Source organism: Rhopalosiphum maidis, chromosome 3, assembly GCF_003676215.2.
Source record: "Rhopalosiphum maidis isolate BTI-1 chromosome 3, ASM367621v3, whole genome shotgun sequence".
Taxonomy (NCBI): Eukaryota; Metazoa; Arthropoda; class Insecta; order Hemiptera; family Aphididae; genus Rhopalosiphum; species Rhopalosiphum maidis.
The window spans coordinates 46,943,804-47,055,089 of record NC_040879.1 but is presented as its reverse complement, the minus strand read 5'-3'; the positions used below and the strand labels follow the sequence as shown (position 1 = coordinate 47,055,089).

General features: G+C 25.6%; 4 protein-coding genes across 9 annotated transcripts; 2 read left to right on the top strand and 2 right to left on the bottom strand.

The window, feature by feature from the left end:
- The first annotated feature begins 5,698 nt into the window (after positions 1–5,698).
- LOC113556158 (cytosolic purine 5'-nucleotidase) lies at positions 5,699–38,581 on the top strand. Of its 3 annotated transcripts, none has more exons than XM_026960943.1 (12): positions 5,699–6,053; positions 23,848–23,921; positions 24,192–24,309; positions 25,534–25,629; positions 25,867–26,013; positions 26,299–26,392; positions 28,095–28,277; positions 28,371–28,545; positions 28,631–28,853; positions 29,602–29,839; positions 36,240–36,386; positions 37,154–37,447. In XM_026960943.1, the coding sequence occupies exons 1-12, from the start codon at positions 5,947–5,949 to the stop codon at positions 37,328–37,330; spliced, it is 1,779 nt and encodes a 592-aa protein (XP_026816744.1). In that variant the 5' UTR covers positions 5,699–5,946; the 3' UTR covers positions 37,331–37,447. The 3 variants fall into 3 exon arrangements, with proteins under 3 accessions (XP_026816744.1, XP_026816743.1, XP_026816746.1); XM_026960942.1 differs by lacking the exon at positions 5,699–6,053 and adding an exon at positions 12,957–13,668; XM_026960945.2 differs by lacking the exon at positions 5,699–6,053 and adding an exon at positions 12,963–13,668 and having other exon boundaries at positions 37,176–38,581.
- A 1,073-nt stretch (positions 38,582–39,654) lies between these two features.
- On the bottom strand, positions 39,655–70,038 carry LOC113556064 (ral GTPase-activating protein subunit alpha-1). Of its 4 annotated transcripts, none has more exons than XM_026960787.1 (39): positions 69,494–69,599; positions 69,261–69,371; positions 68,703–68,874; positions 68,471–68,640; positions 68,287–68,402; positions 62,590–62,731; positions 62,376–62,517; positions 61,675–61,846; positions 61,537–61,602; positions 61,400–61,468; positions 60,827–60,987; positions 59,443–59,554; positions 56,876–56,998; positions 54,361–54,550; positions 53,021–53,143; positions 52,849–52,959; positions 52,642–52,767; positions 52,395–52,579; positions 52,240–52,332; positions 51,984–52,139; positions 51,770–51,901; positions 51,471–51,596; positions 51,240–51,407; positions 51,067–51,177; positions 50,786–50,947; positions 50,417–50,638; positions 50,188–50,337; positions 49,903–50,098; positions 49,663–49,832; positions 49,407–49,591; positions 49,179–49,341; positions 48,954–49,082; positions 48,728–48,886; positions 48,475–48,633; positions 47,529–47,656; positions 47,281–47,426; positions 47,087–47,185; positions 46,333–46,465; positions 39,655–42,017 (listed from the first exon to the last, which is right to left on the bottom strand). In XM_026960787.1, exons 1-38 carry the CDS (start codon positions 69,597–69,599, stop codon positions 46,350–46,352), a joined length of 5,367 nt encoding a protein of 1,788 aa, XP_026816588.1. In that variant the 3' UTR covers positions 39,655–42,017; positions 46,333–46,349. The 4 variants fall into 4 exon arrangements, with proteins under 4 accessions (XP_026816588.1, XP_026816590.1, XP_026816591.1 ...); XM_026960788.2 differs by lacking the exon at positions 39,655–42,017 and adding an exon at positions 69,969–70,038 and having other exon boundaries at positions 46,350–46,465; positions 69,494–69,891; XM_026960789.1 differs by lacking the exon at positions 46,333–46,465 and having other exon boundaries at positions 69,494–69,958.
- A 5,802-nt stretch (positions 70,039–75,840) lies between these two features.
- LOC113556678 lies at positions 75,841–81,607 on the top strand. The gene is made up of 4 exons (XM_026961772.1): positions 75,841–76,015; positions 76,087–76,562; positions 78,030–78,570; positions 80,673–81,607. Exons 1-4 carry the CDS (start codon positions 75,841–75,843, stop codon positions 81,326–81,328), a joined length of 1,848 nt encoding a protein of 615 aa, XP_026817573.1. The 3' UTR covers positions 81,329–81,607.
- A 2,711-nt stretch (positions 81,608–84,318) lies between these two features.
- Positions 84,319–99,247, bottom strand: LOC113555573 (aromatic-L-amino-acid decarboxylase-like). The gene is given in 11 exon segments (XM_026960006.2): positions 84,319–85,448; positions 85,884–86,066; positions 86,068–86,085; positions 86,177–86,269; positions 86,595–86,710; positions 88,571–88,961; positions 90,615–90,734; positions 91,721–91,834; positions 91,913–92,033; positions 92,862–92,959; positions 99,121–99,247. Coding segments are annotated over 11 exon segments (1,563 nt in total). The 5' UTR covers positions 99,238–99,247; the 3' UTR covers positions 84,319–85,256.
- Between the last annotated feature and the right edge of the window lie 12,039 nt (positions 99,248–111,286).

The window sequence follows — 111,286 nt, the reverse complement described above, 5'->3', positions numbered from 1 at the left end:
TTGTTATAATAAAACGATATTTTTGGAAAAAAATTATAAATTTTACTATTTTTATACGCAGTTCATTAACTAGAAGTATTTAAAGCGGAGTAATGGAATAATATTTTTCGGGGTACCTCCGTATAAGACTTGAATCTGCTCATAGTTCATCTAAACCAGGGGCTGGCAATGGGCGGCCCATAAGAAAATAACTGGATCGCCAAAAATTTTCTTAATTTTCCGTTCGTTAAAGCAGTGGCGGTTTTGGTTATATTTTTTTAGTGAGGCAACTTATGTATCATTCCCCCTTCCTTCATAACAAAAATTAAACTAATATTGAAATCGATTTCATTAGGCGCTGAGATAATAATAACGGTTATGGATTATCTGTGTTGTTGTTGAACGTGCCACAGTCACGGCTGCGGGCCGAGACAAGCGATCTATTTTTATGATTTATTTGAAAATTACGATAGCGTCTATCGTTACCGCTATTTATTAGCTCAAGAAAATAAATGTCATTTTTCTCATTAAACTTAAGTATACAATTTTGTTATTATTAGTATGAATGTATAATTTACGTATAATTACTTTATAAATATTTAAATATTAAATACTTTGTCTTAAAATGTGTTTTTAATACAAAAATAAATACATTAATGATAAAATTAAGTTTAAGTTTTTTTAGCCCGCAAAATTTTTTTTAGAGTTTAGATTCTAAACTTTAAATAGGTATCTATACTTATATAATTCATAAATTACTGGTCCCAAAATTCAATTTTTATGTTTGGAAGTTCTCCAAAAAATATTCTGCTTTGGAATATTAATTTGAATGCATATTGTCATTAAAAATTATAACGATAAAAATAGTAAAACTATATTTTTTTTATTTTTTTAAACGATTTAATAGGTATTATATAAAAATATATTTTCAAAAATATTAATAGTTTTTTAAATAATGTATTTCTTACGTTAAATAGATCATTTGGTATACACATGAACTTCATAATTGTTATAATATAATAGCATGATATAAACCTATTTATGCAATAGCTATATAACACAATATGTATTATCTACTTATTCTACCTCTCTACCTAAATTATTAATCAAATTATATTGTCTTTATTATTTAAGTATTTAATAATTTATAATTCGGTATCATGTAATGAATAGAATTCATTGTTTTCATTTAGGCTTTATTTTAAACAATCGTAGATTAGATTTTAAATCGCTCACATTTTATTATAGCCTACAGGTTAGGTTCTTGTACAACTGTACAAAATAGTTCTGTAGTTTCATATTTTTTTTATGTAAGCTGTGTAATTATGCACTTAAATATTTTAAAACGACCAATATTATTAATAATTATTACTATGTATTAATATTTATACATACACTCGTAGACACAGATGACTTGATTTATTCTTAATAATTAAACTGTTTAGCCGTATAGGTACCTATTGAGTTGATAGTTTAATAGGTGCCTATTCCCCCTCATTCTCAATGATCCTGCAGACTACACTTAATTCTGTCTGTGTGATATATGTGTATTGAATACTTTCCAATCAAAAACATTTAATAAAATAATTACTATATAAAACAAATTATTAATAATTATATCAATAAATTTTCATTCTATCAAAGATTGTCAACTGCTCTAACCATGAGATAATATAAATATGGCCTCATTTTTTTTTTTATTCCAGTATCATTAGCTATTAGTCTTTATGAAAATTTTATCAGAATTAGTCATCCTATATCTACATTTCAAGGACAGAAATTAAAAATATTTATTCTCCAATAATTTTATATTTAATAATTTAAGCGTAAGATGTATTACATTATACAAGGTGTTTCATAACGATTGTACATTTGTACTAGTAATTTATTATATATATATTACTCCATAGTATCTTTTAAGTTTTAATTTATAGGTACTTTAAAAAATTTACCTATAGGCTATAAGGCTATAACTATATTTAAAATAATAATCAAAAACTCTATTTGAACACTTGTGTATTAGAATACACAAATCAGTAATTCTGAATTCAACTAAAGTTCATATTTATATCAGATTTTTAGGTAACATGAAATAATTCTAATATTTTAAGCTATAAAAAAATTATTACTATGGTCTATTCTCTATTCTCTATATGGCAATATAAGCTTGCCTATATTATTTTACTAGTAAAAACATGCATGCAGTTATTAAGATATCTATACCAGGACACCAGGTATAAATGCTGTTTTTAATGTACACAAGAGTCAAATTGATTACAACAATCGTATTAAATGTATAGTTAGTGTATCATGTGTATTATCCTAAAGAAAATTGAAAAGCCGTTTATATAATTCTAACTTCCTAATTAACTTAATTTAATGCAATGCCTAACCTAATTTCACATATAACTATAAGAGTAATACTATTTAGATTAATTGATGTATATATTTGTATATAAATAATACGTCAGCGCGTATTAAGGCACTAAAATATACCTATAGTGCCCTACTCGTATATGCAGAACCGTGCCGTTAAGATTTGGTGCCCAGGGCAAAATTAAAAATATTCGGCCCCTATTTTATTTATCATTATGCATTTCAATTTTTTTGGAGCCCCTTTAAACCATGCGCCCGGGGCGCATGCCCCCTAGGCTCCCCCTTACGGCACGACTCTGCGTATATGCCATAATGCCATATGGAGTCATAAATAATATACACGTTGATAATATTTCCAGATTAGACTCACACCATATGACAAGATTGTCATTACTCGAAAACTTTTAACTTACGATTCACATTCACAGTTCACACACACTTATGTTTCACTTGTTACTTTGTTAGTTATTGCACACAAGTACACAACTGACTATTCGCCAAAATACCGTCATATCAGTTTGCCTATATTTTTCTCCTTAAACCACGTCTGACTAGTCGGTTTAGGGTGAAAAACTTACACATTGAGCAAATGTTGTAGGACATAAGATCTTATGTCTATATTATCTATATTTTTAATGGTTATTTATAAAAAAAAAAAAATAATTGTTCATAAGGTATTCAATATTATCCGAAGCTCCGTTATACAAACCATTTATTATCCAAATGTCAATTGATGTATATGAATGTATTGGCCGATTTCAATTTATTATATTATGTATTTATTAATTTAATTGTTGTATACAATATATGTATTTAATGTGATTAATTTAATTGGATTACTTAAATACCGCGTAGGCTTCAAATTTCAAATTAATTTTTTTTAGGTACTCATTATAATATCATACTAATTACTAATTACTACTAATGTGTAATTTTAATTCTAAATTTTTAATTTATTTTATTATCACTGTAAAACTTTAGTCTTTACTATGACTGCAACTTAGATATATTATTACCTACAAGTGCAGTGATCGCGATTGTTGTAGGTATGTGCTTATCTCAAAATCCATCCACGGCCGCAACTAGTATGCAGCCAAATTATTTTCATTTTGAACTTAACATCAGATAATCTGGTTTTAAATTAGACTGCAAGGCTGAAATTTATCTTTATGTCACACCATCCAATTAGCCGATTTGATTGTGTACAACTAAACAATTTTTATCGTGGTATTTTCTTATCGAGCGATAATATTATTATATCGGTGGTGCGCGTGGCCGATGATTTGATATTTTTAGGACATTATTTTTATAGTTTTTAGGTCATAAATGCGTTTTTTGAAAGGGCATTTATATTTGAGCCCTATAGTTATTAGATATGAATTCGTTGTGATTTAAAATTCAAAACTAAGGCATATAGATTAAATATTAATCAGCACACATAAGACATAAAGAGGAAAAAATAATTAGAATAAATTGCACATAACTTATATTTTTCAAAAACACCAATTTTTAAACATCATCATAATAATGAACGTTATCACTGTTATAAAAATCTTCCTACATCTGCATAATATTTTATTTGTCCTTTTAAACTGAAAATAGGTATAGATTTTATGTTAGTCGATTTCATCTTCTAGAGTTCCAATTCAGCTTTTATCCCTAGGTCATAATTTGCTGATAATATAATATATTATAATATCATTCATCATTATACATTTATGCCGCTTTTAATATTTAAAAAATTAAGCTTATATATTTTTTAGGTTTTTTAGTTTCATGAATTACTAATAATTTATAAGTTATGACTATATCAGAAACTTTGAATTAAATTTTCAATTTTTAGCTATTCGAAATTGTTCGTTATTTTGACGAATTTCGAACTTAAATATTTATAAAAATTAATTCAACCTATGCATTTTAAATAGTTTTATATATTTATAAGAACAACTTTGTTGCAACTTGTGTTAAATTTTCAAACGTTTTGATCAAATTTGAAGTTTTTATTACCATAATTTATAGAAATAAAGCGTAAAAGAAAAAATGAAAATCTAAAATGTTTATTGACAACCCAAAAAGAAAATTTTATGTTTTCCATATATTTTAATTAGTTATAAGAATTTTCACTTATGTTTACCTTAGTAGATCCAATTTTTACCAGAAATCACTTCAAAGTCGAAAAATCGAAGTATTTTTACTGACCCAAAAAACAAAAGGTGTCGATAGACAAAAAAATACTCCAAACTGTAAAATCAATATACAATATACCTATTCATAACTCCGCCCAAAATCTAAAAAAACGACTTTAGCTTGGTAACTTTTTTATTTGATTTTTGAATCTGATTGTTTACAATTTATATTGCCAAACCACGGTAAGCAAATTTTAAAAACAATTATTCACAAAAATAAAAATATATTGGCAGTAAAAACAATACATATTTTATCATAAGAGAGTAATTGACAGAAAAATATCATAAATGAAGGCCATATTAAATGGGCAACGATTGAACACCCTGCTAACGAGTTATTAATTATTTTATATTTATAAGCAATTATTGAGGAGATCAAGACACCAAAGTCTTTTTAAACGTCGGATAACTGGGTTATCCGGAGATATTATATTGTTGAGATATTTAAAATTAATGTGTTTGGGTGAGATTGTAAGTTTCTATGGAAATGTATGTGCTATGTAGGTACCTAAAGGCTAAAGTTGTAATAATTATATTTTACGTTTATTTGTATTATTATGTTATTATATATTAATATGTTATTTTGATCCCTATTTAGATCTAGAATACATATCGCATCCAATATTTTAACAGTTGGCAGTCCACACAGAACACATATTGTTACTGGTCTATAGTAATATGTACAAAACAGATATGTATAGGGGGGATTTATATATTGAAAAAAAAAATGTATTTAAACGTTATTTTAATATTATTAATCATGTGCCTAACTGGTTATAGTAAAAACAATACTAAATAGGTGGTCAAAGTAGTTAACTGCACATTATCACAAAAAAAGATTTTAACTCGTTCTGCAACTTAGGCAAAAGTAGGTAACATCACTTTAACTTTTAACTCGTTAATGCCCATGCTGATATCGTCAGTGCGTCGCAATTTGAACCGTGCCACTTAATAGGTGTATTATTACTATATATTTTAATATCATGTGGGTATTGGGTAATAATAATTATTGTAATATCATATTGCGTGCTATGCGTATTATATAAAAGTTATAAGATTATCGTTCACAATAATGTCCATCTTTCGACCACGCCCATCGTTGACAATTTTCCCGTCGGAACGTTATCATTTGTAGTTGTTATCACCGAAACGATTATTAGTTGCGAAGTATAGCATTAAAAACAAAAAACAAATTCCATTCTACCATCATTATTACTCCTTGTGACAATTTCAACGGCACTGCGTTTTTATTCGTTGTCGATTGAGTAGAACGCAATACACACTAAATAAAAATTACGCACAGTCATATTGCGGCTATTCGATTGGGAGTGATTAAGTTTCGACCCGTCCGGTATTAATTTTTGTTTAATTTTTTTTTTCGTTTTGACAACATATCTGTATAGTCATGGATAGCACATCAGAAACTTCCAGCGGTTTTTCCACAATGAGCACCAGCGCCGCTAATATTCTTATAAACCCTACAAAAAAGTATTACCGGAAAACAGCTCATAGGTATGTTTGATAAATTTGAAAAATTATATGATTGTTACAATTTGGGTTTGTGTATTATGTAATAATATTAATGAAAATTATATCATTGTTTTGATATTTTCTATTTTTATCCTCCATCAGTTTCATTAAAATTAATTAATGTTTTTCATAGTATTATACATTAGGTAAGCCTATGACACTTATTTTAGGTATTTAATAGTAATTAGTCAATATTATGTTATAATTGTCTTGTGTCTAGATTATAACTTAGAAATACTGACTCATAAAATATTAATTTTCAATTGAAATAATTTTGTTTATCTTAGACAAGTACTTATGTATTTTTTATAAAACAAGTATTATCCATCAATTTTATTAAATAGGAACTATACAATTTGTATACATTTTAATTTAAATAATTGTAAAAATTCATGGGCTTAGTGTTCAAGAAATATTTAAAGTAGGTCAGTATTTTTAAAACATAAAAATATTTAGTGAAATTTATGAGAATTAAATAAATGCTTTTATAATTATATATTTGAAGATATTATACAAATTCATTGTACAGATTTGTAAAATAAATTTAATTAACCTAACATAGTTATAGGGGTTTTGTTGAAAAATTATTAAATACTGTAAAATAAACAACAACTAATTTGATTTTTTCATTTAAATTATTTAATTTGTTTTTTATTTATATGTTATTCATTTTTAATTAATACTGTCAAGCGTCAGTAAAATACAATTAAATGAAACCCAAAGGTTCAAAAGAAAATCAAGTTTAACAATATTTCTAAGATATCAAAAATGAATAACATTTATTTTATTAGTTAAAAATATAGTTGATTTAAATGAAATTTTTTATTTTAAGTTGTCAAGAGATTGACTTGTTGAGATTCTATTGTATTTAATTTTAGTTAAATGATATACCTATTGCGTAGTTATAAAATTATTTTTTTCTTTTGGTAGTATTAGTTTTATTTTTCATAATCCTGATTGGTCATTTAGACATGAATAGCAATATTATATGATTTTTTTTTATTATTATTTATATAAAAATGTATATATCTATTATAGGATTTTGTAATAATAAATATATATTTGTTTAGTTATAGATTTAAATTCCTAAATTAAATGTATTATACTTTTTAATATCTGTATAATATTAAATGCAATATATGTATTTAATTCCCGATTTAATATTTAGGAAATCCTAGGTAAACAACCTTTAATTATTCTACTAGTTTTTTCTTTTGTAAAAATGAGTAATTATTCAATTAAAAACGTATCAGATAAAATAAATAATAACGGTAAGTTTAACTAGTTTTTTTAGTATTTTTAAAGTAATAATGTTCATTATGAATGTTTAGCAGCTATTAAATATTTAGTTTATAGTCATTAATAAGCTAAATACTTATTAGTAAATAATATTGAATACTTAAATTATATTTTATAATTAGTTTATACTTTTTTGTATTAAATATGCTTTAATTCAAGGTAAATATAATAGGCTAAAAATATGAACTATAAAATTGTTTTAATGATAATTACCTAATATCCTTGTTGTATAAATATGATTATCTGGATAACTTATAATAAGATTTTAATATAATATAATAATTATAATAAAATACAAAGTTTTAATCACAACGTTCCACTACCAAACTTTTAATTGTTATGTATGTAATAAATTATTTTTTTACATATAAACTATAAAATTAATAATATTTGGTAGGTAAAATTATAGTTTATTGATCAAGATTATTATTGATATCTTTAGCAGCAATATTTAAAATTCCGTTTAAAAATATACAATTAACTAATATAATTTCTGCATACTACCATAAAATATTTGAGCATGTAGTTTCTATAAAATTTTTATACTGCCAAATATAATGTAAAATGTATATTACACTACACTAACTATATGAAATTATAAACATAGACAAATAATCTATGGTAGTTAATCCTTATGGTCTTAATACTTAATTAGCTCTTTTTTTTTAGTATATATTGAATTATTATAATATTTGCAATACCTACTCAACTATTAACGGTTTTTTCCTTGTTATGATGTATTTGTTGTTTAGTTTACTATATTATAATCTATGTGTTATAATTAGGTAATTATTATTTTTTTATGATTTATATGTTATATAAATTGTATTACACTAATTCATAACATTTTAATTTTAATAATTAAATACCTACCTATTACGAGTATAGTTAATAATTTTTTAATGCATCCGTAGTAAGTTGTAGATTATTAAAATTAATGAAATGTTGACAGCAACTTGATAAATTAATAGAAACTATTATTAAAGTCTAGAGTTAATTGGGTCAAAACGTTTGTGTAAATAGTGGTATCTTGGGGACATATTAATGTCTTTTTTAAATGTAGATTGTGCACTTATGCATATAATAGTTGATAATATATTTGTATGTTAAAATTGCATATGATATAATTTCAAATTTGCATTGTATTTTCCAATCAACAACCTTGTAATAAATTGTATGACTTTTAGTGACTTAATACTATTGCAGAAATATGTTTTGAATTTCTATTGCCTTGAGGTTGTAAAAACAATATGAGTATAAGTGAGGACTTATACAATATACATAGATATGTGGCAAAATATGTTTATGTATATAATCGTTGTATATTTAGATAAAGACTTGTGTGTTACATTGTTATAGATTCCACATTTTATAATTAAGTTTAGAGTTTATATTTGATATGGATACAATAAATTAAAATTATAATAAAATGAAATTGGTTGTTATACATTTTAATATTCTTACAAATAATTAAGCTTTTGTTTGTACTTATATTTTCTCTATGTTATCATAATGTTTGTGGATAGATTAGTAATGCTTATTTAATCAACATAAATTTCGATTTTATTCTTAAGTAAACACTTGAAGATATATAGTACAGTTTATTATTTCTAGCAATAGGTACATACAACTTTAATTCTATAAATGTAGATTAATTTAGATTAAAAAAATAAATTGAAAATGTTCAATTCAGTAATATGAGAATATTTATAATTATTTATATTTTGAATTTGATTAAGTATATTAGGCACATAATATGGAGACTGGCATAATGCCTATTTTTGTAAATTTATGTTTAACCTTCAAAAATTATCTATTTTAAAATTTCTTAATACAAATTGTTTTTACTCTTGAAAATAGATACATAGAATCAATAAAGTAATTTTCTACCTGTATAAAATCAATAAATTTAAATAGTTTTGGGAAATATTAATATACTTTTCAGTTATATTGTAGTAATTACCAATTACAAATATGTGCTATTTCATTGTTGGTAGGTATTTTTTTACATAGCGCCGTGGAAGTATTGCAAAAGCAGTTCCCACGGCGCCGTCGGTTTTAAACATGAAAATATAAAAAAGGTATTTTTTTATATTTGTTTACTTTGAAGTTGATACTTTAGAATGAAATTAATTGTATTAATTCACACTAAATAGTAATAATTGACTGTATTATCATTTCTAAAATATAATTCTAATAATTTAATCTGAACATTTTAAAATTTATTTGTAGGTATACATAGTTATTTGTGTATACATAAATATTACAAAACTTATACAGCAAAACTGTTTAGAATTCACTGTAAAAAAATGTGGAGTATATTTGGAGTATTCCCCAATATCATTGTAAATATCAGTGTTTAATATCGTAATAAATTGTATTTTTTTCACCGTTTGTTTCTAAATAAATAATATATTACGAGATTTAAATTTAGATGTGACACATTCATTTTATTTTTATTTTTAACTCAATATGTCTGATATTTTCTCAAAATAATTGTTATGTGCTTAGGTATGTTTAAACTTGCTTTAAAGTGTGTTAAATCAAATAAAAGGAGAACTATATTACAGAATAGTCGTCTCAATGTAAAGACAGTAATTTAAATATTACTGGTTTTTATCATACTCGTTTTAAAAAATATTGAAAATGTATGAACCTTTTAAATTCAATTTAGAATTTGAACACAATATTTTCGTTATTTTCAAGTTAAAATCATTGGCTGGTTTCAATGTTATGTTTAAAAAGCAACTAATAAAATATAATATTTAATAAAAATATTTTAAATATAAGCAGCTTAATCATGAAATAAGTAATCTTGCAAAAATTACATATTATATTATGGTATATCTAAAAAATAGTCATAGATAGCTACGTTAAGTAACCTTAAATTCTATAAATAAAATGTATGTAAGGAGATTTTATAGAATATGTTACACTGCATCTAAATTGATGGGCATCACGTTTTTGGCAGACTTGATAATAGTAATAATTAATACAATTATTGGAGTGCTATTAAGGGTTGAATATTACGTAATATCAAAATTAAACTGTTTAAATAAAAATAGAACTTGGTTACTTAAGCATCGTATTTAAATATTGATGATACAAAAAACATTGTATTAAATCAATTGAATTACCATATCGTTATATGTGTTATGTAGGTTAGTAAATATATCTTTATATAATGATCATTACTCATACTATATATTAGCCACTTTGTAATAACGTGCGTGTAATTATTATTCAAACAACAATCTTGTCAATACTATTAAATTAGTTGAAGCAATTTAAAGTAAAGCTTATATATTAATATGTGATAGAAATTGTCATTATGAATACAATACCTAATAGCAAAAATGGTAAGACGAGTAACTACATTTTGAATACAACGTATTATATACCTATTATTGATATATCTTTATGTATAGTAAAACAATATCATTATTAGGTAATTACATTTTAAAAGTTTGTGTGATGAATGAATTATGAATTGGAAGTCTACTGTATTTCTTATATATTTAAGGCATTATTAATGCTTGTTAAAATTTAATTTTCTTATTTTAAAACCTTGAAAAACGAATAAATTATAAATACATATATAGTTATGCTTAATACATACTTAACGTTTAAAAATTATATTACATATACATATCAATGATATAAAAATACATTTTATGTTTAATTAAATATTAATTTATTTATATTACTTTCACTATAAAATAAATTACAAGTGAATACATAACTTGCGTCTTGCCGCACGTTAATTTTGCAACTTGATAAACTAGTTGTTGCCTACAGGTTCTATGTATAGATTTTCACAATATCAAATAAAATTATTTATCAATTGGCTTAAATGTAAGATTATTTTTGCGCAGATATTAAAGATAATTATAAAAACAGCGTGTTTCTTCTTTTGAATTACTGTTTTTTTTAGGTACTTAAATTTCAAGATATGTTTACATACTTATAGTAATCATTCATAACTCCGTATTTAAATGTAAATGTTTGATAAATAATGCTAATGATGGACTTAATGAATTGTTTTATACTTATGTAGAATTAAACTAGATTGAAAACTTGATTACAATAAAATATATAACCTTGAGTACATTTTAGAAATTAATATTTTAAAAAGGTAGGCAAGTGGGCACCGCTCTGCTGTACATTAGGTGTCGAGTGGTTCACTATTATGGGTGTGTGAAGGTTGGATTCAATGATATATTGTTATATACGAAAAATGGTTCTAAGTGGAAATGGTCTGTCACCCTATATTACTAATAAGTATATTTCACGATGTGTTTTTTTAGTGTAGTTAAAATTAAATATCTATATGTTTATACCATATTATTGTATTACTGATATTAACTTTTTAGTCAATACCATCTTACTATACAACAGTTTAAATAAGTTAAATGTTGATATATAGGTAACTAATATCTTAAAATTAATCTACAGATGTTGAATTCCGTATAATTAATAATACTCGTATACATGCGTAAAAATTCCTATTTTTTCTTAAATTGTTTGTTTTTTCCGATTATAAAAAAAGTATTGGGGAAATTTGACCTCTCTAAAAAACAGAGCCCAATTTGCTATCCATAACCACCATCAAAGTTAAAAATTAAAGCTTTTTTCGATTATTTATCTCGTGAACATAGACACAAATAAAACATCGTTGTATAAAATCAATACATTTATTGCCCCGTTTAAAATCTAAAATCTAATGTATATTCTAATTTGGTTTTGATATAAAATTAAAATGCAATAAAATAATATTAATTATTAAAGTAAAGTAACTTACTTTTTATATTATTATTATTTATTGAAAAATAAGATCCATCATTATTATAATTATACTCATACAGTCATACCATTTGATTGAGTGTAAAGTTGTACATTTTGACAATTCATATTTAATTGTTTTTAAACTTTAGCTAGCGGTTATATTGTGCACGAGTCGTAATAATTGAATTGAAGTACGAGTCTGTTCTATGATAATATATGATAGAATAAAAATAAAAACGTATATAGGAAAATCGTTTTATTTTTACAATAGTTTGACTATGTATATAAAATATGATATCACTATAAATATGTTATATATTTTTCGTACGTCGTTTATTGTATTACTGAATGACTTTAAAAGTTCCCATTTCCTTATGGAAAAAAATTGTAGGTAATGATGGACCGCATTCGATAATCATTTCCCCTCCATTCCACTGACGACTGTCGTCTATTCGATTCGTTAAATTAACCATTATCTCCGAGAATATGATAATTCACGTGATTATTATTCGTACGCCGCTACTGATTGAAGGCGAAAATATGAAGGTGGAGGAGAAGGAGTATTACAAAGCGGCTAAGGAGGAAAAAATTTTTTTCTATCTATCTGTTTGTGATCTATCTGTATACGCAGTTCAGAGTTCGCCGCTGTAGTGTTATAATACTACCACCACTACCGGCCATTATACGAGAAGCCAGACCAGTGATAATATATATATATATATATATATATTTTATCAAACTATTCTAGTCGTAGGTTATAACTAATAATTGTTGTACCAAATAATAATTGTAGGCGGCCGTTGTTTGATATGTTCATCATTGAATTCGGGCCACCGTTTCGGTTTATCAGTACGTCATAACATCGTGTCACTATTAATTCGCGCGTTCGAACTTATACAATGTCGAGAATTCATAAACGTAAACAAACGGTGTGGACGAAACCGGTCGTCATTTCAAAACCATTCACTAACCTACCATTAATCAGTGTTATTGCTAGACGTGTTAATTTACACTTTGTACTACCTACTGCAGTATTATAGCGTGTTTGTTTTTATATTGGCGGTACATTCAGAGTTTCATTTGTCTTAGTGTTGATCACTGTCCATATAATTCGTATAAAAATATAATATCAATTGAATACGATAGGTATTTATAGTGTCATTAATGTTTAATTAGGTATTAAAAAAAAAAATTATACTCATAATATTATTTGTCGTTGAACGCTGAAGAATAGAAAATCCTGTACAAGTTCTCGCGACGATTTATTTTTTCTATTATAATTTTTTCTTTTATAATATCACTGCGACGAGTCACGTAAAAAAAAATACATTTTTTATCGCACTTTTCACTGCACTACGATGTCTCTAAAATCCAAACTAACGTTGAGGGATGATAAAATTGTTTCCCCGTTGGTGTCACCAAAACTCGCCAGATGTAATTTGTCGGATTGTGAATTGATGTGCTTTTTTAATACGGAAAAACATAGAAGCAACGCAAGGGAAAACTCTCACAGGTAAATAAAAAAAATATTTTTTGCTCCAATTGTGCATAATAATAAACTTTATTTTAACATACATAAATTATAACTAATCATATTCTAAGTTATATTAACACTGTTCAAAAACGAAGAATTGTGTAAGTGTATTATACTTACTTAACTTTTGCTTAGCTTTCTCGTAGATTTTTTCCTTTTGCTTGTATGGATTTTTAAAAGTTGTTACATCGTTTTTTAAAATAATGGCCAAACTATATACATTCTAGTAAATTATACGTATACACAATTATATATGTTATATTACACATGGATTTAGTACCTCTCACATACTATGTATAATTAAAATCCATGATTAAAAATATGACCATATTAAATTAGAATTATTTTAATGAAATTTAACATATCCGATCTGAGGGCGGTTGAGTATATAATATTATTTTTGGTTTTATATTAATAATATGAAAGTTAGCATCACGAATTATAAATTTTGCGTTTATTATTCTTGTCAATCATTTTATGTTTAAATATTTATAGACCGTCGAACTATTAGTGAATTAAATTATTTATACTGAGAAAAGGTCATTAATTATTATTCTGTGTCTGAAGTAGTCGTTTCATGTGACGTTTTTTTAAATTAGTATTAGAATTATTTTTTTTAACTTATGCATCTGATAGTTTTTTACTTTATTATTTTTTTTAATATTTTATAACAATCTGCACATTTACGTGGAATTAAATGCAAACCTTTGTGAGAGACTGACCTAAAGGGTACCGATTGATTAGATAACGTGCACTACGTGATTCGAACAGTCTTGTTCGTAATTTGCTCAAAGGTTTTCAGTTCAATAAAATACCTTACTTTTGTCTCCCCAAATTAATATTTAAAACACAATTATGTAAAAAAAAAAATTCAGGTTAGGTATCTTGAATCAAAGTAATTATATTTTTTCCGATAAATATTTTTAGGCACTATTTTGTACAACTCTATTGTTGTAACTTATAAAATGTAATCTTTTCATTGATCATAATTTTACTAATTATTGATTGTTCCCAGCAATGTGTTATTTTTATTATTTCATCAATATATATTATAATTTAAATAGTTTATTTAATGAATTCACCCTTTAACATAAATATTAATTACGGGCTCCAAATTTAAAAGAGAACAATATAAAATATACTGAGTATAGAAGATTATTTTAAATTCTAGTGTATCTTGTATAAGTAATTTTTTAATGCCTATCTATATTATTCAATACGAGTTTTGTTAATTTGACTAACATTTAACTGATAGATACTATAATTTAAACTGTATAGTATATTTATTGATTAATTATGATTTGTCTTTTTATGTTATCTTAATAGTCTGCTAATATTTTAATTGAGATATGTGTACGTGATTGGTCGTTTAAATATATTTTTCTTGGAATTTAGAAATGAAATAATCATTTTGATAAGCATATAATTTTGATAGCGCCAACGATAACTATCTTATATCTAAATGTAAATTGTAATTGAAATATTATACCTACCTATGTGTAATATTAAATTTAATAGTAATTTATAGTTGTGTAACAAATATTTAAAACCTTTATACGAAACGATATAAATTTAGCTTAATCATTTGTTTAGAATTTAAATTGGATATGCTAATTGTTTATAAATGTTATTAGAATTTTAAATACATTATTAAAAATAAAAAAACCTATAGCTTAAAGCTTTTTAAAAATTCTTAAATATTTTATAAAAGTTCTGGTAGTTTATTATATTTATTACATTTTCAGTAAACGTTTGTTATCACAATTTATAAGCTTGTATATAGATTTTAAAATAGGATGTAAATTTGACTGAAATCAGAGCCTATTTCGAATACATATATGTATATTACGCTTTAAAATATGATTGTGAAAAAATATAATCAATGATAGATAATAATTATACCTCCAAGGTTGATAATACATTTATCAATTAATGTTGATATTATAGTTTTGTAGTATAATATATGAATGATAATTTATTTGAAACGTCGATGTCTAGAAATGTTTTTCATGGTACGATTTTACGATTATTAATTTTTTAAACGGTTGCAACTATAAATAATCGTTATTTCATTTTTAATCTGCTCAAATATTTATGGGCATAAAAACAGTATTGTCGAATCTATTCGAATTCACTATAATCGATCATTTATTATAAACTAAGGGGTATTGGGTATACAAAGTAATTTGATTGTATAAATATAGCTAGGTGAGAAATGTATTCTTGGTACACGTGAATAAAAAGACATTATTGAACTATGATTAAAAATTGCAAATTACTGGTTTACGAATTAACAATTTCTATAACTGACAAACGAGTTTCTTAAAAATTTCAATTATACATTATTATTATTATTATTATTTAAACAGACACGAAAGTTTTTCAAATTTTAGTTAAATCCCAAAATTTTAATTTGAAAAGGAAATAGGCATTTTCAATAGTATATAGGTATAAAAATTAAATAATGGGGGTCACTTGACTGTACATCATGTAGGTTTAAAGCAAGGATCAGCAATAGGTAAAGGGAAAATAACTGGACCACCAACAATACTTTTATTTTCAATGCTGGTTTTCTGCACATAATACAGATATTTAGTTTTATGATGCATATTTTGGAAACTACGATGGCGTTCATCGTTTGTCGCCGTTGACAATAATAGTCATGATAACCCAACAATTATTTACTAGTAATTAAGTTTTTCTGACCCTAAAAATTTGTTTTCAAATTATCTGGACCACCATAGAATTTAATTGCCGACCCCTGGTTTAAAGTATACCTTGTTACAAGATAACGTTAAAATGGTTTTAAATCTACGGATACTCTATATTATACAGTCTACAATGATATTTTAAGTTATTTTATTTTCTCGTAAAAATATATTTATTTGCTGATTTAAAACGTTTAACGTCTCTATATAATCGTAGTAATCGAGTAGGTCATTGTAATGAATGTGTTAAATTATTTTTGTGTTTAATTCAATGATCAATTATTGCGTGAAAAAACTATTCGTCACTTAAAGTTGTCTCAGTATCTATTTCTAATTATATATGTATTATATTTATTCTTGATATAGCAATTAGTGATATATTGATACAACTTAGGTTATTAACTTAGAAAAATATTTAATATTAATTACATATATGAATAAATACATTGGTTTTTCAAGATGTAGATAAAGATATAAAACAAATTTGGAAAATAAGTATTTTTTATTGCTATTGTCTTCAATTGGACTCGCAGCTTCAAAAAGGTTTTTCTTGTTTTTTTCACAGATTAGGTACAGTGCTAGTTCTTTTCTTCGCGTCCGGACATCTTTGAGTGATATATTCGCCATTTAAAAAAAAAAAACGTATAGTAACATTTTCATTTTATTACTGATATATTATTATTTATTATACATTCTAGGAATTATACATTAAAATATGTACAGTTTAAAATAAATAATATATTGAAATTAATTTAATATATATCATAACAATTTACTTACGTAACAGTTTCAAGTAACTACTTGCAATTATATCACATTTAAATTAGATTCAATCAACAGCGCAGTTAATACAATTGTTATTTTTTGTTTAAACATCCAAGTTTATTATTGGAACTTTAATTTTTATAAATTATGCTGATTTATATATATACAATTTTTTTTTATGTATTTCGATACTTTTTAAACTATTATATAATAATAATAATTTATGAGTTGATAAATCTTGTACTGTAAAAAATTTCAAATGTTTTTAAAAAGATCAAAAAGAGTCAAAATATTTTACTATGTTCAGATAATGCTAATATAAATATTTTATAAAACATTTTAAGTCTACAACTATTCATTTTTTAATGATAACAAAGTCGATTCGATCGGAAATTGTTTGTACTAATACTTTATTTTCTAATATCGCGTAAATACTAACTTTTGACTCCCCTTAGTACAAGCTAGTTCAAATATGAAGATAAATACCACCATTAATATTGAACATTTTTAGCTGGAAAAAGTGATCTTCTTTGATCAGACAATAAAAAACACATATTTTAGTTTATGTAATCATTATATATGTTGCCCTGCTTAGAACCGAGTATAGAATCTCTAGAACCTAATCATAATATATATATCATTTAAGGTAAATAAATATACTATTAAAAATTATATTTATGTATATAATATATTATTTTATTATATATAAATATTTTTATAAGTCAAGTATCAAATACATTTACATTTAATTAGATTAATATGATACTACGTGTTATGCATTTTTCTTTGAATTGATAAACTATGTAATTTTAAATTAGTTAACCGTTTTTGATATTTTTGATTTCGTAGAAAATATACTTACATCAACTTCAACTTTGTTATTTCTTATTATACATGCGTGACTCATCGTTTACTGATTTTATCAGGTTTCTAGGTTTTAATATTTTTTTGGGGTATTATGACGTATGACGTCAAAAAATGTTTATTTAAAAATTAAAAAAAACACAATAATGCTTGTAGAAATTAACTTCCATCTTAACTAGATATTGTTTCATTTAAATTATCAATTTATGTACCTCAGATTATCGTTGGAATTTATTCATATATTTTTATTGTTCCTAAAATTTAATTGTTTGGGAAAAAAATAATTTATCTACGTTTTTAATAGAAACACACTTAAATTACGTAAAATATAATATAATAACAATATAATGTAATTTTAGATTCTGAGTAGAGTGATTAAATCATTGAATATTCAATGACGTGTATGTATTTTTCTATCTATCACCTTTTGGGACAGTAAAATCGCTTTTCAAAAATATAGATTTTTTCGGGAAAAATTATATTAACCTATCGTAGTATTAAAAGTAAAATAAATGACTTAAATCACTATGTTAATGTCTATGTCTATCAAAAACCATATCATGAAATATAATAGTTTGTGATCTATAGGCTGACAGACTGTCTTCGCTCAGAATCGTTTTTTGTTTACAATGATAGTTCATTGAAATAATAGTATTCCAAAAACCATATCCAATTGACACCTAATATACAGCTGAGTAGTACCCACTCACTTACCTTTTTTATTGTTATTTTAATTTGGTAGTTTAAATAGTACTACCTAAACATTTCCGATTTATTATTTCTTTTTACTATTGATTTACTATTATGATTGCTTATACGTCCTAAAATATATGTTATTGTAGGAAATAATACTGTTGTCCTGATGAAAATAGTGAAGCAAAATAAACCATTTAAAAGTTATTATCTAGATTAAATTTTCATATATTTAGAAAAAAACTACTTTATGTAAGTTTTATAACGTTAAAAACTAAAATTCATTGAATCGTGTACGTGTACTTAGTGTACTAAGGTAGTATATTATAATATACTTGTATATTTGTATTTAGTTTTCCGGTATTATATATGGGTACGAATACGAATGGCAATGGTACTAAAAATATTCCTGTTATGTATTATATTTATTTGCGTTAGTTCTATAACTTCTTCTAAATAAGGTCATATATGTATTCAGCTTGTTACAATCGTCAATTTCATGTTCGAGGTTTTTGCTTTATTACGTTGATCTATCAATATAATATATAGTTATTATTGTTTATAATATTAATATGGTCATTTGTTGTTTTGGTTTGCTCAATTTTCTGGTTTCATATGTTTTTATGTAAGTAGTACATATGCAATTTTTTTCTGTTGATGCTTATATATATTATTTTAAAATTCCAAACGTATTTTGAGAGATAAAGAGTAGGCATCATTAAATATTGGTATCTGAATTTCTTTCAATAACCAATTTCATATAAATATGCATGGAGCGAAATAACCATTAAATGTGTTTTGGTGATCTTTAGTCCATAAAATTGTAGACTTAAAATATTAAATTATATTTTTTCTGCGATTGTAACGCAATTAACTTATAATTATTATCACGATATTAATACGAGTGACCAATGCGCGCTGTAAATAATATTATAATAAACCGCTTATAATATAATACTATAATACTGTAATACTGCATATTATGATGTATATATATGTAATTGGTAATAACTCATAATAATAATTAATAAGTATACTATTTGGCATACAAAATATCACATGCTAATGAGATAATATTATATTATTAACTATGGAGCAAAGAACCGTCATGCTCGTGTGCACATGTAAAGACAATCTCGAGAAAAATACACATCGTATAGGTATAAGAGTATCGAAGTATGTAAGTAATATCATAAAACAACCATTTAGGGCAGCGGTTCTTAACCTTTTGTAGAACATGGACCTCCGATGAAAGATTTTTAGAAATCGCGGACCTCCTACCAATTTTTTATCGAATACCTTTTTTTTACAAAACATCGAATGTTATCATAACTGAAATTATAATAATTATTTTTATTAAACTTAATTTTTCATAACACTGTAATATAAATTATTTTATTTTTAATATTCTTAAAGCTGCCGTGGGCCCCCAACATGAGTATCGTGGACCCCAAGGGGCCGCGGACCACAGGTTAAGAACCGCTGATTTAGGGTATCGGATGGGAGACGGGACGTAAATATTTTGTGTGACGATTGACGATCTCAGCCGTCTACGCTGGGTTATAAATAAATCTATACTTTGTTCTCATACCAACGCCAAAAAATAAATAAGTTTGTAGGATTTCGATAATCGCGTCCACTGTTGTGCAGTCTTAATAATAATTTTGTTCTTACTTCCAATACTTGATATCTGATTTATACTAGATCACTGAACCCAATTATTTTTCGAATTATCATGGCATATGGTCGATAAATCACATGACCGGTCATAACCCGGACGATTTTGCGATTGTGATACGGATTAGATATATCATAAAATCTTAAGTGCTAGACCGCCCAGACACCACAGATACGAGAACCCTAATATGATTAGCATTTAGCTGTGGGTCGTAGTTGGACATAACCGTTCAGGGTAAATCAACCTAAAGTGTATTTAATAAATCTTAAAAAAGTTTTGTATTAATTATATATAATGTTAAGTCTAGTATTTACTACACAATTTTCACAAAGATAAAATACTGATATATTAACTCGAATTACTATAATTTTAAAATAATTGTATAAGTAATCATAGCATACCTATACTTAATAATATATTGTATTATCTTTACTACATAAAGTTTAATAATTTAGAAATTACTAGGTTGAAGTTTGATCTATATTGAGGATATACAATATACATCTAAAATAAAAACTGCTTATTAATTGGCAATAAAAAAATGTATTTGTTTCGACTCATTAGAACAATTAGTACAAACAAATTAAGTATTTTTAAATGTAGTTTTTAAGTATCTATGAGTTATAAGCGCCTAAAAACTAAAAAAAATATCATACTTTTAATATAGGTATAATATATTATTAAAGGCAATATAATGTGGGGCGAGTATACTCGATGAATTATTCTAAATGTATTCATAATACATAATATATTATATACCATCTTCTCTACGGTACTGTTGTAGTCCCAAGGTTAATGATCTGCATATTCCAAAAATTTCATAATAAGTCGATTTATTTACTAAAAAATATTTAATAATTAAAAACTATGACGTTTTCTGTATATTATATAAAGCAGGTATTAATAGGTATTACGCATATTATTGTCGCGTGACTAAGCCACTATAGCCGTCGTACTTTGTGGCAAGAAAAATTGTTTAAAAAAATAGAATAAACTTAGTTTTTAAAAATGATTTCCTTGTATCGAATATACTATTGCTTTGGCAATAATTTACGTGTAAAACCATTTAGGCAGCGACGACCTTATTGGAAGTGTGACTATTATTAATGTCATATTTGAAATAGACGGGGTCCCGATGGGCGAAGTACTGCTGAGTGTACAATTTGTTCTTAGCACCCCACGTATTTACGACGTAACTGTGGAAATTATTTCAAACTCAATTTAATTTAGTTTTTCGACATTTATACACTATAGGTCAAATGAATAGTAATCATAATAGTACACGAGTGCTTTTTGACTAAAAATTGTTGCCTAACTATAATAAGACCTAGGTACTTTTAATAAAATTTCATCGTGAAATGAGAAAATGTCATCGTTATCTAAATTCTTATGTAAATAGATTAAAATAAACTAGTTTCGATGTTTTTGAAGTAAAGTTGAGATTATATAATTACTTTGGCATTTAAAATATTTCTACATTTTTAATTTACAAATAAACAATTTCACAAAAAAAAATATAATAATAAACAAATATCAACATGGAGCATACATATATTTAAATCCTGTCGAAAACCACGTTCGTAGAGTAATCTAAACTCAATTAATTTCAAGAACTTGTATAATATTATAGTTAAAAAATTGTATAATATTATCGAAGAAACAGCATATTAATTTATTATACTTTATTGGTTGACGTTTATTCGTCTTCATCGTAAATTATGATTATTATTTGTTCGAAATTTGTATTTCGTTCAAAACGAGTTTGTCACATATTTTTGTATTTTACAGTCTACATTTTATTTTAATATAATATTATTGCGAGACAAGAAAATTATATGTATTTAAGGGTGGTCGGCCGGGTAGCGTGCTTTCAGTTATAGGTCAGGCAACACTATAATATAAGCACCTTTAGCGTCATCATTAAACACGTTAACGGTAGGTAATAACTTATAGTTTCTGTGAGTTTTTCACGTATAGTTTAAGAAAATTATCGCGTGTGCCTACGCTATATTGCAACATTGATTATTCCAGCGTCACGACGCACAAACGTGATAATATATTGTTACCTACTATAGTCTGAGATTATATAATATTATTACGGAACTTTATAATTATTATTTTATGTGTATTGATACATTCCTATTATTATTGATTTTTAATAGCGTTATTTTACAACGAAATGATAACGACACCATGTATTATGTATAACACGTTTTATATGAGTGTATAATATATATTGTAATAGCCCCCTAACTTATTTACATAACAATATTGTTATTACGTAAATAAATGAAGTTAATCCAGTTCGATTTTTAGTATTAATAATTATTTTAGTTAAATACTCTAAATATTAAGCTAATATAATATTAGAATCAGCGGCGTATAGAAGCGTCAAGTAAATTTTGTGCGGGAACGTAAATTATGGTAAAATTTGACTAAAAATGTAGCGAGAGGTCCGCTCACGCATCTCAATGTATCAATATAATATAAAATTATATTATATTTACATGTTATAATTATAAATATTTAAGTCTGAAAATAAATAGTTATAAATTGTGTTAAAAATATAAATATAAAATGGAAATAATAAGAAAATACTAAATTGGCTATTTAGATTAAAATAAATCAACAACATCACTGAGTCATTATTAGATTAAACAATCGTTAGTGTATTTCTTTTTTGGAAGATGGTTATCATACAATTCACGTTTTTCGTTGAACAATGAACATGCATAATATAACAAATAAGAATACCTACTTATAACACGACCAACGGGACAATGAAGAAAATATCCAAGTGATGACCCCCTTACCACCACCGGCACCACATATATTACGTCTATAAATATAATATATATTAATCGTACTATACTTAAATTATTCGAATTAATCGTGTTATCGTGTATAATGTATACAAATAGTTACGCTATTAATTTAAATACAGTTAAATAATACCTATCATGTAATTATTAATATAATTAGGCTAGTATGCATGAATTGTATAATATTTTTACCCAAATATATTACTTTATGTGTTGAAAACTTTGATTGACAAAATACCAAAAACTTTGCTCGGTAAACGTCGCGCGAGATTGAAAATCGTCAATTTTAGTGTCGTTACACTATTGATTTACCCATCAGTGCGCATGTGTCTCACATAATATTATTATTATTATTATTATTATAACGTATTAATGAGTAACGCCATAACGAACTCTCTTCAGCTTGGCGCGCATGTTCACATGCACAGGTATTACGTTATATTATTAATATTAAGTATACACTATACACGATAAATCTAGACGAGCTTCCGAATCAAGTGATCGTTTAATTAATGATTATTTATCACACTCTCTGCACGGAACGGCGTTTGCTATCGATGAACTGCAGCCGCCGACCGTTTTTTAGACCGTCCTCATTAATGCAAACAATTAATCGTTTTCATTCCAGAATTTTCGTCAACAGGAGTCTGCACCTGGAGAACATCAAATTCTATGGATTCGACATGGACTATACGTTGGCCGGTACGCAATCGTAACATGGCAATTATTGCCTATATACATAATATATAAATATATAATATACCTTAATAATTATTATGGTGTACTTGTACATTATTAATATTATAATATGCTTTGTCGATTTCGGCGGCTTCACATATACCATAAAACGTCCATCTTGACGCCGGTCTATGCCGGGAAGTGGCGGGCTGTAACATCTCTTTAAATATACCTTAATCACTTTTACGGTGTTATTATAAGTTATCATTACTGTTATTATCGTTGTGTTGGCAGAGTACAAGTCGCCGGCCTACGAGAGACTGGGATTTGCACTGGCTGTCGAAAGGCTCGTGTCGCTCGGATATCCCTCTCAGATTTTGCAGTTCGAGTACGATCCCATGTTCCCGGTGAGGTAAGTACCTTCTTTAAATAAATAACCAACCCATTTAACTATGACTATCTATTATATCTATATTTATGATGTTAGTATACTAGTAAGTAGTATGATCTATGTGGTTTGTTTCGAGTTAAAACAATATTTAGGTTTTCGAGAACAGTTTAATTTCGAAATTATTATTTTTACTTATATGCGAAGAAAAATGTTGAACTTAAACTTGCAGGATAAATGTACATATGTGTGTATAGTGTATTTGGTTTTGTATTTAAGTTGTTTGTGTTTTAAATTATTTTTATTGGTAGGTAATACGTACTTGAATCATTATCTATATACTTTACATACATACTGACTTGACTTAATCAACTTAATGCTGTATCAAGTGTGATATTGTTTTTTGAAGAGTAGTAATAATTCAATATTAGGTAAAATTAAATAATGAAAATTGTTTTACGATTTTAATAATTAATTTTTATGGAGATACCTACAAAAAATGTCTAAATTAGTTATCGATAAAACATTTGAAATTATACGTAAGCACTATAATATAAATATAATTTAAAGTAATTTCTAGTAGATGTCATAATGGTGACATTTAAACAAGATCATACTGATTTAGTATGGTACCTATATTAGACTTGGACCATATATATCAACAGATGGAATAACTTTGAAAAACGTTCAATACAATTTAACAAAAAACGAATACTATAAGTTACAACAAAAGTAGTAGTTAATATATTAAATTCGGTTCAGCTTAATTTCATAAAAAAAAAATAAAAATGTATTAATTTAATGGTTCATTTAAGTTTAAGAAACTCTGATTTAGAGCCGCTACTACCATCAGAAGGGAAGGGAACTTCCTAGGTGTTCTAAAGTTCTGTACACAATTTAAAATCTATAATATTAGATTAATCTTCATAATATAAATATAAATATATTGTATTTCTTACCTTGTTTATATAATACCTATCATCTTTAAAAAAATATATAGAAATCGTTTTTTTCTGCGTTACTTAAAAATCTCTCATAAGTAATCGATATAAATCGAAGTTTATATCAATTTATGATGTAAAACGTAAAAGCATCTATATTTTAAAACTAAAACTATTAATGTCTATTAAATATCCATATATTCCAATATTTAAGTTATTTTGAAAGTGTAGTAGAAATATTAACATATTAATTATTATATTTAGCAATGTATTTCGTGCATTTATTAAAATAAATTATTTTTTCCAGGGGCTTGTGGTTCGATTCGTTGTACGGCACTTTGCTCAAAGTGGATTCCTACGGTAACATACTTGTCTGCGTACAAGGATTTGAGTTTTTAAAACAGTGAGTTATGTACTAATTTATTTTTTTAACAGTAAACATCCATTATCTCGAATTTAGAAAAATATTAACGTTTATGAGAATAATTTGTTTTACATATAATTTAAAGTAATTAATAAACAACGTTTTTTAAAATAAATAATACATTTTTTTTTAAATACGAAGTGTGGACATTTAATATGAAAAAAAATCAGAAATTAACGGAAATCATATGATACGTGTATTTTTTTTTACCATCAGTTCTCAGGTATATGAGTTGTATCCCAACAAATTCCTGCTCCTTGACGAGTCTCGCGTCTACGTGCTCAACACGCTGTTCAATTTACCCGAAACGTATTTGCTGGCCTGTTTGATCAACTATTTCACCACTTCGCCAAACTACTCAAGGTTTGTTATATGCCACCGATACTAATTATTTATCCAATTGGATTCTGAGTTTTTTATTATTTATTAGTTATTTACTATAATTGAGATTCGTATTTGGCGCTATTGTTTATAGTAAATACATATGATGTAATAATAGTATCCATCATCATAATATGTCAGTACGTAACTACCCAAATTTGGGCCGTAACGTAACTATAAAATACGTGTTGCGTATAATCTCAATGATCATATTATTATAATCGTTGCGATACATATTTTTAATATTATTCTGTTTGTGCTACACAGGGAAAAAACCGGAGTGCGCAGTGGCGATCTGCTGATGTCGTTCAACTCTATATTCCAAGATGTGAGGAACGCCGTGGACTGGCTGCACATACATGTAATGCATACATATAATAATAGTAATAATACTATAGTATTACACTCAACCCCAAGTGTCAGGGTATCATTTTACCACGTTTCTGTGTATGTTTAAAACAATTTATATGACTGGTTATAGGTTAGGTGATAGCCTTAGCCCGTCCTTCTAAAACGTAGATCAACCACAAACCCGTAAACCTAACCGTTCCCACGAAGAATTTTATTATTTAGTGTAAGACAGAGGTTGGTAACTAATTTTTAGTGGCCGCGATTAATTTGAAAAAAAAATTTAAAGCTCAGAAACCTTTTTTATTTTTTTTTTTTTTTTGTTTACATACCAAGTTATTTTGGGTTTACTTAGATATAAATAAAGAAAAAAAATAAGCATAAAGTATAATATTTTTGGTCATCCGTTTATTTTCGTTCTGTGGTCCGCAGGTCACTGACATTTGGTATAAATATACCTATATGTCAAGCGCGTAGCCGGGGGGGAGAGTGTATTACAGGTGTAGTAACACCCCCTCAGCCGTGGTATACTCATGGATTTACATTTTTTTTTATTAATTATAATATTAAAATTTTTTTCATAAACCATTATCTATTCACTTTAATGCGTTTCTACAATAAAGTATACGTAAAGTTATTAATTTTATGTGTATAATTTTGAATAACAATTTGAAATTCCTGGTTACGCGCCTGGCCTATGTGACAAGTGGATGTAAATGGACTATTAAATTCAACTAATTGTATGCTAGGACATTTAGTTTCAAAAATATTTCTAAAAATAGAAATTTTTTTAACTTTTTAAAAATTAATAATTGTAGTTTTAGGTTGTACTACCAATCAAATACTTTATAGAAATATAATAATAAATAATAGAAATAATTTAAGCTATATTGAAATGAATAATTCTAATTTTAATTTATAATATATCAAATCAAATTAAAAAAAATTAATTTAATGTATTTCCTTTTAAAAGTGAAAGAGTTTGTTGTTGGCTTTAATTTTTAAATTGTTTAAAATTATATTTTCTATATCAATGTACTCTTTTTATTTTCCAGGTAGATTATTTTAGCTTCCCAATGATAATAATATTATAAATCAAGTTCCCACAGAGACACTAAGCTTATAGATATACCAAAAATTAAAATTATCGTGTTATCATCTGATCTATTGTCAGCTATAATAATATATTGGATTATTTGAATCTCAGTTTAACTTAGTACCTCAACACATACAAGTCACTTTTATTATATTACCTATAAATTGGAATTAAATTTGTGACATTCTGACATTGTCAAGTAGTTTCGATCTAGTTTTTGATTAATGTTTACAAGGAATTTTAAGATAGCAACAAAAAATATGATTGTCATATTCTACAATTGATTGTTATAAGTATATGATACAATATTTTTTTTTAAATACACTATGCTATAATTTGTGAAAATGCAAATTTTATTTTCGCGACTAAATGGCTGCTTTCAAACAGCCATGTCCAATTCTCGTTGACTCATCTCAATGAGCATTATGATTGCAATCTGCATAAACGATATTTGTTTGCTATTGAACACGTTAACTTTCATTTAATTTTAGTACGAGATAACTAAATACCTATACCATGTATTAGGTTATAGATCACTTTAGAATAGTTTGTGATATACTCACTAAATTAGATTTAAAATTATCTATTGATTGTTAATTGATTATTTTGTTGTAAATAGGGTGATTTGAAAGAAAGAACTATACAAAACTTATCCGATTACGTCAACAAGGACGCGAGACTGCCTATGTTCTTGGCGAGGATCCGGCAAAGTGGTGCCAAGGTGTTTTTGTTGACCAATAGCGATTACTGGTTCACCAACATGATAATGACGTATTTGTTCGATTATCCGCACGGTGCTTCGGTAAGTCGTCTGGTTCAGCATAACCATCACCATCTGTCGACGATGTATGACAAAACAGTATTAACAATGTCACAATTTTTGGCCCGGATTTAGCCCAGCGAACCACATAGAGACTGGCAGACGTACTTCGACATAGTGGTGGTGGATGCCAGGAAACCGCTATTTTTCAGCGAAGGCACGATCCTGCGGCAAGTAGACACCAAAACCGGAGCTCTAAAAATGGGCACACACATCGGGCCTCTGCTAAAAGGCCAAGTATATTCAGGAGGTAAATTCTATTGACACGCAATATTAATTGGTAGATGGTATATAATTAATTATGTTGTACATATTGTGTATCGTTCGACGGAAAGGCTCTTGTGATATTTTCACCAAGCTTATCGGTGCCAAGGGAAAAGACGTCCTATACGTGGGTGATCATATATTTGGGGACATCCTCAAGTCAAAAAAGATACGTGGTTGGAGAACATTTTTAGTCGTTCCCGAGTTGGTCCAAGAGCTGCACGTTTGGACAGATAAATGTCAGCTGTTTGCAGAATTGCAAAATTTCGATATAGCTCTGGGAAACATGTACAAGTGAGTGCATTGATGTTACAAATCACACATAATACCTATTATATTATATACGGTTAAAATATTTAATAATATCGATAAATATGCCAAATGTTAAGTTGTAATAGACGTGATTCATTTATTGTAATTTACCGGGTTTAAAGTTTTTTTTCAAATAATTTATAAACATTTGGTTGATTAGTTATTAGTGATTTAAGAATCACAACGCTAAAATGAATAAGGTAAACGATTTAATCTAAAAATATATATCTGAAAAATTGTTTTAATAGTTATAAGTATAACCAATAAAATAAATAACGTGAGGAAGTTATCGAGCAAAACGGTTGTCTGGCTCACTAGCGAATGGTTGTTGACTTGAGATCGCAAATAATTATTGATCTCCAGACCCCGACAAATCAATAGTAGGAAAATTTATCGCTGATGAATGATCGTGAAGAAAAATTATTGCTATGAATATTGATCGTTAATATGTAAATAGTATTAAAATTAATTTTGAAATTTTGTAAAATTATACTCTGCCTGTTAATTAATTGTTATCATTTTCATGTGTTTTTAAATTTTTTTTTTGCATAAACTGTGTCAGGTGACACAAAAAAAAATAATCGAATGTCCGGATTAGATATAAAATCGTGTGGTGATGTAAATCATTTTATTATTTTGCTATATTTGATATTATAATAAATAATGGTATACAGTATTACAACGCATTTTGAGATATGATTTTTTTTTTTTTTTAATTTTCGTTTTATAGGAATTTAGACAGCAGTACCAACGAAAAGCCCGACATTTCAAAACTGAGAATGGCGATGCGCGATGTCACCCATAAAATGGACTTGTCATACGGAATGATGGGTAGTCTTTTCCGATCGGGGTCCAGACAAACCTTCTTCTCATCGCAGGTCACGCGATATGCAGACTTATACGCAGCGACGTTTTTAAATCTAATCTACTATCCATTTTCCTATATGTTCCGAGCACCGGCTATGCTGGTAAGTGAAATCGTTTTATTTTAACACGAACATAATATGTTTAATATTATGTTTCTATTATGGATTTCGACGTGTTCGCCTATTTATAAGCATGTCATTTTTAAGTATACTTGAATTTATCGATAAATATTCTTTAATAATCGCACGAAACCCGTTATCTTTTATACTCAAACACTCGAAAGTTGAATAAACTATTTGGGCATTCGAGTATAAAACTTTGTAATCAATACCCTCAACATCGCATCATTACGAACATTTTGGTTATATCAACTAAAACGTATTAAAAACATAGATGAATAATAATAATTTTTTTCTGTGTATGACAAACTTGACGATTACACGAGTAAATAATAAATTTAAACCAATCATCTTGAAATTAAGTAATATTATCTGACATATTATATACTTATTGAAAAAATTTAATTAATAAACATTAATTATTTCATCCGTTAAATTACAATTATTATCATATTATTATAGTTTTAAAACTTGTTAATTTATTTCTAGTGTCCAATTAAGATTTTAGTATATCTTTATTGATTAAATTTAATTATGTATGTATATTTAATGTGTGTGTGTGTGTGTGTGTGTGTGTGTTTTGAAAATTATCTAGACAATAACTAACACTGTAAGACGCGTGATGTTGGTTTGTACTAACATTACTGTAGAAGACATCTTAAAATTCTATCGCATTAATAGAAATAATGAACTCAATGAGTAGATAAGAATTGAGTTATTACGGTTGACTTAATGGTCTTATACAGTACTTTTTTATTTTTATTTATTTATTTATAATTAATAAAAGCCTTGTGGACATAGAGTACAAATATAAATTATACATATAAGGATATACAATTACAATACAAGTAAATAGTAAATACACTCTTTGTATAGAACTTCTGTAAATAAAAAGAGGTACAAGATAAAAAAAAAGAAAAAACAGATAAATACAAATTTAGAGCTACAAATTATAATAATTTTTTAAACAACATTTAAAATCATGAAGAGTCAAAAAAAAATAAATCAGTTTTCAAGCTTGCTTCTTAATGTCAATATTCAATTAATTGAAGCAAAGAGATTATAATGTTTTTTGTACGTTGTAGAGGTGGATCTTAACATGAAATTTAGAAGGTTTAAAAATATTATGGGTAGTATTTCAGGACAATTTATTTTAGAGTTTAGCAAATACTATAACCAAAATCAGTATAATGTCTTTTAAATTCTTAGGTTTTATTATTATACTATGAATAATGATTTAAATGATAATTCAAATTTATTTGTTTTATATGCTAACATTTATAAAAATCAGTATACGTTTCAATTTTTGATAAAGATAAACTTGGTATGAGCTACAACTGTTGATCCATATTCAAGAATTGACCAAACGAGCGAAAAATATAAAATACATTATATATAGGGTCGTGAAACTCCCAGCAGTTACGGTTCAAAATCCCAAATACTCGAAAGGCTTTATTAGAAATAACATTTATATGTTCAGTAATAAAAGAAAGATCGCTACATAAAATAATTCCTAAATATTTCATTTTGTATATAATATCATAACTTTTATTATTTTTTTGATAATGTGAATTCAAGTTATGTTTATTTCTTGTAAATGTTATTTGAAATCATTTATCTGTATTCAGATTAAGGCCATCACTCGAACATCGTATATTTAATTGATTAAGATAATATTGTAATTTTTTGCAGTCATGTCATATTAAAATTGGCATACAAAGTCTTAAATCATCAACTAATAATATATTTTGATTTCATATTTGATTTTATTCGTATTTTTTTATTATGTCATAATGTTAGATCTACATTTAAAAAAACGGCGACCGACGGGTGAAGCCGCTTCGCTGTTTAGTATAAATTGCCTTGATCATGGCATTCGGTGTCGAGTAAACCTCGACATTGAGTAGGTCACCGTGAAAAACGTAATAAATTTAAAAATCGTTGTATGCGATGATAAATGGTTTTTAGCGTAAACAGTGTCTGTTAGCATGTGTTTTTAAGGATTTTTAATTATAAATTTATATGAGGATTATTATTAATTCATTTTTCTATTAGTAATATATTTGACGGTGGTTTGAACTCTTTTTTGTCGTAAACAAATGGCATGTAATATTTTCTAATAACCATATTACTAGCTTTTATTAACTTACTGAAATAAGTCAATGTTGAAGAATGGTATGAATAAGTTCGAAAGTTTGTGATGTATAAATAGCATACAATTAATTTAAAATAAATACTATGTTACATTATTTTTAACATTATGGAACATTTTTATTATTACTTGGGTACCTAAAGGCTAAAAGTTGTAAACGAATTTTAAACGCTATTCTAACTAAAATATTGAAATGCAAATTTATATTTTTTTTTTATTATCTTAATTATGTTTTTAAATATTGTTTCTTGTGGGCCTAAATAAAAAACGTTAGAATTTTCACTGAACATCGGTCATCGGTATTCAGTGTACAACGTAGAATGTACTTATTTCAATTCTAATTCGCCACAATCATAATGCATCGTAAGTGCTGGTTAGGTTTAGTTATTTCTATTCGAATACCTAATTACTCCGATAGAAATTATATTATAGTATCTTAAAAATGATAAATATATAATTACTGTAATAAGTATGTAAATAGTAAATACTTACTTAATTTTATTATATGGACATTACTATAGATTTACTATTATGTGTGATATTATATTACGCCTAAAAATATCACCTTCCATTATCTAATGATAAAAGTAACAGACAATATGTCTGAAGTAGCAGATATATTATGTTATGGGCTTTATAGAATATTAGAAATAGTTTTTTTTTTCTATTCTTTAAAATTTTTTGTTTATTATTATTAACCTAATTAAATAAAACATGATAAAATATAACTTTTCATGTACGGTGGAGGGAGTGGTTGTGTAACATTGTAAAACCTTAGAAAAAATACAATTTAAACTTACGAATGCAATAAAAATAAGGAAGAAAATAGAAATGCAACATAAGTTTGAAAATTAAATTTGTTTTTTTGTTTTAAAGAAAGCTGCATTTTGCAATAAGCTAAATAATTCACTTTTGTTTACTAATATGCACAGCCCCAGTGTGTGAATTTTACCGTGAACATTTCTTTAAAAAAAATTCAGTAATCTATAACGTTTGAAATTTAAACTTCGACTGGCTCTTCGTTTCTCGAAAAAAACGTTTCTTCAAATATTTTTATATTTTAGTTACTTGTAAATTTAGATTAAATATTTATATTTAATATTTTAGTTAAACGATTCTTCTCGATTCTGTTTTATTTGTGACTGTGTTTTTTAAGTTTGTTAGTAAACCTCTTTGTATTTATTTACTTCAAATAATATTTATCAATTAATATTTATTGTTAGATAGGATTGTGTAGGCCCCTGGAGGTTATTTGGTTTTTAATTTTTTAAATATGTGAAGGAAGTATGTGTTGGAAAGTAAAGATTTCAACCAAATTTTAATGGTACTCGTGTAGTACCAAATGTTTTATATGGTGAATGTTTCTTATTTCGTGATTATCGCTCATCATCGCTCGTAACTTTTTGTCTCATCAGTTGTACAAATCTTAAGTCTTTACTACATTATTTTGTTTTATTGTTTTGGAGCATCTTTTCGACGTCTTAGTTTACTCTTTAGCTTTACGTTGGTTTTGAAAGTCTTTAAAGTTCGTCGTACACCATTTACAAATACACCAAAATATTACAAAGCTCAATTATTATTTTATTTATAAATGGGAATTTTTAAATAAAAATTATATATCAAAAAATTGAATAAAACCAAAATCACAGCCATCGTGTGGCCAAAGACGCGAGGCGTTAAATTGGAAGTGTCGAGAAAATAAACAGTGACAAAATGTGTGACGATGTCTGGTCGTGCAATATTATCACCTTTACGTAGGTTAAGTACCTTAACTTTAATTTATATTAACAGTATACTATATACATTACAGTATTAAGTTAGTAAGTGTATTGCCTGCATCTTCTCTTCTCCTAATATACCTACACAAATAAATTATTAAAAAATTATAATAGGTAGTGTAATAAATAATAGTTGATATTAGAAATATTTCATTATAATGCATTGCAGTCGTGCATTAATTCACCGCTAAAACGTTCAATTGCTGGCGAGAATTCAATAACAAACGTTTATATAATGATTACAATTGATTTTAATAATTATAAATTATAATATAGGTACATGCGTTTTTCTAATGTTAATAATTTTTGATCATGAAAAATAAAATCGTGTTTTGTGCTATATGCGATTTTTGAAAGTGCGTCGTATTGTTTATCGATCAAATAGGTTATCTTTTATAGTATGCATAGATTAAATAATCGCTATTCATTATTTATTATTTTTATTCACACCTAACCAAAAGAAAGAAAAAAATAATTTTAAGATAAAAGGCCAGTAGAAGTAACAGAAATAGTAATAAAATAATATGTATTACCAGTATACCATATTATAATATTTTATTTTACGTTTCAATATGTGCTGTGAAATAAATAACGAAGTAATATCAATATCATATAATGAGTCGAAATCGTGTTTCAGGTCGTTATAAAATTACTAATCAGCTAATTATAAATTTTAAAATAGAACGTTACATCCGCGTAGGCGGTTATTAATTATTTTATGACCAGTCTACCTATTTATAGATACTGCGCATTTTTCTTGTGGTTTTTATCCGATAAAAAAATAATACATTACTCTAAATTTTTCAAATTTACTAAATATTTTAAAAAGGACATCCGTAATTATAATTTTAAAGTATTTGGTTTAGAAACCTATGTGGATTACATTAAAAATAGTGTGTGCCGCATATGATTAAGCGTATAATAATATCGCAATATCAATAATTATTATGATAACCATTTCAATTTTGGTCATATTTTCGTCTCGCATATAGTGCATTACATTATAAATGCATATATAATAAACTATGACGTGGAATTTAACGCTCCATTAGAAAATCATGAATAATTATGTAGGTACATTTTAAAAAAAGTATTAAATGTAATAAAACATATTATTGACATACTCTTTTAGTGAATCGAAAAAAAATCTTAAAAAATTTAAATATAAATAAATTAAATAAAAAACTTGATTATATTTGTTCAATAAAAGATAACATTAAAATATAAAAGTTGTAAATATTATTATATTAATATTTATTAAAATGTTGATAACATTATTATTATTTATTAGTTTTACATTATACATAGTTTAAATAAACAAATAGGTCGTTGTAATAAAAAGTCAGATAATATTCAGATTAATTATTTGACTACTTCAAATATGTGGGTAGGTATCTATAAAAATGTAATAATTTAAAATGTTTAAAATTAAAAATTAAAAAATTAAAATTGCTTATGAGCAGAGGGATTTGTATTGCATTTTTTTTTTGTGATTAATGGTTCCAGATAGAATTTAAATGTGTTTCGTAAAATTGTGAAATTCAATACAAATATTTGAATTATATTTTTATTTTTTACATATAACATATTGTATTATCATATATTAGAACTTATTTTCGTATATATATATCGTTTTCTTCCATTGTGTTCCTCAATAATTTCAGTTGCATTATACTAGAAAATTTTTCAGTAATTTTAATTGCATTCAAAAATTGTTATTTGTAATAAATTCCGAATCCTACGGTTATTATACCTGCCTATAGAAAGTTTAACTTTTAAATTCTTGGATGGTACAGATAAATCAATATATTTAATAGTACTTAACGTATCATATCATAATTGTATTATGTATTTTTTATCGTGTCACAAAATTTGAATAAATAATAATAACGTGTAGAAATAATTAAATATGGTTAAAAATAATTATGTAAATACTAAAAATAGCAAGTATTAAACTATATTAAAACAGTTATATGCTACACTGGAAGAGGTAGTAGGTAAGTTTACACGATATATAAACATTATCGCGTCGTAATAATAAAAATATACATTATTATTCGGGCCTATTGGTTGAATATTATAGAGGGACGCGGGTATATAGAGTACCTCTTCTAATTACATACAATATTTTTTTGTATTTATGTATTTACCTTTGGCGTTTTTCTAATTAAATATTGATAATTTCAAAAAATGTCCAAAACAAATACCCATTTTATGTAATGAGGAAAGTAATCCTCCATGTACTATATAAATAGTGTTAGTTGTATTCTTCCCGATTTGGATACTTGGACACCCACGAAAAACAATTTTACTAAATAGATGTTATAAATAATACTTATAAATGGTAATACGACAAATAGCCAATAGGTTACAAAGAAATTTATTTTTTGCTTGTTAATAATTATATTATCATCTTACACCTTAAATATATGTTTTACTTGTGGGCTTTCAGATGCCACACGAGTCCACGGTGGCACATGAACATGAACAGAGACTGAGCAAAGAAGATAACGCGGCAACTGCTGCGGCGACATTGAAGACTGTCAGCGAAACGGTGATAAATGCCAGCAAAACTACCACCACTAACGCTGTAGACGAGGCGAGTTTTAAATCGTTTACTAGGTTTACCCGCCTTCTCCCATCACGAGTGTAACTACAGGGCAGAGTCTTTGTACCCAAATTTACTCAATTCTTAAAAATCCTTAAAAAAAAAAAAAACCAACACCCGAAACCATTCGATTCTGCTGTGTCACAGTAAATTGCGTCCAACTTTTAATTTTCTAGGTGAATTGAGGCCTAAATATTTTTTATTCAAACGTAAATTACGTCTAGGGATATTTTTGAAAACTCAATAGTTGTCTTCCATTTTTCAAACTTGGAATTGGTAATATAATTGTTTTAATATTGGTGCAGTATTTGGTATTAGCATTGGTTCGTTGTTTATCTAATGAATTTATTATTACAAATTAGAAACTCGTTAAAATGTGTATGATAATTCTTGAACCTTGTACAAAGTTTAAACGAATAATGTTGCACTGTAAGCAATCATATCATTTTTTTTTTTTTTTATAGAATTTATGTATCTTTTTTTTAAGCTAATAGTACGTTTTAAAAATACCTCGGCTGCAATTTATGAAGTATAAGATCTTTTTAGGGGATTTAGGTACTCCGAATTCTGCCAGTACAACAGGTACCTTTAAAACGGGGATTTCGCACAAAACTATTTAGGTATTATTATTGAAAAAAAAGGAAAATGTTTTGTTTTGGCGGAATCGAATAGGACCTTTCCACCCTCGTGTAGGTACCCACCCACCCCACCCCCTTCACATGTCGATGTGATTATATTATTATTATTTTTTATTGAAGATTCGTGTTTTCCCGATCACAGACTCAGATGCTGCAGGGCACGAACACGTTCAGCACCCAAGTGCCGTCTTCAGTGACGCACACACACGACGAAGACTGTTCGGACGAAGAAGAAGTGCTCGAGACCAAAAAATAACCGATCAAGACAACGATAACAATAACTATTATATCTTATAAATTATAATATTATTTTTTGTAAATTCCCCCCCCCCCAATCGCGTCTTAACACACACATACTACCCCACATATATAAACTATTATTTCTATTTACACAATTATATTATGTTTCTATTATATCATTATTATTATTTTTACGATCGCGCACGCACATTTTACTCGTAGGTACAACGATAATAATAATTTACACGATAAGAATAACGTACACAATAATTGTGATGATATTAACGTCATCGTCGTGCCAATAGTGAAAACGATTTTTCGCAAACGTCTGTCGTCTAAGTCCATTATTGCCGGCACTATATGAAATTTATTGGTAACAAAACACTGTGAACCCATTCCTGGCCGGCGTATCGCACAACTGCACAAGATTTACCCGAATTTTTACACCGATAAAAAATAAACGAGTCTACGTAAAATCTGCGTATTTCGTGCTGGGGATAACGTCGTGCATCTGTCATCTTAAATCTGCCTTAATATAACGCGTAAAATCGGATAAGTCTTTATTAGCACTGCTATTTACTGCAAATTTTCTGGGATTCATAGAGTATGGATACCTATTTCGCGAGTAGGCGTACGACGATTTCGTGGTCTGAAAAATAAATCCAATCATATGTTTGTTACCACTTTTATCATGACTGTCGAGATTGTTAATAATTATTAGTGTTATAATATTATGTTGTAAATAGGTTTTTTATGCAATACATATATATATATATATATATATATATGTATAACTGTTTAAGCATATGTATTATATAGGTCAATTTGCAGTATCGGACGACGTAGATAGGTATTATATACAGAAGAATGATAAATATTGTATTATTTTAAGGAGCTGCAAATAACGTATCGTCTTCTTCGTCCAAGTCGATTTTTGAACATATATATGTATATATATTCTTTTGTACATGTCAGTGTTTTTTCGACAAAATTGGTGATATCCAAATAGAGTTTATAAATTGACAACCCTCCCGGTAGGTGTGCAGTAAAACTTGTATTTTTTATTAACTCATTTTTCATATATAATATATAGCTAAGGCATCAACTGTTTTTTAATATTTATTTTTGAACCATATTTGCGCGTAGGCCATTTCTTTTAAATTACCCATCCACTATGGCTCTAATATGAACCATTAAAAAGTATTTACTTAATAGTATAATGTATACATTGTTTTTAACAAAATATTTAAACTATTTAAATATTATTATGCAGTTATTATAGTTTTAATTACTTGATTAAATCAAATATCCATCAATGTTTTTTTAAGAATATTTTTTTTTGTAAAACAGTTGCATTTTAAAAAATCTAAAAATATGATACTTATTAATTATAATACTATATATTTTATTAAAATATTAATTCAGATCCATACAAAAAACATAATTTTTTATTAACTAGTATGTTTATAGATCATAAACGAGGCAAGTAGTTACTTGTTTATTATTTTAGTAAGTATGGATCCGGAATTACAATTATTATTAGGAACAACAAATTATATTGAATAATAATAGTTATAAGTTTTAACTAAATAATATTGTTTTGTGAACGATTCGACTTTCAAATTTTAAACAAATCAAAAATGAATTAATGGTTAAATTTTAAATGGCTGTCATGTCGAGTTAAATTTAGTTGAAAAAATAAAATAGAAATAGTTATTAGGCCTACGCAAAAATGGTATTAAAAATTGATATTACAATTTAAAAACCCTTCGCTATTCGAGTCTCTACTGCATAATACCGGCAGGAGATTAGAAATTCGGAATTTTCCAATAAAATAAAGTGTGTAGATATTTTTATACGTATGTATCGCTTGTCAAAAAAGTGAAAATTCAAATGCAACGCATAATCCGATCGAGAAACGCCGACATAAACGTAGGACAAGAAAACTCAGAATTACGTTATGTACCATAACCTTTCGTCGAGCGCCGCCATTTTAACAATTTTTTTCCTTAGTTTATCTTTATTATTATTATTATCGTTATATATATATTGTGCGTTCAATACGCTTCCGTGTAAAGATTATTTTTGTTTTTCGTTTTTTTTTTGTTTTTTACACATTATATATTTAATTTATGTTTTACAATCAATTCGTTCGTTTAATCGATACGTCGAACTCTTACATGATATTATATTATTATTATACCGTTTTTGTGTGTTTGATTTGTTTTGTTTTGTTTTGTTTCATTATTCGTTGTGAGCTAGAAAATAAAAATTATTATATTATATTACGATAATAAAATAAAATAAGTCAACATATTTATATATATAATTTTTTTTTAATAAACAATAGTTTTTATTACATATATTATTTATTACTTATTTAAAAAATAAAATTATTTAGCTATATATTAACCCTTTTGTCGAGACGACGACGGCGTGTACGGTCGTCGCGTCGACATTACACTGTAATATGAAAATATTACATTATTCGCTATTATTATAAAGATGTTTGGATAGGAAGTCCGAAGTAAGTACTGGCAGTGGCGCCGAACCTTTGATTCAACGGGTGATTAATATCATAGGTAATTTATGTGGGTGCACTGTAGTTTGAAATTGGTGAAAACTTCGAACAACTATTTCAACAATAAATGATTGTAAAACAGGAATTAATGAATCTGGTGGGTTGGGTTGTGCGATAGGTATACAGAAATTTGTTATATAATATGGATTTCCGATGACATCGGCGCCACTGGGTACTGATGTGGTGGTACACCCGTCATTTTTGTGGATAGCGTTAATACTGTGCGCGACGAGCATACCGATAGATGTGTTTGAACTTAATGCGTATAACGGTTAGAAGTTAGAAACAGAAATAAAATAATTATAATAATACATAATAATAAAATAATAAATAGTAATAATAATAAAATTAATAAATAAATAAAAATAACTAGAGAAAAAATCACAGATTAAAAATTGGAAAAAATTAAATATATGAGTTACGTTCAAATATTAAAATACATATAATAAATATATCTATGTGAATAGAGTATAAAACGTGTTAAAAAGTACCTAAACACAATAAATGATAACATGTTTTAATATTATACAAGAAGAAAGTTTTTTAGTGCACATTTTATAGTATAAAGAACAATAATACGTTCAAACGCGGCTATATTATAAGAATTATCAATACCGTTGGCGTTACAGCGCCACAGTAGAAGGTGTAATCCTCCGTTGAATGTAATCGACTTAAGTTAAACAAACGTGAGTAAACGAGATCGCAGTAAAACGTGAAATAAAAAATAACAAACAATTATATTTTAATACCTACAGTAATGACGACAGAAGTAATACGCGACATCGCGTATTAACGATTAAAAAACAAGGGAAAAAAATAGTAAGGACATTATGTTGCCATTATTATATATTACTTGGACACGCGTATAATTAAACCGCGACACACATAATATATTATTCGGTTAATATAATAACGAACAGTGTTGCGCGCGTATTTTATTGTCACGTAATAATAATTATATTTATGATAATACGAAACGATGAAATGACGCGTGTCGTAGCTGTGCTAAATGAAAAAATAATTCGACTGATGGGCGCCTACCGCGGGCCGCGCGCGGGGCTTGTCGAGAATAAAAAAATATAATATTTACGTGTCACGTTAAAGATATGTAAAACCGATTCGATCGCAATATAATATTATCATCTAATGCCATACACCATAAACCGTTTAAAACTATCAATATTATGCGTAGTCTATGACGTACGTGAACCGATGGCCGTACATCATGGGTATAGAGCCGTGTAGTACGCCGCGCGAACGAGGTAGGGTGGGACCATCCCGTACAGGTGTTAAAACTTAAAATTACTATTTTTTTGTCATCGTTGAAACGTCGTAATTGCAGATAACATGCACGAAACGTGTCGAGAAAACAAAACGCATCTGATATTAATAGGTAAATGTTATTGTCGTGTCGCTATTATTATAATACGCATTTATTGATATATACTATATCACATTATTATAGAGTACGTTCGAGTATAATAATAATTAATAATGTATGATTGCGGGGTAGGGGGCGCATATTATTATACACGAAATAGAACACGTCAGTCTAGGTTTCGGAGTATAGCTAAATTAAACAACAACGGTTTAAGTACACACGGGACGGATCGGTAGAAATAATAACAATTACAGTAATAATAAAAGAAATAATATAAAATACATAGTTCGAATAATAATTATAAGAACGGTTGTGTATAGTTGAAAGTAAAAAAAAAAAAAAAAAAAAAATAGTAACTCATTAGTATATTATAATGTGTGGTGCGAAAATAGCGTCGTAAGTGGATAGGACGAGGAAACTGTTGTATTTTTTATTTTTGGAATATTTTGTACTTTAACGCACGGCGTGTTCCGCTCGATCGTCTTCTGCTCGGTCATCGTCTTTGCGTACACGTCACACACGATTTGACGACGACCATGTGCGCGCGACAAGATACCGCGATCATCGACCGGAAGTATAACGCACAATCGACTGAGCTGCAGAGGAGTTCCCTTCGTCGGCGATCTCTCTTCTTGACCGCGACGGATTGAACAAACACTTTTATATGGCATATATTATATATAGGTACTATTATATATATATTTGTGTATGGACGGCAGACGTGCAGGCGGTGTTGGTGTGGTTTATTCACTGCAGGCGGACGGTTTGCATTTCCGCTTCAACTGTAACATTAGTAAAATATTACACATGAATGTCGCTTAAAAATGCAATACGAAAATAAATTGATTCGACGTCGGGAAATTTGAGTTCAAAATGGACTAGGACAGGCAGCGGAGGTGTAATACATGCTGTAGTTCACTTAAATAATTGCTATTTTCAGTTCAGTGTCAAGGGAAAAAATGTATATGATTAACCGATTAAGTTGATACGGATTTTATCTATGAGTAAAAAATGCATGAATTATATTAAACATAGGTAAATAAATGATGTAATATTGATGTTGAAATATTATATCATATTTGACTATGCAAAAATTAATCAGTAAAATTAATCATGGAAAATGATTTTAAATTGATTTTTAATCATAGCATATGATTATTTAAATAATTTAATTATTCTAAAGAGTGAAATTTTATTTATTTAAACATCGATATTACATCATCTTAATATAGAGGAGTCTACCAGCATATTATGTTGTGTCCGTCTCACAAACGTACAAGGTACAATATAACAATTTTTTGTTTATCATTTCCAATTTATAATGAGATAAAAAAAATATTGAAAAACCATTAAAATTGTGCCTATAATCAAATATGAAGATATGATCATTATTTATGTTTGTACACGGGTCTTTTACGATATTTTAATTTGTATTATGCAAATTATGGGAATTTTTAAGATTTTACGAATTCGACTCAATTCATTCAATTATTATAATTTATAAGTTACCACACAAAATTGAACTTTTGAACACACATTTGGAATGTTTTATGTTTGTAGGACGGATAACACATGTGAATTTATCTTCCTCTTAAGCAATAGAATAATTAATGAAATTCACAAAATTTTTAGTTATAGATACTCGTAACTTGTTAAGTCGTAAAGTTTAATCATCAGTTAATCATTGAAATTTTTTCCAATCGCTGCTTCAGTTACAAAACTGACTATTGCAGACTGATTAAAACCGTAAATCTCTCCTCTCACAACATTTCGTATAATATATTATACGAATTAATATAGTGATCTCGGAGTAAGGCTATATTGTATTTTATTATTAAGTCTGAAATCAATGTTGAGCTATTATACGCAAAGCACTATTCTAAGCTGAAAAGATCAGAGTGCCAATCTGTTTCTAATTTCTATTATAAGAATATTTTATAATATATTATTTATATTTTAAAGTAATTCATTTTTCTATTTTATAGTATAGTCATAATGGCACGTTAGTTAAACATAAATTAATTTTTAACAGAATAATCACATATTAATTATTATTAACTATAATAACTCATAATAGACAACAGTCATAACATATAAATCAATACCGCGCGCAAAATAGTATAAATGGCTTAAAAAATCAATTTTTTTGAAAATATCATCGTGCATAGAAATACATACGTAATGGAGATAAGTTTCAAATCTTTTCAGTGAAATTCTTTAAATCTCATGACAATAACAAAATAGATACTTTTCAATTAAATAAATACCTAATTTTGGTCAAAATTTGAACTTTGAAAAATATTATTAAAAAAATTGTACTTTTTCAAAATTTTACCAAGAAAATTTGGTATACTTTAACTACAATAAGAACAATTTATGAGGACTCTTGGGTTAAATTTTGAAGCATTTTGACCAAGCAAAATATTTTATTAACATTTATCGAAAAAACTCAATAAGTTGTAGAAAAATGCAGTGATTTTTCATTTTGAGGGTTGAGATAGATGTACTTAATAATAAATTAGGTGATCGCATAGGTATACTAAAAAAAATTTAAGAAATTTAAAGACAATATTTTTTTATAAGTATTTAAATTTAGAATATTGACAAAATTGTCTAAATATCGAAAACTTACAAATTTTTTTGTAGTTAGAAATTTGTAAAAAAATTTATTTATTATTAATATATAAGTTTTTACCTATACAAAAAAGTTTTCCAGAAAGATCAATTTTTTATGACATTTTGGTTATTGATCCAAATAATAATTATTTTACCACAAATTTTTGATATTGTATTGTGAAAAACAGTGAATATTAAATTTCCTATAGTTTTGAGTTATTTATAGACAAAATTACATACATAATTAAATTATGAATAACGATATTCATTATTTTGTTATAATTCAAAAAAATTATGTCTAGGGACACAGAGCTTTTATGCATATTGTTATATATTTTAAACATATAACGATATTCTCAAATGAAATGTGTTTTAAATTAATATTAGATCAATTATATTACTAATAGTAAAATAAATTTCTCTACCTAATAGCAATACCGAAAAATGTATTATAAAATTTAGTATTTACTTAGTGATAGGCCGATGGACCGTTGCCGCTCAATATTTTTTGTAAAGCCAATATGATGTATCATTGAATTCAAATTTAAAACATCCATCACGGTCTTATTATTCGACACTTACTTTTTTTTTATTTGTTTGAAAACTATTTAAGGATTTATAAAATCGGTATTTTTGTTTTAGAAACACTAATTTAATTAAATGTAATTACATTTTTGTAAGTTAAAGGACTTCATACCTGCGTGTATTGTCTCCGTCTAACTAACACATACCACGCCAAAATATACGTTTAGCAGTTACAATTTTTTTAGTTTAAATATTAGAGTGAAGTGGCATATTATCAAACTTAAAGGTAAGAACATTATCTATATTTTCTCGTCAATTTTTTACAATATTTTACATACCTACTCGCTGAAAAATTAAAATAGCGTTAAACAATTGACAAAAGAACACAGATTATGTTTTTACATTTAAGTTTGATAATAAGTCAGAAATTAGGACACCCAATCTATGAGTAACGTCTCAGTCTTAAACAAACGCACAGCATAGCAAAATATCTTCATTAAGCGGAACCAATTTACTGTCATTAGCTTTAGTATTGAATTAAATTGACTAATTTGCCAATTATCTAACTTTATTAGGTAAGAATACAAATAAAGGACTATGAGGTTGCCTAGATACTATTCTTACCTATAAGTTTGACAGTAACTGGTCAGATCACTCTAAAACCAACTACATACATTTGTTTTTTATGAATGTATATTTTCTACCTGTATTGAACGTTTGCAAGACTATCTTATTTACGTCTTCTTTCTATTACCTCCTATATGTTTATTACGCATTACAAGATTAACAATTAACATTACATTTTCAATATTCTTAAATAGATATGTTATTGTTTTTAGTTTTAAAATTTAACTTTACTTAACTACTAATATAACATGGTTTTTGATGGCTTGACGAAAATATGTACTTTTTTACACACACACACACACACACACACAAATACACAGATACTGGCATATAATTTACGCGTGTAAATAATATCCAAAGATATCAACTACTACACTATGCAAAAACTCTAATAGTTTTTAAAACATTTACTTTAAAAAGCTTTTATGAAAGCAGAATATAATTTATCTAATAGATACTAACAATAATTTTTTACGAAACACCTTGGATTTTATATTAATTTTTAAATTTAATTAAATGTCTACAGTCATTTCTTAACAATGGCAAAAATAGGCTTAATTATCAAAGGCATCAATCTCCTGATTTAAGTATATTGCGTCAAACTGTGTTGAATAAATTCATTTAAGAAAAATGTATTGAATAATTAAGTATAAGTACTGTATGAATACTACACATACTCGAGAATTGTTAAAGGGGACTTGTTAAGAATTTAAGTGGGGTAAGTCCCAACCTATTTACACGACTGTAGTTCATAATTATTAAAAAAAAATAAAGTCTTGTAGGTAACACGTTATTCGTATAACACATTACGCAATCAACACATTATATATTATGAATTATTATTATACTTTTACGCATTTATAATATGATCAAGACAAAACAAATCGATTTTTAATAATCATTTGTAGTCACAACTCACAATATATACATATTAAATATTATTGTACAACAATTATCCCAGAGTGATCGAGATTATCTAATAAAACTAATAAAAACAATACCTACTAAAAACAATAAAGATTAATAATAACATGTTTGTTAGGAATAAATACAAACGATTAGCAAAAATCATATACTTCCTGAACAGCAGCTAAAGTATATCAATCGAATATAACTATTGACATGATATCGATCGAATAATACATTTATACTGCAGTCAAATATCAATTATCAATAATAGTACAATATTGGTACATGTTAATCAAATCTACGACCAAACAAAACAAAACAGAACAAAACAAAAATACATGCAACAGTAAACCATTTCAGTGCATGCTATTAAGTTGGACAAATACGACGCACACGGAAAACGAAAAATATTGTAGGTACCATTAATTTCGACAACGTTATCGCATAAGACTCTGATGTGAAGTTAATTTCTTGTGGGGCCTAGGCGATATCCCAGCTGATATTAACACATCCACATCAGTCCCGTTCTTCTTAGACCAATCTATTGATAGCCCTACACACATATATGTATAACTATATATTATTAAAAGAAAAGTGTGTCTGTTAACCGTATATGATATATTTATATATGGTGATTAATTTATCAAAGAACATTGATTCAGAAACTATTAACGTTTTTAAAAATATTTTATTTGCATAATTTTAATTTTATGTACTAAATCAAAATATTTTTTTGGAGTTATTTCTATATATTTAAACAAAAATTGAATTTCAGACAAAGTGTTGATTATAGTTATAAATATATTTAAAGTTTAAACGAGCCGAGTGGTTTGCCAGCATTTAACGGTTTATACTTCTACGGGCTCTGCGACACACCACTTCGTTGATCAAAACTTTAAACGCTTAAAAAATATAATTGTATACATTGAAATGTTTAAAAAATACTCTGTTTAGGAACATAATAATACATAGGTTTAACAACTTAATGTAAAAAATATATTTTTCAAAAACGTTAATACTTAGAAAAATCACTTAGTACATTATAGATTTATCCTGATATTTAATGAAATGGGGCTTGCACACTGCAACATAATATTATTACACTAAGTGTAAATCAGTTATATGTCAATAATAAAATTGAACTCTACGTTGTGGGCTGAAGCGTGTGAGTTACCTTTAGTGTTCCTATTCCGGTGAGACGAGTCTATGAGTGCCGCAGCTAAATTGGATGAAGACGAACCGGACAATACGAAATCGTCTGACTTGTATTTTTCTAACATATTAAAAGACGATTTGCTCTTATTCACAATGAATCGGTGTTTTAAGTACATATTATATTATTATTTTACGATTTAATTATACAAGTACCTGAATTGCTTCTTAAATAAGGCTGTTGTTGGAATGGAGACGTAGTTTGGACGGGTGAGTATACGTTTGATATAAACTCTTCGAAGGTGCTGGAGTGTTTGTAATTCTTCATGATCATATCTAATGACCGCCATCTCTCTTCGTAACTGTAAAATGTATTTATTTGAAATTTTACTGACGATTAAGACGATTGCAATATGCGTCAATATCGTTTTAACTTTTAATAGGTACAAAAATAGTCAACGTACTATTGTTGGTAGAAAGGTATCATGCTACGTTTGGCACACGATGCATTTATTGCCGTGCAACGCACAACATTGGCTAAAATTGATTTTTGAACGATAACTTCGTTGTAAAGTGGCCCAAAATATGGTACCTATAGGAAAAAATATTATAGATTAAAAAATATAATAAAAACAAATACAAATTATCAATTTTATCATAGTCGTATTTAATCAATTATTCTTAGGTTGATATCGGTTGTAAGCAAACAATATACAACACATATTTTTCAGTAAACGCCCAGAATTATAATTTATTAGTAAAAGCTTATATGGAGTTTACCTAAGTCCCTAACAATAACAATAAGACAGTTATTTACAGGTAGGTAAAGCTTTTTTGATTAATGGCTACCATGTAAATTCTAGTTACTTTATTTACATCTAATTATAAATTACATATTTTTACAAATAAGCACGTCATGTAAATACAGTCTACTCGCGGTAAAGCGAATACCAAGGGATCAAGAATAAAGTTTGTTATACCACGAGTTAACTAAATAGTGATTACTGATTAATAGTAAACAGTATGAATGACTTATATTTTTTATGTATTTACAACTTCTAATCATACATAGCCACTACTACAATTTTTTTTATGAAATGCATTATTATTTTTAAATATATTTAAATTAATTAAAGATTTATAACAAACCATATAGGCAGTTGTTTAAGGATTTTTATTTTTTTCAATTTTACTAATAATCGATAATATTATTAAAAATATATTAAATCATACTAGTATTTTCTAAAAAACTAAAACTAAAAACTAATTAGGTACGTAACAATTAAAAATAAAATCTAATGATCAATACAATTAAGTATAACTATTTTTTACTATAGTAAATTTTAGTTTAAACTGATTTTGAGTATTTACTACATCATTCTACATATTTATGTGTAAGATTTTACTTACTTCTGGTTTTCTGGAGACTTGAATCCTATACAAATTGTTTGGTAGAGGGTATATAATGATTAGAACGTCGCAGAACTCCGTAGGAATAATTCCACGTCTGTAATCTTTGGAATGTTCTGACCACACAATGTGCACTTCATCGTTTCCCAAGTGTCTGGCCTGTGATTCATAAAACGATTTATTATATGATGCATAGATTAAAAACGACGGGCGACTGAAAGAAATGCAATCAATATAACGATGATCGACGCACTTTTTGTATGTATGCTTCTTGCGTAGTTGTTGTCGGCATTCGGGTGGCTACGTGAAATACAACTTCCATGAACGACGTTGAATAATATGGGGTTGTTGTACCGGCGTTTTTATTTCGTTGCAATCCACCCATAAAACCATTGTGAGTTTCCAGTTCCACCTAATGCATGAACGAACAAAAAATTGAATTCGATAGAACGGATTTGCAAGACATCAATAGATTTTACCTCCCAAGCTAATGCTGAAATAAAATCTTCGTACGCCTGACTGCCACCAGTGTTTGATATGATCGATACCTTATCTTCTTGGCCTTCGGCCACGTATATGATGGCGATCTTGTGAGTATCTCTACAACACTAAATCATACAATACGTAACAGGTTATTTTATGTTATTGCAACGCTCATATTATGTAATTTAATTGTATTCAGCATAAAGTTATTATATTATTACTTGAGCATCGAGGACACGAAGTTCTCTCAGGACTTTTTCGTTACGTTCAAGCTGATAGATTTGTCGCCGTTGGTCCCAACTTGTAAAACCTAATTCCGAAAATAGGGCACGGCCATTTTGAAATGGAGACTTATGTACACTACATTGAGGTCGTTTCTCCATACTTTTGTAAAAATTCAGACAATATTAAAAATTAAGGTTTTATTAACACACAAATATTCGACTTACTGATTATAGTGTACAGTATTCAATTTTTCTGTATAACTGTTGTCCATGAACCTTTGTCCTAAAATTGTACTCATGATATCCTGTTCTAATTGTGAAGTCATAGGAGACTTTACTGCAGGATTGTTCAGCAAAATTTCCATGTCTTCTAAACATTCAGAACTCGTATAACCAACATACTGGAGTAACTGTTATCACGAATATGAGATTAATTATATAATTGATATCAATAAAAAATAATTTAGAAAATCAAACATACATCATCAAGATTATCAAGATCGTCTGCAGAATTTTCAAAAGTTGGTAAGACATTAGGAGCTCGATGACGTATGGTATGTTGGGTTTGACAGTTTGTACTGTATGTTACAACAATCGATTCTTCAGCTTCATTATTTTTTTGAACAGGATTAATAATAAACAAATTATCGTCTAAAAGAAATAATATGAATAGTATACTTTAATTTGATTCGCTTTAATAAAGTCTTTTAAGTTTAGTTACCACTTTCATGTTCATAGTTAGGACCACAGTACAGTGGAGAAATATCCCAGCATGATTTTCCAACTAAATCACGTTGTAAAACTCGCACTTGATTTAAACCTGTTCTTAGACCAGCTGTGATTCCTCCACCTGGTGTTTCTAATGCAGGTAATTCGATTATAGACATGACCAACATATTGGTAATGGACATAAATAACTATAAAATATATTAATTAAATTAAGTTTAGAATTCAAATAAGTAGGTATATTATATGTGGACATTTTGAGCAAAAAAAATTAAAATACCTGTATGCTGGGGACAGTAAATATGTCAATCGTAAGTTGTTCAGAAATAGAGTTTAAAGTGTCATCGTGTTCAGATACCATGGAACATAATCTTGCAGGTCCTATTAGCATCGGAAATTGGCCCAAATGATTTAACAAATGGTTAATTATCTGTCAAATAGTTATAAAACATGTCCAATGTTACAATAGTTTTTATAATTTTTTTTGTTTTAAATATTTTGATACAAACCATTCTAGTAGCAATCTGAAGTGAGTGTCGGGTACTATTTAAATGAGTAGGTGTAATAATATGATCACCAAATTTATTATTGCTTTTCGATTCGCTGGACTTTAAATTGTCTAATGTAATATCAAATGTAAATTCATTTGAATATTCTAAATTTACTTCTGTTGCTTTTTTTAGATGTTCAATTGTTTTATCATTACATGTTCTGCTCAAAGCATCAATAACCTAAAGATATAATATAGTTTTAACTAAATATTTATTGAACCATCATTGCCATAAGATTATTTAATTGGTTTCTTTAATCCTTTATGGTTAATAATATAGTTACAACATACTAATTACTAATAAATTGCAAATATTTATAGATCATACCATGAATACAGTCATTGATAAGCTTTGCTTAGACCGTAGCTCTAACAAAAGTGGTACAGGGATACACATTGTCCATTCAGCCAAACAAAATACTAGAGATGTTAATAAACGTTTATTCCTGTCACCGATTGGTAACATATTTGCTAATGTTGCAGATAATACCTAAATTAATAAATAATTAAATATCTTAAAATTGTATAACATTTTCCAAAACTAATTGAGTAAATTATGGTATAGTAAACATAAAATAAATATATGCTTAATTGGCAATTATAAATTACCTCGAGCACTTTTGGTGGAATATCAGGATAATGTTTTAACAAGCTTGGTATATAATCACAAAGCAGCAAAACATTGTCACAAGCTACTTGGGAAATTTTTTCATTTTTAAACTGAAAGAAAGAATTTTCATAGTGATTAAATTAAAATAAAGCATTAAATTAAATTTGTTTACTTGTAAGGCATGTAGTAATGTAATAATCGCTTCTTTAATACAAGGATGTTTACTGTTATTACTTAATTCTTGACATAAAAAAATGCCCAAATTTGACAAGGAAATACATCTTGCTAATGCTGATGGTTCTCTCTTGGCCACTTTCAACATAATTGTTATTACTGTGTCCTACAAAATAATATAATAATATGACTTATATTCAACAAGATTCAAAGTTTTATCTAAACTAACTTTTATATCGGGACAATATGTTATAACAAACTGATGACAATCTGGTTTAAGATAAGGTACTTTGGTAAGGTTTGAAGGGAAACTTAACAGAGAGCCTAATATAGACACAGCTTCAGCACGTGGAGCCTGTAAAATAACAAAAATATACTACTCTTAATTACATTTTTAAATAGTAATAGTTAATAAAAAGTGAATAATTCAAAAAAAATATAAATTGTTTTACACTAATTAAAAATGACTCATACACACACACACACACATATATAAATATATTTAACATAATATAATAATATTATTACCAGAACAACGTTTGTTCCACTAAGAACTTCATTGCAAGCGTGAACAAAATCTAATGTAAGCAAAGTAAAACCAGGAAGTTGGTGAGAAAAAAATTCAGAACCAGTATTTTTTAATATAGTGTTGACGACTTCCTGTAAAAGATAATAAAATAAAATATATATTAATTTACTTGGTTTGCAAAAATAATATGCATAAATGTTTGATTATAATTACTTGATCACTAGAAGTTAAACCGTAATGTAGAACTTTAAAAAATTGTGTGACATATTTTTGTCCTTGAGGCATATCTCTATTATTTAAAGTCATCTGACATAACAACTTATATGCATGAAGTTTACCGTTTCTGTAAGCTTTTGGTAACTTTAGGGCCTAAACAAAATATTACATTATCATAATAATTAAAAATTAAACAAAATAAATATAAAGTATTTTTTAATAAAAATTAATTTTTTTAACACTTTTAACTTGCCTGAAAACACCAAGGGGAAATCACAGAAATTGGTGGAACTAATTCAAGAGACACAAATGTCTCTTCTTCTACCATTCCTTGGTTTTGATATATCTATAAAAAAAATACATTAATTTAAAAATTTAAAAATGAAAGACAAATTTCTAATTATTTACTTTGGTCATAGTTGTGCTGAGGTCCAGTAAGTATTGAAATACTTGTTCATGAAGTAAAGGATTTTCTAATGTATTTACATCTCCAAGAGCACTGAGCATTCGACGCCATAATATTGCAGCAACATCGGGTGTCCATCCTCTTACATCACCACCAGACATGACTGACTTTTTATTGGTTACTTTTTCTATAATACATAAGTAATATCTTAATACAATGTTTCAACTTTATTTGATTATAAAACTATACCTGAAGAAGGATGCTGAGATGACATAATTTCTATTTGCATGTGCGCTTCTTTAAATAAACTACTTTCCATACCAGTTGAAGGTACTGGAGAGGGTGACCTTGAATGTGTGTCTCGCATTCGTAACACTAAAATAAATAATTTAATTATTAAAATATTGAAATTAGTAGAATAATTTCTGTACACAGTTGTTTTAATAAGTAACTTACTTAATAATTGTGATAAATTTTCTAAAGAATGACATTTTCGTACATTAAATAAACACTTAGATGATTTTTCATCTTTCCAGTTATATTTAAGGTCATCTGTTGTTGGTGTTTCTATACAGAGAAAAATACTTATGAAATACATAATAATTTTTATTGATTTTAAATATTATACCAGTAATATTGAAAACTGTATCAGTGTCACTATATTTTTGAAATAAATAGTATGATATATCTGAATCACTATTTGATCGTTTTATAAATGTTCGTCTTTTAGTTGTATTATCTGATTGATTGTCTAGGTAAAAAAAAAAAAAGTTAATAATAATATCATACAAATATTAAGCCAACTCATAACTATATAAGTTATAGACCACAGATAAACGTCTATTAAAACAAAACATTTCTGTTTTAGTTTAAAATTAAATATTACTTTGCTTTTGACTTAAATACAATTATGAGTAGGATAAATTTAAAAGAAAAAAATGATTAAGTTTATTTACGAAAAATAAATATATTTAACAACATATGTTGAATGGAAAGATAAAGGAGGCTATAGCCTCCCACATTTTTTTACTCTATATAAAATATACCATTTTTTATATTATTGTGTATAGAAACTGAAACTGTTTTTTTATTTATTTATTTTTAATCAAATTTGTAAAAAACATACTTGAAACATATTTAATAATTATAAAGTTATCAAGATATTTATTTGTTAAATAATTTCATATAAAACATTTTTTTTTTGTTATTATAATATGTATTTTTATTCAATGTTTTCTTTGAAAATTTTAATATTGATTGAGAAACTCATTAATTAGTACATGACTGGATTTTATTATTTTAAGTTTTATTTGTTTTTATTTTAGGCATGAGGTTAAATTATATAAAATTAAAGTACTTAAGCTTAAATAAAAAAAAATGTTTAAGACTAAAGTATATAAATATAAATAATTTAACTATTTACAGGCAAGACTGTTTTTAGTTTTTGAGATTAAATTTTTATAGTTACCATTTACCATAGAGGTCAAACTGATAAAGCAATGTTCTTTAATGAATGGTTTTTATAATTTATATAAATACAAATATGCAGAAAGAATTTAATTTGGTATAGTATTTATTATATTAAATATAACAAATCTACTCTCCAACAGTCAAATTTACCATGTAAAATTTGTAAAAAGATTTGTTTCAAATCCAAAAAATCTCGAAAAAGTCGTAGGATACATATTTAGAATATATGACGTATACATTTACCATTTTTTTACTATTATAGGCAATAGCCCTCCCCTCCCCCCATTCCAAAAAAAAACTAATCATGCTATACCTAAATATTTGTATAATGGTTCTGAAATGTTCAAATATTATATTTAGTTATACTCAATTGGCATTACATTATTTAAGTCTAAATGTCAAACAAATAATATATTATTATCAAAATAACTCTAAGATTGATTTATATGCATGAGACATTAATATTCAATCAAAATAATGATATGATAAATTAATTACCTGTCACTGAACCTCGTTGTTGGTTTACTCGTGTGTGTGACAAATTACACATGTTATACGTAGAGTTTAGTGTAGTACTACCACGTTTTCTTCTTGACTTTTTATCCGATATACGATCTAATGGCAAATCAGCTAAATCCAGACCATAGACATGTCTGGCTAATACTCTTGTTAGAGTTTCTAATGTTTTCTAAAATGAAAAAATAAATAAGAATTTAAAAACATTTTTCAAATAACCTTCATTCTAAATTTTCAATGATAAAAATAATAGTATAATACTATGTAGAAATAATAAGTATAAATAATATTAAAATTATTTTTATTTAATAAATACATATTTTGTTTAATTAACATTAATGAAAGCATACATGAAAAATGTATGATAACAAAATTAAATATTTTAGAAATTTAAATATGGATATTGCAATTTGCAAGTTTTTAATCATTTTTATTAGATTAATATTTTAATAACAATATTTTGTAAATAAATCATTGTGACAATATTATTATATATAAATATTTAAAAATTTTATGTGCGAAATATTATAACAAATATTTTATGTTATCACTTATCCTCTACTATTACACCTATTCAAATTTAAATATTTATAAATAATTTAAAATATGAATATTAATTTGAAAAATTGTAAAATCCAATTCTATTTAAATAGAAACAAATTAAAACCAAGATATCCAACAATAAATAAAAAGCATTATCTGTTAATACACTAAAACTATTTTAATATGTGTTTTAATAATTTTAACCCAACATCTATCCTATTTATTATTACTATTTTAACTATTTTAAAAAATTACATGAATAGAGAAAAGACAAAGTATAACATAATTCTGAATATGAACTTATTTTTTTTTTCTTAACATTAAAATTAAAATAATTTTTGCTTGTTTTAAAAGAGATAATATATTTTAAAAATAAAGGATAATCACACAATATATTATCATTAATAGACAAAACATTTAATTGTGGTTTAAATGATCAGACAAAGAAATATATTTATAACTATGGTAAGTTATTATTATTAATTGATCTATTAAGCAATCACGCAATTTTAAATAATTATTTTTTTATAAACATCAAGCACAGTGTAATTATAAAATAGTTTATACTAAATTATTAAATATGCATGTTTTCATAAATCTGAATTTAATTTTAAATAAATAAAGTTCATATTTATCTGCAAAATGTATTTAAAAACTGTATGATTACACATAATGTTTGTATCTCATTGAAAAAATAATGGATTTTAATAATATAGCAAAATATAATGTGTACAATATTTAATTATAATTTAAATAATTATTATTTCAACAAAATTCTATTTACTAATACTGTTATTAAATATTGAAATATATTAAGTATAAAAAAAAATACATTATTAAAATTAAAAAATGATTAATATTGCATAAAATATCAAGTCTTATAACTAAAAATTATATAATTAATTAAAAGAATAAAATATTTATGGATAAACTTATTATGATTTTAGATTCTACGCAGAATAATGAATGTATTGATTTTACTGGGATTTATTTTTATTTTGTGTCAAATGAAACTTTGTATTATAGAGAAAATGTCTTTAACTTCAAGACTACAAGTAAGTAGCAAATTAAATCGCACTGATACTTTGCAGAATAAAAAATAAACATTTCTTGTACTTATCTTAATAATTGAGAAATATAAAATATAAGTAAAAAATATTTACGCAATGCCAATTTTTAACAAAATCAATTTTTATTTGTTATAATACAAAAAAAAATGTATTAGAGACACTGTATCATTTTAAAAAAGTTTTGGATATTTTTTAAATATTTAAAATTGATTTTATTTTTTTGTTCAAATAGAGTTATTAAACAATTTTATGACAGGTTAAAAAGTTAAAAAAATGTAATATAAAGATTATCTTATAAGTTGCACTTATAACAATATAAAAATTTCAAAAATACTTTATAAATAAAATAATTTATTTCTAAAACATTTCAATTTCAAATTTTTATAAAATTGGTTATTTAAACAACAATCAACAATTTTTGTTATTATATTTTAATAAAATGATTCTGATAGAGACTCGAAACTTCAAAACTATGTATAAAATTATTTACATAATTTTATTGTACACCAGTTTAAACTTAAAGGTTAGGTATATATATTACATGATATCATAAAATAATAATTAATATATGTTATGATTCTATCAAAACTGTTTGTGTTTAATCTACCTCATTACTAATAAGAAAATGAAATTACTTGTAGAAATATAAGTTCATAATAAAATATCCTTAGAAATATAGGCTGACAGATGATCTCGCTCAGAATCATTTTTTGTAATTAATGATTTATAATTGAATTCAAATTCAACACAACTATTACAGTAAGTTAATCAATGGCAAGCAATTCTAAAAATGTCATGTTTCAGTAGATACATTGTGAATACTAAGATTAATATATATTCTAAATAATCATAGTATAAATAAAATAAATAAAAAAAATACTTACCGACCACTCTCTTATGAGTTCTTCCCATTGAGTGAGTGAACAAAGTACTGTTAGAAACTGATCCCATAATTTCTCAGAAATGGGTACATTTAAATTAGCTTTTATCCAAGTCACAATCAAAGTCTATATTAAATAAAAACATTAGATAATTAATATTATAATTGCTTAACACTTGGCACAAGCATGCTCAGATTTGAAATTTTCCCCTTATAATTTTACATATATGCATGTAGATGTGTAACAATTAATGTGATACAATTTTTCTGAATACTCTCACTTATAAATTAAATTTACATCGACAAAATAAAATTTAAAAAAATTGTTTATTTCAAACTATAAATGCAGAGTTCTGAGTACTAATAATGTAATGTGAACGATTAAAATTATGATGTATACTGTAAACATTTAATATAATAAAAGTAGACTAATTGACTAAATATTTATTGAATTATTATAAATTACTTAACCAAATAAATATACCCCCAGAGTAGTTAGTAAAAACCTTTTAACCATAATGGCTATAATACTGCATACATATATGTTGTATATGTTTAAAGCATTCACTCATAGCTAAAACAAAGTTAGACACATTAATGTGGCCAAGAGCATGCTCGTTTATAAATGCCAATATTTTTATACCAATGTCATATTATAAAATGTATATTGAAATAATCTTTGTGTACATAAAACATTAAAAACCATATAATTATATAAATATTGAATTTCATGCTACATTTACAGGCACATTTGTTAGACAATATGGTTTCTTATAAAAATTAAAACCAATTGAGTTAGTTTCGAACAACTAATTTACTAATGGGTTATATAATATTATTATTACCAAGATTTTGTGGTGTAATAATAAAATGTAATATTTGAAAGAAAAAAAATACCTATGGTAAAAATACTTTACTAAAGTAAATAAATAATTTATTTTATTGAATTTCTCTCTTAATTTATACCAAACAAATACTTTCATGCTAATAACATTTATTTGACAGTAACATCTTAAAAGAAAATACCTGAAAACGTTCGCTTGTTTTGAAATTCCAGCAGGGATGACTACCAAAATATTTTATTTTATGCCTAAAGAAATTTTTAAATCTAGATGATCAACAATTGATAGAAACTTAACTGTTCTAGCATTTATAAATATTTAAATATATGAGAAACATTATATTATATTACATTATATACCTATACATTATAAACAAATTTACTATAACAAACACAACTTTATTAAATATAATTATCAGTATTTCAACTAATATTATACCAAAGATACCTTAAGAGGACTGCATGTATTGTGTTTTTCTCACACACACGTAACATAGATAATCTATATTTAAGTATCGATTCTTACTACAGTTGATTTATATTTTTTTATAGTTCATATAAGAACAAATTTACTTGATCAAATTTGTATAAAATAATTTGAACTGTGTTCATATGAAGTTATTTTTTCAAATTGTTATTTTAAAATTAGTTAAGGTACTTAAATACTTAATTTAATCAAATTGTTACCCCATTTCAGTACAAAAATATGAAAAAAAATGTTTGCTCAATTACTGTTTATATTATATTTTATTCTACAAATTTGATTATAGATAAATTTTAAATACTAATATTTTATCTTTAATATTAATTTAAACATATACAGTCGACTCTCAATAATTCGAAGTTGGCGAGACTTTTAAAAAATTTCAAATTACTAAGAGTTTGAATTGCTGAGTAGTTCGAAATATCGAGAGAGCAAAAAAAAATTCTAATTACTGAGACTTAAGAAAAAATATTTATTTTTTTATTATTGTACATACATAATTATTAAATATTTCAACAAATTATTCAGTATTACAGTTATGTATTTGTTGTTTTTAAAATGTAAATTAAACTATAGTTTATAAGTATAACTATAGATGCTATGAAAAATAAATTATTACATACGTATTATAAAAGGTTATTATTTTTTCAAGAAATTTATAATTAATTTCTGCTTTATTGAACTTAGTTTCAATTATTCAATAGTATTTTCTTTAGTGAATAATGCTTAGAAACCTTGACATTGATTTATAGTTTATGAATAAAAACTACATTTAGATATCGACAAATTGAAATGCGATAACAGAAAATTAAGAAATAACGATAAAGTACTTTCGATAATAATTCTATAATTATCGAAAATAGTAATCTAAATTTCTACTTGATTGTATAGTAAATAATTAATGAAAAGATTATAAGAAATATATTTGGTGAATAAACTTTGAATTACCAAGCGTTGAACGGATGAAACTTTGAAATGTTACGTGTTAGTGGCCAATTTTCCCAAAATTTAATTTTGAATTACCGAGTGTTCTGAAATGAATGGTTTTTATTTAAATTACTGCAAAATTTTCTAGAGAACGAGCATTTACTTCGAATTACTGAACGTTTCGAATTATCGAAGGTTTGAATTATCAAGAGTCGACTGTAGTAGAAAGAATAAGATACATAGATTTGATGTTACACGTGTATTTAATAGAGGTAACACATGCAGGTACAAAGTCCTCATTATGCTCCAATATTTTTACCTGAAATATTGCTGGAGCTAATTTTCCAGATAAAGTGTCTTCTTTTCGTCTGGGTGGTTTTTTATTCAAAACAAGTGTAGTTATTCTTAATAGAACATTTAATAATTGCTCCCTGTATACATACAAAATAAAAATGTTTATAAATTATTAGAAAATACATTTTTAATACAAAATTTGTTATTTTTTTAGGTATACAACCAATAGCGTAACTACCCTCGTCAGCACCCCGAGGAAAAATATATTTTTTGCTCTACCTAATATAAATTTAATTCTTTAACCTTTGTCATTGACCAAATTTATTTATTTTTTTTATAAGATTAATCCAATCACACTTATATCACATTAAATATTTTGTTTCAAATTAAATAAAAATAAATTTACAATTACATAAAACCAATATTATTTTATCTGTTATTTCGCGCCACTGAAGTAATTACGCCAAAAAATCCTACTATAATCTGTGATCTAATAACTTCAGCAATAATAGAATTATGAAAACTAAAAATCAAACAGAAATTTATTAAGATTCTATTTGCCATTACAAAGTATAAGTTTTTAGAAGTAAAATAACAAAATTTAAAAGTAAATAAAACGATTAATTTCAAATTTAATGGTATATCTCATCATGAGAACGTAGACACGTAGTACCCATGTGTTGTCTTTGCCTTACACATGTACGACATAGCATTTGTTCCCAGTTTCAATAGCGTACTGTTTACTGTTAGTTTTGATATTAGAGAGAATTGACCTATTATGAAATTTAAAGATAAGATTATTATACTAATTATTATTAGCCTTTTTTTTTGATATTATTATTTTTAAGAAAGTTATGGTCATTATAAAATATACAGTTTCAAAAAGGTCATAACTTACTTAAAAATAATAATATTAATAAAATCCTATGTGGGATCCTAAATAAGAGTCTTACCTTTAAGTTTTATAATAAGTCTATTCACTCTAATATCAAAACTAACAGTACACTATTGAAACTGGTGAACAAACATTTGCTATGTCCTACGTGTGTAAGACAGAGACAACATTGCAGATAAGACGTCCTCTTAAGATATTGAGTAATAAAACAATTTTTAAGTTTTTCATTGTGTACTTTTTCAAATGTATATTAGTGAATATATAGCCATTATTTAAGATAAAAGTTTCATACTGGTAATAACCTTATCTAGATGATATTTCATATAAATAATTACATTCCAGACTACAAAAAATAAATACGTACATTTAGAATGTCAGCTTATAATTATATTTAGTATGATAATACATTTTTTATGTCATGTAATAATACTCCAAATTTTTAAATTAAAATGGTGTTTTTAATATATTGATTTATAAGAACAATGAGTTAAAAGAAAAAAATCAAATTTCTTACCAAGTTTTTAAAGACATATATGTGTGCATGACCATATATCTATAAATATTTAAAACTCGTTTGCAGGTATCCACTTGTTCTTCTAACAACATTGGATACTCAGTACCACTTTGGGCCACAAATACATGTAATGCATTTGTCATAAACAATTGAATGACATTCTAGATCATAAATTTAATTAAGAATTATATTTTCAACCATAAAAATGATAAAATTTACTTTTAGTAATAACAATATACTTAAAAGGGTGTTAGACTTGCATGTGTTGTCTCTGTTTTACTAAGGTACATATAGCGAATTTGCATTCTGCAGAACATATTTTATGATGTTAGCTTAATATTAGAGTAAATTTACCTATCATCAAATTTAAAAGTAAGAATATTATCTAGGAATTGTCATATACTTTAATTGATATTATTCTTAACTTTAAATTTGATAATAGGTAAATTTATTCTAAAATTAAAACTAATATCACAAAATAAATTCTGCTGAACAAAAATTTTCAATATTGTATGTATGTAAGACAGAGACAACACGTGTGTTTAACGTCCTCTTGGTAATTAAAAAAATTACCTGAAATCCTGCTCTAATATCACCATATTTTGGTTCATATTTAACTGGTGGAATTTCTTCTGCATTATTCTAAACAAAATTTAAAAAATTGTTTGCTAATATTTTAAAAATAATTAATTAACAATGATTTAACTTACATCTAAACTAGACATTTGTACATTTGTTCCATCTGGATCTAACATGAAAGGAGGTTGTTGAGAAACCTGTATAGTGGACAAAATTTTCTTAATTAATGTACCTATAATTACACAAACCATTATTTTAAATATACATACACTTAATTGAATCCAATCTTTGTACACAGCAATAGTTCTTCTTATTGCCATAGCCCAACTAAAATTCAATAAAAATGCCTGACGAAATATTTCATGAATTAAATTCACATTTTCTCTCGATTTGTACAAAGTATCCCTGACAATTTCAAAAGCTACTAATTGAGCTTTATCTCTGTAATAAATATTTAATATTATTAATTCAAAAATTAAATTAATATAGGTACATTATGGTACAAATTTAGAAGATAGCACATACACAACGTGATACATATTTTTTTTTTTACAAACATAACATAACAATTGTATGTTCAGCCATTTCTATTTTATTTTGTTAGCTTTAATATTATTTTGAATTTACCAACAGCCAATTTTAAAGGTAAGAACATTATCTGTATTCTATGGTTGGATTTATTTTCTATATATTAATATTTTACTCATACCATGAAAAATAATTTTAAAATGTTCATAACTTGTTTAATAATTAAAATATTGCAACAAACAAACACAGATTATGTTCTTTGCTAAAAATTTGATGATTGAAAATAAGTGATTCACTCTAATATTAAAACTAAAAATACCAAATTTAACAACTGAACACAAAATGACTATGTTCTACGTTTGTAAGACTTAGACAACCATGTGAATGTGACGTCCTCTTAATATAACAATAATAAGCAACTTATTTTCATCTTTTAATTTACCCCATAAATTTTGATATCAAAGGAATATTTGGATAGTGTTTTTGTTTAATATCTTGAGTATATCCAGCAAGCCATTTTATCACACAAACTCTACAGCTACTATTTGTATCATTTCTGTTTTGATTAGAACAATCTGGTAGATCTGCAAATAAAAATAATTTTAACGTTATGAGATAAGTTGAAGCTTAATAAATATAATTTGGCTTATGCTAACCTGTTGTTTGTTTATAAACATTAGTAGCTGTTGAATAATCCGGAAAAATAGCAGGTAAATAAAATTGTTTGAATTTTTCAAATAAATAATTAAAACAACGCCTTTGACAGTTTTTCAGATCTTTCCACATAATACGGGGAACCTGTGAATAATTTTTTATTTTTAGTTAATTTCTTCAAAAAACTATACTATGATAATATAAAAAATATTAATAAAATATCAATAAAAATGATAATAGTCCATATTCCTAAAATGTTCAGTACTGCAATTTTAAAGTTTCAGAACTCGAAACAACCAAGAGATCAAGAATGAAATAATTCAAAAAAATGTATTGTAGTTATACAATTTATTTTAGATACATCGAATAAAAAAAAATATTAAATTTACATTTTAAATTTTATGAGAAAAAAATAATTAGAAAAAAAATTTCTTTTGAATATTATTGTTTTCCCTGAAGCCCTTCATATATTATGTTGATAAACAATTATACAAAATATGTATATTTCTACCAATGCAGTTACTGAAGCTATAGGCTTAATTAAATTTATTTAGCTAAAATTGTATTCCATTTACATGGAAAATGAGAATAAAATAAAATGTGAATATGTATGTAAAAATTGTAATTTTTTAACAATTTAGATTTACATACTTTTTTTAAAACAATATTGTGTTCATAATTATTATTCAAATATTTAAATACTATATTCACAATAACTACTCTTTTATAGATGTTTATCGTGACTCATGAGCATCCTCTGACTTACTATGAATTATTTCACCATTTTTTAAGTAAATACATAAATACAATTTATTAAGTTTTATGTACAAGTATAACAACAACGCTAAAAAAATCAGGGAGATCACTCTGTATCATAGTAGATTTTATTAATCTAATAATATAATTTTGTTATAGATAATAAGTGCTTAATATATATGGCGTATATCTTATCTTTTATTGACTATTGAAAAGATCACGGATTGAGGTATACATTGTAAATACATACAAATATACAATGATAAGTATATCAAAAAATTATATTTTAAAATTATATTCTCAACTTTTACACAAAGGTTTATTTGCTTTAAGAAACGTTATAATGAAAATGGCAACTGTATTTGGCACGGCGAATATTTGTGAACAATTATTTCCACGAATGAACCAAATAAAATCAGTTCATGGATCGCGACTTACAAATGAACATCTACATTCAATTATGAGAATTAGAATAACTAAATTTGAACCAAATTTTTCATTATTAGTAAAGCAAACACTAGTTAAAATTTCACATTAAACATTTTTTTTTATTATTATTATTATTAATACTATTATAAAATAAATAAATAAATATAATTTTTTTAGAATATTTTGTTTTATTTATAAATTTTTGATGACCATACAGAGTGGCACGTGGGCCACGGGTGGGGCACCACTGGTTAATAAGGAACCTTGTATTAAACATTATGAGAATGTAAATATTTGTGATTTGGCAAATATTTTAACTTCAAAAACACAATAAGGGACAATTTATTTATCTATTATTTAATTTCCAAGATTTTTTTACTAAAATTAAAATTATTATAAACATAAATCAACATAAAATTAAAATAAGTCAAAATATTTCAAATGTCCATAAATAGCAGAAGGTCCAAAATATTTTTAAAATTGCTTCATCTCTAGAAAATGTTAATTTTTTTGATAAAAATGTTAAGTTATTAGAGTTATTAAGAGGATGCTAGCCCTAGAGTAGTATTTGTTATCTCTCTCTTTAACTTACACATAACATAGAAAATTTTACATTTACAAAAATGTATTAATGTATATTATTATTATCTAGATTCTAAACTCATTCTAGGAACAAGACTGTTATTATTATTAATATTTAGTTACTTATACAAAATATATGGGAATTACCCCGTTTGATGATAGTGAATATTCAATAACACGCTCCTCACTTGTTATAAATAAAATACCTAATAATTTAAATTAATTTAAAAAATTAATATTAGGCATAAGTGCTAAGAACATAATCATAATCATAATTAGTGCATATTAAAAAAAATCAGCCATATCCCCCCCTCCAAGACAAAATCACTGTACCTACATGTGTTATTTCTGTTTTACTAATACGTAAAATGTAAATTTCAAATAGTTTATAACTTGTTACTAAATTAAAATACCACGATAAAACATCATAAGACTCAAGATAGATAGATAAACTCACTTTTAAATTTGATAATAGATCAATTCACTCTAATAGAATAAATTGGATTATTCTGAATGTAAAAAAAGTTGGTCATGTTATGCATGAGTAAAAGAAAGACAACACAAGTGGATATAATTGTATATCATATTTTTAATTTTATGTAATATTGTTGTACTAATTCAAAATCTTTCAGTTAAAAAAAATAAATTATAAATGTTAAATAATTATTTGGTTATTTATATTAATTTTAAATACACATTATTGATGTGGATAAGTAAAAAAAATAATTAGAATAACTATTTATTATATTTATTATTTGTAAAAAAAATTATGGAAACAAAAATGTTTGTAAAATACTGTGAATTTATTTACTTAATGAAAATTAAATAAAATTAATTATTCTATGATTTATATTTATAACCAATACATTTCAGTTAGAATTTATTAAATATATTTAAATTTTAAATATTATACATTAATCTTTAAAATGATTTACTAAAAAGATAATTAATTTGTATAATTTATAGTATAAATTTTAATTTTAGTAAAAACTGTAAGAAATTATCAATATTAATTAATTAATTAACGTACAATTACTTTTATTCTTACTATGAATCCAAAATGAACAAAAATGTTAAATTCTATAATAGTAATATGAGATAATTATATTAACAGACAGTTTTTTAATAATTAAATTTAGAAGACTTTTAATTTATTACTTGGGTTCAAGATTTCTTGTATTTAGATGTTTTTGGTGATGCTTGTAAAATATTCTAGGTAAAATAAAAATTTGTTCTAAGAAATAATATAATTAAATACAAAGTTTGACTTCAAACATTTATGCATATTTTGTTATGTTTTAAAAAAAATACTTATCGAATTTAGGTATTTTCAAAGGATCAGTGCATTGTTGTATCTATCTTACAAATGTGCAACAGATCAAGTTTACGTTCAGCAGTTTCAATATTGAATGTGAATGGAAAGCATACTTACACAATAATTGAATGAACTAACTTACAATAAATCTAAAGATAACATTATTTTGAGTTTTCTACAATATTTTAATTTTTAAGCAAATGTTGAGTAAGTAAAATATTATAAATTAAAATTTCTTATAGCTCAATTAAAAATTTAAATACCATACAAAATTACATTAGAGAACACGGATAATTTTCTTAACTTTGAGTTTGATTGATTCAATTTACTCAATTAAAATATTTCAAACTTGATTTAATTATTTTTGTTCATAATTATTAAATACAAATTTAGTTTAATATTGATAAGTAATAAGATAGATATTACTAATAAATTATAACCAAGTGCAAAAATATTTTTATACTTATTCATCAAACACAAAATTATTTAAACAAATTGTAATAAATATAAAATTTAAAACTAAATAGTGTATTATTATTTTTAATTTATATTCCACAGTTCATAGGTTATAAAAAAACTATTTTATCATTTAAAATTTTTTTTTTGTTGATTAGTTTCAAGAAAGTTTCTTTTTATGCATTTTAATTCATATTTACTTAAAATTAATTTAAAAATATGAAAATTTAAAGGAATAGAAATAATTTTTGAACCTATAATTGTACTGACTTTAATCAAAATATAAGCTTATATATATATTAATATAACGTGCAATGATTCCCCAACAAATAAGATTAATCGATTATAGAATTTGAAAAACAATATTGTGTAGAACCCATTAACTCAATTTAGCCACAAATGTTATGAAAAATATATAATTTACCAAACCTAAGTTATATTCACAATATTGTAAATCACCAACAGTATTTCTTCATTAAAATTAAAGCTATGATTATTGCACTACTGGTTAAATGTCATGGAATCAAGTACTATGTTTACTAGATTAAATTATTTTTTAAATATTATTTTGAATTATTATACACTAGGATATCATTTTATCTGTATTAGTTTTATTATTATTTTTAATATTTATATATGACTTGTATATTCAGTAATCTGTGAAAATAATGGTTTAAAATTATTTAAAGCAGAAGCAGTTGACAAAAAACATTGACTTTTCATTACCAGTAGTGTGATAATCATAAATCTAATTTTGCTAACCATACAGTAGTAACTCGTGTACACACAAATTTTTTTAAAGAATTTCTGCATTTATAAAAATGTATATAATATATATATACAGAGGCGGATTTCCAATTAGGCACTGTAGGCAGCTGCCTAGGCCGGCAAAATTTGGGGGTGGCAAATTTTGTAGTGTTTTATTAAAAAACATCAAATGTATAAAAATAAATTGCTTTATATTTATAAAAAATAATTAATAATTTGCGTATTTTATTAAATTTTATACTTTTGTATACCGTATATGGTATACGGTATACCTAATTATTTTGGTTCATTATAATTTATAGCCATTATAAATATAGTAAACAACTGTATAGAAAATAGTTTTTGATAATACTATATTTAAATACCCACTTAACACATTTGTTGGGCCCAGAGCCCGCATCGCTATGTTAAAAATATATACAGATGACTATGGGTTATATATCAAGCAACAATGGTTATTATTTTATTATTCTTATTGGGGAATCGACACAACGTCGCCGTAATTGTCAGGAAAAATAAATTCACAAATCAAAAAGCAAGACGTCAACTTTTAAAATTAAAATAGTAAGTTAAGTTTAGATGTAGTATAGATTTGTTAAGATTTTAAAGTTAAACATATGTTTTGTATGCTTTTTAATTTGTATTATAAAAATAAAGTTTTTTATTATAAAAACTATTTTAAATTTTAGTGATTTACTTAATGTTCCTAACAATGGTTATAGTTTTGTTTTATTATTGATGGTTTATAATTAATAAATATTTTCATTATAGGTTTTTATTAAAATTTAGGGGACATCCATTGACATTTTTCAAAGTAGGCTATATAAAATAATCAAAATAAAAAATTGTGTAAAAATTCAAATGAATGTCCACTACTATTGTCTATATATTTAATATTTAAAGTAGGTATTTTTTTTTTTTGTGGGGGGGGAGGGTGTTATAAATTGTTCATCTATTATATGGACAGAAAATGTTTGGTGCCTATAACCGTGAAAAAAATTAATCTGCCTCTGTACACATAAAACTAAAAATGCAGCTAATTTATTCCATCTTGACTCATAAGCAACTAAATGAAAAATGGTGTCAATCAATAAATAATCAATATTTTGAAAATTATTGACAAAATATCAAAAATATATATTGTTAATGTGAAGAAAGACAATATTTTAAATATGTATAGTGAAATATTTGTGTAGTTAGTATACACATCAAAAAATTAGTAATATGTAATATAGAGAAAGAAGACCAAAATAATTTGTATTTCTTCTTATACTACAAACTTAATTTATTCGTAGGTAATTGACAGTATTATTATCAATTAATATAATTAATAATTTATTCTAAATACTTAGTTAAACACCAGATAAATAATAAATACATTCATAATTATTACCTGATTAACCATTAATTCTAGAAGGGATTCTAAATAGTATTTGACTACATCATCTGGCTGTTTTTCACCCATTTGTGGTGCATATAACAGATTAGTTTCTACAGTACTGACTGGACCTAAATAATAAAAAGAATAATAATTGTAGTATAAATAATATTGTTAATATTATTAACATGTGACTTACCCAACAAATTTTCATGTAAATTAATGGAAGATAAATGGTTATTCCAGAGTGCTGCCAATCCAGGATGTTCAGGTATTGGACTGGAAAACCCAGGTACAAGTGTTGCAAATATTGCATGCACCGAGTCAGGTGCATTATGTCCCAAAATTTGGTACCATAAAATAAAAAATCTAGGATTTACCATAATTAGTGATACACATAATTTTTATAATTTGATTTTAATAATAATTACTTTATTCCATCACGTCTTAACCGCCATGAATTTTCTGGATGTAATAGTTTGGTTATGATCATACACATACTGTGACATTGCCATCTTTGTGCTACAATTTCTGGACATAATGTTAATACTTTTTCTAATATTATTAGTATAGTATCAAGCTCATCTCTATGAATTTTAGTTACTGTAAAAAACATTGAATAAAAGATTAATATTAACAAATATATATCTAAGTGACTAAGAAAGTAAATAAAAAAAATAGTGAGACATATCTCAAGTACCTAATATATTTAATATTAAAGAATGAAAACAACAAAAAGATGTGAGATTATCTCAAAATATTATACTACTTTGATACATTGTGATATCTTGAAAATATTAATTTAACCAAAAGAAATGTACAAAATTAAAAGTTTGATTCTACAAATTGATAAAAATTACTTTTTGTTTTTTTGAACTATTTGAAAATGTTTTAAAAATTCACAAAAAATTATTTTAAACAATTGGAAGTTTTTAATATTATAAAACCACAATTAGGTACCAATAAAAAATAAAAAAATGATTATCTACCTCTTTGTTTCAAATTGGCTTCAACACTAATGAAACTTTCATAAAATATTTGATAGATACTGCTGTAGTTGCTTTCGAACAAATGTTTAGATTCATTTTCGTCACTGTTGTCTGAAACAATACAAAACGCAATGCACGTCATGATAGGGTTTTGATCGCAATACGGAAAAATTTGATAAACCTAACCAGTACAATATTGTTAATGTTGATATTCTCAAAAACGCAAAACCTACCTAGTAAAAATTTCAAATGTTTGAATCTCGTCGCAGTGTCTTTTTTCGGGTCCAATATCTTGTATGCCGATTTCTTCACGTCCGTTTGTACTTTTTTACTAAACATTTTTCGGCACGTTAAGTTCTAACATTGTTTTTGATCGATCCAACGTGTCGACCGACGTCAGTAACATGGGTCCATCAGTGGTGCGCGGGACACAACGGACGAGAAACTATGTCGGTAATGATGATGGTATTAAACTGTTACGACGGTGATCCGGTGAAGCAGCGTGAAGCGAAACCGTTGGGACTTAGCAAAACGCCGCGAAACGATCGACCATCGGACAGGGGACGAACACCACGGAACCGTACATGATTGATATATTTTGCGCACGAAATACTGCGGAACTCTTCGATCGCTATCAAAGTGTTTTAAATTATCAGACGTGTTATCAAGAGATAAATAATAAAACAATAATAAATAATACTACATCACCAGTAAGTTGTCGTCACAGCTCACAGATATAGATAATAATTATCTATATGCGTCGTTGTCATACAGTCGTGTACAGAGACGTCGCAGCGACGTATTCGATGGCTGACGGAACGTTCGGCACACCGTTACTATTTCCGATATGTATAAGAACAACAGCTGCGGATCCGATATAAGCGCAACACAATATTTTAATAACATAAATCATGAGGCATTACGGCAACCTACTTTTGAAACGTACATACAGAAATATTAACAAATTTCAAAGGAACATACACATAATAATATTATGTAACTTTTCAACGACGCGAGTCGCAAGATCGTCGAATTATCAATGACATGCGACGTGTAAAATACTAAAATGTATGTACAAATGTACAATCTACTTAGAGCACCTTTATAGTGCCTTAATCTAATTGTTCCAACCAAACCTACCTATTCAATATTATCGTATCGTAAATATTTATTTAACACCTATTTATTGCTACACCTATAGCTGTATCTGTATTCTGTATGCCTACTACTGTGGAGTCGGAATGTCAAACTGAATATTATTATCATGGTTTTAAACATGGTTTGGCGTGATGCGCGATTCAAGAATCATTATTGTTATTATGACGTTCCACAAGTCTCAAGTGGCTCGATTTTATCGAAACCATGACAATCCCAATTTACAACATATCGTTAATCCTTATAAATTATTATATTATATTCTCTATAGGTAACTACGATTTTTTACTATTGAATACTCGTTTTCTTAATTTTCGTTTTAAGTTGTTATTAATATTGGTGAGATGTGGGTTTTTGTTGAACGACAGACGCGAGTCAGTCGCGCCTACTCAGCCTACTTATGAGTTATGATCACGATTAAAGATATCTTTAATATAGTATGAATAGTATAGTAAAAAATAGTACAATATGCAAACTGCTGTGGTTATATTATGGTTTATGATTACTACCAATATCACTTGCCTAGAATTAACTATTAAGAATTTTAATATTAAAGTAAATTATGAGCTTTTTAAACTTCAAATGTTTTTTAGTGCTCTCAATTTAAAAAAAAAATATATTCATAAGTTACCTATTAATGAATCTATTTTATAATAAGTCAATACACACTAATATTAAAGTAAATATGTTGTTGCACGCGAGTCAGTGAAGTAAAATTCAAAACAAATAGTTCACTGACAACCTACTAAAATAACATAATAACAATAATAGGTAGGTATACGTATACGTGCCGTACCTATTTCGGTTTCCTAACTTTCTCTAAAAATATACTTTATTGTTTTTAATTTTTTTCTATAATATGAAATTCGTTGTTTAATATTATCTGAGAATGATAGTTAAAGGTCGATGAGTAAAACCACGGTCCTATCCTTTTCTTTAATATTTATATTATGGTAACTCAATAATTCTGATAAAATGATTTTCGTCAAAATAACATATTTTACCTATAGAATCTAAAAAAAAGAAGAAATGAAATATTCTTATTATTTTGTGACATTAGATGGAACGTTAAATAATTTAAATCACGTTTTAATCAAGAAACTTTAAATTTAATTTCTGCAGTTGGAAATTTAATCAATCTAACAAGTACTGAAAATGATTATGCTTATTTGTTTAGAATATTTGATATTAGTATTGATAAATTAAAAAGTGAAATCAGACTATTAAAAAATATTTCAAATATAGAAATGCCTAAGAGTTCATAAACGGTGACTACTAACTATTACTCAGTGGCTTCAATGGCTAAGTCAATCTGGCAGAGCAAATATTTTTAATAATTTTTATAAAACAATAGAATTATTTAGTACAATACTAATATAAATTGTTCACCTGAGAGAGAGAGCTTTTTTACGCTAATGTCGCTAAGGTCTAAACTTCGGACTATAGTATAAATCAAAGTTCAAAAGCGTCTTAAAAGCTTAATTTTTATGAGTATCGAACAAGAAGTATGTACGATATGTACGATTGATTATGAAGAAATAATTGAAAAATTCAAAGTATTTGTTCCAGGGAATCGCCGAATAACCTTATAACTTACTATGTATATGTATTTTTGTATGACAATTTTTTTTTATTTGTTATTTACACATTGACTAATTTAAAATTGTTTAAATTTAATATTATAATATGAAATAAAATGTAAAATTGTTTACTTGATGTGTAGGATTGCCACAAGCCCACAAAATAACCAGTAAGTACCTAAACTGACTAGTGACTACTAAGTACCTATAAGAAAAAATTTTATCGTACCTGTAACAATAAAGTTCTACGCTTCTACGCCCGCCTATGAATAATACATGCATTTTGATTTTATTATAGTATTGGTTAAATACTCATCAAAAGTAATAATACTGTAATTATGTAGTATTGTAGTATTTATAGTGTATGTATAATGAACGTATATTACATATTTACATGTTATGTGCAATCTTAAATTTTTAACTTCAAATGTGTACAAAAAAAAAACAGTTTTTGTAATTTTTTTTAGATATTTGGGTTTCAATAGTTTTAGTAAAAATTACTTATGAGGATTAAATTGTCAAGCATCAACTATAAAAATTGGATATCTAATCAATTTTTAACCAAAATAAATTGAAAATACTAGAGATTTGAGAAATTTGACCTTTAAACTTTAAAAAAAAATCTTGTCCACGTATTTTATATATTTTTAAATCACTACAAAAACAACTTATTATTTTAGCCTAAAATTGTTCGTAATTTTAGTATAATATTTTTAAATCATAATAATTATTTTTACTATTAATGTTATAATAATAGACAATAAATAGTAATGCATAAATTACCAATATAACATAATATTATATAATTTGGTTTGGGTTTGTAATTTGAACATACAATTTTAAATCATAATAACAATTATTTTTTATTATCAATAATAATAGTGATAAGTTAATAACTAATAATATTTTATCCAAGTACTAAAAAATTGTACTTTTCAAATAGATATAGAGTTTTTTCGATTAAAGAATTCCTGGTACCAAGAGAAATTAAAAATATTTAATTTTATATTTTTAATTATTAATTCATAAATTCATTATTATAATAAATATTATGCTCTTGCCCCTACCTACTGTTTAATTTTGCTAAATCTCGTATGTGGTTATTTTTTCACGAAAATATTGTTTTGGGTTTTTTGTGGGGGAACTAAATTTCTGAGCTTATTTTTTCGCAATAGGTACCAGAAAAACATACCTATTAATAAATAATAATAATAATCAAAACTTACAATTGTATTTTATTTGATAAAATATTATGAGTTGTTAGTAATTAGGTACTTATTAATTCATAACTAAAATATTATTATTGCCTAGTTAGAAAAACACATTAATAATTGATAAGAGCAATTTTATTTTATTTGGATAAAATACTATTAGTTTTAATTTAACAGTTTATCACTATTATTATTTATAATACAAATAATTGTTATTATGATTTAAAATTGTATATTCAAATTACAAACCCAATGTTGGTCAATCAATCACGTTGAATCAGATTAGGAACCATAAAGATATAATATGTTCATAGTACATACTAGATATATTTATAACGCGTACAGAGGTTTTCACTCCGCCCACCCTCTTCAATGAAATGTAATTTCTATTCGATTATAAATTTGACCGTATAAACTTTTGTTTATCCAATAAATATGAAAATATGGACACGTTGGCTATCAGCCTTTGTCTCAAAACTCCGATACTTATAGCCTTATAAGTTATAGTTCATCAATAAACATTAATAAAATCGAAAAAACGCCAAACATGAATACATCTTTGAATCTTTCGCTATACCATCAGGGCCGGCAAAAGCTATGGGCGACCTGGACGACTGCCCAGGGCGCCAGCATGGAAGGGACGCCAAACTAAAAATTATTTTTATTTAATTTATCTTTTAATACGCATTAACAATATATACAATTTGAAATATTCTAATGTCGTTTTAATTGAAGATGCAATTTACTCATACTTGATATTTGTATAATGTAAGAATATAACAGTGCATCGATCCCACTGGTTTTAATGTAAAAAAAATGCCTACACACCACCGCATTTATTAATATGGTATAATACCATATTATATTAATAAATATTATTTTATAATATATTATAAAAACAATGACTATTAAATACTAAATTACTATTATATGCTAATAAGATCTCACTTATTACTTAAGAACAAACTCAATTTAATAACCAACAATATCCCAGAGAAACTAAAAATAATAATTTTCATCATGTTTCGACAATGTCCATATAAACATTTAGCATATGAACATGTTAAGTCATTTAACTTAAATGTGTACGGTTATTCGTTTTTTAATTATATTAAAATATCAAAATTGATTAAGCCAAATACTAGATTTACGTAAAAATTATCATTTTCCTTATTTATTTTTCCGTGTCATTTTAAAAATTACTAGGAATTTTTACATTTGACCTCTGTAGTACAAACTAATTCCAACTTGATATTCAAAACTAAAAATCGAAGCATTTAAATATAATTTGAAAAATTTTAACTTTTATTATTAATTAAACAATCATTTCGATGTTTGGACTTAATTTAAAATTAATGAAGAAAAAATTATTTCTTTACCATTCGGAATGCAGATTGCATAGTCTACCTAAGACCTTATCCATTCAAAATACTATATCGACCGCAATTAAATTAGTTGATGGATTTTATTAGTCAACATGCTGCATACAGTGCCTACGAATAAATAATATGATAAATACATACCTACCTATATATTGTATCATTAATTATTATCATTTACCATTTAGCATTAGTATTATAAGTTATAGTGGGATATTGGCATTATTTTCATTTTAGTATTTGTTTTATTTAAATACTTTTTATTGTCTAATTACTATTATTAAAATGAGAAATTGTTTCAAAAAACATACATTTCGAGATTCTCTTAAAATAACGACATAGCGTTTATTTAAATTAAAATAAATAATACAGAGTCGTTAAAATCGAGTATAATTTAAAATGCTTCAAGTCGCTACGAATTTAAGAAACAATTACGTTGGTGATGTAATAACCTATAAAAAAATATTGGAAAACATTTAAATGTTAAAAATGTTGACGATTCTTTGAAATTTGAATTTGTACGTAATTCTTGAGTACCAAATACTATTTATGAATTTAAAAACGATTTAAAATCCGGAATTACTCTTCTATATTAATGGTTAATCGCAAACGGTTTATATTTAATTTGAAGGAGTTTTTTATTGAATGTATGTGTTGTTCAAACTGTCGATTTATAGAGGCATACAAAGTGGTAAAGTGGCATGGTGTATTAAAGTATCTTATTATTAATCATAGTACCTAATCCAGTTTAAATGGATAGGAATCTAAAATGTAAGAAAATTATGATTGCTAAACACTTGTAATGATAAGTACTAAGTAGGTATGAACACTGAAAACAAATTAACTTCTGTCTTCTGAGCATGACTAAATAGATCTATTTAGTCATGCTTCTAAAACATATTTTGTACTTGTGTCTTGTATAGTTGTACTCAATTCGTAAATTTTGTGTGCTACTAATTTAATTTAAATAATTTTTTTATTTATTATATTATGAATTAGTATTATTGATAACAATTTTTATCAATTTCAAGGCATGCTTATATTATTGATAATGGATTCCCCTTATTAGTGATAACAACCATTATAATATAATAATGAAACATGATTTTGTATTTTCGTGTGGTATACATTCATAATACAGTTCAATAATTCATGTTTTTACTTTTTAGTCGTTTAACAGTTTCCTCAGATATTAAACAATAAAGTAGGTGCCGAGTATAATTTTTCATATTTTTACGAATTTACCAGTATAATAATGGTAGTCGTTGACTATACAATCCACGATCGGCTCCGTCGTAATAACCACGATCCAAATGGTGATAAAAGCCAACAATTATTGTTAGATGATGATGCCGTTGTCGATTTCGCCATAGCAAACTTTTGTCCTCGACTACGTGAAGCCATAAGCGCTCTTTCACGGCATAAAGTTGGTGAGTTGAGTTACAATTTGATTTAGATTGGTAGTTACCATTACTAAGTTTTGTTTTATTATTTTTCATAGGTCCATTACAACAACGCGTGCATTTATCAGATTTTCAAAGTTCTACTTTATCTTCTTTACCAACAGATGATCTGAGTTCTAATACACTATCTTCTCGCAACGACAAGTTTGTCCTTTCCTTACCATATTTATATGAAGAAAATTCACCAGTATCCAGTCATAATTTTATGGTACGGTGGTCTATAATAGCACAGTGTGGCCGTCCAGATAAGGCTCCTGAAGTTATTTTACTGGAAACAGATAATTCATCCCTAAATTTGGGATACGGTGAGGGAACATTACGTAGAACACAACAACGTCGTCAGTATCAAACTAATCAAATTATTCAAGAACGTTATTGGCAACAATATGTGGCCAGTGATGCATTTTACATACAGTGTTTAACTAAATGGGACAAAATGAATAATAACAGTTCAACTCTAATGCAATACTGTTTATTAGCAGATCAATTATATGAATGTTATGCAAATTTCCAGGTATGAATATTGAATATACAGTGTATACAGGGCTTATTCTAAGGATTTTTCTCATTTTCACAAAATAACAATTAATTGACTGTAGTGTAAACAAAATAGTGGAGTGCTTCCGCATGTTCACTTACATCTCATCAATTTGTAGACAACAACTAATATGTTTCACTGAAAAGTATGTACTTTTTGTCAACCATATTATTAATGTTTAAATGTTCTTCAATTTTTAAATCAAATTTAAAAAGTCAAAATGGATAAAGTTGATTGATTGATCTCAATTCTTAAATGTATAACAATCAAATATATTTTCAGGTTTCTTATCACACTAATATTTTTATCTGCAGAATGGACAAAATATAGGTATATTTTTGTTAAAAAAAGTAGTGGTTATATATTTTAAACAGTGTATTTGTTCGCAGTCCATAAAATTATTATAAATAATTAAAATAAAAATATTTATTATTTAATGAAAACTAATAAACTGTTTTATAGTATTATAAATTTAAATACATATTTTTAAAAATTACGTTTAATGGCAGTTAACCAAAAGTTTTTAGTATTTAAATATTAAGACATTGACAAGTATTATTACAGAGCAAGATCAGCATATAAATTATATTAAATACTTAAAGCAGAACCAATTGTGTGTGATTAAATTTATATTAGAGTGAATTGACTCATCAACTAAACTTACAAGAGTAAATTGGTAAAAATAAATTCTCTCCGTATTTGTCTTATACTGATAACATAGTAGAAATTAAGGTATGTTTACCAACTATTAGTTATTCAATTTTAATACTTTAAATTAATAAATGTAAACATAATTAGTAATAATATAGAGTTATAATAATGTAGAGGTTTTAACTAAATTAAATGTGTGTAAAATGAAAAAAAATTTATTTATATTGTCATGCTTTTTTTTAGGTAAAAATTGCTGTGTTTAAACGTTAGTTTTTGTTATATTTTACATTTTAAGCAAGTAGATGAGAAAAAAATTATAACAATTTAAAAATGCTTATAACATGCTTAAAAATTAGTATATTACATAAAATCAACAAAAAAAACAGATAATGTTCTTACCTTTATGTTTGATAATTGTTCAATTAATTCTTATATAAAAGTAACTCCTCAAAGAGGTTCTACTGAACACAGATTTGCTATGTTAAATGTTGGTAAGAAGAATACAAGACATGTGGGTTTTTTCCAGCCCTGGCTATTTTGCTATGGAAGAACATTTATTACTTACATAATACAAAATAAAATAATAGCTACTTGTTAAAATATTACTTTTGTCCATTATTTGTAAAATTAAGTCAATTAATGACAAAAATATAAATTATTTAAAACATTTTTTTCAAGTGTGCATCTAGTTTTCTCAGTTATGCAAAATATACCCAAATACGTTTTAGAATAAGCCCTAGTCTCTGTTTTTTTTTTTTTTTTTTTTTTTAAATAATTTCTTTGTTTATTTAGCTTTACAAACTCAAGATTTCATTAAAATCTACACCATCAATGTTACAACCACCTCCACAATTAGTTCTAGCATATACTCAATACAAACAACTAACTAAACTGTCTAAATTAAACATAGCAGAATTAGGTAATGTAACAACTGATATCAATGTCGAGATTTTTGTTGATTTGGAAAATGGCATTAATAATTATGATGACCGCCGTAATCAAATAACTTCTTCTGCTACAGTGCGCATGCGTGCTATAATTAGTATAGTTTCATCAGAACAAACAGTATCAGCTACACCGTTAACTACTGAGGCTACTGAATGTAACAATGAAAACAAAATATTACAATTGGCTTCAGTAACTGGAATCTTTCTACCAAGTAGTAATAAAAATACTACCAAACCAAGTGATAACAATGCTACTTTAAATAAAAAATATGTAGTAAGAATTTTAAGTTCAAAATTATGCCGTTCGACTCCACAAGGATCCATGATGTCACTTATGTTAAATGCTATAACAGATCAATGTTTAGACACAACAATGATAGATTTTGGTAAGTAATAAATGCAATCATAAGTATTACTATAATTATTTTTATTTATATTTATACATGTTTAGGCTCTAAAATATAACTAATTAAGGTACACAATTTTTAGTTCAATTCTTAATTTTGATTGATTAAGTAGCTCAAACAAACTTGTGAGAGGCATCAGGCTTTTTATTTCTCTTAAGAATACAATTTATCCAAAATCCTGTATAATGATTTTCATAGTTTTAGAATACTTAATTGTAATTTTCCATAAAACTTGTCATTTAATAAAAATATCAATAATAATAACCAAGAAAAAAAAAGTTAAAATCTATTTATTTTTCTAATTGTTTTAATGGGCCGCTACACTAGTATTTGTTTTCTCTATCTTTCTCCCACATAATATAGGAACAAAGATACTCCGTAATTCCACGATTACGACTGTCTGGTTCAATTCAGGACAAAAGCACCTATTATATATTTTAAAAAGAAAAGTATTTCCTGTGCATTGACTGGATAGATTTTTAATATTTACATTTTTTAATTTAAAATAATTTCCATTATTTTTAACCATTAACATAGGCGGAACTAGACATTTTCATTAGACTGTGCCACCTATGAGAGTCATTTTGCACCTATCATACCCAAAGAAAAGGGTGGAGGGTGATAGGGAACACCAATGTTTTTTATTACAATACAAATGTATAAAATAAGTATATTGATGTTATAAATCTAAAATTATATCACTTTTAATTTAAACTTAAATCTTACATGTGAAATATAGATACTAAATATATTTTAAACATTCAAACTATTCTATTTATCACGTACAATTAATTTCTAAAATTTTTTTGCATTTATATCTAATTTATTTTATTACATTTAAAATAATATTATGTTCTTGGCAAATGTATACATTAATACAAAGCCAATTATCCCGGGCCATAGCCCAGTTGGCCCTGGCCGTAGTTCCGCTCATGACCATTAATAATTTATTCAAAATTATAAATATTAAAAATCTATCCAATCAATTCATAGAAAATATTCTTCTTTATAAAATATATAATAGGTGCTTTTGCCCTAAACTGAACCAGACAGTCATTATAGTGGAAATACGGAGTATTGTTGTTCCCATATTATGTGGGAGATAGACATATATACAGTATATATTATACTAGCTGTCCCTATGCACTTTGTCTTCTATACAAAATGTGCTGTTTTGTTGCCTATATGTTAAAATTTAGTGTATGGATAAAATCTATTTTTGGTTTTCTGATTTGGTGTATAGATGATATCTCTGACATATCAATTTTACATAACTATCTCTCCTAGAGTTGCATTTTTTCAATCATTAACCGATTATATATCATTCGTTAAAAATAATCTATGATTTGAATAATCGATTAAATAATCGCACAGCCCTAAACATAATAAAAAGGTCATTAACCAGGATAAAAACTATCCTATCTTATGACGGAGATAAAATTACACACATTGATCATAATTTCATCAAAATTGGTTGAGTAGTTTTGGAATGCATTGAGAACATCATACTCGTCAAACACCAAATTTTTAAATATTTTAGTTAGATATTTTCGTATTAGTAGGTATCTATTTTTATTGAATACTACTTAGATTTAATTTTAATGTGACAAACGATGCAATTGGGATTATAAATAATAATAAAAATTATAATATAAATATATCATTTTAATTTATGAATTATGAATATATCACTTATAGGTATACAATTTACACGTTAAATAGTAAAAAGTATTTGTGGAGAGCCACCTTTTACACCTAGGGGTATGAAAAATAATTTACATCACTCTCTAAGACCTACTGATTGCACACACAAAATTTCATGAAAATCAGTCAAGCCGTTTCATATGAGTTCGGCGAAATACATTTTCCATTGTGACTCGAGATTTTTATATTTTAGATATTATAATTTTAATATTTTAATATTCATTGAAATTTAATTTATACTTACCTAACTTCATAATTTTTAAATGTTGTGATTTCTATTTAATTTTTACAAACTAAACTTTTAGTAGTCCAACACAAAATATTAGTTTTAAAACACTTAAAAAATTTTTATTTATGAATTCTTTATTGTTTTACAGTAACATATGTTCGCCGAGTGCAACAGGCTGCCGTTCAATCTTATAACTATGACAGCAGTAATAGTCATAAAGATAAACCTTCATCTGATGTCAGTGATAATTATTCAATGAAATTATTACTTGAAGCTCTTAACGAAGCATTTTGTGATAACCCTTCTAATGGCAATTGTTTATTAGATTATCAAATAGACAATGATGAAACATCTACTAAGAATACCACAAGTTTTATTCGATTTTTGTTGATTGATGGAGATGTAGTCACTGAAACTACACAACTTAAATACATATTAACTATTGAATACAATAAAAAACTCTACGAAAAATTACAAAGTTCATCAGATTTGGAAAATACTAATCAATTTTATTCTAAAGAATCAGTTCCTATTATAACATTACGTTCTGTTTATGATGATGAAAGTAGCGATAATTACTTGAATATTGATATCGATGATATTATTGAAACTGATAAAAACCCTGTTAAATATAATAGTGAGTTAGCCAAAATTATTAAAATTGTTACCATAAATGGCATGCGAAAATTGCGTAAAGATGTGTTAACACCAGTGTTGAATCGATATAATAAAGAATGGACACCTACTGATCCATATTTTTTGGCTTCTTCAAGTACGCCACCCCCGTATCCTGCAATACTATAGAATGCAAGCTAATAAATGTTAATCTCATATTTATTATTATTATTTTTTTTTTTTTATATAGAAGTTTATGAAACTTTTTGTTATGGTTAAGTTTTGAGTTCAATTTAATGGGTAAGAAACTAATTAAAAACAAATTTTATTTTGTGCTAAGATAATATTATGTTTCTGTGTGTGTGTTATTCAATGTAATGTAGTTGTCAAATAATGAAATTATTTTTTATTTGTCCTATATTTGTTCATGAACTTATACAAGACTTTATAAAAAAATTACTCATTTATTATGCAAAAGTTTATAAAGTAAGAACAATTTTTTGCATTATTTTATAACTATCTAACTTTTATATTATTTTACTATTAGACCTAGAGATTTTAATTGAATTATTTTTAAGTATCAAGACTCAATATTATAATTTAAAATATATATATGATAATCATATATTCATGCTTTGTACAAAATAAATATATATATATGTTTATATTTAAAAATATTTTTTATAACTGAAAGTATAATTGAAATGTTATAATAATAAGATCAGTTTAAATGAATTTTGAAACTTATTTTTCAAATTGTCTTGGATTTTATCCACATTTTTAGGTTTTTACATTTCATTACAGACCAAAGTATGCAATTTTATAAGATTAAAAAGTGCGAACAAGACCAAAAAAAAAATATTTATGTACCTCATAATTATTCAGGGATTAGGAAATATCTGGTTTCTTTGAATATCTTGCAATATTTTGGTAATTGTGAGAAATAAATACTTATTTATTTAAATTTTCTATTATTGTAATTATAATTACGAGACCTGTCTACAACATTTTTTTGTTGATATAGTCAGGTATAAGTCATTTATATACTCATTTTATTCAAATGTTTTGATAAGCTAATTTTTATTAACAATTATTATCATTTCTTAAAACAAAATATGTTAGAAATAAAGTATAAGCTAGTTGTTACATTCATGTAATACTCGTTTTAGTTGAGTATCACATGATGTATTAAGAGTACTTACAATTTAATTAGAATTAAATTATCATTTGAATTTCTTGCATATATTCTTATTTGAGTAAATGTGTTACTGTTATGTATGGAAAAATAATTCAGATATCTAATATTTATATACTTGGGACATTATATTATTTGAACTGATAAAATTGCATATCTTTTTTAAACAATTTAAATTTACACTTAGTAAATTGAGTAGAATCTTGAAATTTTCACTAAATGTTTATACTATCATAATATAATTTTAAAAATGTTTTGAGTTTTTTTAGAGCTTTTTTGATTGTTCATTATTTTTAAATATCAACAACATATTTTTTGCTTGGTCCAATTACTTTGAAAAAATAATACAAGATTAATTAAAAGTTGTTCAACTTATATAAAAAAAATTCTACCTGGAAGTTAAATTAATTTTTTAAATGTTTTTTTTTTTTTTATATTTTGTTGTAACTAAAACACGAATGACCAGTAGTCAGTATAAATAGGTACTTGAGATTTTTACCAAGTATTTGTAATACATATATTTATCTTTTATCTATAAATAGTATCATTTTCAAAATATTATGACACAAGCTTTGTAGATATTTTCAATTATTAACATAAATATATTTTTGAGTTAGATACAACTTTTTTTCCAGAACGACTTACGCGAAGCCGATTTTCGTAAGGCCTTATTAATGTTTTCATAGTAAACTAGTAGCCATGGCTATTACTTATTTATATATACATAATTGGCATAAAATAATTTAAAGATTATTGTTATTTTGTTCCAAAAATATATATTTTGCAGATTTTCCTTGCAGAGGAAAAATATCAAATGACGTATTTAAGTCTTTTTTTTCTTTAATAAATAACGAAAACAATATTATTCACTGTGTCAAAATATTAAAAATAATACATATATAGTCATACATTATTATCACAAAAATTTACAAACTAAGGATTTTGCAGTATAAACTTAAAAAAACTTAAAATTTGATAGTTGATGTTTATAAATTTAATGCAAATGTTCTCGCCACTCATCCAAGTACCTATATTCTTATGTGTAAAATGCGCCATGTTGCATTTTGTTATTATTCTTTATAGACTTAAAGTTAATAGTTATATTTATATAGGAATTAACAACCAACAAAATTATCTATTAAATGCTATCTTGGGCCTTCGGTAAATAGTCATTGCATAATACATGAGCTTTCCACGTAAGTATAACAAGTCTGTCAACAATTCAACATCTTGATATAAGTACCTATGCTGGTCATTGATAATGAACACTGCACTGGTGTGTTTGACGTCGGAAGGCGTACATTTCGTCTACTAACCTCCTGTCGACTGTGCGACCGGCGCTTTATGTATAATGTATTAATGTATTATTTAAAAGTGGCATAATGGCATGCACAGGTTGCAATAATGCACAATATATGCAAACTTGCCCAATCGATAAATACTTGTCAAGTGATACCCATTTGCCCTTCTGGTTTTTCTAATATAGATGCCGGTACTTAGGTACTTCAATACTAGTGTTTATATTAGGTACATTGTATGAGTACCGACTTTTTTTCCAGATCTATTACCGTATAAAAAATTGTTTGTACCTACCTATAAAGTTATACTTGATTTTACATTTATGTATCTAGAAAAAGTGTATCATGTGATAGGATGACTAATTTTATCTGTTTGTTAAACCTAACCTATTGCTTACAAAAATCAATTTCAAATTCACTGTTATAGGATGAGCTAATTTGTTACGGTCATAATTTATTTTTATTTTTGTGTGCCTAATATTTGTTGTTGGTACCTTTCTTTAGATTTAAATTGCCAATAATGTAGCTTTTTTTTCTAAACTTAATATTAATATGTTCTTTAATTATTATCGATTTTTAACCAAATAAATGAAGTAGGTACATATTTTTTACCCTTTAAATATAATTATAATGATAAATTAAATTTCGTAATATTTTAAAAATTCCTTATAAGGTACTACAAAAATGTTCGTAAATAATTTATTAAATATTATTTAAATATACATTTATATATATATATGTGTGTGTGTGTATGTGTATTATAACATAATTGATTACTTTTAACTATGGGCATATACATATGACATATACCTACTATATTATTTAATCTAATGGATAATATTTATATATATTGTAATTATTAAACTTAAAATATAATTCAATTACAGACTACAGTATAAAGCACTAACATTAGCTAGTTATCATAAGTTATAACACTTATAATGTTTACAAACTCGCTTAACATAGGTATATAAGCAATACAAATACAAGTATTTTGTACTGTCATATTATATGGCCTAAGTACGGATGCTTTTTAAGCTATTTCCGTTCCAAATTTATAAATTTGGTATAATAATAATAATTAGTAACAATAGTATATTTTTGATCTGAAATATAACTCTAAAATAAATAAATAATAATATAAATTTAACAATCTTAGTGTATGAAATTGCTTAAAAAGTAGAACGGAAAGATTAATCTAAAAAGTTAACAGTATATTTTTGAGATAATATAATATTTACCAATGTCTAATATTATTTATAATAAATAAATAATAGGTACCTAATTTAAATTTGTATTTTCTAATACAATAATAGTTATGTGTTTTTACAATTTAAAGAAAAATAAGATACATGCGTAATAGGTCATAGTAATAGTATGACCTTAAAAATAGTATAATAACAATATTGATTAAAATGTTTTGTTAATGAAGTATCTATTGCAATAAAATCCTGTTTTCCTTAGTATGAGTAAAATTATTTAATTTTGTATTATTAGTGTGAATGATATTTATTTTATATTTGTCGATACTATTTTTAATAATCATTCGTGTTCAATGTTTAATATTGAACAGAATTCATTTTAGCTGTTAACTTTAATCTTAATTTTTAATAGACGAATTCTATTATTTACTCAAAACGGTTTTACCGGCTTCGTTAACTTCGTTCCATGTCACGTCAATATCTTCAATCTGTGTGAATCTCGAGCAAATAGCCATACGCAAAAAAAAGGTTCCTTTAACTTTTGATGGGACCATATACACTTTGCCTCGTTCGTTTATCTCTTTTAATAACGCTTCGTTGATTTCGTTGGATCCCTGTACAATTATTTGTGTAAATTATTAATTTTATTTAAATATAATTATTATATGCACTAAGAAAATTACATAATGAAGTTTTTATAAAACTAACTAGTCGAATATTTTTCTGAGATGCATTATAGAAAATATTTAAAAAAATACATTATATTAAGTATATAGGTGGTCTACTGGTCTCAAGTATCAACGAATAAAATGTATTAATTTTACATAACACAATAATGGTATTTCTGTATTATTATACAATGTTCCTACTAAATATTTATACATTTTAGTTATAAATTTACAATAGTCAATACTTGTAAAATTATAATAATGTATTATCCAAAGTATAAGATCTAACATTAAATTTATAAAAATTTTATTATAGTAATTTTATCCAGTCATATATTCATTATAATATATTATTTTAATTTATATGTCTTATGTCCTAACCTTAATTCTGAAGCACACCAATCCCATAGTGACTTCATTGAAAAGTTCATAGTTAGGGTCGTTTTCCAATCGTTTGGCAAATTCAAGTGCAAGATTTATATCTTTTCTGATGGACTTTTGAAGGTTTGCGACACCAATTAGACGGAACACGAACCACATTTTTAACGAACGAAAACGGCGGCCCCAACGGTATTTGCCAGTGCTAATCAAAATTAAAAAATTATAATATTATAAATTAATGTAATTTTTAATTACAAACCACTCCAATTTGTTGGAGCTTATTAGGTACTTACTCTATAATCTGGCATTTGTCCCTCAAGTTCGTGTTTCAAGTAAAGTGGATCTACGTTGAAAGCATTTATCACGTAATTTGGATTTCTTAGCCACTATATACAAATAATAATAATTAATAATTTTAAATAATTTATAAATTACCTATAATAAAATATAATATTATACTATGTTCTACGACATTAAATTTTTTTGTAACAGATAAAATAGAAATGACATCATTCATGCGTAGTTATATAATAATTGAGTAGGTAGTAGATACCTACCTCATATTCATTATTGTATTAAAACAAATGTAGAGAATTTATATTAGTATTATTACTATTATAGCCTAAATAGAATAAAACAATTTTTAATAATAATATCCTATTCATAAGTCTTAGATACAGCAATTTTTTTTAATTATAATTTTTTAATTACCATTGCTGAACAATCAAAAGTAACTTGCAGCCACTTATGAGGATTGAAATTGAATGAATCGACTAATTCTATTCCTTTCATATAATGACGATATTCCGGGCAAACAAATGAAGATCCTGCAATATTAAAGACAATAAATAATTATTTGCTTATATCAAAATGTATAACTTTTATAATCTATAGTTATTTTTGAATTATTGATTCGCGCACGAGTTATTTTATTTTATTTTTTTTAAACTAGGTATGTACATATTGACAGTAAAAATTTAATAACTTCGTGTAACAATTGGGAAACGGGTAGTCTGCATCTTGCAGGGAAATTCCAAAAATATAGCGGCTAAAATAATACTCAGAGATATTACCAGTAATAGTCTAGTGAGATTTAATGTTTCTTTTTAACTTCTCTAGCCATAGCCCATAGTTTTCTTTTGAGTATGGATTCATAGGGTGTGAAAATCAATAACCGCCGGATTACCTCTCTGTGATGCATAGGCAAAAACGACTACGATGGGTATTAACTACTATAAAGTGAAATTTGCTAGTAAAATGTTTTCAGTAAATTTACATAAAATTGATAAATTGGGAACATTTTTAAATCATTTGTTTTGTGTAATTTTTTCTAACTATAACCTATTCCTATGACATTGTTTATGCCGATATTAACTTACGATTATAATTTATAATTTATATCATGTATTATATGTATTAAAAATATAATATTCTAAAATTTGAATAATTCATTACACGCGTGTTTAATACAGTGTTTATTTTTTCAAAATGCGTAAAAAGATTAAATACAGTATGTGTGTCTCTGTATATAATACTAATTCAGCGGCGCAGCGCGCAGGAATTATTTTTCATGAGGGGAGCAAAACATAAAAACCTAATAACAATTATAATGCATATATATATATTTGTGATTAATAACAGAATTCCTTTCTTGATATTTTATTTTTTTTAATGTTGATATAGGTAGTATATAATAATATAAAAATTATTCAATTATATGAATGTATTGATATAATTATAGTATAATATAAATATAAATATAATAAATTAAATATAAAAGAAATAATAATATTATTACGCACATTCAGGAAAATAAGACCAATTTTGAATAAGTAAACGTATTAATTAAACGTATTACCGTAATTTACGAGTATACCCTTTAATTTTAATGTAGTATGGGGGGGCAATAGTATACTTTTCCCCTTTGGATTATATCTGAGGGGTCAATTGCCCCCTCTGCCCCCCTTCTCCGACGCCACTGAATACTATATATAATATGTATAGTCTTAAAGACTACCGAAATAATACATTATTACATATATTTATATTAATAATATGTACTAGGTAATTGCATCTAAATTATAATTTGTAGTTATTACGTTTGTAAAAACATTTAAAATTATGGATCGCTCAATTCTTACGACAGTAAAAAAATTTACCTGATAAACACCTAGTAATTTACGTTATTTCCTTTTTACCGTATAATAAAAGTAATGTGTTTGGGCGAGTTTCTTATAATTTGTTGAAGCGAGACAAACGGAACTTGTATTATAAGTGTTAGTGAGTTTATGCCAAAAAGGAATCTTAAAATTGAATATATTTTAATACAAAACAAAATAAACTATGTACCTATTTCAATTGAAAATTATATTTTTAGTGAATCTTGCCACTTGAAAAACGGGTATTTTCGTTTTTTGGTGTACAAGCAGAAAATGTACTGAGAGTGTGTTATAGTGAATTCTATATACCATCGATAAAAAAACTATTGTCTTTTTCAAATAATAATATAGGTACATTATGATCACGAACCAACTACTGATCATAATTTAACTGTTCAGTGTGTTAGAACTGCCGTCAAAAGGAAAAATGGTCGCCTAAACATATTGCAATTTTTTAAAACTCGCCCAAACGCTTGACGCCCGAAAATGTACTTGGCTCACGTCTCTAGGTGTTATTATTAGAATTACCAGCGTACGCGGCGTCCACGTGCACCCAAATGTTCTCGGCATTGCCCACCTCGGCGATCTCGTCCAGGCGGTCAAACGAACAGCAGCTGGTAGTGCCCAGGGTGGCCACCACAAAGAACGGGATCAGGCCATCCGCGCGGTCCTTGGCGATGGCGTCACGCAACGTGTCACCGCGAAGTTTATGCTCACCGTCCGTGTCCAGGGCGCGGAGCAACACGCCTCCCAGCAGGCCAGCGCGCTCCACAGACGAATGGGACAGCTCGGACGAGTACGCGACCAGCTTGGGCACGACGTCCACGTCCACGAGCGTCGGATCCGCCTGTTTCATGATCTGCAGTATCCGTGCCTTGGCGCCCAGCAACGCCACCAAAGTGGCTTCACTGGCCGTGCCCTATATTCGTCAAAAATCGTATTATTATTTGACTGTGGGACTGTGTTAGTGCCTGGTTTAAAATTTGGACGTTTATCAAAATAATAATAATAAATTGCACGAAAATATACGTCGAACCATACGCAGTGTTGCAGAGTGCAGATATATTTACGAACAAAACACTCGTAGATATTACCTTATGTATTGAACAAATTATAACAAGGTTTTTCTTTTATACTACTCCAACACCAGTAAATGAAATAAATAAATTAGTAAAATAATTTATATTATGTTTTATTATTTATTTCTAATTCTGTTAGTAATAACAGCTAGGTTAAATAATTTTTGTTGGAGGTTGAGAAATTTCATTTCTATTAGATACCTTAATATAGTGGTTCAAAATAGAAATAGGTAAAAATAAATTAAACCTTTAACTTATGAAAAACAATTTTAAATATTGAACTGATAGAAAATTACAATCATCACTTGATTAGGAATGGGTAATGGCCATTGGCCATACAATTATACGCCAATATAATATATGAAATATATACCTACATTGCACTATTGCAGTGTTATTGAATTTGATTAAAATCGAATAAAAATCTACTCAGGGTTAATTTTTATATTAAATTAACTAATGTATTTTAAAAATATTCAAATGCATTTAAGAATATCTTATTATGAGCAAAATAATCTATAATATTATAATTTTAATATATTTAAATAGCATTTTACCTAAGTATGACTATTTATTATAATATTGGTGATAGAATACGTGATCATAGGAAATACCCTACTATATGTCTGTATAATAAAAATAATCGTATAGAAATTTAAAAAGAAAATTTGAAAATAAAATAATTTGATTGCTTCATGTTTTTTTAGTTTTAAAAAATCGACAATCACCTATACTCTCGTTGTACCTAACATATTGTCATATTGGGTAGGAATTTTAATTTTTATCAACCAGTACCTAAATAAGTAATGATCATCATTACGTCAATAAAACAAAAAATTATTGTATTTTTACGATAGGATTCAGTTGTAGCGTTAAGATTCTAACTAAACAGGTTTTTAGAATAGCATATATTTTGAAATTTGTTAAATGTTTAAATTTCACAGTTTAATTTCCAAGGTTCAGAAAATACAAACCTGAACATTTTACAACATTTATTTTTGGGCATGTATTTAGATATAATATTATGCGTAATGCAATAATTAATATTATTGATATAAATAAAAATGTTTAGAAATATGAATAACTAGTTATGAAATATCAACTTATTTTATTTAGAATTTTACCAAAAACTAATAAATAAGTTATTTTTTATTGTAAAAAAGTTACTAGGGAAATCTATAATATTATAATAAATAAAAGGTTTCTAGCTTAAGGTATGTAGCTTTGTATTTTTACATTTCAGTTAAATAAAACAACCCGTTTTGAAATACCTAAACTTATACTCGTATTTCAATGTCACGTTATGATTATCGATAATTTTATTTATATAAAAAGTGAAATAAACTTCAAACATTTATTTTATTTTCCAATTTTTCCATACCTATTCTATTATAATTTAATAAGCATACATTGGTTTACTGTGACGCATTTTTGATATATATTTTAGATTTTTAAAAATATTTGAATTATTAATAGTATCACATTATGCGCACCTGAATTACTCCACCTCCTCCCAGGCCAGCAGAGGCTAAGAAAATTTCTGGTAAGCCTATCATTTTAGCCAACCAATCCATCATGACCACTTCCAATTCAGTACACGCTGGGCTTGATATCTAAAGCACATAATAATATGAATTAATTTAACCATCTAATAAAAAGTCATATTTTTTTTTAAAAAATAAATGGATTCACATTAATTAAAAGCAAGAATTTACTCGCATTTCATTAAAAAAAATTCATTAAAATTATATTTAAAATTTTTTTATTTGTATGAGTGTTTACGAAAATGATAAAAAATAACTATTACTGTGCTAAGTTATATTAAAAATCTTAATAATAATAATAATTGTATCTATGTCGTATTAACATACTGTCGTCTATTATTTTAAAAGTAACAGTTTAAACATATAACTACATTCAATTTGCATTTACATTCATGATAAATTTAAATCGAATATTTGAATGCATTTATGAATATTGAATGTATTATGCATTGATCCAACACTGGTAATAAATAGATACTATGTTTAACATTCATCATTTTTGTTAAAATCTGATTAAGTAAAAAAAAAAACCACTCATAATCCACAATATCTTTAATTAATTATTGATTAATAATTAATTGTGTCACAGTATAATAAAGACTTAAAGCCAAATAATTTAACTAAAATATAATGTGAACGAATTAAATGCGGTTGATAAAAACCAAAAACTAATAACTTATTATATAAGATTTAAAAATAAAAATAACGGTAAGTAGTTTAAGTAAAATTGACTTTTGTAGATATATTTTTAGTTAATATTTATTAATTATTACATACCTAAGTATATGATGTGCATATACGTGATATAACCATTTAGATATACGTCAAACCAGTAAATCAATAAAAAAAAAATATTGATAATAATAGATACACATCTTGAAGACTAGAATTGTAGGCATATATATATATATAAATAATATTAACAATAAAGTTTTATATATTATTCTAATCGTCATCAATTTAATAATGTTTAGTAAAAATAATTAGTTCAATTTTTCACAAAAATCGTTAATAATTCTGGTGAATTTTCAAAGTTAAATTAATTTTAATTTTACCCATGAAAATCCTATGCAAGCAATTGAATCGCTCAGTATGTCAGCAACGATGGCCGGGTAGCTGTTTGCAGTAGGGAAATAAGCGTGAAATCTTGGAGAATGCCAATGAGTAACCTATAGAAAACGGGCAATTTATTTAATAAAATTAAATATTGCAACAATACGTATTATTGATAAATATCTAGTGCTTACCCCTGGCATAATCAGTTTTTCGACGTCCGACATCACATCTTTCCAGTTTTCGGGATCATTAGGCGCCTCAGTTGGTAAAAGTGGTCTTAAGTAACCAGGTTTTACCGATGACAATACTTTCCTGTAATGTTAATTAATTCCAAAAAATAATATCGTAATATTATGTCGACTAGTATTAGTCATCAAATTCCCTGATTCTAAAAACATTAAAATACTACTCTTATTCTATGCACATGACGTATTTTGCAAGTATAAATTACGTATTTCTTTGGTAATCATTTACTGGTTTAAATGTATAATCACTAACATTGTCGTTTAAAAATATTTTAACACAACAACATTTTTATAAAATCCACGAAGTCCGTTTAGTATGTTAACATTATGTAAGTTTCCAAAAAATAAATATCTAATAATAATAGAAAACTAAATATTTACACCAAAATTGCAATATAATATTATGTTAATATACTTAAGCAGTAGATAAAATGAACATTAAAATATTGCTTAGTTCGTAAGTTGTTAAATATACTTAGGTACCCAAATCTAGTGTAAATTGTATTTTTTTATTTAAAATATTGACCTATAATATTTTAATATTCTTTATGTCCATAATATTTTTTTTATTTACTTAGCTACTGATTATACATAACATTATTGTTAATAATTACTATAATAAATTAGTATTAATGAAATTAATTTATTAATTTAATAGGATCATACCTATGTCACGTAGGCTTCACATTTATAATCTTTATATTTTAAAAGGTTATTTGCCAAATTAAATATGTTTTTAAAATTAATAAAAATACTAATATAATAGTTTTAATAATTTTCATTTCTTATCAATTAAATCATATTGCACAGCAGGAGAAAATCAAATAAATATTTATTACACTAAATATGTAATTTGAGCAGCTAAGTAATAAATATTTATTATTTTATTGCTTACCGATCTCGAATGTTTTCTAAATAATTTCCCACGTAATCAATCATGTCTGTTGAAAATTCTTTGAACTGTTTGAACTCCATTTTGTATTTTTTTTTGAACTGAAAATAAAAATAGTTTAATTTTAGGTTTATCTACGAGTACGATATGAAGTCCATGTAAATATGTAACTATAAATTAACCATTTCAACTTGAAAATAGTAATTATAATGTACAATATAAACAGTTAAAAAAATTATAATATTAGCATATTAAAATTTGGTCAACGGTAAACTATAGCTCCCAAAAAACATGCATGTATATTGTATATTGTATGTATAATAATTATATGATAATATTACCCTATTACAGTATTATCTATCACAGCTATATCAAATTTGAAGGTGTCAATTATTGCATTTCAATGTGTTATTGTTCAAAATATCGTAAAAGGTTGTTTGACTTTGTGTCAAATAATATTGCTTAATTATCAATATCAATATAGTACATTTGTATCAAAAAAATATATAATTTATTAAATATTGAAAAAAATCCATTTTTTGCTTAGAAACTAGAAATAATTTGGAAATTAAATGAGCGTCAATTTTTGCGTTACCTAAATACCACTTTTTTAATCACCTCATTGCATATCCAAAACATTTGTATTTGGTAACTTAAAAACTATACATAACTTATAAATAAAATTATTGTTGTTAGTTGTTACTCAAACTATGATAAATAACTATTAAAGTATTTACCATCATTGTTTTAAAATATATGTACCTATAATAATTATAATTTTTACACATTTGTGATTTTTTTTTAATTAATAAGTTACAATGTGTTTTTTGAAATTAAATAAAACTATAGAGTTTAAAGTTTATATGCAATTTATATATATTTTCCTATTATAATAATTTATTTATTTTTACATAAGGTTATATATAATAGGAGTATTTCTTACATAAATAAAACAAATATGAGTCAAACGATTTTTGCGAAATAACAATAACAATATAATGCAATTACTACTATTACACGCATAAATTCGAACTGTTGAAGTTTTAATGGAAACAATTATCTTTGTTTTCGAATTAATTGAAGGCACAGCGTAATACTATATTACTTCATGCTTGTCACTCTCGTATAGAATTAATAATCTCTGAGACACTGTATTATAATTTATTAATACTAAAAAACATAATACGGCTTTTATAATATCGTAGGATTCATACAAACATGTCCAAATGTTATATAATATATTGTGCTAGTGAATTGTGGTCAATTGATGATTGAGCTACGTACAATGTCAGTGTGTCAGTGTATATAGAATACACAAATATATATATATTAGGAGCCAATATAAATTATAACTATTAATTATTATATATTTGATACGTTCAATTTTAATGTCTACTAATAACTAATAAGTGACAATATGTATATTATTATATTTATATTTAATGTAGTATATAATGTATGTACTAGACAAATAAGAAATTAAAAATTATTACAATATCAATAATTAATTTTAAAATTATACATAAAATAATATTAAATATTATATTAAAAATAAAAGTATATTTAGTAAATTATGTTTCAATGTGTTGTAATCCGAATAGATTTATTAATTTAATTAATCTCAAAGAAGATATTAAATGTTCTATAAAAAAATTAAACAATGATTGAAATTATTAATTTACTTTATTAGTTTATTGTATATTAATATACTTATTATATGTATACATTTTTTTTATATTACGTAAATATTTTTTTAATTGTTTATTATTTTGGTAATGTATTACTGAGTCTTTTAGACATACGCAATAGTTTGCATAGCGTATATGTTATTAATACTATTTTTATCGACGGAAGAGTTAGAAAAATATTTAAATTCCTCTATAGTCTTCTGTTAAATGACAATAATTGCAATAATTATATAACATTACAAATAATAATACTATTAAACGCATGAAATTTGATAAAAAAATATTATAATTTAATAAAAACATGTTTGTAAAAATTAGATATAAAATTAATTATAATTGCATTATTAATTGGAGTGTATACCTATCTAAATCGGCTAAATCCAATGAATATTTATAACTTATGGTTTATGGATTTTTAGTATATATTAACTCAACTGCCTATTTTTTTTTTTCATAAAAATCAACTGATTATTACGAATATCGAAATATTTGAGCTATAGACAATTTATATTATTAGTAAATAAAATAAACCAAAGTATAGATCGTAAAACCAGTTCCGAATGCCTTGAACTACATTTAGTGGACAAATGAGGTCGTGTGTGCACCAAGAGTTATCACAATCAAAAATACAATCGCTTGATGAAATCATTATTTTTTATGCCTAAAACATACCTAATTTGTAGGACCCTTTCACCTGTACCCCGGAAGTAAACAGTCTCCATGTCAGGGCCCATACGTATAAACAATAATGATACATTTTTTGATGTAATGGCATTTAATTGAAAATTAAACATGTATAATTTATAAAAGCTGTTCAGCGTAAATATCTATTTCATCTAAGTACAACACTGTAACTATTGATTTATAATTTGATTATTTAACACTTAAAGTTGATCCAGTACAATAATATCTTTTGATAATAATAAAATGTTTTACATAATCGAATAATATATATATAATTGCATACATGAATGTTTTATAATATTATGTATTTAATGTATATAAAGGGTGTCTAATTAACATTAAACTGTATGATAATAAGTGCTAATAAAATCAATATTAGGTGATTTTAAGTATCTATTGAAGTCGATTTAAATTGGTATCTATAGGTGGTACAACCAGTTTTTTAGGTACGGACCATTCTTAATACTTATTTATAATTGATTGCATTATATCAAAATAGTAAACTAAATTCGTAATTAATTTAACAATTATACAATATTTAAAAGTCTAGTTAATGAGCAAAATATATAGTAAGACAGATTTAATTTATTTTCAAATTACATCGTTTCTTTGACTGTTACCCACATTTAATTGATATTTAATTAATAAAACAATCCGAGACAGTGTACTTATAAAGAAGCCAGTAAGTATAAGTATAGTAATTTAATATTGACGAATGAAATCTGTAAACAACCTTGGTATATTTATAATATATTTTATAGTTCAAACAATATAAGTATGCATATGATTACATGAGGATCATTTTCCTGAATAACATTGCTATATGTGTGAAATACTGGATTCTTATAATAATTTACTATAGGGTTGAATGTGTGGAATTTTCATCCGTTAAAAAATAATGTGTGCTTAAGTCCTTTCACTAAATGGGTTCAATACTGTTATCTCTAAACAACTCAATAGTACTCTACTCGATGAAGTAAGTATAGTATTATACCTTCCTATAAACGGGTTAAGGACATTTTTTTTCCATCGTTTTACAAGGAAATTTATTTCGTAATTTGGCTACCTCACTAACTTTAAACTATTTATTCATAATTCGTATTCCTATCTACATCACGATGTTATCGAATTTCATAACCAAATTTATTACACAGAAAAACATTATATTTGTGTTACATTAACAAAACATAATTTATTTCCAAATATAATTTTAATTTATTGCATCGCAATTATTAATTAGTATTACATTATAATTATACTTTTAAGTAATTTACGATACATTTTAAACATGAACTATTTTATGCTAAGTTCAAAGAATGACATATTAACATAAAAATATTGTATCAGTAATATTATTAGTACTGCACATAAAATAATTGGTTTTTGATAAAAATATTTACATCGATTATGATTTCAATTCGATTTTATTTGTTTATGACACATTTCATAAACTCTTGACTCTATTTGACATATTGTCCATATTAAAACATTATGAATAGGTAGATAGGTAGGTAATATTATATGTGTACGTATCGCTGTAACTGTGGCAGCGGGGTAGCCCCCAATATGCGTTTTTATACCCATTGGCATTTAAAAAAAATGTTTTGATACGTTCATTATGTATAATAATTAATAATTATATTAATAAACAATTAGGTATGTATATAATAATAATATTTTGAATATATTTGGTTATTGATTATTCCAGTTTGCGCAGAAACAGAGTTACGATGCACGAAAATGTAAAACATGATTTGTTTTTTTCTTGTATTAAAACATACATATAAGGTCAATCATGCCATAAAAATGATTCAGAGTTTTAGCTATACCAAACACATAGAAAGAAAATAAGATTAATGATAAATTAATAATTATCATTGATAATGATATTTTAAAAATAATCGTTTATAAATACAGACGTATACAATTATAAAATATTAAATGTGCTTAAAATATAGAATAATAAATATACACTTATTTTATTGTTTACTTTTGGTTTTTGAAAATTATTTATAATAACCTTTAGCTTATTTTGAACTTTAGTTTACTAGGACTCTAGTCCCTGAAAGGTTGAAGCTACACATTTTAAATACTAAATCCTAGTTACGCCCATATCGATTATGATATGTTTATGCTTTTTGTTGTATTAAAAATAATTTCCTATACGACAGCAAAAAAAAATAAAATATATTTAAAATTGTAATTCATTGATATTTGAACTTATTATTAATTATATAACCATTAACGCGGATAACATAATAATAATTATAATTATAGCTAATGTTTCCTAAGAATTATTTTCTTTACTCAAAATAAGTAAAGTGTAATAATCACCTACGTTAATCTATTATTATATAAGCATTGATCTAATAATATGCTTCTTCGACTGTAACGAACCGAAAATTAATTCCATAGAAATACAGTTTGTGTAATATTCTCATTAATTTATATTAAAGGTCATCATATTTACAATGTCTCCAAAATAATCCAAAATATTTTAAATACAAAACCCGATATCTTAAGGTTGTATGTATCTTGTATGTCGGTATTAAAATTAATTTTTCAACGACATGCCGACGCCCACTTAATATAAAATGATCAGTATTATACATGACCGAAATTGATAAACAATTTTTATTTAATATTACAGCAGCATGTATTATGCCAATATATATTTAACGATATATAAGACATGCGAAGCTTTTAACAACATTCTAATTTTTTCTCTAACCGATTATCAATTAGGTATTTAGGTAGGTATATATATTTATTGATTCACATAAAACATGATATTATTATGATTAAGATAATATAACACTTTTTTTGTTCTTCTACGTTTGCCTATAAGAACATATAACTATTAGAAACAATTAAGTATTATTATATTATGTCAGTTATACAAACTCATTTATAAACACATTAGTGAGCAGTCTATTAGGTAAAAACCAAGATATTTTCACTTTTATATTAAGTATGTAAATATTTATGTAGTAAGCACAAATTTTGCATACAATTTAAATTTAAAACTATTTTGTGTTATAATTTATATTGATAAAATCATACATGTGGCATGTAGTGGATAACAATTAAAACTATGTGAAAGGTAAATTTTAATTGATCCAAATGCTATTTTGTACTTATTCGTAATTCGTAATCGTCATGAAAATTGATAAGAATGATAAAATATAGAAAATGTAAATTGTGTATGATAGATCAATAAAAAAAAAATATTTTGATCAAAAAAGAGTAAACTCAAAAGTGATTTCAATCTCATATTCACATATGTTTAATTTGTGTCAGTGTATATTCACGGTTATTAAATAACCGTTACGAATTCAGAATTAGTATAATATGTCGTTATATTACAACTGTAATTATTATAATTAAATTTAACTACCAAAATAGTATTTTTACTTTGATTTAGTAATGTAGCATATTATTGCTGTATTTTTTTCAGATAAATAGTGAGCTATGTTTAAACATGCTTATGGACTTTTAATTCTGTAATTATCTATACACAAGCTAAAAAAAATCCATATAAAAATATAAATCAGAAATGCAAATTTACAAAAACTACGGTTATTTTCAATTTCTATTTCAAACCTATACTTTTGTAGATTATATTTTTAAAAAAATACCGAATTAAATAAAAATTATGTCTATCAACAATCGCGATGACGCAAATAATTGCAAATCGTAGTCTCGTACCTAATCTTAAAATGCGTGAAAAAATGTACATCCTTATTTTAAATATACATATATTATATAGCGGGAATGGGCGTTGGAAAAAAAAATAGTTAACGATCGAAAATAAAACTATACGATATAACGGCGGACGCGATGTAGGCACTATATAATATATATTATTATTATTATATTTACTTATTTACTCGTGATGGAAACTCCGGGCGAAATACTGCTGCGACCGTGATTGCGGGTAAGCGACTTGTACAGAAGTGAGCGTCGGGATCGGCGGCGGGCTTAAAGCTACAAGTGCGTAACTGCATATATATTGTAATAATACGCGCGCCGCCGTGTGCACTCCACTCGGGCGCGACCGACACGATTTGACGATTTGACCGTGGACGGGGTGGCGGCCGTGTGTCTGCGCCGCCGTGGTAGGGAGAGGCGAGCACGTAATATGGGTCTTATTCGTATAAATGTATAATAATAATAATAATAATACTAATATATATGTCGCCGAATGGCCTTCTATGTGTGTGTGTGTGTGTGTGTGTGTGTATGAAATATACGCGTCTTTTACCGGCCGGAGAGCCTTTTACTGCGATTATTAACTGCCTGTGCAGTCTCCGTCGACCCTTTCTCTCTCGGTCTATCACCATCATCCGCGACGGTAATCGGCCAATATCGATTCGCGTGCGACGGCCGCCTTCACAGACTTCAGTATCAGTAAAGACGGTGGATTTTTTTCGCTCCTCTTTCCATCAGAGTACTCACCTATAGATATAATAGATATACAATATGACTATAATGCGTATATCAACAATAATTATTCTCTTTTCTCTCTCTCTCTCTCTTTCTCTCTGTGGATCTGCTGTAGTGGATTCCTTCGAGACCCAGCTCGGTCCCCGGTGAACAATATATTGTTAATAATTTCAGATTTTGTACAAAGAAAGGAAAAAAAAATAATTCGCCAAGGAATGTTTTATTGTAGTTACTCTCTACTTTAAAGAGAAGAGAAGGGAGTGCAAATAAAAACTACTCTAGCTGCTTGGTTAAATCTGTGAGATGATAAACATTAATACCTACTTACGTATTTTTAACGTTTCGAATAACATGCAGCAATGAAATCTACTATAACAGTCAACACGAATAGGTTTATTAGTAAAATAATTTATGAACCGTATAGTAATGAATGCAAGCTGGGATTATGTCATTTGGGGGCTCGAGACACTTTCTCCACATATAGAGAAAATATGTTATAAATTATTTGGCTATGCATAAGAAATAAATATTATATTTACAATCATTCAATAAAATTATTTTTATTTTTGTAGTATTAATAATACCTACGTATTTAATAAAAATGTTATAATACATATGAAAAAAATATAATTTAAATTACATTTTATAAAATATTAAAAATTCTTTTTTCTACAATTTTTTTTTTTAACGAACATATTTATTATTTCATCAATATTTAATTCTTGTAATAATTCATGTTCTATTGACAACAACTATAAGGAAGTTATTATTATTATTTTTTTTTGCATAAGAGTTTAATTTTGCCATTTTTTACACATTTTAATACTGAAAACGATCTTTCACTCTCGCATATAATGAACTCTAATTTTGAAAAGACAGCTTTAGCGACGCATATAAATTTGGTGGAGTGTGTGGGAGTTTGGATTTTGAGTGATTATTAATTATTTATCATACAATGACTTATTAATTATTGTAGTGTAAAAAATGTAATGAAAATATTATATTGAGTCATTTTATAATGAACTATCCGATCCTGATTGCTCTAGACAAATTAAATGGTAGTATATATTTACCTTTTATTAAACTCTGTAAAATGCTTAATACATATATTTTTAACACTTTCATTCGGATGGTTTCGGCCAAATTTTAAACATAAGTTTAAAATTATATCTAATTATAAAAACTATTTAATTTTTTATAACCAATGGCAACCTTATACAAATATAAAAATATTCATTTTTTGAAAGCCAACAAATCTTTGTAGTAAGCAGAATACAAAATTTAAAAAATTGGCTTTGTACAAATTTTCAGTTTTACAAATTTCCATGTACCTAGGTACCAAATTTCAGAACGATGAAGCCGTCAAAAGTTTTGTGTATGGAAATTAAGTATAGCCGTTCTTTATAGTAGGTATATAGTTATAAATATTTCCAGTAACACGCTTTCTTTTGAGGGTAACAGGTATTGAATTTATAATATAATAATAGGTATGAAGTTAAAAATTAATAATATAAAACCACATACATATCTTCGAAATGAATATCGTATACGCAAGTAAAATGAATTTCACTCGTCCAAATGGTATAAAGTAGTATAAAATATAGCATAAGTGACTATAGACATATGCACTTACTAATGTTACGGACTATTAATTTTATTTTTGGTAAAAATTATTAAACCCGCTCAAGCAACCGCCTCCCCCCCCAAAAAAAAAATATTCAAGAACTTTCTCACTTGCCATAGATTATTATTTTATATATATATTATATTAAAAAATAAATATTCAGTGGCTTTTATGTGGGGCTACACTTATCTAATAATATATTATATTATTAACAATTCCATATGATACAAAAGAGGGTTTTTCATGTAATAGTTTTAAAACTAATTGAACAATTTTATTCACTAAAAAAAATATTCAATATGTTAATATTTAGAATACCTACATTATATTAATAAGAAGAACAGGTTAATTAAAACAATTATATTAATATACTTATTACTTAATCAACAGATAAAATGAACATTAAAATGTTCGTAAGTAAATGCTTAGTTCGTAAGTCATTAAATAAACCTAGGCACCTAAATCTAGTGTAAATTGTATTTTTTTTATTTAAAATATTGACCTATGATTCTTTATGTTCTTAATATTTTTTTTATCTACTTAGCTACTAATTATACATAACATTATTGTTAATAATAACTATATACGAGTAGTAAATTAATATTACTTAAATTAATTTATTAATCTAACAGAATCATATCTATATCACATAGACTACGTATTTATAATCTTTATATTTTAAAAAGTTTAATAGAATATACTATTAAAATTAATAACAATATTATTAATATTAATCTAACTATATATGTAATAGTTTAAATAATTTTCATTTCTTATCAATTAAATTAAATTGTACAGGAGAAAATTCAAATAAATATTTATTACACTAAATATGTAACTTGAACAACTAAGTAATACATATTTATTATTCTATTACTTACCGATCTCGAATGTTTTTTAAATAATTTCCCACGTAATCAATCATGTCTGTTAAAAATTCTTTGAACTTTTGAATTCAATTTTGAATTTTTTTGAACTAAAAATAAAAATAGTTTAAGTTTAGGTTTATCCACGAGTACACATATGAAGTACATGTAAATATATAACTATAAATTAAGCGTTTCAATTTGAAAATAGTAATTATAATGTACAATATAAAAAAATACAGATAAAAAAATTGATATTATTAGCATATTTAAATTTGGTCAACGGTAAACTATATAGCTCCCAAAAAACATGCATGTATATTGTATGTATAATATTACCCTATTACAGTATTATCTATCACAGCTTTATCAAATTTGAAGGTGTCAATTATTGCATTTCAATGTGTTATAGTTCAAAATATCGTAAAAGGTTGTTTGACTTTGTGTCAAATAATATTGCTTAATTATCAATATCAATATAGTACATTTGTATCAAAAAATATATAATTTATTGAATATTGAAAAAAATCCATTTGTTGCTTAGAAACTAGAAATAATTTGGAAATTGAATGAGCGCAAATTTTTGCATTACCTAAATACCACTTTTTTAATCACTTCATTGCATATCCAGAATATTTGTATTTGTTAACTTAAAAACTATACATAACTTATAAATATAATTACTGTTGTTAGTTATTACTAAAAACTATTACTCAAACTATAATAAATAACTATTAAAGTATTAACCATCATTGTTTAAAAATATATGTACCTATAATATTTATAATTTTTACACCTTTGTGAATTTTTTTGATTAATAAATTACAACGTGTTTGTACAAATATGTTTACATTTCGAATACTTACATTATATTAAGAAGAAATGATTAATTAAAACAATTTTTGGTAATTTCTTAAGTTTAGTCAATAAAGTACATATGTGATAAAGATAGTAATTGTTTTAGAATTTAAAGATGTTCTAAAAAAAATTATTAACATAAATATAATCCTTATATGAATCCTATTTTATTGTAAATATTCAAGATAACTCAATTTAAACTTTTAAAGTACTAACTTACTTACAAAGTACTTAATAAATATAATGTTATATTAAACCTTTTAAAAAACTTATATTATTAAATATTACCAATTGTTATAAGACAAGTACAGTATATGGATGTAATTTGAAAAAAAAAAAATAAGAAAAATTTAAAATCTTTTAAAAAAAACTAAACTAGTAAATGCCAGTTACATGTCAAATCAAAATTAACATTATAAATGTTATTTTGTTCTATAATAATTTACCGTAATTACAAATAAACTACAAATAATTGTATATTTAGTTTCAAGTACTCAATATTATATAATTAAAAATACTCATTAGATCTTCAATACAATAACTGATACACTTGGACCAATCACGAACATAACTTAGATATAATTAATTTTCTTAAATTAATAAGAAAATAATAATAATAATAATTTTTTTTTCTTATATTATTTTGTAGCTAATGGCCTTTGTAACCATTGGTACAAATAGGGGGGGGGACTTAGGGGGCTTAGCCCTCTAAAAATATATTTTAGCCTCTCCCAAATTGTTTTGATTGTTTAAGATTAAATAATGACTTAAGCATAAAATAGTGAGAATGTGAGATACGTCCTATGCAATATGACTTAGAAAATTATTATAACAGAATTATTCAAAAGTAACTTGTATAAATATAAAATATTAAAATTTATTTTGCAATATACATATAATTTAATAAAATTAATTTTATCTAATAAATATATAAGCGGGCATATCGATCAGCGGCATTGTGGCGGTCACCGTCCAACGTTAGTTTTATTTTGGTGATTAAAAATGGATAAAAAAAACTTATTTAGTATTTTTAATAGTTGTATATTTTACAGTTGTTACTATTGAATATTGATATGAAAATAATCCGGACGATCCTCCAATGTTTTTAAAACCATGAAAGTAAGTAAATTAAATTAAGTATTTTTTTGTGGGCCTGCAGCCCCCCTAATATTTTAAATCTAGTTGTGCCAATGTTTGTAGCTGATGTTAAATTTTATTTTACGATAAATAAAAAAAAACAAATAGCTGATAAGAAATTGAAAATGAGAATCCAAAAGTTCAAACTTAACACATTGATTCCTTCATTACAGAGATAGTCATGTAACCGATAATTCGACCTGTCTAAGACCATCACTGAAAATAACTTAAACACTCTGGAACTCGACTAAAAGTATATATCTATATGTACCTAATAATTTAATACTACGCTAAACGAAACTTTGACGCAAACGTTCTTAATGTTCTAATGAATTTCCAATCGAAATTCATTGCGATAACGGATAAATAATAAAAGTACGATCGTACGTGTGGGATAATGTCAATAACAGTTTTATACGTCTACTGGAAAGTGTAAACATGTACATTGTTATTATTATCGTTTAATAGTCACCTATTCCCGATATTAGCCCTTTTGGCTTTTATGTTGTTTTCCCACTTGGACTGTGAAGAATCCATCTTCAAAATCACAATGAAGCAACACATAATACACCATAGAATAGTCGCCACTGACTAGAGTATTAGCCTCACAGTCTAAAGATCATAGACGAATAAAGACCTACTTCATGAAAATCAAATATTACTAATTTATTAGTGTCATATACTCTTGATGATAAAACAATACATTACATTATTTTAATATATATTTTTGAGCTTAAATCATAATTTATTTAGTCTTAAATAATGAATATAATAATTATTATAATTTATAATTTATATAATTTATTATATAATTAAATATTGAAAATACACATTTGGAATATATTTATATAAGCGTTTTAAGTTAGCATTTTGGCATAATTTGTCATAATCGATAAAATTTTGGTATTTTGTTGTATTTCAAAAACCAATTACTTTAGATATACCTACTTTAAATTTGCACTCATCATTTATATTATTATTTTCTACACATTGTATAATTTTGAAAAATTTTTAATTTTTTTTTTTTTTTAGTTGTTTATAGACATAATCCATTTCAACATTTTTTTCATTTTTATTTCTATACATATCAATATAAAAGTTTTTCTCAGTTAAAAAGCTTAAAAATCCCATACATATTTTTATCACATTGATACGAGGATTTATACAAAAATATTTGAATTACATAGGCACAATTTATTTTTAATAAACATTTTAATTTCAAATGTAGACAAAATTAAATATATTTTTGGGATTTTGATTATTCTGTTATACCTAAGTCAAAAACATTATTAGTGGAAACTTAAAACTTACGAAAATTATGAATTTTACTATATGAATTGACATTTTCAAATTAGTTAAATTGATTTTATACCATGAATCACTCATACGTCTTACAGTAATGTGGTATGATATTGATTAAACAGTTAATGATTATAATATAATATGCTATGAATATAATTAAATATCTTTAGTCACAGGTGACTACATAAAATTATTAAAATACGATATATTTTCATACAGAATACATTCCATCAGAATAATTAATGATTTCCTACAAAATAATTTTCAAACAGAATATAATTCCAAATAAATAAGATTCAGAGAAAATTTTATTCTGATAATAATAATTTCAACGAAATGTAGCCCCCTCCAAAAATAGAGAAGTGGTTTCCTCTCTCCTATATATTAGGTGTCGAATGGGTCATTATTATGGGTGTGTTAAATTTGAATTCAATGATACATCATTGTATATGAAAAACGATTCTAAGTGGAGACGGTCTGTCAGTTTATATCACTAAGTTTATTTCGTAAAATGTTTTTTGATATAACTTTTAAAATAATTTATTTTACTTTTAGTATTTTATAGTTAGATCAAATTTTTTTCGAAAATATCGCATTTATTATATAGATATTATTATATAACATTATGTTATTTAACTTTTAAGTTAAACAGTATACTACATGGGTAAGTAAAGATAATACAATAAATTTTAGTTATGTAAAATCATAAGACAAACAGAAAAAATTCAAAATATTAAAAACTTCAAAATTTTGAATTTTACTAAAATTCTTAAAAAATTTGTAAAAAATGGTAAATAATTTGAGTGCTTAAAATGCATAATTTGAATACTTAAAGTACTATACTACATACATATCAATAAACTACAATAATGAATAAATTAATGCTTTAAAAAAAATATATTAAAGTTCGTTTAATATTACTATTATTTTTATAAGAATGTAAAAATTAATCTTAAAAACATATAATTTATACTTATTTTCTATTTCACTATATTGTATACGAATGACTACAAACGCGTGAACTCACAGTCATTAGGTATGTACTGCTTAATTTTTTTTTACCATAATAAAATTATTATTTTTGTATTCGAAATAACGAAAAATGATTAATTTTATACCAGTTATTGAGAGCAAAACGCTATTAAGTGGAATGGTAGTTTTAAGAAGATTTCAATGTGAACACATAGTTTAAAATAGAGACGTTTATAATATTTCTAGAAAAAAAACTAAAAAAAAAATTGTACATTTCTCATGCCAATAAAAATATTTTGAAAATTTTAACGCAAAGAAAAAACAATAACATAAACATTTAGTGGACATTTTAAGTCTGCGGTTTACATTTTAGTTAAACTAAATAAATTAATATCGATTTTGTCGATAATTGGATTTGCAAAAAATTCCCGGTTTTCCTTATTTTTATTATTTTCCCGTTTATAGATTTTACTTTAAGAAATTTTTTTCCTTGTATATCTCTAATATAGTAATGTACTAACTAAATCCAATTTTCTGACAGAAACTACATCTATTTTGAAAATAAAATTGTTCCAAAAATGGCAACAGATAAAAATCACATTTCATTGTAAAATCAATACATTCATCAGTTCATCACTGCTCCAAATCTAAAATACGTTTATATTTCAAATTTTCCTTTGGTATTACATAATTGGAATTTAATTTACAGTATTATTTTTTTACCAGAGTGCAAAAAATTAGCGCTATTATAAGTTACTGAAAATATATTCATAAGAGGAAAATAATCACAGTACATAATTCAGTAGGTATAATAAAGTTTTTAATAATAAATTAATAAAGATTAATTTGCAAATTCCTACGTATTTTCAATGAATATATAAATAAATTAGAGAACAAGCATTTTGATTATTTGATTAAAAGCTTAAACCACTTCGTATCGTACTCGTAATAATTTTATTAAAGCAATGTCAAAGAATAAATAGTAGTAATTTTATTATATTATATTTCATCATTCAACTAATAAAATCCTGTTCGAGTTAAAAACATTATAATTAAACACTTGTTGAATTGAATAATTTTATCGTTTATTTGTGCAGTATTTTTTTTCATATTATTGTTGTCTAAAGACTGAAATTATTGATTTGTAGCCAGGTAGGTACTGTAATAGTGAAAGGGAGGTGACTTATATACTTATAAAACAATTATACTATTGTTACCTACTCGTATGATATCTTTAGAAAGTATAAGGTCATTTCGTATAAATATACTAAAGATACTGTTCGTGTACACTTATAAATATAAATAAATATAGATGTATAAGAATAATTGATGATGTGAATATTGAGTATACTTACATACCTGCGAAGTAACAAAAAAACATAATATGATTACACTGATAACATAAAGGTTTTACTTCCTATGATTAATGATTATAAAGGTTATAATCTTATTTGAAAGTCTATTTTATGTATCACATTTATGGGACAAGTGACAATAAACATGTTATCTAATATAGCACATAATAAACTCAGTAAAATATGTTTTTACGTATTAATTATATATTTCTACCAATTAGTCACATAATTATTGCAAATCGTATTATATAATAAAATAACGCGTTATAAAATACTAAACTGTTTATTATAAGCCTATTAACTATATTATTTTTAGCTTTAACTTGTTTATGTATATAGCTATTATGTATGAACCATAATATTTACATTTTTTTTTATTTTTATTTTTTTGAAACACGAGATGTTGTTTATTCGGCCTATTTTTAAAACAACTATATTTAATAAAAACTCTATAATATTATTAAACTGATTTATATAATCAATAAATCTATAGCATTCAAATTGAATACATTTATAATTTGTCGGTATGAATATAGCACTAACTAATTTGGCCAAATATTTGAATGATAATCACAATCATAGATGTGTTATTGTTAATACTCTCACTCATACATTAAAAAGTATATTATTAATTACAAACGTAGTCAACTTGTATTACGTGTGAATTCAATTACGCAGGTATACTCATATATATTTATATATATTGTAAAAACACTACAAACAACTTTTCACCAGTGATTGATAAATAATTATTTGTTTATCAATATTTTAAGTGTAATGTTTACTTACTGAATGACTAAAGAGAATAATTCTGCATGCCCATACTGTTAGCTCGAGTAAAATAATAATTGTATAGTTATGTAGGATGTATAGGTGAATAAATACAAATTATAAATGACAAATATTTAACTTGCATACCTATTCAATTTTTTTGTATCCATATTAATAAATACAATTAAGCACATTAATTATTTTATAACATTGATAGTTCATATAATCTCTTCCTTCAAATGAGAACTCCATTTTTTATTGTAAATGATTTAGTGGATACATTTTTTTTTAATTTGATGTACTTAATTCAAAGTTCAAACAAATAGTTTTTTAGTTGTTGAAAAATTTATTTTAAGGATAATAGTCCTTCATAATGATTTTACAAAAATATAAAATAGATGTAATATTCGAACTGTACATTTATAATACTTGATACCATTATTAAAAATTATAATTATTAAAAATGTATTTAAATTACTTTTAGTACACAAATTTATATAAATCAAAAGCTACTTGTTCTAATTTTGATTTTGATACGTCAACATTTTCAAAAAAAAATATTTGTTAAATAATTTACTCTATAAAAGAAGAGTTAGCATTCGAAAAACAGAAGATTATATCTCCACAAAACACTTCCCAAATAGTAAAAATAATCTAAAGAATTTAGTCTATGCGTATATTTAAAAATATCCAAAATCTGATTTTGAATAATTGCATTATCAAAGAATAAAAAGAGGGTAAAGCATGCTGAGTGAGTTACTTTGTAGTCTGTATAAAATAAATTCGTACTATAATAGTTCGTATGATCTATATAGAGAAAATAAAAAACATGGTACTTTAAACAAAAGGTTCCTCGTACCTCATGTGATTGAATTTCATACATTAAACCGAAGTAAGTACCTTATTTTATCTGACAGACATTGTTTTTGACAGTTGACATTCAATTCATATTTATAACCAGGCCTAAATCAACTTTATGAAGTACTAGCTGTCGCTGCGTACTTTATTTCCCGTACAAAACGAAACGCATTTATGTTAAAAACCGTTACCGTTCATACATATATCGTTGAAATAAACCGTTGACCTATTTTATTTTATATTATTCTATGATTGAAATTTAAAAACGTATTTTTCTAAATATATTATGGAGATATATTAATTAATAAATTACGATTAGACCTAGAACTTAGAGATAATGTCAAATTTTAATACAATAGTTGATAACATAGGTGATAACTTATAGGTGGTGAATGCAGGTACTCAAATGTTTTTCATGTCATATTTTGAATTATTTTGTACCCTTGACTTTATACATTCAAAGCACAATTAATAATAATTATTATTATAACTTTTCTATAAACATTAATTTGTTTATAATCATAATAATATTATATAATATAAATAATATAATAATTCATCAGATTATCAGAAGTAGTTGATTAATTATTTATTTAACTAATTGTATTACACACATAAAAATAAAGAAAATTTGATTTAATCATTTTAGGGAATTTAGAGATTTTTAGATTATTAAGACTAGGCGACTGAAACTAATTATGATATATTGTATATATATATATATATGTATAAACAATTTATATTATTCTTATACAATTTACGCTTTGTTTTTTTTCATTTCATGTGACATATATTATACATGGCTATTGGTTACACAATATTGCGATACGCTACTTCATATAGTTAAGCTATAGGCATAATTGGCATCCGAAATAGTAGGTAAAGCTACTTGTCAATAGATGTAGGTAGAACATTATATTTGATACAATCAAAATTATTATTGTATTACTCTGAAAAAACACTTTTTACTATTAAATTCTCTTAATGTAATGTAAATCCAGTAGCCACTATAAATTTATTGGAAGTTAAAGATAGTAATTCTGTATATCGCAATCAGGGTGAGTGTTTTGGGTGACTGGATAACCTCCTTGAGACATATTTTAAGTGGGTAGATACAGTAAAACCTGTATAATATATGTTACGATTGAGATTTGGTATTTTTACAATTTTATACAGGTTTTACGTTTTTTTCAGGGTCGTAGAAAAATGTAGGTGTTTATTGCATTACTGCACAATAAAATATGTTTAATTGTACGTTAAATCGTTTTAAGGTAGGTATACATGACTATTATATGTTATGAATAATGATATATTGATATATGGTCTGATCTATTAAAAAAATTTTACGATTAAAATGATTAAATTATATTTTTTTAACCCAAATTCTTCAATCAAAATAATTTTTACTTACAATGCCTTGAATTTGTTACAAAATAATTATACTATTGTCTTGTATCGTAAATTAATTCTGCAGTAGTTTTCTATTGAATTTATTTAAGAAATTTTAACAAAGTTGTGGAAGTGATGATAACTAAAAAAAATAATATTTTACAATAATTTCATGTTGATAGAATAATCCACGCATAAAACATTGTTTTCTATTCCTCGTTAGCAATGTGTGAACCAAATTATATTTCCATACACGAGACAGGTAACCGTGGGACCTATGGGTCCATTTTGTACAGTTTTGCGGTTTCGTTGTTATAAGTTATAACTTTAAACTATTAATAAGTCATTGAAAGTAATGTGGCCTACGACTCCTTTCGTTAGAATTTGAGTAAAAAAAAAAATAATAATTACATATCGTGTTATTATTGGTCTCATTTTATATACAAATATACACCTCCTAACCGTGTATTGCATATTG

Bases quoted from the DNA above. Each gene is read 5' to 3' on its own strand.
- LOC113556158 (XM_026960942.1), top strand. From the start codon at position 13,514: ATGTCTCTAAAATCCAAACTAACGTTGAGGGATGATAAAATTGTTTCC. The intron at 28,854-29,601 runs GTGAGTGCATTG...TTCGTTTTATAG, and splicing joins GCTCTGGGAAACATGTACAA to GAATTTAGACAGCAGTACCA. The intron at 36,387-37,153 runs GCGAGTTTTAAA...TTTTTATTGAAG, and splicing joins CCACTAACGCTGTAGACGAG to ATTCGTGTTTTCCCGATCAC.
- LOC113556064 (XM_026960788.2), bottom strand. From the start codon at position 69,599: ATGTTTAGTAAAAAAGTACAAACGGACGTGAAGAAATCGGCATACAAG. The intron at 61,847-62,375 runs GTAAATTAAAAG...TATTTATTACAG, and splicing joins TTGATATCAAAATTTATGGG to AGATAAAGCTCAATTAGTAG. The intron at 47,186-47,280 runs GTACTTGTATAA...TTAATATGTTAG, and splicing joins TTATTTAAGAAGCAATTCAG to AAAAATACAAGTCAGACGAT.
- LOC113556678 (XM_026961772.1), top strand. From the start codon at position 75,841: ATGGTAGTCGTTGACTATACAATCCACGATCGGCTCCGTCGTAATAAC. The intron at 76,016-76,086 runs GTGAGTTGAGTT...TATTTTTCATAG, and splicing joins TCTTTCACGGCATAAAGTTG to GTCCATTACAACAACGCGTG. The intron at 78,571-80,672 runs GTAAGTAATAAA...ATTGTTTTACAG, and splicing joins CACAACAATGATAGATTTTG to TAACATATGTTCGCCGAGTG.